This window comes from Dermacentor andersoni, chromosome 3 (genome assembly GCF_023375885.2).
Source record: "Dermacentor andersoni chromosome 3, qqDerAnde1_hic_scaffold, whole genome shotgun sequence".
Lineage (NCBI taxonomy): Eukaryota > Metazoa > Arthropoda > Arachnida > Ixodida > Ixodidae > Dermacentor > Dermacentor andersoni.
The window spans coordinates 222,753,897-222,875,174 of NC_092816.1; the positions used below are offsets into that span (position 1 = coordinate 222,753,897).

Genomic DNA, 121,278 nt, shown 5'->3' on the forward strand with positions numbered 1-121,278 from the left:
GAAAAATGTCAAGTTCTTGGTTGATGGCTGTAAAGTTCCCTTTGATATAATCTCGGATCTGTTTTGGTCTGCTCAGCGGGCGAATATGAAACAGTGGTCACTTAGTCCTGGTAGGAAGGTTGGTTCGTGAACTAGATTGGGAGTAGTAAAGACGAGATCGTATTCTCCCTGCACCACCGAAGAACCAGTGCGATATGCGGTCGGATGGACTAGCATATCCAAAGGGCCGCACCCCCCCCCCCCCCCCCCCCCCCCCTGAGCATGCCAGCACATTAGTTAGGGCTCACAGTACTACGCATGCAGCATCCACATCCCTCCTTTTCTGCATATTTTGATTAGCACTCCCCCCTGGAGGCTGCGTACCCTCGACGCACCACTGTCGCCCACTTCGCCACGGACGCACCACTTCGCCACTGTCGAATGACTTTTTTGCCTTCTTTAAGCTGCACAATAATAGTGGTTGGATGAGAAAATATTTACACAACAGACTACATGGCACTGATTGTAACTGCAACTGTCATGCACGATGTTCCTGCGGTCTAACGACACAGCATCCCGAATCCCCGACGGGAAAAAGAAAAACGACAGAAAGGTTCTTCACGGCGCACACTTACAGTTTCTTGTATCTACGGTACTTTGAAGTTCAAATAGCAATAATTTTTTCTCAGAAAATTCTTCCAGCTTGAGCCACGACGGACCTCGTTTGAATCGTTTATAACTGCAGCAGACGAAACGCGAGACTGTTCATGGAGACGCCGGCTGAGGATAATTATTGAAAATTTTTACGACATGTTTGTATTTTAAGTTTTTCGCCGAGATACCAGCATGAATCTTCGAAAAAGCGTTATTGATAAAGACATGCGCGGAAGCTTATGTCTGAGTCGCCACCTGCTGGTGGAAGGTGAAGCTTTCTAGCTAGAAGCAAAGGAGCCTGAAGGAGCAAGCAACCGCAAGTGCTGCTTGCATGAAGTCGGCCGGCAGCCCACGAGCAGTCCCTTAACGTTGGTTTCGCTGCATTAACGCTGATCCTCCGTATCCCAGATCAGCGGTTTCTAAGGGCATAGTGGCGAGTGTCGACCGACTGAGTGGCGGCCTAATTTAATCTGCACCGTCTTAAAGTGCCACTTGTGACCGTCCTTTCGCCCGTGAGCCGCATGTAGAAGTGGCGGCGGCCACAGGTCGTTAGGATCAATTCACGTCCGCAAGATCGCGTCAACGGTGAGATGTTGTTTTCTTTCCGCCGTACATAGTCGCGGACTCTCTCTCTCCTACAGATCTCATGTGGCCGCTGATCGTCGCGCACGCCGATCTGGGAATATGCTGCGAGCATGTGAGCCGCGCGGCGAAATGTTCGTATGCGTCCTCTCTGCACCAGCGAAGGTGCAGCGGCGCAGGCCGGTGTGCGTGATAGATCACACGGAGCGAAGTTATCAGCGCGCGCGTGTAATTACTTTCGCTTTCACGGTAGCAGCGGTTACACGGCTACAGTCGCAGCATAGTGGCGAGTAGCTAATCGCGACAGCACATTGGCCTGCCGGCTTTCGATGAGGAAACTACCAGTTTACCCGCGTAGAATGCAGCAGTTGCGGACATTAATTGAAATAAAACCTACTAATCATTTATTTATCCGTGCTGTCGTATAGGTTGGAAAGCTTTGGTCCGTGATGCAGGCAAACTGCGTAGTAGCAGCAAACTGATTCACGTCGTAGAAGCAAAATGAGGTCGTCGACTGTCTAAATAATACGGGTCACCAGAGCAGCCGTGTGATTCTCGAGCCGACACAAATATGTGCGCTGGCGATCGAATCAGATTGAGCGTCGCGCGTGAACAATACGCACGCATCAATAAATATTGCTGCACTCAGAACCCTATACTTTGAGTTTGTTGTGGTAAAAATTTGTTCCAGTTCCTTTTTCATGTGCACCTACAAAGATTATTCTTTACGATGGCATGGGTACATGATATAGTTTTGTATGTATGATATAGTATGTATGGCTAGTGTGTGTGCGTGTGTGTGTGTCAGGTTAATAAAGACAGCCAACTAGTAAACAGCATATACTTGGACTCATGTCATCATTGATCAGTGTACGTCTTACTTGCTAATTGTATACCATATGTTTCAAATTGTTAATGTCGGTCATGTACTCAATATATATGCTGCTGGCATTAATTCCATAGCTAGAATTGCCTAAATACAATGTCACATCACAATCTATGGATTTTTCTTTGATTTGCATTAAGTGATAAGTGGAAGGCTGACCTTGATTTTTAAATAAACTCTACACTATCCTTTCCTCCACAATTCTCCAAGCTTCTTGCACTCATGTCAAGATTCTCTTGATACTCAGATATTGAAGGAACATTTGTGCATTGAATAGTGCCAGAAAGCCATAGATTTAGTGTGTCGTTTGAAAGCATTAAGAGAAAAGCAACAAAAGTAAAGTACTGCTTGTTACAATCTGGAAGCTGTGATATTATTTTCTGATCAATGCTAATCTTAGGGCCTGATTATGCTCTACCTTTGCAAGCATAATGTAACTATTAACAGCTTATAATTAATGTATCTTTGTTGGCATTTGAGTCCTTGTTGTCTAATTTTTACATTTAACTTCGTCATTCACACATGTGTACCATGCCTGGCAACTGTACCGCCCGAGCGATGCCTTGTGTACATTGCTTGTAAGTTTAGTGAAATCTGGTCAATAAAGAACAAGCAACTAAAACACAGCTAGCATGTTGTACTTACTAAGTATTACCAGGAAAGCAAATAGTCTACAATAACACAAATAACATGGGAATTAATTTCAGATGTACTCCTGTGTTTCATCATTTGTTAATGTAAAAACAACTATTAAACTGAATGACGGCTTATTGTAATTCTGTAATCTTTAAAGCAAGTGAATACGGTAGGGCCCAACAATGTCAAACAAAATGAAAACTTTCTACTTTATTTTAAGTTAATCAGACTGCCAATGTAATGCGATGCTATATTGCAGTTGAATGCATATAGTGACATTAGTATTCCATTTAGCATGTAAAGAGAAATAATTATGTATTGTCCTTTAGTTTTCTTGTAATAATATTCTATCTCCAGCCTCTATCAATATCCTTAGCAACTCACTCGGCATTGTGTTGTTTTAACCCTTTTCCTATCTTTTATGAACATAGTTATCGCCTTATATATATTATGTTATTGTTAGTATACTCGTCATCAGGAAAAATATGTCATAATGTGAACCGATGATGATGCTAGGCATCTATCAACATCAGTGGTAACTGAGTAATACTTGTTGGGGGTCTAGTTGGTGCATGTTTCCAGAAGAGGGTTGTAGCGCCGAAAAAGACAACATATAGCAAGCGCAACATTGCGCCTGTCCCGTCTCGCTTGCTATGTGTTGTCTTCTTCGGCACTACAACCCTCTTCTGGCAACATCAGTGGCATTGGGTATACCCTTCTTTTTGGGGGGGGGGGGGCTGCTTGAAGGCTTGTTAGAAATATGGGTGCCCATACGCTGCATTTCTGAGAAGCTGGCACAATTTTCATCATTTCGTGCAGTTCAGGGTCTTTCAGAGAAAAGCCTCAGGTGCCAACAAAAACAGTGCAGTAACCATCTTGATGATGTGATGACTGCAGCAGGACAACACTGATCACAGCAATGAAGATGATGCAATAATGACATCACAGGTGTGATGGATGAGGAAGCAGCATCGACAGGAATGGTTTCAGATGTCACGGACACACGATTGAATCCTGACTGGAAATAAGTAGAGCTTTTTGTTTGAGTGACTCCTGCTGCTGTGGAAACACAACAGCTGGGGGAGGTGCCACGAAATCTCTATGAAATAACGTTTAACAGCTGTCATCACAAGAGATGTGTTGCCGCTTGTTGTCCTGGTGCTTTTCAATGCATAACAATAGCCGACACTCTTCGACTGCAGTTTGATTGCATCATATTGAATGTTTTTACTACTATCACTCACATACTCACGTACGGGGCAGAAGTACTCATGTACGGGGCAGAAACCTGGAGGCTTACGAAAAGCGTTCTACTTAAATTGAGGACGACACAATGAGCTATGGAAAGAAGAATGATGGGTGTAAATTTAAGGGATAAGAAAAGAGCAGATCAGGTGAGGGAACAAACGTGAGTTAATGACATCTTAGTTGAAATCAGGAAAAAGAAGTGGGCATGGGTAGGACATGTAATGAGGAGCGAAGATAACCGATGATCATCAAGGGTTACGGACTGGATTCCAAGGGAAGGGAAGCCTAGGCGGCGGCGGCAGAAATTAGGTGGGCAGATGAGATTAAGAAGTTTGCAGGGACAACATGGCCACAATTAGTACATGACTGGGGTAGTTGGAGAAGTATGGGAGAGGCCTTTGCCCTGCAGTGGGCGTAACTAGGCTGATGATGATGATGATGACATTTTGTTTCTCTTCGTTTTAGGTTGTGTGATCCTAGGAAAACAAAGACAATACAGGCATAGCTCACATTGCTGTGAGCCCACAGATGTGGTTATACGACGCATGTCAGATTGCTGTTCCATCCGTTCTATCTTTTCACGAGACAGATAATGGCCTTTCTAAGCCTAGCGGCCAATGCTCACAAAATGTGCCGGCCACTTCAGCTGGCATGTCCACACATGCACACACGTGGGGATACTAAACAGATCTGAGCCTGTGGTCCTGCCACTAGATAGCTAATCCTACCGGCACTGCACGCCGTTAACATCTTGCACTTTAATTGCGATCAATCCAATATCTTCAATACCCATGCAGAGGAAATAATGTTTTTCCTTTAGCAATATGTTACTTGTATTGACAGGCATCAGTAGTTGGAATAATCGCAGGTAAATTAATCAAATATTTAAAAGCACTTATTATGTTAGTAAGTTACTTTAGGGCACACGTTGCAGTTGTGGAAACAAAGCTGGTCAGCGCCCAAGGCATGCGCACCCAGCAGGCATCCTGAGACTAGCGCCAGTTTTCAGATCTTTCTCCCCAAAGAAATGCAACGGCTATTTCAGTTGATATTACTGCAAGAAAGCCGTCCTTGTGCAGTGCTTTCAAGGTACCGAATCTGGGTACCTTGAAAGCATATCAGTGCTTCCTATGAAACAAGCATGCTCAGTGAAATCGAGAGCATGACAAACTCCTGTCAGGTAAAGATAGAATATGATTAAAGATAAAAACAACCACCGATCACAAATGGTTCAGTAATGTCAACATTTCTGCTCTGACACAGGAACCTTGCTACAAAAGTCTCATGCAGGAGCGAAAGCGTTAGTGTTGCTAAATATTTTGTGGTTCGTGTTTGTCTTTATCCTTTAACAGATTTATTCAGTGCATCAGATCGTTTGCAGCCTTGAATGCTGCTGCCACGGTAACTAAGCAAAAAGAGTGAAGGATTCCTTTTTGGGGTCCATCTCCAGCACCACAACATGCTATTCATCTCTTTCTTTTTTAGAGGAGGCCTTTTCTTGTATAGAGTTTAGCTAATGAAACTATGCGCAGGCAGCATGTGTATTGGCAAGCACGCAATTTAAACAGGGGCACAATTAGTCTAAGCCTGATACTTCCTTGTTGTAATACAGAATGCAGCATTTTTCTTTGCCTATACCCTGTTTGACGAACTTCGCACTGCACATTGTGTGAGCAAGCTGCATGTCCACATGATGCTGGCACATTGAAACTGATTCCGTTGCACCGAACACTTCTCCGAAAGTCTGCGTGGTATTTATTTTTCCTTGGCATTTGATAATTTGCTCTTCACTAAAATTGTCTAATGAATGGCATGGAACAGCGTAGACGTGACAGCAATCCAGGATGGCTGTGTAATTTCACCAAAGTTGTAGTATGCCATTTGTGCAGTTGTCTCGAAGAATTTTTGCCTGAACACATTTTTGCCTAAATTAGGTTGCACATGCATTTTGCTTCAAGTGTGAAGCAGAACGACAAATGTCTATTAAACATTACCGAGTCTACAAGTCTTATAAACAAAGCGTGAGAAGAACTGTCACTGCTTTCAGAAAAGCCACTCTTAGCAATGGGGCTGTGCAGACCTGGACCCATGCACCCCTGCGTTTGGTAGCGCATCCCCTGTGTTGTTTGATCAGTGAAGCATAGGCATGCATGCTCTCCTGGCGCTTGTGTTGCTCCTGAAGCCAGCAGCTGCCTACAGCGGTGGCTCAGTGGGTACGGCGTATTCTTGCAGAGTTGCGGTTTTAAACTCCTTGCACACTCTGGTGAGGGCAGAATCACCTGTGCTTTAGGTGCGCGTTATGAAGAACTCCGGGCGGCAAAAATTAATCCAGTGTTGCACAGAACATTATCACCCATAGCCCGTGTGTTGTTTTGGGACATTTGACTCTAGCAACCAGTCGAGCGAGCAGTTGACAGTGTTCAACAGCAGAGAACCGTGCATGCAGGTGCAGCGATGACCAGCCCGGCTGAGGTGGCACCCGAGGAACGCCTGTCGGCCCCTAACCATAGCCCGCCACGCCGACCACCCGTCACACAACTAGAATTCAGACAGGTAGGCTCCTAGAGTGCTTGGCATTCTTAACAAAATAATGCCAAGGAGATGAGCGCACAACCTTTCTCATCACTGAAAACATCACTAGGGCTTGTCAAGCTGTCGCTTTTAATGAATCTTCCTGCAATAGGCTCAAGTAACAAGGCCCAATTCAAAATTTACTTGGGTATTTCAACAGCAATATGTGTGAACTAAAAAACAGAGGTGATGCAGTCTTTCATAAATTGTGCTTTGTTCTTGTTATGGATGTGCAAATACTTATTCTTGGAGGCAGATCGAGTTTCATTCGAATAGCCATAAAAACATATTAAATTCAAATACAAACTGCATAGTTATGCATTAATTTTCTGATATAGTCTTCAAAAGGCTCTTGAATGATAAATTATTTGCACTTGGCTTTAAATTTCAAGCAATACAACACTGAAGTGTTGTTTGTTTTTTCTCATAATGAACATGTAGTATGGCAAAGAACTACGACACGGCTGTGGACGGCACGATGGACGCGGACAAGAAGACGCAACAGCGTAGGCTTAGCCATTCACACCAGGAACAGCGTCTAGCCCGAGCCCCACTTCAGTAGCATTGGCGATCCGGCTGCGGCGCTCTGCACGGCGCACTTCTTCTTCCTTACAGTAGTATAATGTTCTAGTATTTTAGTAAACCACAGCATGCCATGAAAGTATGAATATGATTAGTAAACAACAACAGCAATTTCAAATGATGCTTTAGATTTTGACTATCAGTTTTTTTCTTGATTATCCCTTGACCTTGATTATCAAACAGTGTAGGCTAAAAATGAGTGCAGTGAGCATAAGAGAACGCAGTAGCTGGACACACTTTGGCACAAGGGATGCAGTAGCTGGGCAGTTTGGCATCTTTAATAGAAGAGACCACTGAATGACCACAGCGTTGACGACGCTGTAGTCAAGGACAAAAGTTACAGTAGCTGTACCTATCGTTTTTCCTCATATTAGGAAACATTATTTAAAAAGCAAGCTCAGTTTGTTTCTTGTAAGCAGTGTTCCCTACTGCGATTTCCCCATGTAAATGTTGCTCCCCACACAATTTTTTCTTTTGTTTTGTCTCGACTAAGTTCCTTTAAATAAGCTATGTTGACATACAACTTGTACTTGTATAGCTGCCTACACACAAGTGAAAAACATACCTTATTATAAAAACATAGCAAGAGCTTCAAAACAATATTTAAAAATCTCGATATGCCACAGAGCCTACCAACAGTTTGTGCAGATCTGTTTATGTTTATGAATTATTCTTTTCCCACTATTCTCTTCAGCCCTTACCATCTGTCCACTGTTCAGCCTGTAGGTGACAACAGCAGCAGGGCCAGTGGCCAGTGACAAAAAGAAAAAGGAATGAACAGGGGAAGCCAGAAAATGTGGGCCCAACGTGCCAGAGTTGTTTTTGTGCGTGCCAGTACTCCACCGTACATAGTCTGTTGGCTGCAGGCAATGCGTGACTTCCGGAGCATGTTTCCCGAGATGGAGGCAGTGGTCATCGAGGCGGTGCTTCGGGCCAACGGTGGCGCTGTGGACGCCAGCATCGACCAGCTGCTCGCCATGGCCACGGACAACGACAACGAGCGCCTGCGCACCGAGCTGGAGGCCACCGAGAACGCCGAGGCCCCTCCGCACTACTCCCCGCCTCCAGCTGCGCCTCCCCCGTCCTACCAGCAGGCCACCTGTGCGCCCACGGCAGCGCCGGCCAGGTCAGTGTGCTTTCAATGGTTACACACACACGGCGCCCTAATGCATGTCGTCATCAGTGTAGGTAGTGGGTGCTCCTTTTTTTATTTAGACCATGCAGAATCTTTTCAAATTGCCTTTGGCAAATGGCGCAATTCTAGTCATTGAGCTGGATTACTGTTAGAGGCGGACATTATTTCTACAAGAAATCAAAATGCATGATTGACTAATTAATAAACTTTTAGTAATTCATTTGTAGCCGATGAGTTTACAAGTTCGCTTGGAACAAGTTTTCAATATGACACCAGTTTCGAGCTGTTTGTCTCCAAAGTGTGGGATGGACATTCCAATTACTTTTGTGCTTGAATTATAAAACATTTGTTTCTTTAAAAAAGTTGAACAATAGTGTACTTTTACAAGTTCTATAGGCACCTACCTAGAAACCCTTGCAAACTCACCAGCTACAATTTTTACATGACAATAATTATTTTAAAAATTTATTAGTGAATTTTGTTGATTAGTTGATTATCCGTTTCAATTTCCTATGCAAGTAATGTTCACTGCTTTGAGTAATCCAGCTCAAGGACCCCGATTAGGCTATCTGATTTGGCTTCTTTTCTACCTGATTTCCGCGTCTTCTGTCGTGGCCGACTAAACAAGCGTGGCAGGGGCATGCGGATGGTGGCCACTCACAACAGTCCCCTCTGTGTTCCACCGTGCCCTCCTCCTCGTAGATGTCACTTGCGTGCTGCCATGCCCCTGACCCATTATAATGGGGGCTCGTTACTAAAGCCGGACACAGATGCCACATTTATTAGTCATTTCCACGATGCTCTTCCTTCCTTTGCGAGAGCATGTCATAATGTTTCCATAATCTTACTTGGTGACCTTAATTTTCCCGGCATAACATGGTCCGATATGGTGCAAACAGCATCAAAACATAATAGCACTGAATGTGCCTTCCTGAATTCATGCTTAACATTTGGATTGTTGCAGCTAATTTCTGAGCTGACACGACAAACTGATCAGTCTTCTAGCAGGCTTGACCTGTTACTGACAACTAATCCAGATAATTTCTCTTATATTACACATTTATCAGCTACAAGCAATCACAGTGTTCTTCACAAACATTCAAGTGTTACCTACCTAACCTTTCCCCAAAAAAATAAAGAAAACAATAACATTATATGATAAGGGTAACCACGCGGCCATAAGTAACAAACTGTCCATTTTTCAAGCATGGTTTCTTGTAGGTTTTGCCCTCTGCCCTATCGAAATTAACTCGCGCCTCTCGAAACCTAAGCTGCAGCAACTAATCCCAAGTTATATACCTACCATCACAATCAGCATACAATTGGTTTCCCAATGGTTCAACACATTTAAAAACAAAAAGAAGCGTCAGTTCCGGTACGTAAAGATCTTAAACACTAAATGCGCTAGAGATACATACCGGACCACGGAAATGTTATTCGGTTCTCTTGCTGCTAAAGCCAAGCGCTCATTCTGCTCATTTACTTTACCCAGCATGTTACGCAATAACCCCAAACGATTCTGGGAAACTATCGACAGGTCATGCACTACACCTTCATCGAAAATTGTGCTAGGAGACAAACATATTAATTTGATCCCAGAAGACTGTGTTGCCCAAGTACTAAATGAGACTTTGTTGTTCAGTTTTTCATAGTAAAGCCTGATAATGAACTACCTCATGCATTTCATGTGAATCACCCAACCATGTCTGAAATCAGGTTTGATGCCGATGATTGTGAGCAAATGTGTGGGCGCAGGTCAGCCAGACATACTAATTAAGGAATCATCCAAGACAGAGAGGAACGAATATATACACGGACAGCAGACGTGGGACTAGACACAAATTAAATACAGATAGTAGTACAAAAAACAGGGGTGCCGTGCCATTGTCGCTCATCTCAGTTCAGTTCTGCGCCACTCACGGTTCCAGTTCACGGTTCGAGCCGCAGAGGTTGAGTAGCGTTAGCTTGGGCGTAGCTCAGCCGCAAGTCACTACGACAGTGACGGGAGCCGGGGAGCACTCCGGCCTCGGCGGGTGAAGAACGGCGATGAACGCCGCGGCCTATCTCGGCAACACAGGAGCCGGGGCACAGCGTGGTCTCGGCAGGGCAGCACGGTGATGAACGCCGCAACACAGCCTGCCTCGCAAGTGTGAGGAGTCGGGGTGAAGCCCGGCAGGATCTGCCAGGTAGCCTTCGTGGACAGCGCTCTAAGCTGGGGCAAAGCCCGGTTCAGCAGGGGCAGAATCGGGGTTGTCGGGACGTGGCCTGCCACTCCATCCGCAGGGCCCGGCGAGAGCTTCTTGCGGTCCCGCTCCACTTGTTGGCCCCGTCGCTCGAGCCATGGGACTCGTGATCTCGCGGGACTCACGCAGCAGCCATGCGCACACTCGCGCTTTTCAGCCCCGACACAAGCACCAATCCCGATGCCTTGAAATGCCGTCCTCCTACTACATGGTATTGCCAAAATCATCAATTCATTAAAGCTGACATCATCCACTGGTATAGATAGCATCAATGCTAAAATATTGAAGAATACTAAAATCGTAACAACTGTGATCCTATCGCACATATTACAGCAGTTTCTTTCATATGGAGTGTTGCCACAAGACTGGAAGGTGGGTAAGGTCATTCCATACCCAAAAAGAGGTACAAATCCTCGTCTAAAAATTATCAGCCCATATCCCTCACATGTGTCTGCTCAACGGTAATGGAACACGTTATCTATTCTCACATAGTAAATTTCTAACATCTTTAAACTTTTTTAATAAGAACCAACACGGTTTCCAGAAAGGTGTTTCCTGCGATACTCAACTTTCTCTGTTTATTATTGACATTAGCTCTAGTATTGACGTAAGCATACCAATCGATGCTCTTTTTTCAGATTTCGAGAAAGCATTTGACAAGGTTCCTCATAAAAGCCCATTTATAAAGCTCTCATGCCTTGACCTTGATTACTTTGTTTTTGAATGGATTTATGACTTCCTAACTAACCGCCAGCAATTGAAAGACAGCAATAATCAGTCTTGTGCCTGCTGTACTGACATCTCAGACATGCCTCAGAGCACGGTCCTAGGCCCACTATTATTCCTTGTATACATCAACGATTTACCAAGTAACATCTTTTCTAACATCAGACTCATTGTAGAGAACTGCATCCTATATCATCAAATTAACATGTCTGACATTCACTCACTTCAGTCTGATCTCCACTGAATAGAAATCTGGTGGCTTACGTCATTAAACACGAACAAAACATCACTACTTTCTTTTCATCACCAGCAATATTACCCACTGCCAAATTTTTTATTTATAACTCCGAAATTTTATGTGTGAGTACACACAAGTACCTAGGTGCTAATTTGTTGTCAGATTTAACATGGTCCCTTCACATAACACACATTACTAATGAAGCTAACTTCGTTCTTGGTTGTCTACGCCGCAACCTTTATCTAGCACCTCCTTCCATCTGACTTCTCGCCTATCAGGCATTAATTAGACTGAAACTTGAATATGCATGCACTGTTTGGGACCCTCACCAAATTAACCCTAATAAAATGTTAGACTCTGTACAGAACCATGCAACCCGATTCATTTTCTCAGAATACTCATATCATTCTAGTATCACCAAACTAAAATCTCGTGCAAACTTTGGAAGTCTTTCATCACACCGCAGAATAGCACGTCTATTCAAGTTTTATCACGCGTCACCCTGTACTCCTGCCATCAAGCCAGCCCATCGTCATTCATATGGCACCAGTCACGAAAAAGCTGTATACCCGCCGTCAGCTCGAACCACAGCTCACCTTTCTTCATTTTTTGTCAGAACATCGCGAGATTGGAATGACCTTCCGACTGACGTTGTGCTCAACTCCGGTGGCACTGACTTCAAGAAAAGAATAAAAAAAATTGTATAACATTCAACACATCTGTAAATCGCCCACCCCTCATGTAAAAATCCCTTAATTGGTGCCTTTGAGGTATTGTAAGTCAATACATTAATAATAAATCTGCCAGAGGTGATCTTCAAAAATTCTGTATGGTCTCAAAAAAAAAGCACACGGTATACTGGAAGTATAATCAGTAGAAGAGACACAGACAAACAGGTATGTAGAATATTACCATTAACAGGATGATGTCATGTGCTGGATCGGTAAATTATTTCATTATCCTGTAACGATAGTGAAGGCACACTGACGCATTTTCCAGCACCTTTATGGATGCTAAAGGTTTCAACGATTTTGTGTTCATGTTGTTCAGGGTATCTGCCTAAAACTGTGCACTGTGAAAGCATTGGCATAATGTTGCAAGTGGTCATCTAGGCGGCTGACCGAACCTTTTACCGAGTATGCACGTTCTCGAAGTCTATGAATAATACATTGTCTTTAGCGCTGTTGCCATCAAGTTACCACCAACCAGCCCAATTCAACACACGACTTCTTCCTTTGTTAGTGACCCTTCCGCCTCACGATGTCTGTGATGCATCAAGTGACCAAGGTACTTTATTTATTTTATTTATTTATTTAATACATACTGCTAGCCTTATATATAAGGCTGTAGCAGGGTTGGGACACAAATACAACTGTGAAAGTGGTATCAAACATGGTTAACAGTTTGTGTTAATAGCAATTCCAAATATTGTGGACAAGGAATAAAGGGCAGTACAGACACTTTCCAGCAATTCATGTCAATGTATGCAATTCATATGCGCAAAGGTATTAATAGCACTATAAACATATTTAAAAGAAAGAAAACTTACCACGAACAATTACTGACATGAAAAACACCGATACATACATTAAATTTTTCAAGCTAAGGCAGTAGAGAAATATAATTGGTTAGTCTTGAGACAAACATATCAGTTGAACTACTACCAACGACGTGTTCAGGTAGTGCGTTCCATTCTGTTATTGTACGTGGGAAAAATGAGAACTTAAATGTATCATTGTGGAATCTATACTCTTTCAAGTGTCTACTATGTTTTGTTCTAGTGGGTCTGGTGTCTTAGAACGATAGGAGTCGTCGGCTATTTCCGTTTACTTCATTGTTTAAGAGCTGGAATACAATACGAACTTGAGACGTAGAAGCTTTGCACGTTTGTTTATTGTGAAAGGACCTGCTCATGCAAGGAGTTCAGAAGGTGAATCACGGCATCGATACTTGTTGTACACAAATCTAATTGCTTCCCTTTGTACTGCTTCTAATTTATCAATACATCTATTCAAGAATTGAGCGAACTAGTGATGTATATGCTAATAGTTTTGTACTTGGTGAAGCAGTCCAAAGTGACCGTTTTAGCAAGCAAAGAGCGGAAAAGGCCTTACCTGAAATATATGACACCTGTTTATCCCATTTTAAGTCTGTGGAAATAATTACCCCGAGGTACTTGTTGTGGTCAACGACTTTTAATGGTACTTGATCTATTACATAAGGGAACGTCAAAGATAAATCTGTCTCACAGACAGATTTATCTAGATTAATATTAATCTGCCATGATCGGCACCAGTTCGTAACATTTCTAAGTGCATTATTCAGAATGACCTAGTCTGTAGTATTGTTGATTTCTTTATATGTTATACAATCATCTGCGAACATGCGGACTGTCACATCCGAGTTCTCAGCTAATTCATTAATAAAAATGAGGAAAAGAATAGGAGCTAGTACTGTGCCTTGCGGCATTCCAGATTGAACAGGTGAATGTTCGGATGAGTAGCCGTTGCAGTGAGTATACTGGGTCCTGTCCGAAAGGTAATTTTTAGTCCATTTTGTGACCTTGCAATTACCAAATCAGTTATCAAGTTTCCAGAATAACTTAGTGTGCGATACCCGGTCAAAGGCTTTTGATAGATCAAGAAAGATCACGTCAGTTTGTCCACGGTTATTGATGGAGGTTGCGAGGTCATGGATTGTTTCTGCTAGTTGTGTTGTCCTCTACCAGCCTTTTCTAAACCCATGTAGATTTTCACATAGAAGTTTGTTGTCATTGACGAACTGCATAATGTGTTTAAGTATGATATGTTCAAATATTTCGCAAACAGTACAGGTTAAAGAAATCAGCCGATAGTTAACTATCATACTTAACACGCACTATCTAACGTACTTAACAGTTGTTTTGTCCTGGGAATAGTTACTGTATGAGCTCCGGGGCCCGAGCCCCCTCTGGAGTGTTCCGGGGAAGGGGGGGCTAAGCCACCCCCCCCCCCACACACACACCTAAAGTGCCATTACCAGAGCTTTGTTGCCCACAACATTTGAGGTTTCTTTTGACGTTCCTCGACCTTCTCACTTGAAATTGTACTACGGCTAATAGCTTACTGCATCATTGTTGGCGCAGACGTGCACGGCTTTTACTTCGTACTTACCCTTTATTTCTGTAAATCCTGACAATAGGAGGACAAGCGCATTAGCAGCATCATTTGTATTTTCTTACTTCAACATTGTTTTAAATTTCCACTGTGCATACACACAGTATACTTAAATATACACAAAGGACAAAGTTTATGATATGTTGGAAAGAGATGGAGGTAGCCAATTAAAAATTATTTCTAAAGGTATGGATAGCCTACGCCTAGAGAATGAATATGTTCCTGTATGTTCACTGTATTTCAAATTGCTTTGCGTGCTTTTTTGACCATGGAAAAAACCTAGACTTCAGTGGCCCCTTCAGCAGTCTTTTATCAATGGTGTGTGAAATGCGTGTGAATGTTGTATGTCTCAGTATCACTTCTCTTTCCAGTAATCAATGCTAACAACTCATGCAAAAAAACACATTTATAATTATTTACATTTATTAGAGATGGAAACATCGTGCAGTTGCATGCAAAGGTCATAAATATATACAGGGTGTCCCAATTAACTATCATGCACCAAGATTTAAAGAAAGAGCAATGCATTACTCAAAGAAAGCCTAGTGCATATTGTTTACAGTACAGTGGAGTAGCTGCCAGAATTTTTTTCGTTACTGAGATTTAATGAGGTAATTGTAATTAACCCTTTCGCTGTCGGACGTTTCTGGCCGTGACGCACCCCCAGTGTCGGCTTGGTTTCAGGGAACGAGCATAACAGGGAATGAACATAGCAATTTATTTTTGATTATGATTGGTATACAAATAACATAGTCAATGCAATATGCACATTTCAGTGTTCTGCAGCTGTTGTTAGTAAACATCATCATCATCATCAGCCTGACTATAAAATCTGTTCAACATCCGAATCTGACGATGCGGAACCCTCTTCGTCTCAAGCGACTTTGTCCGAGTCCGAATCCGAGCTCGGCTCGTATTCTGAATCGGAATTCAGCCACCGCTCCCATGAGCAGACGAAGGTCCCGCGCGCCGAGCCATCCGAAAGTAACCGCGCGCAGGGAGGATGCGCTTTCAGTCGCCCGCGCAACGGAGAGAAATGGGACGTTGCGTGATCAAGAAGACAGAGGGAGATGGAAAAAGGCTAAACAAAGTTCTAAGGGCTTTACGTTTACTGCTGCAAGTCGGAAGCGAGGATGCGGCGAGAGAGCGAAAGCAGCAATCGAGTCCCCCTTTTTGGAGAGGCAACGGCACGTGCGCCTGAACTTGACGCGCCGTAGCCGGCACACCAACAGAAGAAAAATAAAAACCTTCAAACCAGCGGAGATTACAGAACAACCCTTGAACCCATAACCACACGCGCGCGACGCATGATCCAGCGAACGCGGAGCCACCGCGCCACTCAGCAAAGAGAAAGTGGGGAGTGGCAGTCGCACCGTACTCTTCAATACATGGGTTAACACAGGTCGGAGCGAATATACGAACTTGTAGAAAGAGTCAACAGATGGCGTGGCCAATCCAGGAGCGCCTGCTTTTGCGCTCAGGCGCGAAATTTTGAACGCACGATAGAGAACGTACCGGTACGTCAGTGACACCGTGGAGGGGAAGCGCGATGACGTACCGGTACGTCAGTGACAGCGAAAGGGTTAATGATATAACTCGAGACACACTATCCTAATTGTCAAAGTGTCAATGAGGCATTTGAATGCACAGCCAAGGGACATCTAACTGCGGTATTTTCAGTGGCACACTAATTGCATACTAATTTTTTTCCGACTGATAAATGAACCCCGCAAAATATGGAGAATACCACGTGACTGCGCTCCCACCCGGCTCATAAAGCAGCGCCCTCAAACAGGCTCCCTCTGAGTTATCCAGAATGAAATAAAGGAAATTCAGAAAAACATCGTGATCGAGCTGGTTCCTTATCTGCCCCACACCGGCCAAAGTAACACGTCAAGTTTGGTGTTAGTTTGAAACAATCTGTGATAGTTGCTGTCTCAGCACAGATAAAGTGCACGGATTTTTTTTTTTTGCCACAAAACCTATTACCACAAAAGCGAATTGACAACTTGTGTGCAGAGGTTTAAAGGTGTGTTTTATTTTGTCTCATTCACCATGTGTTTCTGTAATGAGCAGAAGGTAGACATGATCCTTGCCTTCTTATCTATAAATGGCAACAAGAGCAAGGCTGCAAATAAATATATCGGTCATGAAAGTGTGGCGGGAGCCAAAACACATCGACTATCATCAGAAATTATGAAAACCTGAGACAAACCGGCAGCTTCAAGAAACAGCAGCAAGGAGTTTTTGTTATCAATGGATCAGTCGGCATGGAGAGATGGGTAATAAGTGTAACTTGTGATGAGAGGAAGGAATCGCTGCAAAGCCACAAAACCTGCTGTTGGTGCTCCTTCCACAGCACCGCCGCCTCTTCGGGTTTGCGACAGGCAATGCATTTGCTTTCAGTGAGCTTAGTTGCGGGCACTGCTTTATGATGCGGATGGTAGTGCACTCATGTGCTATTTTTCATAGTTCGGTAGGTTTTTTTGCCAGTCGCAAAAAAATTTTATGCAATTAGTACGTCACTGAGAACACCGCAGTTAGATGTAATTTTGGTGTGCCTAAAACTGCCTCATTGACACTTTGAAAATTAGCACAGTACCTCTCGAGTGAGATAATTCATTGCACTTACCGAATTAAATCTCAGTAACGAAAGAATTACTGGCGGCTACTCCACTGCACTGGAAACAATGTGCACTAAGTTTTCTTCGAGTAACCCTACTGCTCTTTTTTTAGGTCTTGGTGCATGATAGTTGGGGAACACTGTATAATTCACTAAGTCACCGAAATGAGGCCAAGCCAGAATCACTTGAAATCAGAATCAACAGCAGTCATGCACAGCAGCGCTTATGCTCGGACTCATAGAAACATAGAGAGAGAGAGAGGATGCAGTTTTGCCAAAAAGGCGAAGCAATATTAGTGACAGCCAAGTATGCGACAATTACACGAAGGAAGATTACACCACCGAGAGAACTCAGGCTGTGAAATTGAACTGTCTCCTACTATGAAGTCGTGTATATACTCAGAAAATGCCATCACTTCCGCGCTCAATTCTTCAAGGTAACACGAAGTTTCTTCAAGTGCAAGATATATATATATATATATATATATATATATATATATATATATATATATATATATATATATATATGAGAAAAAAGGGTGTTAACCAAGGGGCCCAATTTTTATTAGTCATATCATAAGAAGCCAAAAAACACTGACACCAAGGACAACGTAGGGGAAATTACTTTTGCTTAATAAATGAAATACGATAAATTGATGCTAATGAAAGTGGATGAAAAAACAACTTGCCGCAGGTGGAGAACGATCCCACAAACTTCGCATTTCGCGTGCGATGCTCTACCAATTGAGCTACCGCGGCACCGTTTCCGCATCCACTTTCTTGGTTATTTATGTTTCCTAGCAGAACCCTGGGAGTGTTAGCCAGCGCCACCACTCACAGACCTTGGCGGCGGATGGGGAACATCCTTTCTGCCGCAGGCATCACGAGAACGTGATCTTTTTGGGTGAAGGCCACCAGTCAATAAACCCACACGTGCTACCTGGAGGCATCAGTCCACTTTCATTACCATTAATTTATCGTTTCTTTATTTCATTTATTAAGCACAAGTAATTTCCCCAATGTTGTCCTTAGTGTTAGTGTTTGTTGGCTTCTTATGATGTGACTAATAAAAAAATGGGCCTCTCGGTTAACCCCCTTTCTTCTCGTTTATTACATAATGAGGGTCTCAAATATGGCAACATTGATGCCTTCAGGTAGCATGTGTGGGTTTATTGACCAGTGGCCTTCACCCAAAAGGATCACGTGGCCATGGTGCCTGTATTGCATTGCTTGCTGTTTTTGTGCGTGCTGCTCCCCCAAGAATCTCACTCGTTGGGCGTAGGACTCCGGGCACCCAAGAGGAAGCTCGCGCCTGGAAGCCACCCCTGCTTGGCCCACTGCCACCAGGTTTCCTGCGGATCAGCCGCCCACACCATCGACCCAGTAGCAGCCCACCCCCATCACAGGTTGGCATGCTGCTGTCATGCTTTCTTGTCTCTTAATTGTCTCGTGCTTTTAGTGTCTCTCTAGGCTGGTATTCTTGGGCAATCACTTTCAGAGATACTATCCCTTTTGTGAGATTTCATGTAACTTGGCACTGGACATGTCTAAGTACATGGCCAACAGCATTCCTGACACCATGCAAACACCCTTCACACAGCACCAGGAGTGCTGTTGGCCATACATGCCAAGACGTCCAGTGCAGAGGCGCATGAAATCTTGAGAAAGGGATGGTGTCTTCGAAAGTGATCGTCCGAGGATGGTGTCCCTGGTGACACGTAATGCACAGCTCAGGTGCATTGTTTATGTGTTGTGCAGCAGACATTACTAAAAGGCCATCAATGTTTGTGGTGTGAGAGGTAAGTGGAAAAAAAAAATCGACAAGCACCAAACTTGGAATTCATTTTATTTCCTGAAACTGTGTCCATATATAAACTGCATATATATGCACATTTATTGACAGCAAAATAAATCTCAAACAGCCCGACAGACCACCTCCCAGCAGTACCTAAAAACTCGTTCTTGCATAGTGAGACAAAAAAAACAGCACTAATGCGCGTGTCATCCCTTTTCTTAATAAACAATGCTTCCATGGTGCCATCATATCACAGATTCTTCCAAGAATGTGAATGCCTTCAAACTGTGGTAAACAGCCGCAGTGAGGGTGGGTGTGAGCTAGTTTTATTCTTGACTGAGAGGACATGCTCTCTTGTTTGGTCATTAGCACACTGGCTGATATTGCTGCTGTAAGCATTGCCACAGCTCAGAGTTATGTATAATTCCTATGTAGCAGGCAGATAGGGCTCAGCTTGCTTCGTCTCGCATATCAGCAGTGGCATAGCCAGACATTTCGTTCGCGGAGAGCTCACGACAGCTTGGCCTCCGAATTTGTCGAGGCATAAAATACCTGAATAACTGCACTGCCATTGCCATCATCAGCATCAGCATCATCATCATCATCATCATCATCATCATCAGCCTGGTTACGGCCACTGCAGGGCAAAGGCCTCTCCCATACTTCTCCAACTACCCCGGTCATGTACTAATTGTGGCCATGTTGACCCTCCAAACTTCCTAATCTCATCTGCCCATCTAACTTTCTGCCGCCCCCTGCTACGCTTCCCTTCCCTCGGAATCCAGTCCGTAACCCTTAATGACCATCGGTTATCTTCCCCCCTCATTATATGTCCTGCCCATGCTCATTTCTTTTTCTTGATTTCAACTAAGATGTCATTAACGCGCGTTTGTTCCCTCACCCAATCTGCTCTTTTCTTATCCCTTAACGTTACACCTATCATTCTTCTTTCCATAGCTCGTTGCCTCGTCCTCAATTTAAGTAGAACCCTTTTCGTAAGCCTCCAGGTTTCTGCCTCGCAGGTGAGTACTGGTAAGAGACAGCTGTTACACACTTTTCTCTTTAGGGATAATGGCAACCTGCTGTTCATGATCTCAGAATGCCTGCCAAACGCACCCCAGCCCATTCTTATTCTTCTGATTATTTCAGTCTCATGATCCGAATCAGCAGTCACTACCTGTCCTAAGTAGATGTATTCCCTTACCACTTCCAGTGCCTCGCTACCTATCGTAAACTGCTGTTCCCTTCCGAGACTGTTAAACATTACTGTAGTTTTCTGCAGATTAATTTTTAGTCCCACCCTTCTGCTCTGCCTCTCCAGGTCAGTTAGCATGCATTGCAGTTGGTCCCCTGAGTTACTAAGCAAGGCAATATCATCAGCGAAGTGCAAGTTACTAAGGTATTCTTCATTTACTCTTATCTTCAATTCTTCCCAATCCAGGTCTCTGAATACCTCCTGTAAACACGCGGTGAATAGCATTGGAGAGATCGTATTTCCCTGCCTGACGCCTTTTTTTATTGGGATTTTGTTGCTTTCTTTATGGAGGACTACAGTCATTGCCAAAGATGCCATTGCCATGCCATTGCCAAAGATGCGGCAAACGAATTCTTGAAAGCTACGCACTGTCAAGAAAGTAAAATCTGTATTTTCTCATAAAATGATATACTCGTATATCCCAAAAATTGTGCCCGAAATAACTTATATTAATGGTTCCATGTGTTTTGTCTATTCAATATGTAAAGAAAATATCACACAAACTTTACAACTGTATCAGTTCGAAACCAGCAAAGCAGTGCATGCCGCTGATATGAGAAGTGTACCCGCCGTGGTTGCTTAGTGGTTATGGTGTTGCGCTGCTAAGCACGAGGTGACGGGATCAAATCCCAGCTACGGTGGCCGCATTTCGATGGGGGTGAAATACGAACACACCTGTGTACTTAGATTTAGGTGCACGTTAAAGAACCCCTGGCGGTCCAGATTTCCAGAGACCCTTACTATGGCATGCCTCATAATCAGAAAGTGGGAAAAAAATGAAAAATGTAAAGGCCATGAAATGAACAAGTACGCATATTTTAATGAAACATTGTCATTCAAGGACCTTGTTTACATTTTTATACGTATACAATGGCCAGGGAAAAATCTAAATGATACTGTCCTTTGTTCCAATGTATTGCACAGAAGCAGCTGTTACGGGTCGTGTATTGTGAGTAATCGCACTGAAACCATAGTCACAACAGAGAGGCTATATAGGAGTTATGCAAAATATACGTAGGTGAGCCAAATGAAAGTGAGCCAATGCGAATATACAACAAATGGTGTGCTTTATTTAAAAGCAGTCTCTACGAGCATTTAGACATTTGTCCCACTGACTAACGAGTCGCGTGATTCCCATCTCATAAAGCTTTTTGGGTTGCTGCTTCAAAGAGTCAGTAACTGACTCTTTCATGTCATCGTCTGACACGAACTTGTTTCCCTTAAACTGGGTATTTAATTGCCCCAAAATGTAGGAGTCGCAAGGTGACAGGTCTGGGCTGTATGGTGGATGTTGCAGCATTTCCCATTTGAAGTTTGCCAGTTTAGTGTTAACCACATCACCAATGTGCGGATGGGCATTGTCGGGGAGCAAGAGGACCCCACTCCAAAAGGACTTCTTCTTGGGCAAGTTGGTGCTTAGATTTCCTAGGTATACTTTGTGGCGCAAAATACATTTCTTGGAAAAGGACAAAAGAAAGGAAGACAGTGAAGTGCCGAACTACCAACTGTATAATGACAGCCTGAAGAAACGTATAAAAGAACTTCTTCTGTCCCTTTTCAAAATGTATTTTGCGCCACAACGTATACCTAGGACCCCACTCGTCTATTTTCCACATCGTTTGTTCTTGATTGCGACAAGCAGCCGATCCGGCGTTTCACAATATTGGAAACGATTGATAGCCTCTCCAGGTTTAGCAAATTCGATCAGTAATGGTCCCTGATGATTTAAAAAAGAACGTCAACACCTTTCCAGCAGAAATGATAGCCTTTGCTTTCTTTGGGAGTGATGAATTCTAATGTTTCTACTGTAAGCATTGCCATCGTGTTTCAGATTCATAATAGTGGCACCATGATTCATCCCTGGTGACAACTGCAGATAAGAAGTCGTCACCCTCATCGTAATACCGGATCAGATGAGTCAAGGCAGTGCCGAACCTCTCCGTCCTCTGGCAGTGATTTCTGTAATCTTGGCATCCATTGCACACACAAGTGCCGATAACTGAGATGTTAATGAATTATGGTGTGAACCGAACTTCACACGCTCTGCCAGTTCATCAATGCTCATCCTCTGTTCTTGTCTGATCAGCTGGTCAACCTTCACGATTGTGTTGGGGGTGATTGCACAGTGGCTTTGGCCCAGTCTTGGACAATCTTTGAAACTTTCCCATCCTTCTTTGAACCGTTTGCTTCAACGCTTCACAGCGGCCAATGAAATGCAATGTTCGACATACATGGCAGCTATATGGCGAATAATTTCTTTTTGGGAAACACGTTCAGCTGTCAAAAACCTCACGACACCACGCTGTTTAACTTTTGGAGTGTCCATTATGTCACGCAACCATGTTCAACCCAGTATATAAGAGCATTAAAGAACCATCATCCTCACAACTTTCTTTTTTTAAGCTTGTAGCGCAGCTCAGAAAGAGCAAAAAGGAAGGTGGAAGGGGTAATGCACACTCTAAGTTGGTCAAGAGAGGCATTGCTAACCTTTGCCTAAATAATGCTTTGAAAAAGTCGTGCCACCATACTGTTTCGTCTAGCTTTGCCTCTCAGTGCAAGCAGCTTTCGCAGGCTGGCTATCCCGTGTCCCTACAAGTGTCAGTAGCAGAATGGATTCTAAGAGTGTTTAGAAAAGACAAGCGGCACGAAGATAATCCTGCAACTACTCGAGGTAGGACTAGCATCATTCCTTATATTCACACCATCTCACATAACCTTAAGAAAATCGCCAAGCGAGCGGATATTCGTGTAGTGTTTTCTGCCCCTAACAAGCTTATGAGGATTAGCAAGCTCACAAATCCGAATAAGGAGTCCTCCTAGCTGTGATAAGAATCATAAAAAGAAGTTCATTAATTGCACACATTGTGTTGTTTATTGTTTTCCACTCAAGTGCAGAAAACGTTATGTCGGTCAGACTGGCCATTGTCTGAATGATAGGCTGCGTGAACATTGTTACAATTGTATTACAGCTGTGGGGTTTCTTGCGCAGCACTGCAAAACGTGTGGTTGCGAACCTGTCTTAGAGGAATGCGTCATTCTAGGTCATAGTCATAATCAGCTCACAAGAGAAATCATCGAAGCAAAGGCTATCATAGGTCTGGGCCCATGTGTTAGCTCACCTTCATTATCATTATCAAGCAATGAATTGGCGTATCTCCGACTGCAGCCACAGGCTGTCTGAATTTGTTTTCACATGGCTACTATCGGTTTTGTTGCTTGGTTTTGTGTAATCTCTTGATGTCACATGCTTCGCCGAGTGTAGTATAAGTAGCCTTCTGTGTCACGAAATAAACCATCAGTTGGAAGTTAGCGCTCACTCTATTCTCCGTTCCCTTTCATTACCCTTTCCACCTTCCTTTTTTGCTCGTTCTGAGCTGCGCTACAAGCCTAAAAAAGTAATGACATGCCAACTCGCCCAAACTGCCACGCTTTTGACTTTTGCTTTTGACGCGTGTCACTTTTGTAAAGGAGAGATGCCTGTGTGCTATGCGCATGCCTCGCACATAATGAACCAAACCATTATTGTATGAGGTGGGTAGGCTCACTTTCATTTGACTCGCCCTCATACATTACAAGTGCGAAGATATGTACGATGGAATATGCAAATGCAAAGATACAGCTTGATAAAAGGCAAAAAAGTGTTACTGGAAACAAAGTTCACTGCACGTATACACGAAACCTCACAACAAGATATTTAAATATACGTATAAGTCTCCAATAAATCTATGTATCTAAGAAAAAGTAACTGTATGTAATGCGTGAAACAAGGCAAATAAACATGTTGCCCAATCAAAGATTCACAGAATATTAAGGCCCACCCCCTCTCCATCCACTCGCCCTAATGTATTGCGCGCTTCCTCCCCGCTTTTCTCCCTTGCGCACACAACACTGAGCCACCATCGTCCATCGTCGGCTCACCCATGCCCCTTCCCCACCCCCCAATGGTTTCACTCGCACATACAGCATGTGGCGCGTGGCCATGATTTTATCACCCTTGGACTTTATACAGAACATGAGGTCGACGGCAGGAATGCACCTGCATGGAGTGTCCATATAATTGCTACCGCAATAATATAATAAGAGTATCCAGTAACTGAAGCGTCCCGTGGCCCATTACTTTCCGCAAAAGAAGTAACAAAATCGAACTTTCCCCACTGCGACAATTCGCTGCGATGCAACAATGACTTTTTTTTTATTTTGTGGGGTGGGGGCACCGAAATGAAAAAAAAAGAAAAGCTCAAAGGAAAGCATGTTGGCCACAATCGAATGCCTACTTTGGGCACTTAATGTGGCTACCGAAGAAATATACAAGAAAATGTGAGACGCTTGGTCCACAGATAACAATATGCATACCATATTGCTCGGTATCCTACACCGGCGAGACGAGCCTTTCCGGAGAGGTTGCGCTCAAGCCAACACATTGCAATCTGTCGAGTCCCCCACAGTGATTGCAGCGAGCGACTATTGTTTCTGTTTCTCATCTGCTAGCCAGAAAACGTCCAAAACTGTGCCAGGCAAAAATCAGAGAAACGGACGTATGAGAAAAACGTATGCGAGAAAAACGCAAGCTGGCTCTGGCAGCCCGCGGGTAGCAAGAACAAGAAAATTGAAGAGGCTCGATGTGTCCTCGCGAATAAAAGTCAAAGTAGGAAAATAAATAGGAACGTAGTTACCTTTGCTGGCCTTAGTGTCTTGACATGGATGCTTTGGTGCAGGCGAAAAAAAATTTGATATTCTTTTCTGTGACATAACGACACAAATGAGCCACCACAATGCTTCGTCTCATTGGACTTCGCTGCATGTTTTGTCAACTTGTCTGATAGTGTGTTGATTTGGCTTGTCTCTTTGTATGGTGCGATGTACGACTTTAAAAAAGTCAATGCACCTTTGGCATCAAATGTTTATAATAACATTAAACCCACAAAGTTCTGGAATTGAAAATATAAAGCATGGGAATGTCAATGCACCTTTTGCATCAAAAGTTTGAGAACTTTATACCCATAAAGTTTCAGAATTGAAATCCATGCGCTCCGTAGATTCCGCAGCCTCCGCGGGATGCCGCGATGAGCTCACTCGCCATCAAAACGCTCATGAAACTTTGCGCTCGGATGAGGCTCCTGGCATTATGTGACTCCCGGTGTATGGGCGTCGCCGCAAAATCCAGCCCAAGTTCACCATGTTCATGCCGAAATGTCTGTTCAAGCGCAATAAGAGCATTCTAAACAAAACCCAGAATGATTTCCGGCGCCGGGGATTGCTTGGGTCGGTAGTGCATGACAGCACGAAAATATTTCGGGGTAGGGGGGGAGGCTGAAGCCTTATAAGTCCCCCCCTGGCTACGCCCCTGCATACCAACTAGACTTTCAGTGCAAAGAAACGGGCACAAGACCTCAGTGATTTGTTCACTGCTGAAAAACAAGCACATCGCACAGGTATAGTCACCACCTTTTTCAGGTTGTAGCCTATCTTGTGCATGTAGGGCAACCACAAGAACCACTGCAGAGGCCACTGCAGGGCCAAGCTCTGACTCACAGCAACGTGCTCTGCTGCACAGTTTGTGGTGATTTAGGCTAATGCACAATATGCTGGTAAGGCCTAAAGAGATGCGTAGCTCGCCCCCACTGACTCACCGAAAAGGTATATAAATGACTCCAGCAGTGGCATCAATGAAGGGTGCTTATTTCCTGTTACGTAGGAGAGGCAACCCAGGTATTACAGCACTAGGGTGGCAGTTGTGAACTACAGGTGAAATCACCCAGGGCTCAGTCACACGGGGCTGTCCTGAGCTAGGTTTGCCACGCAAGGGGTGCTGCCCTACCCAGGGGGGCATGGAAACATGTGGGTCCCAATGTCTGACAACCAAGAGCACAGAAGGTGAATCTGCTAGGCACAAACTTGCGAGCACCACTTTGGATGCTGCAGAGCATAGATATTGAGGCGTGAGCGAAAGGGTCTTGCTCTTTGGGCACTGTTTGTATGTGTGGCACACAATGTAACAGGAGCAGTGCATGTGGACAGCAGCTGTAGGAAAAAAGGTGTGTTCTCTGAATAAAAGCTGGAATGGCGCGTTCCCAGTGATCACTCAGATCATGCAATGGTCCCTTCATTTGTGTTGGGTTTCCATTAAGACCGCCGAACTGAAATTCTGCTAGACATGACATTTGTGGGCGTCCTACAAAATTAGAAGACAGAAGTGATCAGCAGTCAAGCATCAAAACTTGGTTCAGTGCGTCGTTCAGCTCAACAAGTATTAAGTGTCCGCAAGATTGGGGGCGTGAAACTCCACAATTTTCGTGGCACAATTTCCTGGCGCGAAAGTGCACATGTGGCATTGCCCTGCTGCGCATTTTCTCTCATTTGCATTCTTGAGCAGTGCTTTATCACTGCACTGCTTTTTTGTTTCCAGTGTCTGTAAGCTGCACTTCATTTTTTACCGACACTTCAGTTTCAAGCACAGTGCAAGAACGTATGCAACCCTGCAAATTTATGGCTAGCCACACTAGCATGATGCCTGAATGCTAAAGATGAATTGTGAGAAGCACAAGGTAATTAAATGCCAAAGAAAAGTGTGCAAAATAAATCGACATGCACAACACATTGTGTGGTAAAGCAGAGCAGGCAGGCCTTGTTTCTCTACCACTAGCTGTGAAGCTGGCCGCTGTTCCGGCTTTCTTCTTTTCTGTGCTTGGCAAGATCTGCTCCGATGAATTTTTTTTAGCTGTCTTATCTTTCCAACGAATAAGTTACAATAATAAATGCTCCTTCAGAGCCACTGATGTGCCACAGTGTGTTTTATGTTTCACTATGATGCCAAGTGCAATTTTTGCGAACATTGATCTTTATTCTCAGAAGCTGTCTTCATTTTATCCAGACTGGAAACAAATTGTGTGCTGCAACAAACCGCAATTTGTTTTTAATTCAGAGACAAAAGAATATCTTTATATATTGCTAAAAATGATGCACTTGCAAAAGAAACTCTGCTCTCTTCGTGGGAGTTTTGACTGAAGTAGACCACTAGAGTGCGTGCATGTGTGTTTGGGTGTGCTTTCTTTTCCCTTGCTCCCCGTCAAACAGAGGCCACAGTGCCACCATTCTATCTAACCCCTTCACTCACAGTGCCCACATTTGTGGATTTTCCCCATTTCTGTGCAGTGTAGCGAGGAGTAGAGCACAGTTAAGTGTTAAGGGTAAATTGAACATTCTGCTAGCCTAAATTACTTCCATTTTACTTCTAAGTGATATGTATGATTACAGAGCACCACTTTGGTGAAGGCACTACCACGTTTTATGTGACATTTGACATGGGGAATGTCAGTAGCAACCTTGAAATATTTTTTTTTTCTTTACTGAAATGCGTGCCACCAAAAAATAACTCGTGCATGAAATTTGAGCTGGTTATCCAGTCCTTTTCATAAAAGAACATGGCATGACTAACTTTTTACAGTATTCAAATATTTAGTTACTCTGTAATTATGGTGCCTCATCATAAGATGCACAAAGAGTCATTCAACCACCTTGACTTGCTTTTAGTGAAATCTCAAGCACCCAGCATAAAATTATGTATGTTTCCCAAATGTACCGACAGTCGATCTTAAGTTGTGACTGAAGGGGCTACTAAAGGGAATCAATCAATGAAGTGTTAAAATGCAAGAACTTCATGGTTTTGTTTTATAAAGCAAAGAAAAAATTGGATTGGTATAAAGGAGTAGTGCCCTCGCAGTGAAAGAAAAATAGGCTCCACTGACATTTTTGAAACAATCTTTCATGCAGGCTAGTGTTGCCCTAGAGCACAAATTTAAAGGAAGCTAACACGGGGAAAAATAGCACAGAGATGCCTCTTTGTGGGAATATCATACACACAGTGCACAGACACAATATTACAAAATCTGAGGTGACTGTTTGTTTTACATGCTAGCAACAGCACGTGGTAGGCAGTTAGACTGCCTCGGCAATGGATTAGAATTTTAGTGACTTATTTTAATGAGTCCAAGTGCTGAAAAAAGGTCTCAGCTTCTTGTCAGCATTGTTGCGAATGTCTTGCTTTACGAATATAATAGGGCACAGCAGTGCGAGGACAAAGACGAAATGTTTGCACCCATGCCTTCCAGTGAGCAATTTCAATTTGCTGTATGGCGATTGGCACTTGCTGCAGCGGTGATATATGGTGCTTGATGTTTTGAATATCCCTTATAGCAGATAAATGAAAGGCCGACCTTTTCTCAGAATTACGTTTCCAAGCTGCTACGCCAAATGCACCATTGGCCTAGCAGTTTTCACAACATTTTAATGTAATTTGGTTCATTTTGTGCACAGAATGTCCACATGAGTTGCCATGTTGAGTGCACAGTTACTTTCACGTGCACTGTAATCCATTTGTCGCCAGACATTGCCAGAATCTCAGATGTCACAGAGAGATGACTCAGGAATTTTGAGGTAGCATTGCCACCCTTCTATCAAGCTTCCAATCCCAGTAACACCAGCGTATGTGGAATTCCAGAAGTATAATAAACTATACCAATCAGGGTATACGAAGAAGCATAATGTAACTTTGCTGAGGAACAAAAGCTTGTGATTCATGCACTGTGAAGTCAGAGCTTATCTTATGAGTTGTAAATTAGGTATTGAATGGATAAATATCATTAGCATTAGCAGTTTTACCCTCTATTAACAGCAATATAAATTGTGAAAAGCTTCCACATATGTTTTAATATGTTTATCTCTTCTTCCCCCTGCTTGTCTGGTTTGTGCTCAACGGGAGAGGACACATTCACTGCTTATAACAAGACAAAGTGGTCATGTGAAGATGAATTCACCAACCAGGGTTTAGACAAAAGGCCTTCTATTCATTGATGAAGATGTATCCTTGTTGGAACGTTGGCTCTTGATGAGGCTTGCCTTGTTTACCCAGCATTAAACAAATGCCCTCACACATGCCCTCCCCCGCCTCCTGAAATTTCATTGCTGATATGTATGTCACCAGCCCAGCCGCAATCATTTGGATGAGCCCCCCCCCCCCCCCCCCCCAAAAAAAAAAAATGTTTATGGCTGCGCCACTGCACAGAATGAAACCGAGAGGAAAATTTTAAAATGTAACACCCAACAGGTAACTCCAATAATGAGAGTTTGTATGCACTTGCCTCCAGACTGGATGATATAAGCATACATCTGGACCATCTTGCTGGACCGCGTTGCTGTACTGACTCATGCAAGTCATGTTTGGAAGCCATACATTCAGCAGAACCCACTAAAATGTGAGCACTTACAAAATGAGGCGTCATGGTTGATCTTTAACACATACGCTAGAACCCACTCTATCACTGGACTTAGAAGCAAAGCTGGCCTCATGATTGTCAAGCAGAAAATGCAGCTTAACAGGCTTAATTATTTTTTCACATATTAAATGGAGCTATAAGGTAAACCTCTCATCTTAGTTGAAATCAAGAAAAAGAAATGAGCATGGGCAGGACATGTAATGAGGAGGGAAGATAACCGATGGTCATTAAGGGTCACAGACTGAATTCCAAGCCTAGGGAAGCGTAGCAGGGGGCGGCAGAAAGTTAGATGGGCGGATGAGATTAAGAAGTTTGCAGGGACAATATGGCCACAATTAGTACATGACCGGGGTTGTTGGAGAAGTATGGGAGAGGCCTTTGCCCTGCAGTGGGCACAACCAGGCTGATGATGATGATGGTGATGATGATGATGATAAAGTAAACCTAGAAAAACACATCATATTACAGAATCCTGTTAACCTCAGAACAAAGCATTCAAAACATTTTAAACCACTCGACTATAGACCATAATCATTCAAACATTCATTCTTGATTCGAAGCATAGGCGATTGGAACAGCATGCCACAATAGATAGTAGCATGCCCTGATGTACATCATCATCATCATCATCAGCCTGGTTACGCCCACTGCAGGGCAAAGGCCTCTCCCATACTTCTCCAACTACCTCGGTCATGTACTAATTGTGGCCATGTTGTCCCTGAAAACTTCTTAATCTCATCCACCCACCTAACTTTCTGCCGCCCTCTGCTATGCTTCCCTTCCCTTGGAATCCATTCCGTAACTCTTAATGACCATCGGTTATCTTCCCTCCTCATTACATGTCCTCCCATGCCCATTTCTTTTTCTTGATTTCAACTAAGATATCATTAACTCGCGTTTGTTCCCTTACCCAATCTGCTCTTTTCTTATCCCTTAACGTTACACCTATCATTCTTCTTACCATAGCTCATTGCGTCGTCCTCAATTTAAGTAGAACCCTTTTCGTAAGCCTCCTGGTTTCTGCCCCGTACGTGAGTACTGGTAAGACACAGCTGTTGTAAACTTTTCTCTTGAAGGATAATGGCAACCTGCTGTTCATGATCTGGGAATGCCTGCCAAACGCGCCCCATCCCATTCTTATTCTTCTGATTATTTCAGTCTCATGATCCGGATCCACAGTCACTATCTGTCCTAAGTAGATGTATTCCCTTACCATTTCCAGTGCCTCACTACCTATCGTAAACTGCTGTTCTCTTCCGAGACTGTTAAACATTACTTTAGTTTTCTGCAGATTAATTTTTACACCCACCCTTCGGCTTTGCCTCTCCAGGTCAGTGAGCATGCATTGCAGTTGGTCCCCTGAGTTACTAAGCAAGGCAATATCATCTGCAAATCGCAAGTTACTAAGGTATTCTCCATTAACTCTTATCCCCAATTCTTCCCAATCCAGGTCTCTGAATACCTGCTGTAAACGCGCTGTGAATAGCATTGGAGAGATCGTATCTCCCTGCCTGACGCCTTTCTTTATTGGGATTTTGTTGCTTTCTTTATGGAGGACTACGGTAGCTGTGGAGCCGCCATAGATATCTTTGAGTATTTTTACATACGGCTCGTCTACACCCTGATTCCGCAATGCCTCCATGACTGCTGAGGTTTCGACTGAATCAAACGCTTTCTCGTAATCAATGAAAACTATATATAAAGGTTGGTTATATTCCACACATACCTCATGTACCAGCTTTTGAAAAAGCTGTTACCATTCAATTGCAGACGGTTGAGAATATTGTCATGTGGTAGTGACGGTGAAGAAAGCAGCCAAACTGGGAAAGACAAAAGTTTTATTTTGCGAACTTGAGCACTCAAAAACAGGCTACACTCAAAGAATGGCGACAGCGGTGAACACAGTCGGCGATCGGCGATAATCTGATCAGCGGGTCGAGCGCGTTGGCTTTTATAGATCAGTCGTCGAATGTTCCATAGTAACCGCTGGGACCCGCATGTCTTCCACAAAGTTCTACACTATTCGCGTCGTGCATACATGCAATAAGATTACACAAGTTGCGGTGAAAGACAGTGGACGGAACCATCGATAACATTCCAGGAACTTCTTTTACATGCAGGCACGTCCTGCACTGTGCGATAACATTTGTTAGGCGGTGAGAAGTGGTCGCCCGATAAAGATAAAGAAGTACACGTGTCATTACCCCCCTCTTAGAAAGCATGGTCCTGATGCTACAAATATAAGAGAGCGAAACACAAAAGGACACTTACTAAACAAAAGTAACAAAACAACGAAAAGAAACAAAGTCCAAAGGTCAGTTACGCGAAGTCCCAAAGTCCATTAATGCTGGTAGTACGGCTTGAGTTGCACAACGTGGACTATTTCAGGTCGTGAGCGGCGCCGCTGTGATAGCGAAATGCCGTCTGGCACGACCTCATAGTCCAGTGCGCCAATACGTCAGATGATCTTGTACGGTCCGAAATAGCAACACAAAAGCTTCTCGCTCAGTCCTCGTCGGCGTATAGGGTCTAAACCCAAACACGGTCACCGGGCTGGTACTCGACGAAGCGTCGTCGGAGGTTGTAGCGTCGGCTGTAGTAATCCTGCTGGCCTTGTCTGTGGTGTCTTGCGTCGCTGACAGTCTCAGCATGTCTTGACGTAACGGGCGACTTCGGCGGTCAGACGCGGCCAGTAATACCTTTCCTGTATCCTCGACAGTGTTCGGGAGAATCCGAGGTGCCCAGCGGTTGGATCGTCATGTAGGGCGTACAGTACTTCTGGGCGCAGCGCTGATAGAACAACAAGAAGGTAGCTGGTGCGGACTGGTGAGAAGTTCTTCTTTACGAGCAGGTTGTTTTGTAATGTGAACGAAGACAATCCGCGCTTAAATGCCCTAGGTACTACGCCGCTGTTTCCTTCCAAATACTCAACGAGGCCTTTTAGCTCCGGGTCTGCTTGTTGCTGTTTAGTGAAGTCTTCTGTGCTTATTATTTCGAAGAAGGCGTCGTCATCCTCATCGTCTTTCGGCGGGGGATCGATGGGGGTGCGTGATAGGCAGTCGGCATCTGAATGTTTTCGTCCGGACTTGTAGATTACCGTGACATCATATTCTTGCAGTCTGAGGCTCCACCTCGCCAGCCGTCCTCAAGGGTCCTTTAAGTTAGCTAGCCAACACAACGCGTGATGGTCGCTGACGACTTTGAATGGCCTGCCATATAGGTAAGGGTTGAATTTTGCTGTAGCCCAAATGATGGCGAGGCATTCCTTTTCAGTTGTAGAATAATTGCCTTCCGCTTTTGACAGTGACCGGCTAGCATAAGATACCACCCATTCATGTCCGTCTTTCTTCTGGACTAGGACGGCACCGAGGCCAAGACTACTGGCGTCAGTGTGGATTTCGGTATTGGCGTCTTAGTTGAAATGTGCAAGTACCGGCGGTGACTGCATGCGTCGTTTTAGTTCTTGCAGCGTTTCCCACTTGAACTCGACATCAGATTTGGTTAGATGCGTTAGCGGCTCAGCGATGTGTGAAAAGTCCTTGACAAAGTGCCCGTAGTAGGCACACATGCCAAGGAATCTATGCACTGCCTTCTTGTCGATGGGCTGCGGGAACTTTGCGATGGCAGCTGTTTTCTGTGGGTCAGGGCGTACTCTGGATTTGCTGATGACGTGGCCTAGGAACAGAAGCTCATCATAAGCGAAGCGGCACTTTTCTGGCTTCAGAGTGAGCCCTGATGATTTGATGGTCTCTAGTACTGTCGCAAGCCGCCTAAGGTGATCCTCAAAATTTCCGGCGAAGACGACGACATCATCCAAGTAAACAAGATAGGTCTGCCACTTCAATCCTGCTAGCATCATGTCCATGACATGCTGGAATGTTGCAGGCGCCAAGCACAGTCCGAATGGCATGACCTTGAACTCGTAGAAGTCGTCTGGCGTGATGAAGGCAGTCTTTTCGCGATCTCTCTCGTCGACTTCTATTTGCCAGTAGCCAGACTTGAGGTCCATCGACAAGAAGTATTTTGCGTTGCAGAGCCGATCTAATGCGTCGTCTATCCGTGGAAGGGGGTATACGTCTTTCTTCGTGATCTTGTCCAGTCGACGATAATCGATGCAGAAACGTAGGGTTCCGTCCTTTTTCTTTACCAGGACAACAGGAGATGCCCACGGGCTTTTCGGCGGCTGGATGATATAGTCGCGGAGCATTTCGTTGACTTGTTGCCTAATAGCTTCACATTCTCACATCGAAACTCGGTAAGGGCTCTGGCAGAGTGGTTGAGCGCACTCTTCGGTTATTATGCGATGCTTTGCAACTCGTATTTGTCGAATCTTCGATGAAGTCGAAAAGCAGTCCTTGTATCGTCGGAGAACACTTCTGAGCTATTGCTGCTTGCTCATGGGGAGACTTGGATTTACGTCGAAGTCTGGTTCGGGGACTATGGTCGGCGGGGCAGATGCGGCAGAATCTGAGAGGACAAAGGCATTGCTCGTTTCCACAATTTCCTCGATGTACGCGATTGTCGTGTCCTTGCTGATGTGCTTGAACTCTTGGCTGAAGTTGGTTAGCATCACTTCCGTTTTCCCTCCGTAGAGTCAAGCGATCCCTCTTGCGACGCAAATTTCACGGTCTAGCAGTAGACATTGGTCACCCTCGATGACGCCTTCTACGTTGGCAGGTGTTTTGGTGCCGACGGAAATGACGATGCTAGAGCGAGGTGGGATGCTGACTTGACTTTCGAGTAAGCTTAAGGCATGGTGACTACGAGAGTGCTCCGGCGGTATCGCTTCATCTTCAGACAGGGTTATCGACTTCGAATTCAGGTCGATGACTGCGCCAAGTTGGTTTAGGAAGTCCATGCCGAGAATGACGTCGCGTGAACGTTGTTGGAGGATAACGAAGGTGGCAGGGTAAGTCCGGTCATGAACGGTAATTCTTGCCGTGCAGATTCCAGTCGACGTAATCAGGTGTCCTCCAGCGGTCCGAATTTGAGGGCCTTCCCATGCAGTCTTAACCTTCTTCAACTGGGCGGCGATGTGTCCACTCATGACGGAGTAATCGGCCCCTTTGTCAACTAAGGCGATGACTGCGTGGCCGTCAAGAAGCACGTCGAGGTCGGTGGTTCTTTGTCTTGCGTTACAGTTAGGTCTTGGCGTCGGATCACGGCTGTGTCGCGTTGACCTGTAGCTGGTATGGGACGTCGTCAGGTCATCTTTCGTCGTCGTATTCTTTGCTTTCACACTTCGTCGGGACGGCGGCATGTCGTTATGCCGTCGAGGTAGTTTCTTCGGCGTCTTCGTCGGCGGCAGAGGATCTTCGTCAGTTCGACGAACAGCAACCGCACCTCCATCGGTTGCTGCTTTTAGTTTTCCAGATATGGGCTCGCTGACTGGCCCCGGGCTGGGCCAGTGTATGGACGGCGCTGCGGCGACAGGTAGCGTACGTCCTACGGGACGGTCGTCGAGAGTTGCACGAGTGGCGGCTAGGTAATCGGCGATGTCACGTGGGCACTCCCCAAGCTGTGGACGCGGCGCGTTGACGGTGAACCCTCTCAGTCCCAAGTCGCGGTATGGGCATCGGCGGGACACATGGCCGGCTTCTCCGCAGTGATAGCAGAGTGGGCGGTGCTCGGGGGCTCGCCAAATGTCCGTCTTCCTGGCGTAGGTGCGCTGGGCGACGGGTGTGCGTGCTGGTGAAGGCGGCGGTGGACAACGGAATTGCGGCGTTACAGGGCTCTGGCGTCGTCACGGAGGGGGGCCTTGACGGCGTGCGACGGCTGCGTAGGTCATCACTTCTGGCTCGGGCTGCTGTAATTGAGGTTGCACCTCAGGAACCCCAAGCGATCGCTGAACCTCATCTTTCACGATGTCGGCGATCGAGGCCATTTGAGGCTGCGACGAAGGCAGGACCTTGCGCAGTTCTTCGCGCACAATGGCCCTGATGGTCTCTTGAAGGTCGTCAGAACACAGTCCTTGGATGGCGTACTGCGACGTGAGACCCTGGCGGTTATATTGCCGGGTGCACATCTCCAGAGTTTTCTCGATCGTCGATGCCTCTGCAGAAAACTCAGCTACAGTCTTCGGTGGGTTACGAATAAGTCCGGCGAAAAGTTCTTGCTTGACGCCCCGCATCAGGAAGCGGACTTTTTTCTCCTCCGACATTTCCGGGTCGGCGTGCCGGAAAAGACGGGCCATCTCCTGCATGAAGATCGCGATCGTCTCACTTGGCAGCTGCGCTCTGATTTCTAGTAGAGCTTGGGCTCGCTCTTTTCGCACCACGCTTGTAAATGTTTGCAAGAAGCCACTTGGGAACAGGTTCCATGTCGTTAAGGTGGCTTCTCGATTCTCGAACCACGTCCTGGCAGCGTCTTCCAATGCGAAGAAGGCATGTCGCAGTTTGTCGTCGCTGTTCCAGCTGTTAAATGCAGCGACCCTCTCATACGTCTCGAGTCTGGTTTCCGGGTCCTCGAATGTTGAACCAGGGAACGTCGGAGGCTCCCTGGGCTGCTGCAGCACGATGGAGGATGCTGGGGCTGCCATTGTGTTTGCCTTCGCCCACAATCTTCTTGGTCTTCTCAGGTAGAAGTCCGTGGTCCGGGAGCAGCTGTTGAAGACGGCGGCTTGCTCGATGGTTCGGGACTACATTGGTGTTCTCTTTGTGGTCCGGGCTTGGATCACGGCTTGTCGGGGACGTCTGGTACATGAACGAAAAGCACCTCCACCAGATGTTACGTGGTAGTGACGGTGAAGAAAGCAGCCAAACTGGGAAAGACGAAACTAGCGTTTTATTGGGTGAACTTGTGCCCTCAAAAACAGGCTACACTCAAAGAATGGCAACAGCAGCTAACACAGTCAGCGATCGTTGATAATCTGATCAGTGGGTCAAGTGCGTCGGCTTTTATAGATCAGTCATCGAATGTTCCAGAGTAACCGCTGGGACCCGCATGTCTTCCACAAAGTTCTACACTATTCACGTCGCGCGTACATGCAATCAGATTACACAAGTTACGGTGAAAGACAGTGGACGGAACCATCGATAACATTCCAGAAACTTCTTTTACATGCAGGCACATCCTGCACTGTGCGATAACATTTGTTAGGCGGTGAGAAGTGGTCGCCTGATAAAGATAAAGAAGTACACGTGTCAATATGTTTTGTTACAAGCTGTTTGTCGGTTCCAGTTGTTTGGCGCATCACCTGCATTTTTTCAAAATTCCTAAATTATTTTCGTTGACTTATAAAGTGATAACTTGTTAATTATAACTTATAACTCATGTAATTGATTGTTTTTATATTTGTTTATATGTTGTGCCTTTCTATCCTGAGCACGCAGGGGCATCTGCGTCAGCAGGCGTTTGGTGTGTTGCGACATCACATACCCAAGCACACAAAGGTTGGACCCTCGCGCATCTAAGCATGTGCGGCTTAGCCGTGTCTGGGGAAAGAGGGATCCTGGGGGTTGAGTCGATGCCGGGTTTTCGGACGGCTAAGGCCCCCCGGCGGAGGCAACACGCCTCTTTGGCCTCTGCTTCACATAGACGGCACCTCCAGGCTGACCCACCTGGGGGAAACCGGCAGTCGCCTTTTCCTGTCTTCCTCTCCGATCTTCATCTTTCTCTCTCACTTTTAATCTTTCCTATCCGCTCCTCACTTCTTATCACTTCCTAGTTTCCCGGCGGCAAGAGTTACCTTGTGTGGCTAGCCAGTCTTGGTTATGCTGTATTTGGTTATAGCAGTGATGTACGGCTGGTGTAGGCAGAGCTTCTCTTGAAGGAACTTATGTCATGTCCCCCTGTTGGGCTCCATGGTGGGTGGTTGGCATCGCTGCCGAAGATCCCATCAATACTTATGCAAAATGCTTTTCCTAAACTCCCTGATCGCCCTCAGAAACGAGGGCGCACCGAAGATGTCTTTCAGTTTTTCGGACGCCAAGTCCACAACTTCCCACGTTTCCATCTAGTTCACTCGGAAAAACCTGACAAACCAGTATGCGCCATTTCACCGTCTTTGACTGATGTTTTTGGTCCCGGTTATAAGGCGACGAGGATGGCAAGCGGTGATCTCCTCCTGGAGCTCCGTGATCAGAAGCAATACGAGAAACTGCCGAAACTAGTGTCATTTGGGGAGACTCAAGTAACAGTAACCCCGCACCGTACTATGAACACCACCCGCGGCATTGTGTCGGACGATGACTTGCTGGAGCTGACTGAGGATGAACTCTTGGAGGGCTTTGGTGAACACAATGTCATAAAAGTTAAATGAATTAAGATGAGGCGGGATGGCAAAGAGATCCAGACCAAGCACCTTATACTCACCTTTGGCTCAAGGGTCCTTCCTGAGTCCATTGAGGCCGGTTATATCAAACTTCGTGTTCAGCCATACGTGCCAAATCCCCTCCGATGTTTCAAATGCTAGTGTTTCGGCCACAGTTTGCAGAGCTGCCGAGGCCACCCAACTTGTGCGAAATGCTGTACCCATGAACACGCCTCCGAATCTTGTGAGAACACTCTCCACTGTGTAAACTGTGATGGGGAGCATGCCGCGTACTCGCAATTGTGCCCATCCTGGAAAAAAGAAAAGGAAATTGTTACAATCAAACTCAAAGAAAACATAAGTTTCAAGGAGGCACATAGGTGGGTTTCATACCTGCCCAAGAACACCTTTGCCGATGTGACGCGTCAGGGGGCAGCGACACAACGGCTTCTGGTGGCTGTCCGACCCACAAGCAGTGAGTCGGCAGTTACGCCATCTGTCCCCATGGCGGTTGCAGCTAGCGCTGCTCCGCCACCCCAGAAGAAGGGACCATCGATCTCCGGGCAGGTGGTATCAAAGGCCTCGTCCAACGTGCCGAGGCCTTCACGTCAAACACAGCGCTCTTGGAAGAACGCGTTTCCAGCGCCTCGCAAGAGGCGATGGACACAACAACCAACCAGACGGGGCCACCAACGTTAGGAGCGGCGAGCCTCTCTTGACCGCTCCAAAAAGACAAAATTTGCGTCACAACGCCTCCAAAGGGCCATGAGCTAATCCTCATCTCTTAAACACACAGCACACAACACATTTTTATAATGAAGACACAAATACTACAATGGAATGTACAAGGACTTCTACATAACCTCGACAACATTAAAGAACTCGTACATGAATATAGTCCAAAGGTGCTGTGTGTTCAAGAAACACATCTCAAACATACGCAAACTAATTTTCTCCGACAGTGTGCTATTTTTCGTTAAGACCGCGATGACACTGTCATGTCGTCCAGGGCGTGGCTATTATAGTTGACAAAGGTGTTGCCTGCTGGGAATTAAAACTCTGTACGCCCCTAGATGCAGTTGCTGTCTGATAGGTGTTGTTTAACAAGCTAGTCACTATTAGCTCTATATACATTCCTCTGAATTACCAACTTCACAAAACAGAATTTCGAAACTATATAGGTGAACTTCCGGCGGCCTACATAGTTGTTGGCGACTTAAACGCACATAACACTTTGTGGGGAGACTCTCGTTGCGATGCGAGAAGTCACCTAATTGAAAACTTTTTCTCTTCTTCAGGAGCATGTATAATTAGTAAGAAAGAGCCAACGTACGACAGTGTGGCACATAACACGTACTCATCCATAGACTTAAGTATAGTGTCGAGTACACTAATTCCGTATCTTGAGTGGACTGTTCTGAAGAACTCATTTGGGAGTGACCACTTTCCAATTATTTTAAACCTAACCAAACAGGATGGATGCTCGCCACATTTTTCGCGATGAAACATGAACTCAGCCAAGTGAGAACTGTTCCAAGAGCTGACATATTTAGGCGGAGATAACATCGCTGGTTGTATTGTAGATGACACTGTGACATATCTAACAGGTTTTATTATCGATGCTGCAACTAAATGTATCAAGCAAACTAACGGAGTGGCAAGTAAACGTCGCATCCCATGGTGGAAAGCCGAATGTCGGAAAGCACGACAAAATCAAAATAAAGCCTGGAGATTGCTTCAAAATTGTCCAACCGCCAGAAACCTTATTAATTTCAAACAAGTCAAGTCACAATTCCGTAGAACACGTCAACGTGCAAAGAGAGAAAGTTGAGATAGGTACATCTCTAGTATAAAGTTGTACACTGATGAAACAAAAGTATGGAATAGGGTAAATAAGTTAATAGGTTGGGAGTCACATCCCTATCGTTAGTAAATAGCCAAGGTGGTAGCCTGGAAAATCAGGCGAATTCTCTAGGCGAACACTTTCAATATATCTCGAGCGCATCGCACTATACAGAAACATTTCTAAAACTCAAAGAACGCAAGGAGCAGCAGCCCCTAAACCGCAAAGGGTCATTGAGTGATGCTTGCAATTGCCCATTTACTTTGGCGGAATTTAAGGCGTCTCTCGCTTCTTGCCACAACTCAGTGCCAGGTGGCGATCGTATCATATACGAAATGATTGGGCACCTACACCCTGAAACACTGGAAACACTCCTATTTCTTTTCAATACCATGTGAAAGGCAGGGTATATTCTATCGTTCTGGAAAGAAGCTATAGTCATCCCCGTACTTAAACAAAGGAAAAACCCGGCCTTAGCCAGCAACTACAGGCCAATAGCGCCAGCAAGCTGTCTGTGCAAAGTTTCTGAAAACATGTTAAATCGGCACTCAATCAGCTTCCTAGAAAGTAAAATAAAAAAAGTAAAAAAAGAAAGTAAAGTTAAATGCACTTAATCAGCTTCCTAGAAAGTAACAACAAACTGGACCCCCTTCAATGTGGTTTCCAAGAGGGAAGGTCGACAATAGACCACCTTGTCTGCACTGAGGAAAACATTAGAGATGCGTTCATTCATAAGCAATTTTTACTTTCAGTATTTCTAAACCTAGAGAAAGCGTACAACACAACATGGCGATTTGGGATCCTTAACAATCTTTCCGCAATGGGCGTCCGTGGGAACACGTTAAACACAATTGAAAGCTGTCTAACCACACTTTTCGCGTAACAGTTGGTAATGCTTTATCTAAATGATTCACCCAAGAAACTGGTGTTCCGCAAGGGGGCGTACAATTGAATTGAATGCTTTATTTTCAACAGACCTAATACAGAGCCTGCTAGAGGGGCAGAGGCTAAAGGCTTAAAATGCCTGACAAAGGCCTCTGACCCTTTACAGTTTGGCAAGCAGTTTTAGGCAAAGATGACAGTCACGCTTTCATCACAGAACAAATGAACAAAAAAACACGGAAAAAACACACAGAACATAACCATGCATGTCTATATGCATGTCTGCATGTCTATATTACTTACATAATGTATGAAGTACATATATAGATTAAACATACATTTCACGTGTGTTTATTTTTTTATTATGCAACTGTATTCATACAACATACGAAGATATTTGTACACACATACATATTGCACACGTTTGTATATTTACACACACACCAAAGGAAACCAAATAGTAAGTGGATAAAAAACCACAGCAAACATTATTGCCGAGAGTATTTTAATTCAGGAATGATTATAAAATTTTTTATGTTATTTTTGAAAATATTTATAGTGGTACTGAAATTCAATTTTTTTCCGACCTTATTTAATACATCAGCTACCTGATATTCCATTTTTTTGTCATCCGTATTCAGTTCTTATCTTGGGAGTGCGTAAATTTTGGAATCTTAGACAATAGCTAGGAATTATTTCATCTTTTGTGTATATTTTGTTTTTGTGTAATAATTGCAATAGCTTGAAATAATATTGATACGGAACAGCCACCACAGCGTGGCTGCACTGAGGAGGAAGAAGACGAAGTGTGCCCGCTGGTTATAGCGTTGCCATATTGGCCTCCGTTAGCTCCTCTGTAAATAAATTGTAAATAGCATTGGGCATCAGCTACACGTAACATTAATTCGGTGGAGACAGACGTTCCCCGTGCCGGTCATGAAGTTCCGCAGCAGTCACAACGGCGACAGTGCAACTTCGGCTCCTGCTGGTGGCACTTCATCTACGCAAGCATCTCCGCCTGCAACCCCGACCTACGTCGCCGTTTCCACTCCTCGGGATTTTGGTATTTTCACCGAAGTCGGCAGTCCTGATGTTGATGACTGGTTCCGCTTATACGAACGTGTCAGCACCAGTCACAAGTGGGATCCGACTATTATGCTTGCCAACATTCTTTTCTACCTCGACGGAGCTCCACTGGCATGGTTCCAGACTCACAAAGAGGAGATCTTGAGCTGGGATTTCTTCAAAGAGAAGCTCTGTGACCTTTTTGGCAATCCTTTCGGTCACTATGTCAATGCCAAGAAAGCCCTTGCCACATGTGTATAGACGTTGACCGAGTCCTACATGTCGTACATTCTCGACGTCTTAGCCCTTTGTACCAAGGCTGAGCCGAACATGTATGAGGACGATAAGGTTAATCACGTCCTTAAAGGCATTGCTGACGATGCCTTCAATTTACTGGTGTTTACTAACGTCAACAGTATCGATACAATCCTGAAGGAGTGCCGCCGTCTCGAGCATGCTAAAAGCCGTCGGGTATCCCAGCACATCACGCGACTTCTCAACACAGCTCCTACATCATCTTGTGACAACCTCTTCCACCAACCGTCGCAATGTGACAACTTGACCCACATCATTCATCGTGTGGTTGAAGCAGCACGACCGCGGCCCTTTCATTCCCGTCGCCTGATCATTCTCCGGTGACAATCTCCTTGATCCAGGCCCTCGTCCGTCAAGAGTTGTCCAATGTTGGCCTGCCATCCATTCATTCCGTACGCTTGAAACCTTTTTCTACACGCACTTCCCCACCCTGCTCTTCTTACTCCTCTTATGGACAGCGCAACCCCTCCGAATGGCGAACCGTGGACAACAAGCCGATCTGTTTTAACTGCCGACACATTGGACATGTTGCTTGCCACTGCCGCAGCCGCTGGACTTCTCGGACGCGCTATTCTCCTGATCACCACTCTCGTACCTCTAGCGCATCCTTTTCTTTCGCTCCTTCTATGCCCACCCCATCATCGGACCCGACTCACCATTGCTGAGAGACACACCGTCGCCCTCTTCACCGTCATCGAGCATTGTCCTCACGAACTCATTCTCGGTCTCAATTTCCTTGCCAATCATTCTGCCCTCATTGACTGTTCGGCCGGCTCACTTTGCCTTGACTTGCCTCTTCTTGCCGACCCTGTGGACCCGCCTCCAAGCCATTTGACCTACATGGATTTGTGACGTTATTGATCACTGGAAGGGCGCCACCACGTCGGCCAATAAAAAGGCACGCATGACTGGGCTAGTCAGAGCGTAGTGCGCCCTCGACTGGCGTGTTGTCCTTCACTCGTGGCTGGGAAATGTTCCCAGCCCGGATTATCACAACTGGTGCCAAGCGATAAACCACGGTCACGTCTGCATTATCCACCCCCCTGTATCGGCCGTGTCTGTTGTGGGGAAGGTGGAACCATTCGACGCAGGTATGTCAGATTGGATCGAGTGTAGTGAACGGGTGGAACTGTACTTGGTAGCGAACGACATCGCTGAGGCAAAGAAGACTGCTGTGTTTCTGACGTGCTGTGGATCAGAAACGTACTCGCTCCTGCGGAGCCTGCTAGCCCCTACGAAGCCTGCCAACACCACCTTGGCTGCAATTTTCAATGCTCTGAACAAGCACTACTCACCAAAGGTATCGGAGTTTGTGGCCAGTTTCAAGTTTTTTTCTCGACACCGGCGGGACGGAGAGTCAGTTAGCGACTTCAACGCATCACTAAAGAAGCTTGCCGATGACTGCAAGTTCGCATCGTTTTGTGAGCGAATGCTGCGGGACCAAATCGTGAGCGGCATCAACGATGTCACAATGCAGACTCGGCTGCTGGAAATGACATATTTGGAGTTTGAGATCGCAAAGAATACCGTCATTGCCATGGAGGCAGCACAGAAAGATTCCCGTGCATTATGTACTCAGCTACCCCAAGCGACGCCAGTACAATCCAAGGAGTCTGCGAATGTTGTGAAAACCAAGCAGCAGGCAAATGGGTCTTGTTTTCGCTGTGGGGGGCAGCATCGGGCACGCCAATGCCGTCACGTGAGTACGTAAGTACGTCACGTAAGTACGAGCAGAGAGGTCATCTGGCTAGAGTATGCCGGTCAAGCACATCACAGACTGCAAAAGCGGGGTTCCGGAATGGACCGAAACCTGTCCACAACCTGGACGACGAGCTGGCAGCGACGAAATACAGGCCGGAGAAGGAGGGAGCATACGACCTATGGACGCTTCAAGCGGCCGAGCCAGAGCCAATGCGTGTTGAAGTTTCCATCAATGGGGTGACGTTGGACATGGAGCTTGATACCGGTGCCAGTGTGTCAACTATCAGTGAGAGGAAGTTTATCTAGCAGTTTCCCTCGGTGAGACTGGAGACATCGGAGGTCCAGCTCAGAGGATTTTTTGGCGACACGAAGCCGGTGGTAGGTAAGTTCGTGGCAACCGTGAAGCTCGGTGAGAACGAATGTGTGCTGCCTTTCTTTGTCATGAACGGTCCGTGCCCAACGCTGTTCAGAAGAAGTTGGATGAAAGAATTTCAGCTCGGAATCAGCAAGCCAGAAACAGTCAATGCGGTGGCGTCCATGGAGGAAGTGGTGAGTCAATTCCATGAAGTATTCTCGGAGGGACTGGGCACCCTTGACGTCATGACCGCCAAGATTACCCTGCAAGGGGGTGCTAAGCCAAGATTTTTGAAGCCACGGGTCGTCCCATTTGCGCTACGAGACAGAGGTGCTGAGGAGTTGCAGAGGATGGATCATTCCCGTAGTAAAGCGGCATGGCCGCGTTCGCCTGTGCGGCGACTTCAAGATGACAGTCAACCCAGTGATGGTGCTGGAGTCGTACCCAATCCCTCGCATCGAGGAGCTGTTTGCAAGGCTAACGGGGTTGCTAAGTTTACAAAGCTCGACCTGAGAAGTGCGTACCAGCAGGTTAAGCTGCACGAAGACTCTAAAAAATTTGTCGCCATCAACACCCCAGAGGGCTTGTACCAGTTCACCTGACTTCTGTTTGGGGTGTCGTCAGCCCCGGCTTTATTTCACCGCGAGATGGAGAACCTTCTGCACAATCTTGACCATGTCACGGTATACTTTGACCATATACTGGTGACCGGCGCCAATGACAGCAACCATTGGGCTAATGTGTGCCGAGTCATGGAGCGACTGAGGAGAGCCAGGCTGCGGCTGAAGCTTTCTAAATGCAAGTTCCTGGTACCTAAGGTGGAGTATCTAGGGCACGTCATCAGTGCAGCCGGTCTTCAACCGAACCCAACCAAGACCGAAGCTGTGCTGGCAGCGCCAGTGCCTCGGAATGTGAAGGAGCTACAGAGCTACTTGGGCCTGATCAACTTTTATAGGCAATTCATGCCAAACCTGTCTAGTGTGTTGCAACCCCTGAACCGGTTGCTGGGGGCAGGGGCCCGGTGGTGCTGGACGTCTGAGGAGGAGCAAGCTTTCCAGAAAGGCAAAGAGCTGCTTACGTCCGCTAGAGCTTTAACACATTTTGACCCTGCAAGGCCAACTGTGCTGATCACAGATGCTTCACCTTACGGGCTGGGGACAGTCTTGGCACAGCGCGAGACATTGAGGAAAGAGCGTCCCATTGCTTTTGCGTCTAGAAGTCTGGTGGCTGCAGAAAAGAACTACAGCTAGTTGGACAAGGAAGCGTTAGCATTCGTGTTTGGGGTCACGAAGTTCAGACAGTAGTTTGGGGTCATCCGTTCGAAGCCGTCACTGACCACAAGCCACTACTAGGTTTGCTCGAGCAGACAGACCTGTCCCAGAGTCCTGCTCTCCCAGGATGCTATGATGGGCCGTGCTGTTGTCTGGTACCGATATACACTAAGCTACAGGTCTGGTAGCCACATAGCACATGCGGACGGACTGAGTCGCCTGCCACTTCTCACAACAGAGTTTCCCATGGACTGCCCTGCTGACATTTTCATGCTGGCGGGAGTATACCCGCGAACACTGTCGTCAGCTGCTGTTGCTGATGCCACTGCCTGAGATCCAGTGGTTTCGCGAGTGAGAGAAGCCTTGTGGACTGGCCGTCAGCTGGACATAGGACCTGAGGGAAACCCTATGAAACACGGTTCCCCGAGATGAGTGTGCAAGGGAAGTGCGTGCTCTGGGGCAACCGTGTGTTGGTCCCTGTGTCACTCCAGGGTGACGTCTTGAGGCTGCTTCATGAGGGCCATCCAGGGATATCCAAGATGAAAGCTGTAGCGCGGAGCCATGTATGATGGCTTGCAATGGATGACGATATTGTTGCTGCCGTCCAGGGGTGCCCAATGTGCCAGGAGCAGCAGCAAGCGTCACGGCCAATACCCGTCATGCCCTGGCCGTTCCTGGACAGACCCTGGTCAAGACTTCATGTGGACTATGCTGGGCCATACCAGAACACTTATTTTTTTATTGCAGTGGATGCATTTTCTAAATGGATTGAGGTGTTCTAAGTTTCTTTGCCATCTGCAGAAGCCACCATTACGTGCTTGAGAGTCATGTTCGCGAACCAAGGGTTACCTGACATAGAGGTGTCCAACAATGGTCCAGCACTTATTAGTGACGTATATGCAACATTCTTGAAGAATAATCGGTTGAGACGGATGCTGGTACCGCCATACCATCCAGCATCTAATGGCACTGTAGAATGTGCCGTTCCGACCATAAAGCGGAAGTTGCAGAAGGCTGGTCCTGGGGACCTTCGGGCACAAATTGCATGGTTCTTGCTGACTTATCGATCGACACCGCATGAACTCACGGGATGCAGTCCCGCAGAGCTACTGCTGGGACGAAAAATGAAGACTGCAATGCACCTGCTCCGATCGGATCTAAGGGCCACCATACAGCAAAAATAGCTCAAGCAGAAGATCAGATGCGACCAGCGAACGAAACCTCAGATTCAGGGACTGCCTGCGGGTCAGGTATTCACCAGAAACTTTCGGCCAGGGCCTGCATGAGTGCCGGCTGTGGTCACAGCTCAGGGAGCGTTTTCATCGGACCTCCAACTGGCAGACGGACAACGATGGATGCGCCATCATGATCATCTCCGGCAAGCAAACCCGCTGCCCCAGGCTGAGCATAACCAACTATCCAGCACAGTCACGCACCCTGACGTTCCTGGACCCAGTCCTGACATATCCAAGCCGGCAGGGCAGATTGGGGTACCTGACTTGTCAGATCAGAGTTCTGAAATCTCCTGTCCAGGGGTATCAACTGAGGAACCAAAGCAGCCAAGGGCTCCAGAAGGTGCAGCATCTCCTCGTCAAACACCTGTCACCATGCCTCTCCGACGGGGCACCAGGGTTTGTCAGCCTGTACAGTTCTACTCCCCATAACTCAAGTGCTGCCATTGTTACACTTAATCACCTTATAATTGTTTGGGTTTTTTAGTAACTTAGGGTGGGAGGGATGTGACGTTATTGATCACTGGAAGGCGCCACTGCGTCGATCAATAAAAAGGCATGCATGACTGGGCTAGTCAGTGCGTGGTATGCCCTCGACTGGCGTGTTGTCCTTCACTCGTGGCCGAGAAATGTTCCCAGCCCAGATTATCACAGGATTTTATTCACCTACCGCCTCACTCTGTGACACACGTCGACTTGTTGTCCTCACCAGCTGTAGCTGACGGCAATTTTGTGGTCGCACCAATTCCGGCTTCACACATGGTGTTGCCGTGCCGCACACTGTGCTGACAATTACTGGCAACCCCACCTGCCTTCCCCTTGTCAATTTTGCACTAACCGCAGAAGTTCTGCCTCAGGGGATCTCATCGGCTATAATTAGCGCTTTGCAGGCTGATGAGATCGAGCCATTCACAGTGGAAGATCATTACAGCTCAGCCCATACCGTGACGTCATCGCACGGTACTGACGTCGACATTGAGAAGATGGTTTCCTCTGACCTTACACCTGCTCAATCTGAAGCTCTTTGCCGCGTTCTTGAAGGCTATCGCGACATTTTTTACTTTGACAATCGACCCTTAGGTCAAACGTCCGTCGTGACCCATCGCATAGATACTGGCGATGCGAACCCTATTCACCGACATCCATATTGTGTTCCTGCGTCGGAACGAGCTGTTATCCAACAGGAAGTAAAAAAGATGCTTGAAAAAGACATTATCGAGCCTTCCTGTAGTCCCTGGGCTTCTCCCGTCGGACTTGTCAAAAAGAAGGATGGAATGTGGCACTTTTGTGTAGATTATCGGCACCTGAACAAAATCACAAAAAGGACGTGTACCCTTTTCCATGTATTGATGACGCTCTAGACTGCCTGTACGGTGCCACCTATTTTTCTTCTATCGACTTACGGTCCGGCTACTGGCAGATATCCGTCGACGACATGGACCGAGAGAAGACTGCATTTATTCCCCCTGACGGCCTTTATCAATTCAAGGTGATGCCTTTCAATCTCTGTAATGCGCCCGCCACCTTCGAACGAATGATGGACTCTTTGCTTCAGGGGTTCAAGTGGTCCACCTGTTTGTGCTATCTGGACGACGTCATCGTTTATTCGCCCACATTTGACACGCATCTAGACCGTCTTTCAGCGATTCTTGACGTGTTTCGCCACGCCGGTCTCCAGTTGAACTCATCAAAATGTCACTTCGCTCGCCGCCAAATCACCGTCCTTCAACACCTCGTGGATGCCAGAGGCGTGCGACCTGATTCGGACAAAATTCGCGCCGTTACGAACTTTCCTATTCTGAAGCCTACCAAGGACGTTCGTAGTTTCGTAGGGCTGTGCTCTTATTTCCGCCGCTTTGTGAAGGATTTTGCGATCATCGCACGTCCCCTTACCGACCTCTTGAAGAAAGACGCTCCTTTTTCTTGGGGTCCTGGCCATGCCGCATCTTTTTCGCAGCTCACTACTATCTTTACCACGCCTCCCATTCTGGCCCACTTTGACCCGTGTGCCTCAATGGAAGTTCGAACTGATGCCAGTGGTTATGGCATAGGAGCAGTGTTAGTACAACGCCAGCATAGACATGATCGCGTTATAACCTATGCCAACCGACTTCTATCACCCACCGAGCGCAATTATTCAATCACATGGCACGAGTGCCTCGCTCTTGTGTGGGCTATTGCAAAGTTTCGTCTATACTTGTACGGACGCCCATTCTGTGTCATCACTGATCACCACGCTCTCTGCTGGCTATCCTCGCTCAAGGACCCCACGGGACGACTCGCTCGCTGGGCGTTACGCCTGCAAGAATATACCTTCTCCGTGGTATATAAGACGGGACGCTTGCACCAGGATGCCGACTGTTTGTCCCGCTACCCCGTCGACGAACCAGCTGACGCGGACGCCATCGCTTGCGTTTTCTCTGTGTCCCAGTTGCTTCAAATCGGCAACGAGCAACGCCGCGATCCTTCATTATGAGCTCTCATCAACCGTCTGGAGTCAACGCCTGGCGACGCCTCTCTCCAGATGTTTCTCCTCGAGGAGGGGACATTATACTGCCGCAACTTCGATCCACATGGCCTTGACTATCTGCTCGTCATTACATCACACCTGCGTTTGACTGTCCTCCACCAACTTCACAATGCTCCCTTGGCTGGACACTTGGGCGTCTCGCGCACATACGACCGTATAGGCCGTCGTTTCTTTTGGCCGGGTCTCGCCCGCTCCATGCGGCGCTATGTTGCCACTTGTGAGTCCTGTCAGCTCCGGAAGAAGCCCTCCACACTTCCAGCTGGATGTCTCCAGCTGATCGACATCCCACCCGAACCCTTTTTTCATGTTGGTCTAGACCTTCTTGGACCACTTCCTCTCTCTGGCTCCGGAAATAAATGGGTCGCCATCACTACTCATTATGCTACGCGGTACGCAATCACCAGAGCCCTCCCGACAAGTTGTGCTACTGACGTTGCTGACTTTCTTCTCTATGACATCATTTTAGTGCAAGGTGCTCCACACCAATTAGTCACTGATCGTGGCTGGAGCTTTCTCTCGGCAGTCGTTGAGGACATCCTCCGCTCCTGCTCGACAAAGCACAAGTTCAGCACGTCCTACCACCCACAGACCAATGGCCTCACGGAGCGCCTCAACCAGACCATCACCGACATGCTTTTGAAGTACGTTGCGGCCCACCACCACGGCTGGGATCTTCACTTACCATATGTGACGTTCGCGTATAATTCATCGCATCACGACACCGCCGGCTATTCACCATTCTTTCTCCTATACGGCCGAGAACATGCGTTGCCCTTGGGCACTTTGCTGCCCTCGGCCACACGTTCAGCCACTGAACATGCCCGCGACACGATCGCACATGCCGACCACACACACCAGCTCGCCCGCACCCGTCTCGAGGCCTCACAGGAGCATCAGAGAGGCCTCTATGATTGCCACCATCGCAACATACACTTTTTTCCAGGTTCTCTGGTGCTTCTCTGGTCACCCATTCGACGTGTGGGCCTTTCCGAAAGGCTACTGTCGCGCTACACTGGCCCATACCGTGTGGTGCGACAAGTGACCGATGTCACGTATGAAATCATCACCACCGACCTTTCAGCGTCATCGTCAGCTGCAAGTGACATCGTTCATGTGGCGAGACTAAAGCCATACCACACACACCTTTCACAGCGGATGTGTAGATTAAGCACCGGGACGGTGCTCCTACTACTGGGGGTGATGCTACAGAACAGCCGCCACAGTGTGGCTGCACTGAGGAGGAAGAAGACGACTTGAGCCCGCTTGATATAGCATCACCATTTTGGCCTCCGTTAGCTCCCCTGTAAATAAATTGTAAATAGCATTGGGCGTCAGCTACACGTAACTATTTAACTGGTCTGCCTGCAGTATATCATGTTTTATAAATAAGGGAGCCGTTCTTAAATCTTGCACTTTACCATAATAATTTGGAAAGACCGTAAAATCTTTTTTTGAAGTATAACAAGCTTGTTGTAATTTGTTTTTGTGGTGGTACCCCAGACAAGTAAACCATATGTAAGTTTCGAATAGAAAAGAGAATAATAAAGAGCTTGATTTAGCCTGAGTGGTATTAGGTGGGTTATCCTGTACAAACATCCAACTGTATGTGCTAAATCTGAAATGAGATAATTTATATGTGTAGTCCAACTTAGTTTGTCTTGAAACCATACCCCGAGAAATTTTTGTTTTTCAACATGTTTAATTAGGCTTTCTTCAAATTTTAGCATTACGTTTCTGTATAATGGTTTGTTGGTAGGACGAAATATCATGTATGTAGTTTGGAGGCATTTAATGTCAGCTTGTTCCGTTTTAGCCATCTGGATAGATTAAAAAGATATGCATTGGCATCGCGTTCAACTGTTGTAAAGTTATGGGAGGAAAAAAATATATTTGTGTCATCTGCATACATGATGATGTCAGAGGTACCAGGGATAGAGACAATATCATTTATAAAGATGATAAATAATAGTGGCCCAAGTATGGAGCCCTGAGGGACGCCTTGTTTTATTTTCATTTCCGTTGAAAATGCTCCGCTATTCTTTACAAGTTGAAAACGATCACATAAGTAGCTTCTGAGAAGGTCAAGAGCAATGCCTCGGACTCCATACCTGGATAACTTGTTCAGTAATAAATCCAATTGTATAGAATCAAAGGCTTTCCTGAGGGCTAGAAACAGACCAAGTGTATATTCCCTATTCTCCATATTTTCGATGATTTTGCCTTTGATATTGTTATGGGGATGTTGCACGTCTATAAAAACTGTATTTACAATTTACAGGATGAGTCAGAATAGTTAAGATGGCTGACCACCAACAACATGCAGCAGCCAGCATGTCTGATCTTCTTCTTTCTCTCTGTTCTTTCATCCTTCCGTAACAGGACCTCTGGGTGGCGAAACGCCATCTCAGCGCGTGGCAGGTGAATAATTGCGAGCGAAGTATGGCTTCAGCCACGAAACATGCACGATGTCAACAGGAGTCGGACCTGAGGATGCATCAAACTGTAGCGGTGCAATCTCGTAATTTACGTCGTTAACTTGACGTAGGAGTTCATGAGGCCCTGTGTAGCGAGAGAGAAGCTTCTGGGAGAGGCCAACCCGACGACATGGTGACCAAAGGAGCACCCAAGCACCTGGCGCAAACTTAACATCGCAAAGGCACCGGTCATAACGCTGTTTTTGTATATGCTGCGAGGCTAATAAATGAGATCGGGCGACTTGACCTGCCGTGTGAGCACGATCGATGACTTCACGAGCATACTCAGTTGCAACACGTGGCACAGAAGGGAAGATGGTGTCAAACAGCAGTGTGGGGTCGCAAGCATACAAGAGGTAAAAGGGTGAATATCCTGCAGTGTCTTGTTGGGACGAGTTATATGCAAATGTCACGTAAGCCAGCGTGGCGTCCCAGTTGCGGTGATCGTTGGAGATCTACATCGACAGCATCTCTAGGATTGTTCGGTTGAGATGTTCCATAGGACCGTTCGTTTGTGGGTGGTAGGCGGTGGACAGCTTGTGCTCAGTGGCACAAGAGCGGAGGAGGTCGTCGACAACTCGAGACAAGAACGAGCGGCCGCAGTCTGTAAGTAACTGTTGAGGTGCACTGTGTTGGAGAATGACGTGAGGGAGACAGTCGGCGACGTCACTTGTGCAGCTAGTCGCCAACATCTTTGTTATCGCATAGCATGTTGCGTAATCAGTAGCGACGGCGATGCATTTGTTCCCTCTAGTCATTGGAAAAGGGCCAAGCAGGTCAAAGCCTACTCAAAAGAACAGTTCAGAGGGAACTTCAATGGGATGGAGACGTCCAACAGGTGCCAGGGGAGGTTTCTTCTGGCGATGACACAATTCGCAAGTTGCAACATAACGACGCACAGAGTGGTAGAAACCTGGCCAGAAGAACCGGCATCGTACGCGGTTATATGTACACAAAACTCCAAGGTGTCCTGCCGTTGGTGCATCGTGAAGTTGTTTGAGAACGACGGGTTGGAGATGATGAGGAAGGACAAGGAGCAACTCAAGGCCGTCAGGGTTGATATTGCGTTGGTAGACGATGCCGTCATGTAGCACGAACATGCGGCACATGCCGTCGGTGCTGCCAGATGGCAGTCCGGTGATGATGGACTGTAAGGATGCATTGCATTGTTCAGCGCGCATGTGGGTCATGTCAGTCAAAGCCATCACGCAGGTCACCGGATCATGCGCAACAGGATCAGGAGGATCCACAGGGTGATGCGAGAGGCAGTCAGCATCCTTGTGGAGACGTCCAGTCTTGTAATGGACACTAAATGAAAATTCCTGGAGCTGCAAATCCCAGCAACCAAGCCGTCCAGTCAGGTCCCGTAGGGAAGACAGCCAGCCGAGCGCGTGGTGGTCTGTGACGACCAAAAATGTGCGGCCGCACAAATATGGCCGGAACTTGGTGACAGCCCAAACTAAAGCCAAGCACTCCCACTCAGTGATGGAGTAATTTCTCTCAGCAGGTGATAGCAGGCGGCTGGTGACGGTGACGTTGGAGGCGGCAACAACGTTGATCCTGCATGCTCACCGTCATTCCTGGTGTGGACGGTGATGCGACGTCCACTGTGGAGCTCCTTTTCCAGCCATGGTACCCCGCACCTACACCAATATGTTACGGGGATGTTGCAAGTCTAGAAAAACTTCATTTACAATATATATACAGGATGAGTCAGAATAGTTAAGATGGCTGACCACCAACAACGTGCAACAGTCAGCATCTCCGATCTTCTTCTTTCTCTCTCTTCTTTCATTCTTCCATAACAATATTTACTAGAGCCTGCTTAGTTAATTGGTACTTTCGAAAACCATATTGATTTTTTGCTATTAGTTGATGTTTTTCAAAGAATACCAGGAGTCTTTCATAAATAACGGCTTCAAAAATTTTTGATATTGTGGGAAGTACAGCTATGGGACAATAGTTCGATAAGTTGTTTACACCACACCTTTTATAGATTGCAGTAACTTTCGCCGTCTCTAACTGGCTTGGAAAAATGCCTTTTTCCAGCAAAAGATTAACAATGTGACTGAGTACCCCACAAATTAATGGCGCAACCAATTTTATTTCAGCTGGGAATACTTCATCGATCCCTGGCGCTACATTATTCTTTAATTGTTTTATTACATTTGATACTTCTACCAGGTCCGTAGGTTGTATGTAGATAGATTGAAAGATTGTATTTGCATTGAGAGCGCAATCATCGCATTCTGTTTAACAAGAAGATATATAAGAACCGGCGTTAATAAAGTGAGTATTCATAGCATCAGCAAATCTTTCCTCACGCAGTGTTTCTTCATTTATGGTAAGCTCCTCACAGACATTAGTAACTTCTTTCCTTGAAGCGAGTTCACCATAACCCATATCGTTCTTTGGTCGTTGTAAATTCTTTCAAACATTTTCTCTTAATATTCATGCTTTGCTTTTTTCAGATCGGATGTTAGGGCATTTCGGTATTTTTTGTATAGTTCGAATTTATCATGTGCCCACGTGCCACAAAGTCATAATACAACTTATTCTTTACTATGATACGATAATATAAATCTGAGGTAACCCATGGCTTCCTTTGCTTTCTTTTATTTCTAGAGGATATTTTTACTGGAAACGCAGCAGCATAAGAAGCGCGAAGCAACTTTATGAATGTATCATACGCATCGTTTACATTTTCTTTGCAATAGACGTCGTGCCAATAAATTTCTTTAACTATACGAAAAAACTTTTCCGTCGTTTCATCATTTATTAGTCGCTCAGTTGTCAGCTGTTTAGTTGGTTGGCTGTTTTTTTCTGGAGCAAATGAAGTAAAAAATACAGGGAGGTGATCGCTTAAGTCATAGGAAAGAATCCCAGTTTTTTATTCGCATGGGTTTATATTCAAAGCACAAATATCTAGTACTGTTGCACTGTGCATAGTAATCCTGGTTGGTTTTGTGATGTAGTTTGTTAAACCTACTACATCAAACTCTTGCCTTTGCTTCGTGTTGTTGACAAATTCGACTTCGCCCTGCCATCTGCTAGCTGCCTGGTTAGCTCAGATGGTAGAGCGGCTGCCCCGGAAAGGCGGTGGTCCCGGGTTCGAGTCCCGGACCAGGACGAATTTTTCTTCAGCTATGAGACTTTTCTTTCGAGGAACCCGTATGGGTTTCCTTTGGAGCAATTGCTACGAATGGGTGGATGTCTGATTTTCCCTTTATTCAGGTAGGTAAACCATAAGTGGAAAAAACAAGTTCTAACTTTTTCGGTCATCTGAAATGAAATCTATGTTGGTGTCGCCCATAATGACACAAGGACTATTAGAAGAAGTAATGTGTCTCAAGTAATGTGTCCAGAAATTCTTAGAAATTATTTTTATGCCCCTGGGGTGGACGATAAAGCGCAATAATTAACAACTTGCTAATGCGCATACTTAGACACTCAGTGTCTGCGGTCATAACTGATATGTGTTCAAGGATCTCATGTGATAAAGTAACCCTGAAATAAATGGCTATTCCACGACCTTTTTTTCCATCATGACAGAGGTATTCTGAACGGTTGCCTGAAAGTGTGGTGCGTGTGCTTTATCTGTTATCCAATTTTCCGTAAAGATTAAACTGTCAATATCAGAAGATATGGACGAGAGCGAAACTGCAATATTATCTGCTTTTCCTTTTATGCTTCTGCAATTTATGTATATTATTGTAAACCCATTTTCTTTTGTGGATAACTCACTGTCAAATTCATTGACAGTATAATATCTGCAGTTGTCGATCAGTTCAGCCATATGTAATATAAATAGTACATATAATAAAAAAAAAGAACGAAAAAAAGAAAGCAAGACTATTCCTACTCGCTGTGGATTTGCTCCAAATCTGGCATATCAGTGATGTGGATAACAGGGGATTCCTCATTTTACCGTGCAAGCACCCTGCCTCCGAACGTCCATACAAATTTCCAGTGTGCTTCATTCATTTTGTGAATTGCAGCCGCAAGCAAGTTTTCATTTTTAGGTTTCAAGTGCTCATTTACAAAAATTGGTCATCGTTCTTCCATACCACACAGAGAGCTGTTGAGCCTTTGCTTCCTACTTTTCGACAGCAGAGCATTTCACTTGCTTCTTCTAACAAAGCGCACAATTATATTGCTATGGAACAGTATTTGCGATGACGAAGAGGCAAGCAGGGTGAAGACCACGACGACGATTAGAGGCTAGCGTGGGCTGTTGCCTCTTGGCCAAGTGCGGCGTATTGCCTTGTAAATATACTTGTATATAGCTTTTCGTCGGCGTCTTGCTACGTAACATATCTGGTGAAGGTGGACGTTCCCTGTACCTCCTCACGGAGCTTCGCAGTTGACGGCACATCGAGCCTTCCTTCATGACTCCCGGCGACGACAACTTGACTCCGCCGGCTCCGATACCTGCTGCCACTTAGACGACCTACATCACTCACCCCGCTCCCTGTGATCCTGGCGTATTCTCAGGCAAAGATGGGGAAGACGTCGAGGATTGGATCAGCCTGTACAAACACGTCAGCTAGCAATAACCGGTGGGACCCTACTATCATGCTCGCCAACGTAGTCTTTTACCTCGGTGGTACACCTCGAGTATGGTTTCGGATGCACGAAGATGAGCTCACCAGTTAGGATTCGCTTAAGCAAAAGCTCCGAGACTTGTTCGGCAACCTCTACGGTCACCAACTTGCCACGCAGAAAGCGCTTTCCGGCCGTGTGGAGATGTCAACAGAGCCCTACGCCACATACATTCAGGACGTCTTGGCTCTGTGCCGCAAAGTTGACGCACACGTGACTGAGTCCGACAAAGTCTCCCACATCCTCAAAGGCATTGCCGATGACGCCTTCAACTTGCTCGTTTTTAACAACGTGGTGAAGGTGGAAGGCGAAGGGGAAGAATTGGGGATAAGAGTTATGGTGAATACTTTAGTAACTTGCGATTTGCTGATGATATTGCCTTGCTTAGTAACTCAGGGGACCAACTGCAATGCATGCTCGCCGACCTGGAGAGGCAAAGCCGAAGGGTGGGTCTAAAAATTAATCTGCAGAAAACAAAAGTAATGTTTAACAGTCTCGGAAGGGAACAGAAGTTTACAATAGGTAGTGAGGCACTGGAAGTGGTAAGGGAATACATCTACTTAGGACAGGTAGTGACTGCGGATCCGGATCATGAGACTGAAACAATCAGAAGAATAAGAATGGGCTGGGGTGCGTTTGGCCGGCATTTGCAGATCATGAACAGCAGGTTGCCATTATCCCTAAAGAGAAAAGTGTATAACAGCTGTCTCTTACCAGTACTCACGTACGGGGCAGAAACCTGGAGGCTTACGAAAAGGGTCCTACTTAAATTGAGGACGAGGCAACGAGCTATGGAAAGAAGAATGATAGGTGTAACGTTAAGGGATAAGAAAAGAGCAGATTGGGTGAGGGAACAAACGCGCGTTAATGACATCTTAGTTGAAATCAAGAAAAAGAAATGGCCATGGGCAGGACACGTAATGAGGAGGGAAGATAACCGATGGTCATTAAGAGTTACGGAATGGATTCCAAGGGAAGGAAAGCGTAGTACAGGGCGGCAGAAAGTTAGGTGGGTGGATGAGATTAAGAAGTTTGCAGGGACAACATGGCCACAGTTAGTACATGACCGGGGTAGTTGGAGAAGTATGGGAGAGGCCTTTGCCCTGCAGTGGGCAAAATCAGGCTGATGATGATGATGATGATGATGATGATGATGATGATGATGATGAAGGTGGATGCAGTTATAAAAGAGTGCCGCCGCCTGGAACTCGCTAAAAGCCGATGTATCGACCAGCAGTTTGCCCGTGTGCCCGACACCCCAGCAACATCTTCCTGTGCCAACGCTCCTCGTCCCAACACTGCCGATGTTACCAGAATCGTCCGGCGTGAGATCGAGGCCGCCTATCTGGCTGCCTTTGACTCCAGCCCCTCCAATGCACCTGCAGTCACCGTTTCCCTGATCCAGGCAGTTGTCTGCCAGGAGTTCGCAAACATGGGTCTTCACACTGTCTGCTCGGCCAATCGCCCTGATACCCACCCGGCTTCTTCGATTCCGTCCCATCTCGCACCTTCTTACCCGCCACGTTCCTGCAACCCGTCTGAATGGCGCACTGCAAACGACAAGCCCATTTTTTTTCACTGCCATCGAATCGGGCACATTTCTCGGCTCTGTCGCAGTCGCTGGAGTTCCCCGAACCGGTCTACTTATACTGCCTGCTCTCGCCCCCCAGGTGGCCCTTCTCGTCCCTATGCTGCCCGCTTCGATAATGCCGCCACAGATTCTCCTACGCCGAACTGCCCCTATTCTCGTTCGCCTTCGCCCCAATGACGACAATCTTGCTCCCCCTAGCCCCATCGCTCCTACTCGCCGACTCCCTTCGGACGCCGCTCCCAGCTGGAAAACTAGACGATGCAGCGCCTCGAGGTGATGCTGCATTACTCCCTACGCCACCAAATCCTCTACTGACATTGTCCACTCTTCTGAACCTTCTTGACGTGCAAGTTGATGGTGTTTCTGTATCTGCTCTCATAGACACTGGGGCGCATTTGTCGGTAATGAGTGCTGACCTTCGTAACCGGCTGAGGAAACAAAACAGCCCCTGTAATTGGTATGTGTGCCGCCCGCGTCTCCTTCGCCAATCGCTCCGCTATCGTGCTCTTCACAGTCATCGCCCACTGTCCCCACGACATCATCCTCGGCTTAGACTTCCTCTCCGCACATTCTGTTCTCATCGATTGTTCCGCCTGTTCTGGATCCAGCTGAACCACACCCCAGTCTCCTCAGTTCCGTCGACTTCGTTCGCTTGCCACCTTCGGCACTGACTTACGTTGACTTCGTGTCATCCCCACCAGTCCCCGATGGTCAATACATCGCGGTTCCTATGCAAGACGTCCTCCTTACACACGGGATCACAATACCTCATACAGTTTTATCTATTACGGCGAATTGCGTCTGCCTGCCAGTGGTCAATTTTGGCTTGATGACACAAGTGCTGCCACGCGGGATGTCTCTGGCCCAGCTTTGCTCATTCGAGGATCACTCAGTAGCATCTATTGCAGTAGACGACAATTCAGCCAATCCTCCTCTACCATCGCAGTCGGCAACTTGTACCATCACCGACTTACAGAAAATGATTGTGCCCGACATGCCGTCCCAGCACGCTCGTCAGCTCTACCGCTTTGTTTTCCTACCACGATATTTTTTACTTTAACAATCGTCCTTTGGCCCAAACTACAGCTGTTAAACATCGCATTAATACCGGCGATGCCCCTCCTATTCATCGCCGCCCGTATCGAGTATCACCGGCTGAGTGTCAAGTTATTCACACTGAAGTTCGCAAAATGCTTGCTAAGAACATTATTGAACCGTCATGTAGTCTATGGGCATCACCTGTTGTACTGGTAAAAAAGAAGGATGGATCATGGCGCTTTTGCGTGGATTATCGGCACCTTAACAGGGTTACCAAAAAGGACGTGTATACCCTACCTCGGATTGATGATGCCCTTGACTGCCTCCACGGTGCTCACATTGACCTTCGCTCCGGCTACTGGCAGATTGCCGTGGACGATCTCGACCGCAAGAAGACTGCCTTTGTAACACCCGACGGTCTTTATCAATTCAAAGTGATGCCGTTCGGTCAATGTAACACTCCTGCCACTTTTGAATGCATGATGGACTCCCTTCTTCAAGGTTTCAAATGGCCCACATGCCTATGCTACTTGGACGACGTTATAGTATTTTCCCCAACGTTCGCTATGCACCTCGAGTGCCTCTCAGCAGTCCTGGACGTTTTTCGGCGAGCCGGTCTGCAACTCAACGCATCGAAGTGCCAATTCGGCCATCGCCAGATTACCATCCTTGGACATCTCATTGACGCGAATGGAGTGCAACCGGGCCCAGGCAAGATCCATGCTGTTACGCACTTCCCTGTTCCAAAGTGTGTCAAGGATGTGCGCAGCTTCATCAGCCTTTGCTCGTACTTCCGCCATTTCGTGAAAAATTTCGCGGACATAGCACGACCACTAACCAAGCTTTTGAAAAAAACGCCCCTTTCCAGTGGGGCGATAACGAGGCCTCTGAATTCTCGCTTCCAATCGACCTCCTCACAACGCCTCCGGTTCTGGCCCATTTCGATCCTTCTGCGCCTACCGAAGTCCGTACTGATGCCAGTGGTCACGAAATTGGCGCAGTACTGGCACAACACCAGTGCGGCCACGACCGTGTTATCGCTTACGCCAGCAGGCTCCTCTTGCCTGCGGAGCGCAACTATTCCTTCACTGAGTGTGAGTGTCTGGCCCTAGTTTGGGCGGTTGTGAAGTTCTGCCCATACTTATATGGCCGACCCTTTTCCGTTGTCACAGACCATCATGCGCTTTGCTGGTTATGCTCACTGAAACATCCTACAGGAAGACTTGGTCGTGGGGCCTTACACCTACAAGAATATTCGTACTCTGTCACCTACAAATCTGGCCGACTACACAAGGACGCTGACTGCCTGTCTCGCTACCCGGTAGACGAGCCTGACGCCGCCGACAGTAGTACCGCCAACGGCATTTTCTCTGTGTATGCCTTCGCTAACATCGCCGATGAGCAGTACCGAGACCTATCGCTGCGAGTACTCATCGAGCGTCTGCGCTCTACACCTACTGACGCATCCATTCGCCAATATGTCCGCCAGGGCGGCATTCTGTATCGAAGGAACTTCCTCCCTGACCGATCTGATTTTCTTGTCGTGCCAAAACATCTACGACAGACTGTGCTCTTTGAGATGCATGACGCACCCACTACATCTTGGGGTAACCCGCACGTACAACCGCATCCGCCGCCACTTCTATTGGCCTGGTCTCGCTCGCTCTGTCCGATGCTATGTTGCTGCCTCTGATCCCTGCCACCGTCGGAAAACACCTCAGGTGCTACCTGCCGGTCATCTCCAGCTGATCACTGTCCCTGTGGAACCATTCTTTCGTGTTGGATTAGACCTCCTGGGTCCCTTTCCCACGTCATCCTCTGGGAACAAATGGGTAGCCATCGCAACTGACTACGCCACCCGATATGCTATCACGCGGGCTCTTCCTACCTGTTGCACCACTGACGTCACGGACTTTCTCTTGCGTGACATTATCTTTCTTCATGGCACCCCACGACAGCTGCTTACTGACCGTGGTCGTAACTTCCTCTCGAAAGTTATCGCCGACATTGTGTGTTCCTGCTCCATTCAACACGAGCTGACTACCTCATACCATCCTCGAACCAATGGCCTGACAGAGCAGTTAAACCGTACTCTTACCGATATGCTGTCCAAGTACGTTTCCAAGGACCACCACGACTGGGACATTGCCCTTCCTTACGTCACATTTGCGTACAATTATTCCCGGCACGACACCGCCGGATTTTCTCCATTTTATCTATTGTACGGTCGTGAACCGACCTTGCCCCTAGACATGGCACTTCCTCCTGCTGCGATCTCAACAAGCGAGTATGCGCGCGACGCCATCGCCCTCACAGACCATGCACGCCAGCTTGCACGTACTCGACTGACGGCCTCGCAAACCACTCAGCAGCATCAGTACAACGCCCGCCACCGTGACGTACAGTTTTCGCCTGGTGCGCTCGTGCTCCTGTGGTCGCCCTCTCGTCACGTCGGACTTTTCAGAGAAGCTCCTTTCACGATATACAGCGCCCTACCGCATGCTCCACCAGGTGACGCCTGTGACGTACGAAATTGCTCCTGTTCGTTCAACCTCGTCCTCTACTCTGGCATCTAGTGGTGTTGTGCATGTCAGTAGGCTCAAGACCTGCTAGTACACTGCTTCCGAGTCCGGCGTTTAGTCGCTCCGGGACAACGCTTTTGCCGCCGGGGGTAGTGCTACGGAACAGTATTTGCGATGACAAAGAGGCGAGCAGGGTGAAGACGACGAGGACGATTAGAGGCTAGTGCAGGCTGTTGCCTCTTGGCCAAGTGCGGCGTATTGCCTTGTAAATATACTTGTATATAGCTTTTCGTCGGCGTCTTCCTACGTAACAATATTTTAATTCCGTGCACTGAGCCGTAGAAGATTTGTGCTGGTTTCTCAGGCGTTCTATTCGCCGATTTTTATGTATTATAGCTCTTTTCTTATAGCTCTGTTCTGTGTAGAGCATACATATCTAACCAGCACGTATCATTATATACCTGGCCATAGAGGCATTGAGGGAAATGTTCTAGCAGACCAAATGGCCAGATCAATTACATTGCAAGCTACTCTTACCGCTGTGGTCCCTGCTACTGATATAAAGGCTCTTTTACGAAGGACACTGCGGAACCACTGTCAACGCTTGTGGGACGCGGAAACAAATAATAAGCTGCATGTGATAAAGCCACAGTTAGGTTTCTGGCCTTCTGTAACAAAACCACAGCAAGCAGATGTCCTATTCTGTCAACTCAGAGTAGGACACTCATTTGGGACCCATAATTTTCTACTTTCTGGAAATGAACCTCCAACCTGTGGTAGATGGGGTGAGAGGCTGACCGTGCTCCACATCCTACTGGAGTGTCGGGAAGCCGAAGTTGATAGAAGGAAACATTTTCCTCTGGCATACCGCTATTGTACCTCACTTCACATGGCCATGTTTCTTGGCAAAGAACCGCTTTTTAACGCCAAAGCAGACCTCGATTTCTTCAATGATACTGTCCTACATGTTATTAGTCCCATATACTCGTAGCTCTTCCTCTCTTCAGAGGATGCGGCTGCGATAGCAGTCTTGTATACCACATAGTACACGTCATTAGTCATCGCCATAATCTTATTACACATAGATTTTACACACTTTACAGCGACTATTTTTTAGGCCCCTTTACAGCCACGTCACTTCATAGAGTCCATCACTACACTGCGAAGTCATTGAAATTGGCATGGCACTCTTTGGCCATACCTGGCAATTGCACCAATAAAAAACACACATTCATGCATTCGTTATTCATAGCTCCACTGTGAACTCATTCGCACTGGCCTGGCACCCTTTGGCCACATTTGGCCCTTGTGCCACAAAACACCACATTCATCATCATCCTGTCCTGATTGCTTTTTATTGAATCGTTTAAGCATGTGCTATGTTTAGTTTGTACACGACAGCAATGTAACTGCAACTCCTGTCTTGTCATGTGCCGACAGTATGGATAAAATAAACAAAATTGCCAACCCAGGCAAGGAAAAAAGCATGAAGCTTATGAATTCAAACTTTGAATATCCTCTCAGCAAATGTGATGAAATAATGAAAGAAAACGCAGCCTTGCACAAAAGTAACAAGAACACAAAGATCTGTCAAGTTGTGCGATGTCCCGAAAGCAATATTCAAGTAGGGGCAACAACCTCGAAATGAAGGGAATACCTGGGACTTGAAATAGGAGCTGTGTATCACTGGTCCAGGAGTTAGGAGAGTAAATTAGTTATCCCATTGGTTCTAAAGACATCGATGTTTGCCATCGTGTGTGCCTTGCATACAGTACCACTGAAAGAAAACATAACCATTCATTTTGTTTTAAGGAAAGGCTGAAATTAATTTTATCAACAAGCAAAAGAAGCGTGCCTTACCATGGACGTGCTAGCCTTTTCTTCCGGCAGAAAACAGGCAATCTACGTTAATGGGCACCTCACACTGGAAAACAAGAAATTGTTGGCTGAAGCACTGAAACTAAAAATGGTAAAAAATTGTATGTTTGCTTGTACAGATCAAAGTCAAATCAAGGCATGGAAAGCAACTGATAGCCCTGATGTGTGTGTTACTTGTGAGGCTGATGTCAGTCGTATCAACTGTATAGCGTATCACAGATAGCATCATGGCGTAGGTCTCCGTGGGAAGTTTTAATCAGATGACCATTTCTGAAAATGTGCTGCTGGGCGCACACTTCAGTGTGTGCAGTTTACAGAGAAACAAGGACCAAATCCATAGTTTTATTAGCCTACTTGGCAAGTTCTCCTTTATTGGCATATCAGAGACATAGTTTCCGAAAAATGAAGTCAAACTTTACTGTAAACCTGGTTACAAGCTAGAAGCGAAATGTCGTACAGCCTGATATCAATCTGGCATCGTCCATGGTGGTGGTGCCCTGTACATAAACGACAGCATTGTGTACAGGCAACGATGCAATGTTGAATTTAAAACACCTCATTGTGAATCAATGTCACAGAAGCTTATTGTGGACATTATATATAGTATAGGTCGTTGTCTGCATCTTATCACAGCTTTTATGAAGACCTTGACTCTATTTTTAATTCGTTGTGAGTTCTAATGCTTCTGTGATAGTAATGGGTGATGTTATTGCTAGTTATTGCTACTCACTGCTTGTAGACAAACCAATGCGTGCAACAGAACACAGTGGTGCACTTATAGGTCACCTATTTAACACTCCTGCTTGCAAATATGCACAAGTCCTAGATATTATGTAGTATTACTGATCACTAGTGCTTCTTGTAATGTCAGACTGCCTGAACTCAAGCAAGACGTGTTTTAACCCGGACATTATTTAACGTTGTTGTATTTGTAAATAATTTATGCACAATTGATTGGTCATGTGTTTACTCATCGAGCTGTTCTAACAGAAAGTTACAACATGTTTGTAGACATGTTTACTGACATAATGGCCATTGCCTCCACCACTCATTATGTGCACAACAGACATTATATCCCACGTGATCCTTGTGTAACAGGCACACTCTTGTGTTCAAATAAAACAAAATAATAACATGTGCAGAAAATTGAAAAGGCAACCTTATAAAACTTCCTTCAAGGAAAGATAGTCTTGGTATTTGCAAACTCTTGATAGAATACATAATGCGGCAAAGAAAACTTATTTTAGCAATTGCATTCACCAGAACATCATCATCATCATCGTCATCATCATCACCATCAGCCCGGTTACGCCCACTGCAGGGCAAAGGCCTCTCCCATACTTCTCCAACTACCCTGGTCATGTACTAATTGTGGCCATGTTGTCCCTGCAAACTTCTTAATCTCATCCGCCTACCTCACTTTCTGCCGTCCCCTGCTACGATTCCCTTCCCTTGGAATCCAGTCCATAACCCTTAATGACCATTGATTATCTTCCTTCCTCATTACATGTCCTGCCCATGGCCATTTCTTTTTCTTGATTTCAACTTCGATATCATTAACTCGCGTTTGTTCCCTCACCCAATCTGCTCTTTTCTTATCCGTTAACGTTACACCAACCATTCTTCTTTCCGTAGCTCGTTGCGTCGTCCTCAATTTAAGTAGAACCCTTTTCGTAAGCCTCCGCGTTTCTGCCCGATACGCGAGTACTGGTAAGACACAGCTGTCATACACTTTTCTCTTGAGGGATAATGGTAACCTCCTGTTCATGATCTGAGAATGCCTGCCAAACGCGCCCCATCCCATTCTTATTCTTCTGATTGTTTCAGTCTCATGATCCGGATCCACCGTCACTACCTGCCCTAAGTAGATGTATTCCCTTACCACTACCAGTGCCTCGCTACCTATCGTAAACTGCTGTTCTCTTACAAGGCTGTTAAACATTACTTTAGTTTTCTGCAGATTAATTTTTAGACCCTACCTTCTGCTTTGCCTGTTCAGGTAAGGGAGCATGCTTTGCAGTTGGTCCCCTGAGTTACTAAGCAAGGCAATGTCATCAGCGAATCGCAAGTTACTAAGATATTCTCCATTAGCTCTTATCCCCAATTCTTCCCAATCCAGGTCTCTGAATACCTCCTGCAAACACGCTGTGAATAGCATTGGAGAGATCGTATCTTCCTGCCTGGCGCCTTTCTTTATTGGGATTTTGTTTCTTTCTTTATGGAGGACTACGGTGGCTGTGGAGCCGCTATAGATATCTCAGTATTTTTACATACGGCTTGTGTACACCCTGATTCCGTAATGCCTCTATGACTGCTGAGGTTTTGACTGAATTCACCAGAACAGGAAAGATTTTTTAAAAACCTGGCGCCTTCTCAACCAGTTTCTGGGGCGAGACGTAAAGCAACATCCCCCAGAAAAATATAATTGACAAAGACACTGCATTATGCCACACCCAAAAGTATCTTTGCTTCTAGTGCCTATTTTTCATCGCACATTAACTCAATGCATGAAGATTTTGATGCAGTTTACATTCCCCGTACAAATGCTTCTTTTTACCTTTACCCTACAGACGAGCTTGAGGTGGCTTCAGTTTATTTCAATTTTGTGAAACACGGCATCTGGATTTGACAGTGTTTCGCCACATGTCATTAAATTTGTAACAGACATCATGTCAAGTTTTCATGCAGGTTATTACTGCTGTATTTGTCATGGGTGTGTTTCCAGCATGAATGAAAATTGCCGAGGTGTTAGAAAGTAGGATAGAAAAATATTGTCCAATTTCAGCACAACCATCCTTCATCAAAATACCTGAAAAATATTTGCGAGGTGCTTTAATAACTATTTGGACAAGCACAACATTCTTTCTCGTCATCAATTTAGCTTTAGAAAAGGCCTTTCCACACAAACTGCAGACCCAACATTTACGGACTTCTTGAAGGGCCAGCGCAATATGACGAAGACAGAAGGCAGGAACACATCATCATTATCATCAGCCCGGTTACGCCCACTGCAGGGCAAAGGCCTCTCCCATACTTCTCCAACTACCCTGGTCATGTACTAATTGTGGCCATGTTGTCCCTGCAAACTTCTTAATCTCATCCGCCTACCTCACTTTCTGCCGTCCCCTGCTACGATTCCCTTCCCTTGGAATCCAGCCCGTAACCCTTAATGACCATCGATTATTTTCCCTCCTCATCACATGTCCTGCCCATGCCCATTTGTTTTTCTTGGTTTCAACTAAGATGTCATTAACTCGCGTTTGTTCCCTCACCCAATCTGCTCTCTTTTTATCCCTCCTTAACGTTACACTCATCATTCTTCTTTCCATAGCTAGTTGGTTCGTCCTCAATTTCAGTAGAACCCTTTTCATAAGCCTCCAGGTTTCTGCCCCGTACGTGAGTGCTGGTAAGACACAGCTGTTATACACTTTTCTCATGAGGGATAATGGCAACCTGCTTTTCATGATCTGAGAATGCCTGCCAAACGCACCACAGCCCATCCTTCTCATTATTTCAGTCTCATGATCCGGATCCACGATCACCAGCTGCCCTAAGTAGATGTATTCCCTTATCACTTCCAGTGCTTCGCTACCTATCGTAAACTGTTGTTCTTTTCCGAGACTGTTAAGCATTACTTTAGTTTTCTGCAGATTAATTTTCAGACCCACCCTTCTGCGTTGCCTCTCCAGGTCAGTGAGCATGCATTGCAGTTGGTCTCCTGAGTTACTAAGCAAGGCAATATCAGCGAATCACAAGTTACTAAGGTATTCTCCATTGACTCTTATCCCCAATTCTTCCCAATCCAGGTCTCTGAATACATCCTGTAAACGCGCTATTAAGAGCATTGGAGAGATCGTATCTCCCTCTTTGATGCCCTTCTTTAATTGGATTTTGTTGCTTTCTTTATGGAGGACTACGGTGGCTGTGGAGCTGCTATAGATATCTTTCAGTATTTTTACATACGGCTCGTCTACACCCTGATTCCGCAATGCCTCCATGACTGCTGAGGTTTTGACTGAATCAAACGCTTTCTCGTAATCAATGAAAGCTATATATAAAGGTTGGTTATATTCTGCACATTTTTCTATCGCCTGGTTGATAGTGTGAATATGGTCTATTGTTGAGTAGCCTTTACGGAATCCTGCCTGGTCCTTTGGTTGACGGAAGTCTAAGCTGTTCTTAAGGAACACACAGGACAGCACAAACAGTTCCTGCCTTCGCTCTCTGTCATATTGCACTGCCCTTTCAAGATGTTCAACCAGTACCAACTTGCCCAAACGTCGATCCTTCTACAGTATATTTACCGACTTAATTAGAAATTCTGCAGACAGTGGTTATTTAGTGTCGAGATTGTTCATGAACTTTACAAAAGCTTCTTATTTTCTAAATAAATTTATATTAAAATATAAATTGCTTCACTATGGAATAGCTTTGCCATTAATTCGCAGTTACTTAGACGATCGGCAACAGATTGTTCAGCTAGATTTTCAGTCCAACCGCACCCTTATTAAAATAACGTGAGCATCCCCCAGGGGTGCATACTATATAAATGACTTGCCTTCGCAGCTTGTTTGGGCTGCCCATCTACCCTATGCAGACAATACTAACCTTATAACAGCTGATTGCGAGAAATGCAACCTAGTTGATAAGCTTAACTCTGAATTAGAAATTTTGCACCGTTGGCGCACCTTGAATGCCCTTCACCTTAGCCTACTGAAGACAGTCTTTATCTTATTTCACTCTGAAAAAAAGAAAACGACTATTCATTCAGATGTCATTTACAATAACCATCCTATAAAACAATCTAGTGAGACAAAATGTCTTGGTGTTATTATCGATAACCATTTCAAATTTCGCCTTCATGTAGTTCTCGCCTCTGTTCATAAGACTGTTGAAATGTCGAAACTATTTCCCTTCCTACATATTTAAACCTTTACTACACATTTGTTCACTCTCACATTAATTACTGCATAGCAATCTGGGGTTGCACATACAAATCTCATGTGTCACCAGTGTTTACACTTAGAAAAAGAGCTCTTTGCATTATAGCATGCCACAATACGCATATTAAGAGTGAAGATTTATTTAAGATACCGAACATGCTCAACATTTGCGATCTGACAACATACAACATCGCCTCATCTTGCATCAAATAGTTAAGGAAAAACTCATCTTGACAACAGTCTCGCTTCGCCCCTGACTTCTCATTGTTGGGAACGCATCATGCTGTTGTTTTTATTTCCTAGGCTAAATACTAATTATGGTCACCCTTCACTGCAGTTTACAGGCACCTCAGTTTGGAATAGGCTTGATAGTAACCCAACCACTCTAAGAGCATTGCATACATTTCTTAAAAAATCAAAGCAATCACTTATTGGCACTGCGTAGCACTGCGCATGCATGCACACATCCTCACTTGTTCTTTTCCTCTGCGGATCTTTTTGACGATGTGAAAATAAAATTGTTAAAAAATACTTGTGAGTAAAATTTCGTCTGGCACTGTATTTCCTTGTTTTACTTATTTGAACTACTTTTGCTTTATGTTATTACGTAGTATAATATTGCAGCTGCCATAGAAATGTTATTCCTTTATAACAATTGGTAAGCACCTTCTAACGAATTTGTCCAGTCCCAAAAGTGTGTAATTTGTAATTGTATAACTTATTTATGTTAAATAGGCTTTCAATCTTTCAATACTCACAGTTACTCAAGGGCGTGGTTTCATGCCATTACACATCTGTTCTAAGGTTGCATGAACTTTGATCTAAGTGTAACAGACTATGCCCATATAACACAAACTGGGGAGGATAGAAACAAAACTATGCGCATTATCTATGCCTAAATTTATACACTTCTTTCCCTGAGGATGGTACAATATACTCAGAAAAAGTACCCAAGATAAGTGCTAAATACTAGGCAAACAACTTGGTCAGTAGAGTGCTAAATACCTTAATTCCATAAGTATTTTGTTTGTTTCATTATTACTTTCGAAATGCCGGACATTATACAAACAAAACAATGTTCTGCCTCATTAAAGCACTTCTCTACTTATTTGGCACTTGTCAGCTTGAGGTATAAAACAGCAACATGGCTCATTTTCGTGCTGTGTTTTTGTGGTAAACATTATGGATATGGTCGCAAGCCAGGATCCTCTTTACGTCATGTTGGTGGCTGTCACATTCACAATTTACAAATGCCAATACCTATTTTGAGTCAAGCTTGTAGCAAGCAGGGTATTTCTGCAACTAGTCAACTCACTCAAGTATCTTGAAAAGTATCTTAAAAAGCACTGCAAGATGACGCAAAAAAAAAGGTATTTATGTTACAGTGGTAAATATTGCTTTGCGATGATATTTATGAATTGCCAAAATACTCACAACAGTATTTAAAGTGCTGTATGTACAAAAGTCTGCATACAACTGATGATTCAGGCAGCGGGGGAGCTGAGTACAGCCATGCTACAGCAACGCATGGCCGAGAATGTACGGCAACAACGCCGCCTCTCCTCTGGTGCGGCAGAGGCCGAGACACAGCTTCTCGAGGACGAACGCATGGCCATCCTGCTGCAAAACCAGGAGTTCATGCGACAGCTGCAGAGCAACCGCGACTTCATACGCACCCTCAACCAAGGTGCGTACTGTGTGTAGCTGCGTTGTTATTCTAACACGTTTAGAATACAATTTTAAATGCATCGCTACTCCACATCGTTCAGATTTCACATCTCAATAAGATTTCAAAGGAAAGCTGCTGGCTGCTGGCTGCTGTGTTGCTGGGTAGAGCCCATTATCTGCTACCTCACAGCCCACAATGCGACTGCCCCCTATTTTTGTCTCTGTGTGACGCTATGACTAACATTGAAACAGTTGCATCACCAAGTTACATTTTTATAAAAATTGCACTGCATTTACGTTAATAGCACTACATATTCAGAAGCATTGTATTGTATTTTTGTAATTATGCACATTTACACCATAACATAACATTTGCATAACATTGAAAAGAGCTTTACTTAATTAGCACTGATTTTCACATGTTAGTTGGAAACGGCAATTTCTTTAGTCCACGTTATTTATCGAAACACCTAAAATTTTGCCTGCCTGGTTCATCCAGAAGAAAAATAAAAAAAGTGCTGTTGCACTGTGTGTAACTTGTCATCAGAGAAGTGAGCTGCTGCCCTGACTCATTCCACCACCTGACAACTGAAAAGGCTGGACAAACCAGGCCAGTGATGCCCTACTTTTTTTGCTGGATGATGTAGACCAAGAAAAGAAAATCTAATTGCCATTTGTTTGGGAGAGAACAAAAAGCCTCAATAAGCTAAATATCTTCTTGTAATTTTGTTTGAATAAAAACAGAGTTCCCTGTACATATCTTGGGTGTCACATGCACTGCACAAAACAAAATTATGGAACAGACAATGGAAGACTAAAAAATAAACTAGCAACAGCTTCTCAATTTACTCCTGTGACACCAAACCACTTCCTAGCAGGAAGCAGAGAAAACAAAGCAGTCCACAAGCACTCCTCTTGTTGTGTGCAGTGCCATAACTGTATTTTATTTATTTATTTATTGATTGATTGATTGATTGATTGATCAACACAAGGGCTGTGAAAGCTCGCATAATGGATGGATCCGAATTAGTTTGTTACTAGCTGGACTTCATTAATGTATATGCAAGGTGCAGTACCGAAACTCAGCTATTTAAGCTAGATTGGTAAATTACATTAGTGAAGTATGTCTCACTGGGAGCAGAGAATTCACATGCAAGAATGTGATGAAGAATTGAATGGTGGGCCATCCTCAAATACCCATGACAGCTCCATAGAATTGCACAGTGTGGCAGTGAGTGGCAGAGGCTAGTTAGACCAAACAGGAAATTCCAAAATGTGCTTTCTTGATGCATGCTGCCACAGCCAGCAGTTTTGACATTTCAGTTGTGCTGAACGAGGTGTGGAGAGAAGCCCTGTTTTGGAGTTCCCCATCTGCTACTAATTATTTAGGCAAAGGATTAGGTTCGATTAGAAAGTAAAAATAGATACGACCTTGCAACTTTTCTAGACGCTCCTTGCTAGAGAGGCACCTAATAAGTAAGAAATAAGAAAACATTGTCGTGGTACAACACGGACAGAAGACAGGGAGATGTTCTGCAAGAACAACAACAACTTGTTCAAAAACAAACGGAACAGAGGCACATTTTCTTCATCCTCGCCCAATCTCAGCCACCCACTAGACATTAATGCCCCCATTGTCGTTGTCTTCTGCATAGAATACACACGTCATTTGTTCCTCCCTAAAAGAGCATTGCCCCGATGCTACACCAGAAATGTCACTCGCGGAAGTAAGGGTCTCTGGCATAGTTATTTGCGCACATACGGCTTCATGTGGACAACGTGCAAAAGTTCAGGAAAGTATGTGCGGCGCTGCGTACAATTAGGACTATCGGGAACGACCTCGTACGTGACATCACTGAGTCGCCGCAATACTCGATAAGGTCCGAAGTATCGCCTTAACAGTTTCTCAGAGAGGCCTCGTTTCCATATGGGTGTCCAAACCCACACTCTGTCGCCGACTTCATAGCTTACTATTCTATGGTGAAGATCACAGCAGCCCGCGTCATAGTCTTGCTGCTGGCAGATCCGCAAGCGCGCGAGTTGCCGAGCCTCTTCTGCGCGTTGCGTGAAAACATCGGCGTCCGTGTCAGTGTGGAAGCATTGCATCCAGCATTGTTCGTACATCCCGTCCGTGAACAAGGGTGAACGGAGTCATGCGCGTCATCTCTTGTTTTGCCGTGTTATAGGCAAAAGGGATGTAAGGTAGGATGTCATCCCATTTTTATGTTCTACATTCACCTACATTGAGAGCATGTCTTCAATTGTTTTGTTTAGGCGCTCTGTTAATCCATTGGTTTGTGGATGGTAGGCGGTTGACTTCCAATGAGCCATTCCGCTTAGCAGCAAGATGTGATCTAAAAGTGCAGCCGTGAATGCGGTTCCTTGGTCCGTTATGACAACGGTTGGTGCGCCGTGTCGCAACACGATATGCTCAATGAAAAAGCGCGCCACCTCGGCTGCTGTGCTTCTCTGGATTGCCTTTGTTTCAGCGTAACGTGTGAGATAGTCGGTTGCGATGATAACAAAGCGATTGCCTGCAGTAGGAGTAGGAAATGGGCCCAAAATATCGATTCCGATTTGATCAAATGGTCTTCGAGGAACCTGGACGGGCTGTAGGAGGCTGGCTGGTTTCGACGGAGGCGACTTGCACCTTTGGCATTCGAGGCAAGTGCGAACGTGATGTTTCATGGCGGTGGTAAGTCTCAGCCAGTAGTACCTTTGCTACACTCTGGCCAAAGTTCTCGTGTAGCCTAAGTGACCAGAAGTCACCTCATTGTGACAGGCTTGAAGTACTACTTCCATGCAAAGAGCTGCAGGAATGACGAACAGATAGGGGGACCCGGTCGAAGAAAAGTTTCTTTTGTAAAGGACTTTCGCTCACAAACAAAATGACAACACTCCTCGTGCGAAAACTCTAGGTGGTTTCGCAGATCTTCCCTCTAAGTAACTGATAAGTTCAAGCAACTCAGGGTTGTCCCGTTGTTGCGCGATGGCGGATGTGTCTAGAACGCAAAGAAATGCTGAGCCTTCTTCGGGTGGAGCAAGTGACTCTATCGGTGATTGAGACGGGCAGTCAGCGTCCGTATGTCGTTTCCCTGCCTTGTACATGACAGTCATGTCAAACTCTTGCAGCCTTAAGCTCCAACGTGCCGATCGTCCAGAAGGATCTTTGAGCTTTGTCAACCAACACTATGATTGGCGGTCGCTGATAACATTCAAGTGGCGGCCATACATATATGGGCGAAATTTCATGACCGCCAATACCCCGGCAAGGCATTCTTTCTCAGTTGTTGAGTAATTAGCCCCTTTGTGGGAGTGTTCTATTTGCATAAGCAAGCACTTTTTCTGTGTCCTCCTGCCGCTGCACAAGAACAGCTCCCAAGCCAACATTGCTGGCATCAGTGGGGACCAATGTAGGAGTGGTCTTATCAAAGTGAGCAAGCACTGGAGGTGTCTGGAGATGTTGCCGCAAGTCGTTGAATGCATCTTGCTCTTCATCGCCCCATACAAAAGCAACGTCTCGTGAGGCGAGTTAACAGTGGCGCAATGCAAGCAAAGTTTGCAATAAACCGCCGGTAATAAGCACAGAGGCCGAGGAAGCATCTGACAGCCTTTTATCAGATGGTACGAGAAACTGTGCGACGGCGGCAATTTTTTTAGGATCCAGGCGGACACCTGCATGGCTGACAGTGCGACCAAGAAACTATAGGTTCGCAAAACCAAAGTGGTACTTCTCCAGTTTCAGGGTTAAAGTAGGCAGACCGGATGGTCTGCAGAACCGCTTCAAGCCACTCAAGGTGTTCTTCAAATGTTGCGGGGAACACGATGACGTCGTCGGGGTACACTAAGCAGGTTTTCCACTTCAGGCCTGAAAGCACAGTGTCCATGAGGCATTGGGACGTAGCAGGGGCAGAGCACAAGCCAAAAGGCAAGACCTTAAATTCGTATAGGCCGTCTGGTGTCACAAAAGCAGTTTTTTCACGGTCTCTTGGGTCTACCTCGATTTGCCAATATCCACTTTTTAAATCCATTGAAGAGAAGTAACGTGCATGTCGAAGCCTGTCGAGTGAATCATCTATACAGGAAAGCAGGTACACGTCTTTCTTTGTCACCTGATTTAGTTTTCAGTAGTCCACACAGAAATGCAAGCTGCCGTCTTTTTTCTTGACTAGAACTACAGGAGATGCCAGGGACTCATTGATGGTTGGATCACGTCGTCTTCAAGCATTTTTTTCATTTGTTGTATGGCTTCACATTCTCTAGGAGCAACACAATAAGGATTTTGGTGAATTGGCCTTGCCGTATCCTCTGTAATTATTCGGTGCTTTGTTAGAGGTGTCCGACCAACACTGGACGTCAACACAAAGCAGTCGTTGAATTTGGCCATTAACGTAAGAAGCTGTTCTTGTTTGTGCGGCGACAAAGCGGTGCTGACGTCAAGTGCAGAAGCTGGGTGTTGCGTAGGCGCTTGTTCGAGTAGTGAACAGCAGCTGCGGACATCCGCAACACCATCAAAATAAGCCACAGCCGTGCCCTTGGGAAGGTGCTGTCGCTCTGTGCTAAAATTTGTTAGCAACAGGTTCGTGCTCCCGTCAGTGACATTTACGATTCCTCGTGCGACCAAGATACCATGAATTAACAATAACGTGGTTATATGGTCGGCAACGCCTTTGCAATGAAATGGTACGTCACATGCTACCGAAACAAAGGTACGTGATCAAGGCGGGATGACAACATCGTCTTCTGTTAGACGAAAGGAGTGGTGTTGCAGCGATAAGCAATGGACGAAACCAGGACTCTTAAAAAACACCACCATGCGATCCGGGATGTTAATTACGGCACCATATTCTTTCTGAAAATCCATTCCAATAATCAAATCTTTACAGCACACAGGAAGAATGATGAAAGCGGCCATGAAAGAAGAATCCCCGAAATTAATTCTAGAAGTACCTCTTCCAGTAGGCATCAGTAATTGGCCGCCTGCCGTCCTTATGTGAGGTCCCGTCCATGGCATCTTTACTTTCTTCAGGCGGCAGACGAGTTCCTGGCTCATTATAGAGAAGTCGGCGCCAGTGTCGACTAACGCTGTCACCGGCTGCCCGTCCACGAAAACATCAATGTCGGCACTTATAATTTCTTCGGTGTTTATCGGCTTCACAGCATTCTGCAGCGGTAGTTTTGGGGACTTTTTGTTGTTTTGCGGCGGGCCTGCAACCTTACCCCCAGAGGTCGCCGACCTTCGTCCTCGGAGGTCAGCAAAAGTATGTCCAGTAGATGAAGCCATCTGACGTGGAGGGGTTGGAGAGCGACCGACGGCCGAAATCGGACCTATCATTCGGCACGGATTCGTCATTCGGGTGCGCTATTGGAGGTCCCCGAAAAGCAGCGTCGTTGCAGCAGAGCATAGAATTGTCATTTGCACGTCGACCATAGGACCACGGACGATGAAGTTGAAATTATGTGTCGCGATGCCAGCAATTGCACGAAATATGGCCGGCGCCTCCGCAGTGAAAACAAAGTGGTCACCTATCGAGGGTGCGCCGTACGTCGGTTCACCGAAATTGCGGCCATCCCATAGCGTCGTTTTGCGGCGTTGACCAAGGTGTGGCGAACGACAGCTGGTGATGTGACTGCAGCAGCATAACGGGTGCGCGCCTCAAAGCCTCCTCTTGCGGCGGCGACCAAGGAGTGACTGTCGGAGGCTGGTGGTACGGCGGTGTGGTTGTGATGGGTGATCAACATCGGACAGTGGCAGCGTAAGTCATGGGACGCTGGTGATCTTAAAGATCATCACCAAATCAGGCAGTCGGGGACGCCTGCCTGATTTCGTCACACACCACTTCGGTGATTGATGCTACGGGTCTATCCAGTGTCAGTGTCAGAATCTTTTGCACTTCCTCTCTGACAAGCTCTCTGATCAATCCACGCAAAGAATTCTGATACTTGGCAGTCCCTGCGGTGGCATTGATTGTAGTGCTGATGGACAGTCGATCATACTGCCTGCACCGTTGATGAAGGGCCCGCTCAATAGCGGTGGCCTCTTTGATAAAGTCGGTGACAGTGACTGGTGGATTCCACACAAGCCCCGTGAACAACTGCTCTTTTACACCTCACATGAAGTAGTGCAACTTCCTATCTTCGGTCATGATCGGGTTGGCTCTACGAAAGAAGCGGGCCATGTCCTCGGCGAACATTGTGACCGACTCATTAATTTGTTGCACCTGTAGCTCCATCATCTGCTGGGCGCAGTCACATTGGTCGGCACTTGCAAAAGTATCCGTGATCTTCTGCCGAAAGTCATTCCATGTCGTTAGGCTAGCTTCACGGTTCTCGAACCAAGTACGGCCACTGTCATTAAGGGTGAAATAGATGTGGGAGAGCTTTTGCTGCTCAGTGCACTGGTTAATCTGTGCGACGCATTCATACTTGTCAAGCCAGTCTTTAATGTCTTCGAAGACTGCGCCGCAATAGCGATCGGGAACCAGTGGATGCAGAACGATTACCTGTTGTGGACTAGGAAACCGGCTGCTTTGGGGTGCTTGCAGGTGGGCTGGTTTCGGCCATTGCGAGATGTGTGCGTATGCCTGCGAAATACAGAAAAAAATACCACGTGACATACCAGCTTGCGCGCCGTGATTGCAGCGCTCCCAAGCTGTCCATGCACAAACAATAAACATAGCATTTAGCAGGGCATGCTGCTGCTTAAAAAGCGACAGAACAGTGACGAAGGCGTTGACTGTGCGATTTACGCCAGCGAGGTCCTTCGCTCGCGGCGGTTCATGATAGCGATAAGCAGATGCAGCGGCAGCACACCAGGCTAAATGCTATGTTCGTTTGTGCGGGGAACGCTTGGGAGCAGTGCAATCACGACGCGCAAGTGGGCATGTCACATGGTGTTATTTTCTTCTTCTTTTTTTTTGCAGGCATCCGCAGTAAGCTGAAGAACACTAATACTTAATAGATAGAAAGACAGAAACTGTTTATTCGGACGTTTTGCAACTGCTCTGCAACTTCCTAATTGAAATTTTTTCCTAGCTTTGTTGCTTCAGAAGTTCGTTAGTTAATCTTGACTAATTATCTAATTAAGCAAAAATAATAGCATGACACACTACATACAAAAGTGAGCAACATGCATTTGGTCGCATTGTCTTATTTTTAAACTCTTGCTAAAGTTACCCGAAACACCCTGTATATGCTCGCACGCATCAGTACATTTGTGCGTCATATATTCAGCAGTGGTACTGGCTGTATGTCCATTTATATCATCTCTGTTTGCAGACATCCAGAGCCAGGAGATGGAGCGGAGTGCTGGATTGGTCCCTGATGATGGTGTGTCCATGTTTTCATTTCTCTAGGGTGGTTGCTTGGGCTAGTTGGTAATTTATGATCAAAAATAATGTACAGCGCGAAGGACAAGGACTGCAAGAGACGACATACAAAGCGCTGTGTATGTCGTCTCTCGCAGTCCTTGTCCTTCGCGCTGTACGTTATTTTTCATTTCTCGTTCTTAAGACATGTTGGACACATACATGTGTGTGGTAGGCTGGCATGAATATTCAATATTTTCTAATATTCGGTTTAATATTATGCTATTCGATATTCGCTTCGGCTTGAATTTCAGTATTCGAAGTACTCAAAATCAACGAATATAGGTTTGTTTGTTTTTTCCACGTACAGCCCTACTCCCAATTGCAAGCCTGGAAGAAGAGAAAAAAAAACCCCGCCCTAAAACCCACAGAAAACACTGCAGACAAAGCCCAAATTAGTAAAAACAGTCTGCATTCGCGTCATATCTTTAGCCAACTGCTCTGTTCCCCACCTCTTCGACACTTATGGTGAACAGTGCCCCTAAGGTGTTTTCACTGCAGCGCAGAGCGCACTGCCGTGAAACCACACTACGAGGCGAAATTCGCGCAGCTGTGAAGCCACACCTGAAGTTGGAAATTTGCATATAAACCATACCCCGATTTTACCGTTAAAACTTTAAAAATTTGGGGGAGCATGTCATACGCGCAGAAATATGGCAAATTTAATACATGATAATCAACAGGTTCGGTTTCGGTGAGAAAGTTGCATCGTGTAACTCATATAGCCAAGACAAGGCAAAGACAAAGTCGCTAACTAATTTCTGCAGCTGCTTAATTATTCAAACAATATTCACAGTGTCTGTACGGATCCTGAAGAGCCGTATAGCCGCGGTGAATAGATTAGGTGAATAGATTAACGCCTTCAGGTGCCACTTAATTCTGGCTATTAAAAATTTAGTTTCATCACATTTCTTGCATCTTCAGAACTATCGAAAACATAAAGCTACAGAATGAAGTAAGAATTTAAAATTATTCAGTACATTTCATCAAGTTCAGTTCATAGAATGTGAACTCCATACAAGAACTCTACTCGAACGTCTGATATGAGAACATCAACTATTTTGTGTCAAGCTTACTTACAAAGCACCTATCTGGCCACTTGAATAATATGCATCTAAAGCACTGTGAAAAACAATGAAAGAAGTGAACATGTCACATGATGACATACCGACACGCAGAGCAAACACTTAGCCATCTATCTTCCAACTCGTTTTAATAAAACAATTAACATATAATATTCAAACTTACAGGACAGATCCATTGAGAAGTGCTTCAAGATCTATGCAGCCTGCTTCAAAGAGCATTACTTTCACCAGTGCTCTTGCTTTTGCTGTGCTGTCTTGGCATGTACAACTGTGCGCACAGCACCTGAAGGAGTTAATGTCAACGTGGCAGTAAACCGTAAGCTCGGTGGCTGACACAAGACGAAACAGTGCTGGTTGGGCCTGACAGCCTAGGCAGGTGTGATGGTTAGGCCTAAATCACGGCCGGTAGTTTGCTGCTGATTGGATCATCCGCGTAGGCTAGACTGAGGACTGCAAAAGTAGCGAGCTTGCTTACCATATTTGGCCGTGCTCTTGCAGAACAGGTCTAGCTCACATGTAGAAAAAAAAGCATTAAGCTGAATTTGCACTACACAGCATGAATTGCCAGCATCGTGCAGTCAAGGTCGCACATCACAACATCACGATAATGCACAAGGGGCGAATGTGAAATGTTCCCACGACCTCAACCACCTTTAGATGGACTGAAGCACAATAGTGCGCAAGTGCCTGTAGGAAAATTTTCTGTGCTGCTGGAGTAGCAAGAAATGTTGAGCTTGCATTTTTGCATAAAAATATCAAAATGAAACCGTGAAAATAAACTGTTTCCAAAAATTAACCTGTGCTTTACTGCAAAGCCTCTTGCAGGTCATCATTTTTCATGTTGTCATGCAGGGGTGCACAATGGTGCAAAATGAAGGAAAGATAAACAAAAATGGCTATGACAAAAATAAATATAACATTTTAAAAATACATATACAGTAAAGCCTCGTTGATACTATCTGTTCTCGTGGAATGTCCTGGCACCAACTTTTGAAATCGAGAATGCAAAAAATGACCCACTGCGGTTACACTTCTTTTTTGCCAGTTAATGTGCCCGGAAAAAAATATCTTTGGCACCAGCATACAGTACGTATATGGCCAAACTGTGATCGTATCCGTTTTTCAGCCACTAGGTGCCACGTAAACAAGGAAAGGTGTGAGGCAGCAGTGTCGAGAGCAGTATAGGCTCCCATAACAGCAGCTTTCCCGCAGTATAGACGTCCGCACGCCAAGTTTCATCCTAGACGCCAACGCTCGTTTCTCCCCTGGCGGAACGAATTCACCTCCAACGGGTGTAGGTTTCCGCCACCGCTTCCCTTCACGATCGCACCCGCGTTCAGTTCGCGCTGCGCACGAAACGTCTCTTGTTTGCGACGGCGCCTCTTCGGATGACCGAAAATTATTATTGTGTTGTTAACTGTCACGACAGCAATGTAAACACAAAAGGGTTGATGCCACCAGTGAAATTCTGCGAATTCACAAGAAAATGGTACGAAAAAAGCAGACGACAGACATGTAGTACTGTGGTGCGCCAAACGAAGTAAACAACTGGCAAACGAAGCGAGTTTGTTCATTGATCACACCTGAGTGTATGACGGTTTTTATGTGACCCACATAAATTTAATAATTATGCGGTATATAATCCTTTTATTCATATAAAAACTTTCAGCTGTTCGACCAGTGCTTGTCCTGTCTTCTTTCTCGTGTTTCGTTTGTGTGTGTGCTGCCCAAGAATGGAAACCACTTTTGTTGTATGCGCTAGCAGTGGCCAAAGTTCACACGTGCTGAGAAATTGAATATGCGCACGATGCATTGAACATGATCGGAGTTCATTTCTGCATCACCACTGCACCAATCGATCGAGTTACTGAACGATACATGCCCACGTCTTGGTTGCGCCGGCATTGCTGAAGCAGAAATGGTTACTAATACTTTCAACTTCCAGCTCTTGAGCACTGTTAAAAAATGGCCAAGCTATTTACATTGCTGACTCTATTCTATATTATAGTGGACGAACTAGTTAATGTTGTGTGCACATGTCGTACTTGTGCTATGCAGCGATATATTTTGTTTATTTCCACACAGTGTTGATGGAAGTCAGGTCAGGTCAGGTCAGTTTATTTCCTTAAAGGCCCCTTTATCAGGGGTGTTACAAAAGGGGTGGGGTACATCTTGCAACAACAATTCAACATGATAACAAACGAAACATTCGAAAAGTGGTAGATACCCTGTAATATATAAACAAGTAGATGCTCGTGACAAATTGTCAATTAGAAGAAAAAGCAACAGTTATTTTGGCCGAAGAGAAGAAACAGTGGCAATGGACAATTTACTTCAGTAACTAGTGGAACATTTGAAAAAAGGTAGATACATTGCATACAATCGACAAACGTATGGTAGATGATGAATTTGTACAAAAAGGCAATTAATTTGACAAAATTGAAGCAACCTCAGCAATGAACACATGGTGATTATTAGTATATACAACATCGTGGGGAAGGGCATTCCAATCAGTTGCTGTTCGAGAAAAAAAAAGAAGCAGAGAAGGTAGTTGTGTGTGAGCGTGGTTTTAAAACTTGGAATGGATGACGAGCGCATTGTGATATTCTTGCGGGTGGAATTATGTATGGTACATGATTAAGTGAACTGTAGAAAAACTGATGAAAAAGACCAACGTTGGCTATCATACGGCGGTGCGATAGTGACTCTAACTAAGATTTCTCTTTTAAGGATGATATGCTTACGTCATATGAGTAGGATGAATGAATGTATCTTACTGCATGATTTTATAAGCACTCAATTGCGTTAACGAGATATTTTTGATATGGGTTCCCGATTGGTGACGCATATTTGACTTTAGGCCTGATAAGTGATTTGTACGCCACAAGTCTGACATCCTGAGGCGCATGACGCAAGTGGCGCTTCATAAAGCCGAGTGTTTTGTTCACCGATGATACTGTGTTGTTGATATGCATGCCCCAGTTACGATCACAGGAAATTAAGACGCCTAAGTACTTGAATGATCTTACTGTTTCAATCTGATTGTTGGCTATTGTGTAAGAAGGCAGGAAGGGTGTACGACTGCGAGTAAATGACATATGTTTACATTTTTTTGGATTAACAGTCATTGCCAATGGGCACACCAAGACTGTACATGGTTGAGATTTTGTTGCAAATTATCTCCATCAGTGTCATTGTTAATGGTATGATAAATAACGCAGTCATCAGCAAACATCCGAATTTTGCAAGTTACATGAAGCGGTAAGTCGTTGATGCGTATTAAAAAGAGAAGTGGTCCAAGAACAGACCCCTGAGGGGCACCTGAAGATACCGAAAGGTTGACGGAGGACTGGTCGTTGATAGTAACGAATTGCTCGCGGTTACTGAGGAATGTTTCTAGCCATTTTAATACATCCATGTCTAATTTCAAGAAAGAAAGTTAATGTAATAAGTGACGGTGAGGGGCTTTGTCAAAAGCTTTTTCATAGTCGAGGAAGATAACATCAGTTTGTTGATTACAGTCCATTGTCACCATCAGAGACAACATGGATTTGTAGCAAACATTTTGTGAGAAACTGCAAAAATGATTTTAGCTCGTATGGGGCATATGTATGTGCCGCATCATATGTGCCAACGATATTTCTGGCGGCACATATGATGTCGTTTCCAATTACCTGCTCAGCGTCACTTACATGACTAAGCAGACGCTGCCCTTTCGCCGCATTGCAGCCATAAAAATAATCATCAAGCGTACCGATCTTTTTGAAGGCAAATAGAAGCGTGTACAGTCTGTTTCACACTTAGGGGAAAACTCTGAACGTACTGCATCGTGATGGGGCAAGCAATGCAGTCGTGCGGCGGCGGCAGCTCGAGCAGGCGCAGACGCTCAAGGGGCGGAGTCGTGATCTGCGTCGTCTGCTACAGCAGCGCACGCTGGCCGCATTGTCGGAAAGCGTGCTACTGTCAGGGGAAGTGCACCGATTTCATCGGTACTGCGGGAACTGAGCTGATATTCTTTACTAAACGTTGTGCGACGCCAAACTCTGAGCCTTCATTGGCAATAATGGAGTTCCACAAACTTTTTCACAAACGACAATGCGGCGCACGCTGGCCGCATTGTCGGAAAGCGTGCTACTGTCAGGGGAAGTGCACAGATTTCATCGGTACTGCGGGAACTGAGCTGATATTCTTTACTAAACGATGTGCGACGCCAAACTCTGAGCCTTCATTGGCAATAATGGAGTTCCACAAACTTCTTTTGACAGCATGCTTCGTTTGTTCTTTCGAAAGGCCAGGGTACTGAGCGCATGCACGTATATTTCTTCACTGTGTGTGCTACCGTAATAAGCAGCGACAAGACGCACCAAGTTGTGTGCACAATGTGCTCAGTCGTTATTTGACTCGAAAGGAAAACAAAGCACTCAACAATGATAACTATGGGGGGTCGAACACGACGAACAAATGGATACGATTAAAGGAATGTTTTAGGTTAAAACAATGAGCTGGAAGTGATTTTTCTCTACAGTCATTCGCTACACCAGACAGACCCTGCCCGCCGGCGGGGAATTGGACACGTCACGCTCCGAACTTCAGTTAGTATCTCGTCATGTCCCCAGCGGCAGCGATGACAGCGCTGATCCTGGAAGGCAGTGAAGTGTAAAGTGTTTTGATCAGGGATGTGTTCATTCGCAGCACGTCTCAGTCGCTAACGATGATGGATCGAAGCCTAACCTCGGGCGACTGATAAAGGGGATGGTGTGCCAGCGATACTTTCAATGAGCCCCAGACATTTTAAATGAAGTTGGCACCCGGGGATTGAGGCGGCCACTCCAAGAGAGTGACGGTGTGCTCTTCCAGCAGTTCTTGCACCGCATGAGCAGTGTGGATCAGTGGCCTATCGTGTTAGAATGTATAGTCACCTTCCAGGAATGGGCCGTCAAGAACGTATGGAATCAGTACGTTGTCTATGACTGCCCTGCACCTTTCAGCGATGAACTTACCTTCAAGGCATATCAGTGGGCGTCGCACAACGCTTAGTAAAGAATACCGCCTCATTTCACGCAGTAACGATGAGATCGGCGCACTGCAACTGACAGTAGAACGCTTTCTGACAATGCGGCCAGCGCGCGCCGCCGTAGCAGACGACGCCGTTCAAGACCCCCGCCCCTCGAGCACCTGAGCCTGCGCGAGCTGCTGCTTCCACCTGGCCCAAGCGCCCGCCACATAGCGATACAATACGCTCCGAGTTTTCCCCTAAGTGTGAAACAGACTGTACATTGTCCTTCGAATAAAACGTCCATGCACACACACGTAAGCACACACTGCACGCGGTACGAAACGTGCCCGAACACGCACAGTGCAAGAGGCAATCAAGGCGGTGCGAAGGAGAGATAGGAGAGGCGTACCCATAGGGCGTACCACCCGCTAGTTGAATTTTGCCCTGCATGCGGCGCTCTCAGCGCTGGTGCAGCAGCGCCGTTCACGGTGCCATTCTTGTCTATTTGCACACTCATGTCACATGAATATGCCACCACGCACTTAGTTTCCTATTCTGGTGCCAGCAAATCTCGCGAGTCATCACACATCACCATTCATCGCTACTGCCGCCAACCCAATGCAACAAACATCTTCACCTATCTGTTTCACAGTGTGTGTGGTATAAGAAGCATACTGCACACTGTTAATAGCTGGTAACTCAAACACACCACCATTTCCTGGTGCAGTTGGCATGAAGTGAGCGCCATGTTTCACTCTGGTGGCATGGGGGCGTTGTATTCCGGCTCCACTATTGTCCACCTGCTTGATTTCATTTCAGTTTCCCATGGAAATCCTAAAATAACAATGTGCATCTCAGGTCAGTCAGGCGCCACGCTCGACACATGTTTCCGTCTTGTGATGCAATGCTTGTCATCAAGTGGGCACATAAAAATTTCCCGCTGAAATTCTCTGCCCAAAGATGCTGCTGACCCAGGCTGAATTCAAGGGCCACCAGCGTAAGCTTGCCAAAGCAACAACGCTCATTTCATGCACTCGGACCCCACCAGATTATCATGCATGGGCATCTCATGCTGCAACGATTTGCATAATGCTTCACATTACCTAGATGCCATCTACAGTTTAGTCTACCGGAATTTTTTAATGACTTTGGATTGTACATATTATCTCACATCTTTTTCCAGAACATATGAACAAGTCTACTGTAACTTAGAAGAATAATTCAATAGTACTTTTTAAATGTCATTGACATGTTTTGTGCTTGCTGAAGCTTGCGAGAGTTATGAAGAAACATGAGAGGAAGCTAAGGCATGGGTGGATCCAAGGGGATGTCTGGATGTCCTGATCACCCTTAAAATTTTCGTGTGCAGCGCCATGTGACAAACTCATGAAGCCCTTCTTCCCAGGTGTTACTGTTCTTTTGCTCTGGAGAGGCAAAACAAGGTTCAGTGTTTATTGAGGAAAACCCGATAGCATGTAAAAAACTCATCATCATTAACATCAATCGCCATCTTAAATCATCAATCGCCCCCTATTTGAAAAATACCTGAACCCTTGCCTGAGCTAAGGAATGAGCCACAGGCAATGGAAAGGAAGATGATAGGCCTAGTGTTAATGAGACAAGAAGGTGGTGGCAAGTGGACGTAACTGATATTTTAGATAAGCCTAAAAGACCTCTTACCTGGTTTTGGCATTGCAAACAAACAAGCATGATGCATATATGATGCAGTGACAATTGTTTCTGCAAAATGTTACCCATGTGTGCATGCCCAAAAATGCAGGACATGAAGTGCATGAGGCGTCTGCTTGTCTTCGAGCAGCTGAATTGGCACTGCAGTTTAACAAAAGCGAATCTCACAAAAAAATATGTTTATCTATTAGGATTTGATTGATATTTGAAAAAGATGAAATTGGGAACAAAGTTTGAGCGATGTGGTAGTAACACTGTAGGTTGATGAGCAGTTTCACTATTTAGTAAGCTCAAACTGAAATACTAATCAAACTGCTTGGGAACCTACATACTTGTTACCACAGTGCACCAACTTCCCAAATCAGTGTTTTTCAAATCTCATCATCATCATCACCATCAGCCCGGTTACGCCCACTGCAGGGCAAAGGCCTCTCCCATACTTCTCCAACTACCCTGGTCATGTACTAATTGTGGCCATGTTGTCCCTGCAAACTTCTTAATCTCATCCGCCTACCTCACTTTCTGCTGTCCCCTGCTACGATTCCCTTCCCTTGGAATCCAGTTCGTAACCCTTAATGACCATCGGTTCTCTTCCCTCCTCATTACATGTCCTGCCCATGCCCATTTCTTTTTCTTGATTTCAACTAGGATGTCATTAACACGCGTTTGTTCCCTCACTCACTCTGCTCTTTTCTTATCCATTAACGTTACACCTATCATTCTTCCTTCTATAGCTCGTTGCGTCGTCCTCAATTTAAGTAGAACCCTCTTAGTAAGCCTCCAGGTTTCTGCCCCATACGTGAGTACTGGTAAGACGCAGCTGTTATACACTTTTCTCTTGAGGGCTAATGACAACCTGCTGTTCATGATCTGAGAATGCCAGCCAAACACAGCCCAGCCCATTCTTATTCTTCTGAGTATTTCAGTCTCATGATTCAGATCCGCGGTCACTACCTGTCCTAAGTAGATGTATTCCTTTACCACTTCCAGTGCCTCGCTACCTATCGTAAGCTGCTGTTCTCTTCCAAGACTATTAAACATTACTTTAGTTTTCTGCAGATTAATTTTTGGACCCACACTTCTGCTTTGCATCTCCAGGTCAGTGAGCATGCATTGCAATTGGTCCCCTGAGTTACTAAGCAAGGCAATATCATCAGCGAATCGCAAGTTACTGAGGTCATCATCATCAGCCGGGTTACGCCCACTGTAGGGCAAAGGCCTCTCCCAAACTTCTCCAACAACCCCGGTCATGTACTAATTGTGGCCATTTCATCCCTGCAAACTTCTTAATCTCATCCGCCCACCCAACTTTCTGCCGCCCCCGGCTACGCTTTCCTTGCCTTGGAATGCAGTCCGTAACCCTTAATGACCATCGGTTGTCTTCCCTCCTCATTACATGTCCTGCCCATGCCCATTTCTTTTTCTTGATTTCAACTAAGATGTCATTAACTCGCGTTTGTTCCCTCACCCAATCTGCTCTTTTCTTATCCCTTAACGTTACACCCATCATTCTTCTTTCCATAGCTCGTTGCATCGTCCTCAATTTGAGTGGAACCCTTTTCGTAAGCCTCCAGGTTTCTGCCCCGTACGTGAGTACTGGTAAGACACAGCTTCTCCATTAACTCTTATCCCCAATTCTTCCCAATCCAGGTCTCCGAATACCTCCTGTAAACATGCTGTGAATAGCATTAGAGAGATCGTGTCTCCCTGCCTGATGCCTTTCTTTATTGGGATTACGGTGGCTGTGGAGCCGCTATAGATATTGACACGTGTACTTATTTTATCGGGCGACCACGTTTCGCCGCTTAACAACTGTAATCGCACAGCGACGGACGCGCCTGCATGTATCCGACGTTTCTGGAAAGTTATCGATGCTTCTACCCGGCTGTCTGTTGTCGCCGAACCTTGTGTTATCTGATTTCATCGCGTAACGCGAATGGTGAAGAACTTTGTGGAAGGCACACGGGTCCAAACGATTAGTCTGGAACATTCGACGACTGCTCTATAAAAGCCGACGCGCTTGATCCGCTGATCAGATTTTCGACGATCGCCGACTGTGTTCGCCGCTTTCGCTGTGCTATAAGTGTAGCCTGTTTTGTGGGCACAGGTTCGCCCAATAAAAATCTAGTTTTGCCTTTCACAGTATTGTTACTGTGTTCTTAACGTCACCACCACGTGACATCTGGTGGAGGTGCTTTACGTCCATGTACCGGACGCCCCCGACAAGCCGTAATCCAAGCCCAGACCGCAAAGACAAGACCAGCGCCGTCCCGGAACATCGAGCAAGCCGCCGTCTTCAACAGCTGCCCCCGGAGCACGGACTTCTACCTGAGAAGACCAAGAAGGCTGTGGCCAAGGAAACCCCAATGGCAGCCCCAGCGTCTCCCATCGTGCTGCAGCAGCCCAGGGAGCCTCCAACGTTCCGCGGTTCAACATTCGAGGACCCAGAAACCTGGCTCGAGACGTATGAGAGGGTCGCCGCATTTAACAGCTGGAACGGCGACGACAAACTGCGTCATGTCTATTTCGCCTTGGAGGACGCCGCCAGGACGTGGTTCGAGAATCGAGAAGCCACCTTGACGACGTGGGACCTTTTCCGAAGCGGCTTCCTGCAGACCTTCACAAGCGTCGTACGCCGAGAACGAGCCCAAGCACTACTAGAAACCCGAGTGCAGCTGCCTAATGAGACGACCGCGATTTTTACAGAAGAAATGAGCCGCCTATTCCGCCACGCCGACCCGGAAATGTCAGAGGAAAAGAAAGTCCGGCTCCTGATGCGTGGTGTAAAGGAGGAACTTTTCGCCGGTATGGTACGAAGCCCACCGAAGACTGTCGACGAGTTTCTTCGCGAGGCCACTAGCATCGAGAAGACACTGGAAATGCGGAACCGGCAATTCAACCGGCGCACGAATTCAACAAGCTACGCCGGAGTTCAGTCACTGGCCACCGACGACCTGCGCGAGACTATCCGAGCGGTCGTGCGGGAGGAGCTACAGAAGCTGTTCCCTTCATCACAGCCTCAAGTGGCTTCGATTGCCGACGTCGTACGTGAAGAGCTCCAACAGCAACTCGGAGTAGCTAGCCCCTGAATCGCCGCAGCCTCAGCCGCAAGCGATGACATACGCCACCGTCACCCGCCGTCAAGGTCCCCCTCTGCGACAACGCCAGGGCCCTGTAACGCCGCAATTCCGTCGTCCACCGCCGCCGCCGCCAGCACGCCCACCCGTCGCCCAGCGCACCTACGCGAGGAAGACTGACGTTTGGCGCGCCCCCGACCACCGCCCGCTTTGCTATCACTGCGGAGAAGCCGGGCACATCTACCGCCGATGCCCATACCGGGAGATGGGACTCCGAGGGTTCGCCGTTAACGCGCCGCGACCACAGATTGGCGAACGACCTCGCGATATCGCCGACTACCTCGCCGCCACTCAGTGGAACCCTCGACGACCGTCCCGTTCGCCGTCACCAGGCCGCTACCTGTCGCCGCAGCGCCGACCATACACCGGCCCAGCCCGGGGCCGCTCTGCGAGCCCATATCCGGAAAACTAAAAGCAGCAACCGATGGAGGTGCGGTTGCTGTTCGTCGAACTGACGAAGATCCTCCGCCGCCGACGAAGACGACGAAGAGACCATCTCGACGACATAACGACACGCCGCCGTCCCGACGAAATCAGGAAGCCAAGACTACACCGACGAAAGACGACTTGACGACGCGACGTTCCAACTTCAGTTCAACACGACGCGGCCGTGATCCAACGCCAAGACCTAACTGCAATGCCAGACAAAGAACAACCGACCTCGACGTGCTTCTCGACGGCCACGCAGTCACTGCCTTAGTCGACACAGGGGCCGATTACTCCGTAATGAGTGGACACATCGCCGCCCAGTTGAAGAAAGTTAAGACCGCGTGGGAAGGCCCTCAGATTCGCACCGCTGGAGGACACCTCATCACGCCGACTGGGATCTGCACGGCAAGAATAACCATTCATGACCGGACTTACCCTGCCACCTTCGTTATCCTCCAACAGTGTTCACGAGACGTCATTCTCGGTATGGACTTCCTGGACCAACACGGCGCAATCATCAACCTGAAGTCGAAGTCAATAACGCTGTCGGAAGATAAAGCAATGCCGCCGGAGAGCCCTCGTAGTCATCACGCCTTGAGTGTGCTCGAAGATCAAGTGAGCATCCCGCCTCGCTCCAGCATTGTTATTTCGGTCAGCACCGAAACACCCGCTGACGTAGAAGGCGTCATCGAAGGCGACCAACGTCTACTGCTAGACCGTGAAATTTGCGTCGCAAGAGGGATCGCTCGACTGCATGGAGGGAAAACTGAAGTGTTGCTGACAAACTTCAGCCAGGAGTTCAAGCACATCAACAAGGGCACGACGATCGCGTACATCGAGGAAATTCTGGAAACAAATAATGCGTTTGTCCTCTCGGATTCCGCCGCATCTACCCCGACGACCATGGCTCCCGAACCAGACTACGACATTAATCCAAATCTCCCTATGATTAAGCAACAGATGCTCAGAAGTCTGCTCCGACGATACAAAGGCTGCTTTTCGACGTCATCGAGGATTCGACAAACACCAGTCGCCAAGCATCGCATAATCACCGAGGAGTGCGCTCGACCACTCCGTCAGAGCCCTTACCGAGTTTCGCCGCGAGAACGTGAAGCTATAAGAGAACAAGTCGACGAAATGCTGCGCGACGACATCATCCAGCCGTCGAAAAGCCCGTGGGCATCCCCGGTCGTCCTGGTGAAGAAAAAGGACGGAACCCTACGCTTCTGCGTCGATTATCGTCGTCTGAACAAGATCACGAAGAAGGACGTATACCCCCTCCCACGGATAGACGACGCATTGGATCGGCTCTGCAACGCTAAATACTTCTCGTCGATGGACCTCAAGTCTGGCTATTGGCAAATAGAAGTCGACGAAAGAGATCGCGAAAAGACCGCCTTCATCACCCCAGACGGCCTCTACAAGTTCAAGGTTATGCCATTCGGACTGTGCTCGGCGCCTGCAACGTTCCAGCGCGTGATGGACACGGTTTTAGCAGGATTGAAGTGGCAGACCTGTCTCGTATACTTGGATGACGTCGTTGTCTTCGCCGGAAATTTCGACGTTCACCTTAGGCGGCTTGAAACAGTACTAGAGGCCATCAGGTCATCAGGACTTACTCTGAAGCCGGAAAAGTGCCGCTTCGCTTACGAGGAGCTTCTATTTTTAGGCCACGTCATCAGCAAATCTGGAGTCCGCCCCGACCCGCAGAAGACAGCTGCCATAGCAAAGTTCCCACAGCTCATCGACAAGAAGGCAGTGCGTAGATTTCTTGGCATGTGTGCCTACTACAGGCGATTTGTCAAGAACTTTTCACGCATCGCAGAGCCGCTGACGCAGCTAACTAAATGTGACGTCGAGTTCAAGTGGGAAACGCCGCAGGCCGACGCATTTCAAGAACTCAAACGACGCATGCAGTCGCTGCCCGTACTTGCGCACTTCGACGAGCACGCCGATACCGAAATCCACACTGACGCCAGTAGCCTAGGCCTCGGTGCCGTCCTAGTCCAGAGAAAAGATGGACATGAACACGTGATAGCTTACGCTAGCCGGTCGTTGTCAAAAGCGGAAGGCAATTATTCTACAACCGAAAAGGAATGCCTCGCCATCGTTTGGGCTACAGCGAAATTTCGCCCTTACCTATATGGCAGGCCATTCAAAGTCGTCAGCGACCATCACGCCTTGTGTTGGCTAGCGAATTTAAAGGATCCCTCAGGACGGCTGGCACGGTGGAGCCTCAGACTACAAGAATACGACATCACTGTAACATACAAGTCCGGACGAAAACACTCAGACGCCGATTGCCTATCACGCGCCCCCATTGACCCGCCGCCGCAAGATGACGAGGATGACGACGCCTTCCTTGGAATAATAAGCGCGGAAGACTTCGCCGAACAACAACGAGCGGACCCGGAGCTTAAAGGCCTCGTCGATTATTTGGAAGGGCACACCGACGTTGTCCCCAGGGCATTTAAGCGCGGATTATCTTCCTTCACGCTTCAAAACAGTCTACTCGTGAAGAAGAACTTCTCACCAGTCCGCGCCAGCTACCTTCTTGTTGTACCGTCAGCGCTGCGTCCAGAGATACTGCACGCCCTACACGACGATCCAACCGCTGGGCACCTCGGATTCTCCCGGACGCTGTCGAGAATACAGGAAAGGTATTACTGGCCGCGTCTGATCGCCGACGTCGCCCGTTACGTCAAGACATGCCGAGATTGTCAACGACGCAAGACACCACCGACAAGGCCAGCAGGATTACTACAGCCGATCGAACCTCCTCGCCGACCATTCCAGCAGATTGGGATGGATTTGTTGGGGCCGTTTCCGAGGTCAACATCCGGGAATAAGTGGATCGTCGTGGCGACGGACTATCTCACCCGCTTTGCTGAAACTAAAGCTCTACCAAAAGGCAGCGCAGCCGAAGTGGCGAAATTTTTCGTCGAAAACATCCTGCTGCGACATGGTGCCCCAGAAGTCCTCATCACCGACAGAGCTTTTACAGCAGAGCTCACCCAAGCCATTCTGCAGTACAGCCAGACAAGTCACAGGAGGACAACTGCCTACCATCCGCAGACGAATGGTCTCACGGAGCGCCTGAACAAGACCCTCGCCGACATGCTAGCAATGTACGTCGACGTCGAACACAAGATGTGGGACGCGGTCCTGCCGTACGTAACCTTTGCGTACAACACGGCGGTGCAAGAAACAACACAGATCACGCCGTTCAAGCTGGTCTACGGCAGGAACCCGACGACGATGCTCGACGCCATGCTGCCGCACGTAACTAACGAAGAGAATGTTGACGTCGCTAGCTATCTCCAGCGCGCCGAAGAAGCCCGACAGCTCGCCCGCCTGCGAATCAAGAGCCAGCAGAGGACCGACAGCCGACACTACAACCTCCGACGACGCTTCGTCGAGTACCAGCCTGGCGACCATGTTTGGGTCTGGACCCCGATACGCCGACGAGGACTCAGTGAGAAACTACTCCGACGCTATTTCGGACCCTACAAGGTCATCCGACGTATTGGCGCTCTGGACTATGAGGTCGTGCCAGACGGCATTTCGCATTCACAGCGGCGCCGCGCACGATCTGAAGTGGTCCACGTGGTGCGCCTTAAACCCTTTTACGGACGCTGACGAACTTCGTCATTTTTGTTCTTTTCTTTGCTACGAGTGCTTTTGTTTATTAACTTCGTTTGTTTGCAGCATCGGGTCGATGCTTTTTAAGAGGGGGGTATTGACACGTGTACTTATTTTATCGGGCGACCACGTTTCGCCGCTTAACAACTGTAATCGCACAGCGACGGACGCGCCTGCATGTATCCGACGTTTCTGGAAAGTTATCGATGCTTCTACCCGGCTGTCTGTTGTCGCCGAACCTTGTGTTATCTGATTTCATCGCGTAACGCGAATGGTGAAGAACTTTGTGGAAGGCACACGGGTCCAAACGATTAGTCTGGAACATTCGACGACTGCTCTATAAAAGCCGACGCGCTTGATCCGCTGATCAGATTTTCGACGATCGCCGACTGTGTTCGCCGCTTTCGCTGTGCTATAAGTGTAGCCTGTTTTGTGGGCACAGGTTCGCCCAATAAAAATCTAGTTTTGCCTTTCACAGTATTGTTACTGTGTTCTTAACGTCACCACCACGTGACAATATCTTTCAGTATTTTTACGTACGGCTCTTCTACACCCTGATTCCGTAATGCCTCCATGACTGCTGAGGTTTCGACTGAATCAAACGCTTTCTCGTAATAAATGAAAGCTATATATAAGGGTTGGTTATATTCCGCACATTTCTCTATCACCTGATTAATAGTGTGAATATGGTCTGTTGTTGAGTATCCTTTATGGAATCCTGCCTGGTCCTTTGGTTGACGGAAGTCTAAGGTGTTCCTGATTCGATTTGCGATTACCTTAGTAAATACTTTGTAGGCAACGGACAGTAAACTGATCGGTCTATAATTTTTCAAGTCTTTGGCATCCCCTTTCTTATGGATTAGGATTATGTTAGCATTCTTCCAAGATTCCGGTACGCTCGAAGTCATGAGGCATTGCGTATACAGGGTGGCCAGTTTTTCTAGAACCATCTTCCCACCATCCTTCAACAAATCTGCTGTTACCTGATCCTCCCCAGCTGCCTTCCCTCTTTACATAGCTCCCAAGGCTTTCTTTACTTCTTTCGGCGTTACTTGTTGGATTTCCAATTCCTCTAGACTATTCTCTCTTCCATTATCGTCGTGGGTGCCACTGGTACTGTATAAATCTCTATAAAACTCCTCAGCCACTTGTACTATCTCATCCATATTAGTAATGATATTGCCGGCTTTGTCTCTTAACCCATACATCTGATTCCTGCCTATTCCTAGTTTCTTCTTCACTGCTTCTAGGCTTCCTCCATTCCTGAGAGCATGTTCAATTCTATCCATATTATACTTCCTTTTGTCAGCTGTCTTACACTTGTTGAATAACTTTGAAAGTTGTGCCACTTCTATTCTAGCTGTAGGGTTAGAGGCTTTCTTACATTGGCGTTCCTTGATCAGATCTTTCGTCTCCTGCGATAGCTTACTGGCATCCTGTCTAACGGAGTTACTACCGACTTCTATTGCAGACTCCTTAATGATGCCCATAAGATTGTCGTTCATTGCTTCAACACTAAGGTCCTCTTCCTGAGTTAAAGCCGTATACGTGTTCTGTAGCTTGATCCGGAGTTCTTCTATTTTCCCTCTTACCGTTAACTCATTGATCGACTTCTTACGTACCAGTTTCTTCCGTTCCCTCCTCAAGTCTAGGCTAATTCGAGTTCTTACCATTCTATGGTCACCGCAGCGCACTTTGCCGAGCACATCCACATCTTGTATGATGCCAGGGTTAGCGCAGAGTATAAAGTCTATTTCATTTTTAGTCTCGCCATTCGGGCTCCTCCACGTCCACTTTCGGCTATCCCGCTTGCGGAAGAAGGTATTCATTATCCGCATATTATTCTGTTCTGCAAAGTCTACCAATAACTCTCCCCTGCTATACAACTTTAGAAAAAAGGGGAGGCCCCGCCCAGATGACCGAAGCGCGACAGCCAATCGCCTCCGCGACTAAAATAGTCCAGCTTGAAAAATCGTGCTCCTGAAACGCGTAATTCTCGGTATAAATAAAGACTTTTGTATTTTGATGACTGCTTTAGTAGAGCTCTCATGTGCTACAGCACATGCCGGATAGCGGCAGAAAAATAACCCTGTGCCTTCTACAATGCTGCCCGTCGTCTGCTCTTTAGCTTCATTGCAAGTGACAAAAGTAGAAAGAGCAGCTCTGCAAGGCTTTTGCGCTTGTTCACATGTACACGGCGTATCTACTACCCGTTTTCCAAGCTTAAAATGAATCAGTTGTTATTGAAAAAGCACTTATATAAAACAATACATTTATGGCAACCATTACAAACCTGGGGCGAGAATACGGTCGAGGCAGCAAGGTAAAAAAATGCTTTAATCTTCGTTTTAAATAAATACTCTTGGTTTTAAATTGCATAAAATTTATATTTTTTGGTTATGTGTTTTCACAATTTCACAGCACGCATCCTACAGCTTGCGCGTGCAGTGAGCCCTGGTGGACAGCAATCAACCGACGGTGCTACACAACGCTCGAACACCGTCGCTATATAGACGCTCGGCTATCTCACTGCTGGCAATGACCGTTCACGCTAAGTTGACGGCGACAAATCTTTGCGTTGAATGCTTCTTCTGCAAATATTTTCTGTTGAGACACTCGTAGGTTTGTTTCATGTGCGCACACTTTTCCGATTTCTTCTTTGAATAGTTTTGCTCCATCACTTCGCACCGTCCGACGAAAAACGCAGCGACAGTACACGAGCACGCCCGCCGCTAACAGTAGGCACCAGTGTTTGGAAAACTTTTCTCGTCGTAAGTTCACTCGGGAGCGAAATAAAACAACATAGAACAAACACGCAGGATGTTTGTTCGTAGCGGTCGCCGTGGGATCCTGTTTTCAGGCAAAGCGTAGCGCAGCGATGCTCGCTGCAATGTTCCTTCGCCGGATCACGGCTCAGAATAAACACACGCGGCACAAATGCCGCATCGTAAGCTCGCAGTAATATTTCCGGCGTGATAGACCATCACAAACAGTTCTGGAATTAACTCTGACGAGGGGCTGAAGCACACAGGTGACGCGACCTCGCCCGCTTCGAAGCGCGGGCGGCCATCTTCTCCGTCGGCAGAGTGACCGGCCGTCCGGCTTATGACGTTAGTCCAGAGTGCGCGCCCATTGGTGGATGCTCGTGTGCCTCCGTCTCGGAGGAGTAAACGCCCCTTTTTTCTAAAGTTGTATCCGACTATAGTGCCTATGCCATATTTCCCCACTGCCTTGTCTCCAGCCTGCTTCTTCCCTAACTTGGCATTGAAGTCGCCCATCAGTACAGTGTATTTTGTTTTGACTTTACCCATCGCCGATTCGACGTCTTAATGGAAGCTTTCGACTTCTTGGTCATCATGACTGGATGTAGGGGCGTACACCTGCACGACCTTCAATTTGTACGTCTTATTAAGTTTCACAAGACCTGCCGCCCTCTTGTTAATGCTATGGAATTCCTGTATGTTACCAGCTATATTCTTATTAATCAGGAATCAGACTCCTAGTTCTCGTCTCTCCGCTAAGCCCCGATAGCACAGGACGTGCCCGCTTTTTAGCACTGTATATGCTTCATTTGTCCTCCTAACTTCACTGAGCCCTATTATGTCCCATTTGCTGCCCTCTATTTCCTCCAATAGCACTGCTACTCACCTCACTAAATGACGTTCTAGCGTTAAACGTTGCCAGGTTCAGATTCCAATGGCGGCCTGTCCGGAACCAGGGATTCTTAGCACCCTCTGCTGCGTCGCAGGTCTGACCGCCGCCGTGGTCAGCGCTTAGCAGCTGCTGGGGACTGAGGGCTGGGGTTTGATTGTTGTAGTCATATAGAAGGTTGTGGCCAAGTACTGCACCAGGGTGGCCAATCCTGCTCTGGTGAGGGAGTGCGTTACCGATTCTGGTCACCGGGATCAGGCCGCACCCCAGGCCTACTTATGCAATTTCTATCAACACGTGGATTGTTTTTTTTTAATCCGGTGGAAATTTCGCGGCACCGGGATTCGAACCACGGTCCTCTTGCACGCGAAGCGGATGCTCTACCTCTATGCCATCGCTGCACCTGCACCGCTGTCACCTTGCACCGCTGTCAACCAAATCCTAATTGATATCAGTGTTTGCGGTTTTTTAATTGCAGTGTAGATTCAGTTATGCAGCACTAAATTGACGCCCACCAAAAGACTAGGCGTCTCATGTTCTGCATTTCTGGGCATGCATAGCAAAAGACAAAAAATGGCTGAAAATTCAAATTAAAGCCTCCTTGGAGCAGCCTGTCCACCCACCAGCAGAGACGATGTCATAGTTTGTGCCTCCATGTCACACATCATATTTGCAGCGCACAAATAGCAAGCAGCAATGTACTGCCCATTGGCTCATGAAAGTCCACACAAAAAGGGGCAAACAACAAATGCCAAGCATTTTATTAAATGTGGATTGAAAGGAGCATATATTCTCTAGAATTTACCGGACAATGTGAAAAGAAAAGAACAGCGCATTAGTCTTATTTTTCAGTGGTGTACAATTTGCTTGCTAAACTCTGAAAGTGTATGAGGCACCCATCATATTTTGTAAAAAGCATGATCTTGCCAAATTTCGGCAAGCACAGCAGCACCCAGTGAAAACACTTCATCCGTGGCATATTCAGATCATGTCCCAATATCCATGCACCACTTCATAGATAAACAGCTATCCGCCAGACGTTCAATTTGAAATATCCTACCAAGGATATCCTAAGCATATTGCATCTGGACCTTTTAGGTGCACACATGACTACTAGTTGTCCTCCCAGAGGCTTTGTCTTTGTTTCCTTGTGATGAAACAACCTTTACTCATATGTTCAAATTATGATGAGAAGCTACCATGTCTGGAGCTCATGTGTACATTGTTCTTTGCATATTTCGTGATGCAATTTAGTTTCAAAACTTCAGTTAGTTCTGTGTGCCACTTGTACCTGGCAAAAGGCACAGTAAAATGAGGAGCACATTCTACTTGGGGGCATGCATGTGCACCCATATGTATGCACCATGTACTGTATCTGAACTTTCTGTGGGGGCATATTCCTGGCAGTGTGTTCAAAGAGGCTGGTTGGTTCATCTTTAGAATAAAAAAGAGAAACAGTGCGACACAGGACGAGCGAGCAAAGAGCAGAGGACAGAGCACTGATTAAACAACCAAACGCTTTATTTTAAATGCATATTTCTAGTCTTCACTATTCCATCCTACTGAGGAAAGCACCTCAGTGAAGCCCCGCCCCGGTGTTGTGTAGGGCGCCCAGCTGATGCCACTGAAGACGAACCCTGGGGAACCCTTCCACACACAGAGGAGACAGACGCAGCCTTTCGGGAACGGCTGAAGAACATGGGCAAAGGTTTGTTCTTCTGCATTCCCTCACCCCATGACACTAAGCGTGCTGCTGCTTGCTTTACTTCAAAAAAGAGCGCAGAGATGCTGCGGCACTGGGGGCCTTACAAACTTGCATGTGCAGACATTTGTCAGCCCTTTTTGTTTTATGCGCAGGGAGGTCTGCATGTCATAGCAACTAACAACATCGCTTTCTTGTGTGATTAAAACAAGGATTGTGTATAGCTGTATCTTGCTTTGTTTGTTTGTTTGTTTAAACACCTTCAGGGGCTGGAGGGCATTACCGACGAGAGTGGGGACATCCAGCAGGTACAGTTCAGGGTGTCTACCAACCGGGAAAACCGGGAGAACGGAATCCTCAGGGATTTTTAGTAGTCTGGAAAAACTCGGGGAAAAGTCAGGGAATTTGTGCCTCTATCAGGGAAAATTAGGTGTAATATTTTATCGAAAGGGTCAAAAGTCGCGGTAATGCTGGCTCGAGTAACAGACAGCAATCGTAACGAATCGTCTTTGACGCCCTGTCGTCGGCTGGAGGAGCTGCCAGTGTAGAGTCAACGACCGACTTTCCGGATTCCCGATAATTTGGACGGCTTCGCGGCACCACCACGTACCCCATAGAGTCAATGTATCAGAACGTCTGGAAAATCGGACGGCAAAGAGTCCTTGCGTTCGAAATTTCAGACGTTCTGATGGCCGCAGGTCCGAAACGGCATTAATCAAAGCCACCACCGCTGCCATTTGGATTACCTCGCCGCCTCAAACCGGCGCTATCGCACGCAGATCCGCTGGCAGCCGTAGCCACCACTGCGGCAACGCTAGGCCTAGCTGCTTCGACGTTCGCTATTAAGCTTCTTGCCGTTCGGTGCCATGTTTCTTCGTTTCTCCGCTGTCAGCAATAATTTTGGCTTCGAAGCTCGAAAAGCACGACGCATTCCATAATGCTGGTTCCTGAAAGTTAGTTTTGCCTCAACGCAGTTGTGTGACTCGGTGAAGCATTAGCAAAGTATTGCGGTAGGACAAGCGTAGGAAGGGGCAATTGTCACGGGACACGGTATGTATTCCTTAATTTTACACGCGTGCACCCGCCCTCTCCTGTCACAGTAGGAGCACCGCTATGTCAAATATGTGTACTGACAGGCATTCAGAGCTTTTTCAGACGTGCCTGTGTCAATTTGAGCCCTTAAGAGCAGACAAAGACATGCATTTATTTTTTCGGACTGCCTGATTTATCGGAAGTTTTCGCGGCCCCTAGGGGGTCCGAAAAATTGGACGTTGACTGTAAACTGACCAAGAGTATGCTTCAAATGGTCCGTAGTGCGAACGTGCGACAAAAGGAGCACGAGAACAGAAAGGACCGGCGCATTGAGCAATGAACGGGGAATGAAGTACGCGAGCGCTTCTTTGAAGGAGCCTGAGCTCAAAAAGCACTCTTGGATGACGCCAAGGTGCAGGTGCCCCTCATACAAACCAAAATAAACTCTTTAAGAGTGAAACAACACTGAGGCGCCGTGCGCCGGCTGAGAGTATGTCAGGGCAGTTGAGGTTGACTTACGAGCTGTTGAGAGAGACTCTCAATTGTGACAAAATTCGGGCCTCATACCACTGAGTTTGCTATCAGTTGGTATTGACAGGTGTACTTGTTTGTCTTTATCGGGCGACACGTTTCACCGCCTCACAAATGTTATCGCACAGCGCAGGACGCGCCTGCATGTATCGGAAGTTTCTGGAATGTTATCGATGCTTCCATCCGCTGTCTGTGACCGAACTTTGTGTAATCTGATCGCATATGTGCGCAACACGAATAGTGTAGAACTTTGTGGAAGACACGCGGGTCCCAGCGATTAGTCTGGAACATTCGACGATTGATGCATGTTTAAAAGCCGACGCGCTTGACCCGTTGATCAGATTTTCGATGATCGCCGACCGTGTTCGCCGCTATCGTTGTGTTATAAGTGTAGCCTGTTTTTGTGGGCACAGGTTCGCCCAATAAAAGTTAGTTTTGTCTTACTTTCGTTTGTTTGCAGAATCGGGTCGATGCTTTTTAAGAGGGGGATAGTGACATGCGTACTTGTCTTTATCGGGCGACGCGTTTCACCGCCTAACAAATGTTGTCGCACAGTGCAGGACGCGCCTGCATGTATAGGAAGTTTCTGGAATGTCAGTGATGGTTCCATCCCGATCCCGATGTGTAATCCGATTGCATGTGTGCACGACGCGAACAATGTGGAACTTTGTGGAAGGCACGCGGGTCCCTGCGATTAGTCTGGAACATTCGATGATTGATGTATAAAAGCCGACGCGCTTGACCCGTCGATCAGATTTTCGATCCCTGCCATCTGCTAGCCGCCTGGTTAGCTCAAATGGTAGAGCGGCTGCCCCGGAAAGGCGGTGGTTGCGGGTTCGAGTCCCTGACCAGGACGAATTTTTCTTAAACTTTGAGGCTTTTCTTTCGAGGAACCTGTTTGGGTTTCCTTTGTAGCAATTGCTACGAACAGGTGAATGTCTGATTTTCCCTTCTTTACCTACGCGTAACGCTTAATAAGCTCTGCCATGCCTGCACACTCAATTGAGCTGCTTGATCAAAGCATAATATATGTGGATGTACTCAGGCTAGAGATGCGCAGAAGTTGTGTTTACCTTGGTGGAAGTGACACTTCTCATGATTCAGTTCTTATGATATAACTAATAAAAAAATCGGAGCCCTCGGTTAACTTCCTTTCTTCTCGTTTACTTCGCCAGCACAGTCACAACGGCGGTTTCTTTCACGCTGTGAACGTGCCCGGCAGCATAGAGCTTTTCCCCTATACGACGAATGGCAGGGCGTATCCGACCGTCTAAAATTAAGATTGGTCTGAAACCACACAGTAAAATTTGCGCCATTTAAATCGTTTCAAAACAAGCATGAACAAGCGATCACGTTGGCAGATCCGCGTGGGCAGCGTGAGTAGCGTGGTCCGTCAGTGTCAGTTTTGACGGAAGGTGCCGCAAGTGGCGCTGATGATCGCTGCTCGGACGCGCCGCCTGGGCAGTGTCAGGAGCGTAGCCTGTTTTTGTAGGCACAGGTTCGCCCAATAAAAGTTAGTTTTGTCTTTCACAGTATTGCTACTGTGTTCTTCAATGTCACCACCACATGAAAGTATAAATAGCTCATATTCGAAAATATTTGCTTCTGTATGCATCTCCTTTTTATTTGTATTTGAAAATGTCTTACTCCATTTGCAATTTCTTTCGAAGACATTTTATTTGCTGCGCATTTTACTAACCCCTCCCTTCTATTCTTTTTTTCGAATAACGTAAACACTACTCCTTAGTATTCAAATTGGATTAAGTCGGTTCTTTTTAAAAAAAAAATTTCATAAGCTTACTAAAGAGTGACAGCATCGGGCGATATGGTTCCAGCCTGTCTTGACAAAAACTTAGTTCTGCATCACTCAGGGAATTTCGCAAAGGCACTCAGGAAAAACCTGGAAAACTTAGGAAATTTGGAAATGTTAACTTGGTAGACACCCTGGTGCTACAAACACAAATACGAATATCAGGACACGACATGCTCTTCAAGTAAATTTTTGAGGTCACTCTGATCTATAGTAGTAGTTTTATTTTAATGAATCATACAAAGCCAACAGATTTGCTGCAACTAAAAAAAAATTGAGCCCCTCGGTTCCCCTTCTTCTCATCATTATAATAAAGCCATATTCAGTACGAAAATGATTTATTTGCATCCTATATTCATTATAAACACACATGCTGATACCGGCAGGAAAAGAAATGGTGATAATATCTGTAAAAAGCAAACTCAAGCATGATGCCTTCTGCGTCCTAGCAAATTGTCTTTCTTTTATATCATGGTAGCGGCAAGCCATGCCGATGTGCAACGTGCAAGGAACGCTAAATTATAAATGCACTTTTCATCACTGTTACCACATAACGATGTAATTAATGCATTGACACAGGATCGGCTTGCTGGCTTGCCGGTTGCAGGCCAGCCAAGCTAAGCCAAGCCACTGGACAGAATGCATACGTGCATCTACAGAATGTGGCATTTCAGGTTGCTTTTGCTAACCGAATGAAATGTTCACTACCAGAATGCTTATCTGGAGCCATGCTCTTATGGCTTTGTTATAGGAGTAGAACACTGCACTGAAATAAAGCACCACCAACCACTATTTAAGCTTTACTTCGTTATCAAATAATTTGTTATATCCATGTTTATTATATGGAGGTCTGACTGCATTTTATTTGGTTGCAGCTACAGGTTTTGAATCATGCTGAACCGCCTATTTGAACTGAATAGTTAAAATTTTAGTGCATGTTATTTATTTGCATGGCTAATTAGTGCACTTAGACGTACTGTCCTCTGCCACAGTTTCAGCTACTTCAAACAAAGCAAATGGTACATATACCATATAGTTTTCCTCGTACACTCATTTTAACACCGATTCACTCTCCAAAGGTGGCATTGGGCTTGTTGACTGTTGGCTGTCTGTCCTGCCATTTCTGGGTTCTCTCTTTGTATGAGGACATAAACAGTAGACATCCGTTGTTAGACTTCTGTTAATTCGATTATCCCGGCCAGCGCCCATACCTTTCTGTGGGCTTTTGTTATTCCGATCCTAGAATTGGCCTTCGCCGGATTCGAACGTGGCCAGTCAGCAGGCGTGTGCCTGACGCCTGGCAGCTGCTTTGGGGGATGTGTTGAACTCACCTCGTAGAAAACGCCTGCATGCCTCAGGAAAATTTCCAAGCAATAACAGTAGCTCACAATAACTTATTAAGGTGTTTGCCTGATTATAATGCGCTCATTTTTTTCCCTAGGAAATTTGACTAATAACCGCGTTCGTGGCGTTTGTATGCTTCGCAGCATAGCGCGGGTGTATGCGGCGAAGCTGACTTTAAAACAAATCGGCCGCCACTGTGTTACACATAGTAGACCCTTGCCCATTTTTTGTTGTTAAAAAATCGGCTGTATATTATATGTAAAATTTGTTTAGCGGCTTTAATTATATCGCTATGTTAGTTTTCTACTTTGGACACATAGAAAGTGGGCGCACATTTGATTCGGGCAAGTACTGCCAAATTAGCGGCATGTTCTTACCTTTTTATGCATCTTGTTTAATTTGACCCACCAAATAATTCAATCGATTTCGTCAGTCCCGTCAGGGTCGAATTAACACAAGTCGACTGTATAAGCTTGCTGATGAAGTGTCTTGAATTTTTATTTGTTCCATCGTCGTCATCACAGTAGATTGCTACTGGTAGGTGTATGAACATGTAGAATATGCGAGTTGGATGTATGTTGAAGAAGATGGCGTTCTTGATAAGATGTTGGAGAAGACATAATAAGCGCAAAAATTTTGAAGATCGCGACCTATGCAGCAATTAATGTATAGCATTTACAGCAACGCAATGTTCCCATAACAAGATATGACCATAAGCATAAATAAAGAATGTTGTCTGTGAAAATTTTACATGCCTAGTTTGCTTATTACTTATGCTAATGTAGTCCTGTGTGACTTCTTGCTTTCCTTTCATTCTCTGTCGCAGCATCAAGACGCAAGTTTGCTCAATTGGCCCGACTGTTTCATCGGACAAAAAAATGCCACTTCCGCCAGATGTATCCTTGACTCGTGGCATCACTTTTCTTGCTTTGTTAAGCATCATGCTTTTGCTCATATATGATTTGCTAGCTGTTGGGGACAGCACAATTCCTTAGCATCAAGCTTCCAGGCTGGGCGATGCGGCCAACCCGTCACGTGATAACTTGCTGCTACACGAGGACCCTGGCTCATCAGAAGAGGATGCTGAAGCACGGCTTCATCAAGAGCAGAGACAGGCACAGGTCAGCTCACTGCAAGCTTGTACAAGTTCATAAGCTGAGAAAACATTTCAGTGGTTATTTCACTGCGATGTCATTGCATATTTTCACTCTGTAGCAGTAGATGAAGTTCATCTTTCATGACCTTGACTCTGAAGGGTGACCATATAATATGCAATTACTAGTTCCCTTTTGTCCCATGTGCACATCTCATGAACAGTTAGTTCACTGAGCCTACTCGGTGGTTCAAATGTCTACTTGGCAGAGCAAATCTTTTAGTCAGTCTTCCTCATGACTGAAATGAAGCGCCCGGTAATATTATTAATAAGAGTTAACTTGAAAAGTTTGGAGAGGTGATAATTAACCATTTTAAACTTTAATATTTAATGTTTCAGATATGTTCTGTGCATTCCATTGTAAGTTTTCAATTAATGCTGTTTTCTAATACATTTCTGTATGTGTGTGTATTTCTGTTATGCATTTGTTTGTGACTATCATGATTTTTGCTAGGGCAAATTGCCGGGCAAGTTGGTTTGGATTCATAATAGACACGGGGCAGTGCAATACGACAGCTACAAAGAATAAGAGAGACACATACACAGCGCTAACTTTCAACTAAACATTTTATTTGATTGCACGTGTTATTTATACAATTACTGCAGATTGGGAATAAAACCAAGGAGACAAACATAAAGATATAGCACAGAAACCACACATGTCAACACTGTAATCACATCGCAACTGGTCATTTCAAGGCAATGATTCTAGAAACCATTTTTATTTCTCTGATAAGGCCAAAGATAGAAAGCTCACACATTTTTCTTTCACTTTGTCGATTTCATATGCTTCAGTTATCTCTCATGTCATTTTGCCCTGGGCCCTACTTAGAATGGTCGTGTTCTGGTAGACTGGGGTGCAGCTGCAATCCCAGCACTGGATTCCTAGATGGCCTGACACCACCTTTTTGACGTTGTACTGGTGTTCTTTAAGTCTCTGGTTAAGGCGCCAGCCTGTTTGATCTGTGCACATGCTCTATACATGACAAATGTATAGAATGCACGATGCCTTGAATGCATTCCATGGGTTTTCCACGGTTCTATATGGCACGCAACTGGGCCTCTCTCTCCTGTCCATGTTCACCCTTCTGCAAAGCGCTTGCAACCATTCAGGAGTGGAAAAAAAGCTGCATCCATATGACTTCCTTGATATCTTTCGCAAATTATGCGAAGTGATGTGCATGTATGGAACTACGGCCACCTTGTTTGCTTTAGTACTGTTGGTCGGCTCACTGAAGTTTTCCCTACACTTCCTACTCACATTTTCAGCTTCGGGTTTAACAGGCTCAGAGGATAGCCCAAGTCATTTAGACATTTAGCCTGGGCCCACAGGCTTGTTTCAAGCTTATGCTGACAAGACTTCATCAATGAATCTTACAAAGAAGAACTTATTGTGGTGCGTTTTACCAGCTTTGAGTTGGCAGAGGTAAACAGAAGTAAAGGCTCCCTGCCTCTAGGTTCGTTGCTCAATACATTGCGCTGCCCCGTGTCTATTATGACTATCGTGACATACTGCTTTCTTTGCTCTCCCCTTATATAATACACCTTACTAGGCCTTTATTGGTTGAGTAAATGGTAATTGTGAAGAGATCTGATTACAGCTTCTTCATTATGTGGCGTAAAACCTAGCTGTTACTTTGTGTCAGGCACTCTGGAGTGCAAAACAGGACAGAATTTTAAAAAAGGTGCTTCCACCTTAAGGCACCTGTTTTTCATGTCCATTTTATGCTCTGCAGTTCAGTGCAGATAACATGAGTCGACTGGCCCTATTTATTGCCACATTATATGCATGTTCATGGTTGGGAGCAGGGCTCCTCGCAGATGCCAAAACACCTTTTAGTTGTTTCTCCATTTTCAAAAGTCTTTTAGCTGTCTTCTCAACCCCCTTTCCCACATTCTTTTTCTCCTCTTTGAACCTTCTTTTATTTGGTCAATGCCTGCTGATGTACATTGAAGATGCAGCAAAAAATGTGCTGAAACATACTTTGATCCCCTATAAGAATGCAAAGATTTTAAGAATTTTGCTGAAAACCTTCTCTCATAAACAAATTTTGTGCCAACATCTTTGACGCCTTAGAAGATCTCATAATGCAGGTCTTTGTAAATGTTTATTGAATTATGTGCACTTAAAGCTTACCATTGTTTGCATGTGCATAATTTTGCATAAGTTTACGATTTTCTAAATGTGCATATTACTCTCAAGAGGAGCAGCAAATAAAATTAGTTTTTCCTAATCGCAAGAAAAAGAGAGAGAAAAGAAGCATATCAAAAAGTGATGCACAAGCACATACAGTACTCCCTGCACATTAAAAGGTGGTCTCACGGTCTACTCGTCCGACAAAAACACAGTGGACGCTAGCTCTCTATAATGAAGATGCTCGAAACAAGAGGTTCATTATCCTAGATTATTTCATATCCAAAGCTATCTTGAAGCCTCATTTTGGCTACAAGGGATGTCATATTGTGGCCTGTGGATAAGCTTTGACCATCTATGTTTATTAAAATGCATCTAAATCAAAGCACACAAGCAAATGCAGACAATCTGGAGTGACTGAGATTACTTGTACAAGTCCGTATGTGAGCAAGCCAAGAGCTGAATGTTTTCACACTGTCCACCTGACTTCGCATTCTGGTGCTGAACACAAGGTCATGGGTTGAATTCCTTGTCGCATTCCAATTAAGTTGAATACAAAAAAGAAAAAAAAAGGAATGCTTGTGTAACTGCACTTTGTATGCATATGTTAAAGATACCAGGTGGTCAAAATTAATCGGAAGTTCCCCACTACTGCACGTCTCGCAGTCCCTACTTTTCGTTTATTTATTTATTTATTTATCCAGAAAACTGCATATGCCCAAAGGACATTATTGTAGTGGGGGTACATTTCACCCAGTACAAGTACGCTGTCAAAAGAAGAGGAGAAAACATAAAACCAAAATGAGATAAATTAGAACTGCATAAAGGTACACCAGACAGATGTGTCATATGCGAGTAAAAAAAAATTGGAAGTGCAAGGCATGTCGCTGCTGATAATACTTCCCGTGCTGTGAATATGAATCATTGTTGTGTCGGCAGCGGCAGGCAAGCGGGGGCCCCCGACCAGCGAACGCGCGGCGCGCGCCGACGCAGAGAGGGAGACGCGGAGCTAACTGCTCCTGCTGAAAACCGGACTAGGACTGAGCCGGCTCGCGGCTATTTATTACTAAAAAGGACTTCACACGCCAGATGACACCTCCTGATTGGTCCCAGCTCGTCACATGACAGAAGGGGGGTGCGCCATCTAGCTAAACTACTACGAAACATAAATGTATGATAACACAGAGATCTGGCAGGGTGCGACACTATACTACAATCATGAATAGTTAATGCAGCGTTTAAGTAGCATGGGGAAAAAGGTATTCATTGTGGTTACCACGATGTCAGGCATGTTGTTCCACTGAGTTACTGTGCGAAGGAAGTGCTTGTCAATGGAAATGCGTGTTGTTGTGCACGGGAAATGCTTGGGAAATTAGGCCCCATTGATCAGTGTTTGTTCAATGTCACCCCATTTCACCACAGTTCTTTAATGTTTGCAGGCCTTTGCTTTGTGTGCATTTGCGATTCCTACTGACCTCTGTCGCCGTTGCAGCCAACCAAGGGCTGTCCTCCACTGGGAGGTGACAGCCGGTGATTGCCGCTGCCCTACGAAAGTTCAGCTGTGATGCCCCCCTCCCCTCCAGGAGAGTGGCTGTAACCCTGCTCCGCATCTCCTTCAGCATCGCTTGCACCAGCATCTCCCGTCTGAAGCAGCAGCTCTGCGCATTCCACTACACAAGTTGATGCCACGAGAGGATGTGACATTGGGCTCGCATTTGTAACAAGGTTAACATTAGGGTGAGCCGGTTAAGTTAACCCCTTTCATGCCACAGACGAACTGGGCTCGTCCAAGCATTTCTGGTAAAAATGGCGAAGGACGAGCTCGGCTTATCGAGGGTACTTTTCATTTTCTACCAATGCCACAAACTTATGTCTCGACGTTTTGTCGTGCTTCTGGTTGATGGCACCACGCAATTCATGGGGCAGACCATGCAAGAGCAAAGTTATCCTGGCGGAGTGACAAGTTGTTAACTGGGGTCGTCAAAAACTTATTTGGCCATTTTTGGTCCATATTTCAGATAATATTTGTATATTTTGTATTGTATGTTTCTTGCCCTCCCTGCAATAATCCCTTCTTGGGATTTTCAGTATGTTCAAAATAAATAAATTAAATAAATATCACGGCACAGAAGGGTTTAGGGGTAAACAGACGGATGAAGAAAATGCACTTCTGGTGTCCCCTTTGTTCATCCTCATCCATTGTGCTACCTTTAACTTACACTAGCATTTGTATGCTGTGCAAAGACAGAACAACATTGTACTGCAAAATTTAGCCAGCACAATTCAGGGCATGACACAAGTGCAGCACACAGGGTCGAAGTGTGGTAAGAAAATTGATTTTTATTTATTTACAGGATACTGCCGGCGTTAGTCTTACGCCTTGGGCAGGAGTGGACAGTGCGATATACAGATGAACAAAAAAAATGAACAGCAAAAACATTACAAGAATTCAATACATTGCAATAGACATATTCCGTGATCTGCACGAGCCGTACAGAGAATTCAAACGAAAAAGCTTTACAAAATTTCAATATATTTTAGAATAGAGATATTCGCTGAACCGCACGAGCTGTACAGGGCATATTGATAACGCAATATTGATAAGAAGGAGTCCCATTCATACTGGTATGCTGAAAGACATTGCACATGCTCAGTTGGTTGAGCAGCAAAAATCTACAAATAATAATGACAAGCAAGCGAAAAAAGCACTTCGGTGTAACGTAAATAAAAAAAAGAAAGAATAAATTTATACATGCATATACATATGCATACACATAACATCTTGTCTAAATGCTATTCAGCATGTTGCAGAATGACTAGATGGTCGGGCATTCCCCTGTACTGGCGGAGAGTGCGTTCCACTCACCTATCGTCTGAGGAAAAAACATGTTTTTAAATACGTTATTTCTGGAAGAAAATTCCTTTATTTTTTTCGGATGATTAGCTTGTGTTGCACGCCTAATAACTAAAGTAATATACATACCCTTATCTATCCCCAGCATATTGTACAACTGTCTACCTCGCCGGCGCCGACACCGGGTCTTTTCATGACAAAACTGGTGGAGGAGTGGCGTACGGTTCATCCGATGCCACAAACCCCTCCTGGTAGCACGAGTACCAGTCCTCTACTAGTGAACACACCTGTTCACCGGGCAAGCAGGAGAATCCGAGGATTGCCTCCGGAGCTTGATCATCTCTCCGCAGCAACATCGATGCCCCCACAGACCGGTATGAAAGGAACGTCGACGTCCCTACCGACCAAGGTACGGCCACAACAGCAACTCAGTATCTGCTGCAGAATCTCCTAGTGCCGAAAGTGTTCCACGGGGATATCTTCAAGGATGTAGAAGACTGGTTAGTCCAGTTTGAGCGCATTGCTGAGATAAATGAATGGAGGGACGCGGCGAAGTTGAGGAACGTCTACTTCAGCTTGGAGGATGGTGCCCGCACTTGGTATGAGAACCGGGAAGGGCTCATCAAATCATGGCTCGAGTTCCGTCGTGCCTTGCTGGAGACCTACACCAATGCTGATTGCCGCGAACGAGCTGAACGAGAGCGTGACATTCTACATCGAGGATATGACGCGCCTCTTCCATCAGGTGGACCCAACCATGTCCGAGGAAAGGAAGCTGTGCCATCTAATGCGGGGTGTTAAGGAACTGCTATTTGCAGGCCTTGTTCGAAGCCCGCCAAAGACCGTGGCTGAATTCTTAACCGAAGCCACCACGATATAAAGGTGTTACACCAGTGCTCAGCTCTCTATGAAAGACAATTGAACGCAACTTCACCTTCGGACCAGTGCTCAGCTCCATATGACAGGCACGCGAACGCTGCTTCACCGACGGACGCGGTTGGCTTTGGAAACGTGGACGTTCTCCGAGACCTTTTCCGCTCTGTGGTGCGTGATGAGCTTCAACGGCTCACCTGCCCACCTCAGCCTACGCTAAGTTCCATTTCTGCCCTTGTGAGGAATGAAGTGCAGCAAGCGATCCAAGGTCCCGTTCCAAGCAGCAATGCGCCGCCTGTGACAGCACAGTTGCAGCGGCCGTCGTATGCGGAAGTTTTGGGGCGAGTCCCTGTCCCCGCTCTGACCCATTTCGTCCCCGCCGTGTCATACGTCCTGCCGCTCCCATCAGTGCAACCGATCCAACGTATGGAGGATCGGCGCCCGCTCGAAAGGAAATCTGACGTCTCGCGTACCCCGGACAGAAGGCCTCTGTGGAGAAGCCGGTCACGTATACCGCGAGTGCCCATACTGCCGCCTCGGACTGCAAGGTTTTGCCGCGGATTCACCAAGGCCCAGATATGGCAAAAGGCCTAGGGCGATTGAAGAATATCTGAACCAGCAGAGTGTGCCACTGTTCCCGCGGTGGCAGTCACACTCGCCGTCCCCCAGGCAATCTTCCCCAGCTCCTAGAAGCCCTCTAATGGCAGGGCAGACGATCGCCAAGCCCTTGCCGGGAAAACTAAGAACAGCGACCTTCGGGGGCGAGGCCGCTGATAATCACCCTTCCGAAGACCTCCCATCGACGCGAGCACGGTCTATTCAGCACATACCAGTTGTGCTCGACGGCCACCACGTTAGTGCTTTATTGGACACGGGTGCCGACTACTCAATCTTGTGCAGAAAACTAGTGACGGAACTTAGAAAAGTTATAACGCCTTGGTCTGGAATGCAAATTCGTGGTGCTGGCAGGCATATCGTAACACCGTTGAGCATGTGCACGGTCAGAGTACAAATTTGTGCGTCCACGTTTCCAGCCAGCTCCGCGATACTTCTTGGGACCTCATCTTAGGCGTCGACTTTCTGCGAGATTATGGTGCCATATCATGATAAAGTAAATGCATGTACTTCAGTCAGTCCCTATATCACCTTAATTTTTAATGTTTCCAGGTTGGTTTTGTAAATAAGAACAGTCGGAGATACGTGCCAGCTATAACAGTTAAATACGAACAAACAGATTTTCGTTGAATTTTTTCCAATTCTGTAATGTTCTCCAGGGTGTACGGGTCCCATACTACCAAGGCGTACTCAAGAATTGGTCTAATATACATATTGTACACTAAAGGACGGATTTCTTGTGTGGACTGTCGTAGCGACCTTCTCAAGTAACCAAGTTGGCGCGTTCCCTTTTTTTGTAATATGAGATATGTGTTCGTTCCATCTGAGGTCGGATGAAATTACGAGGCCTAAGTATTCGTAGCTACTAACCATAGACAGATTATTACCACTGAAACTGTAAGCAAATTTTAAGGGGTGGCGTTTTCGTGTTACTGACATAGCAACCGTTTTCTTTGCATTAATGTTCATTTGCCATGTGGCACACCACGCTTTTACCTTTGCTAGTGAAGAATTCAAACGAACCTGATCATTTACGCTATTAACTTCTTGATATAGTATACAGTCATCTGCAAATAACTGTATTCTCACGTTTACTTCTTTTATTAATTATTCTTTATTGTTCTTTCTTTATTCTTTATTAATTGACAAAGATTAGAAAGAAAAGAGGCCCAAGGACGGACCCCTGTGGAATGCCTGACTGAACTGGTCCTAATCCAGAATGCGTGCCATCGATAAACACACTTTGCCACCTTAGCGACAGATATGCAGAAATCCATGAAATCAAAGAATCATTTTAAGTATTGTTTGTAGTTTGTTTTAACAGCAGTTTAGTGTGAGACACACAGTCGAATGCTTTTCGAAATCTATGAATATTATATCAGTTTGGCCCTGTCTGTCTAGAACTTCTGCGAGTTCATAGATAGTTTCGAGTAGCTGTGTTGTTGTAGACAGTTGCTTCTGAAACCCATGCTGCCTGGAATCAGTTATATAGTTGTCATTCAGGAAGACCGAAATATGCTTAAATATAATATGCTCAATAGCTTTTGCACATGTGAGTAACAATGAAATCGGTCTGTGCGAAGTCATAAGCGACCTGTTTTCTGATTTGGGTATTGGGGTAACCTTTGCGTACTTCCAGTCATCTGGAACTTCTGCACACAATAAAGACTTGCTATATAGGATGCACAGATATTTCGAGCACCACTCGGCATATCTCACGAGAAAAGCAGTAGTATGCCATCCATTCCAGGCAATTTCCTTGTATTCAAATTTGACAAGAGAGATAAAATGCCTTCTTCGGTCATTTAGATATTTGGAATTGGTGGGCAATCAACTGGAAGGTAATAGCTTGGTTTGCGACCATCATCATCCGTAAATACCGAACAGAAAAATTGATTGAAAGATTTTGCTATCAAACTTTTATCAGTTACGGTTTCCCCGTCGATGCAGAAACTGAACAAGGGCTGCTTTTTCAAAGAAAAATGACGCCAAAGCTTTGCCGGGGAAGACAGCAAAAAATCCTTCAAAGACACACTTTGATAGTATTCCTTTGCTTTTCTAATGCTTTCCTTTAGTTGCAGACATATGTTGGAAAGTTTACTGGCATTGCCCTCTGTGGTATACTGACAGTGCTGTTTTCTTATTCGTTTGGCCTTTTGTTCCAGCCGCACTATCTCCTTTGTAATCCATGGGCATGTGCGCTGTTGAATGCTTAGTCTCATTGGAGCAAAGTCCCTGATGCATTTTAAGACTAGGTTCCTAAAGAAGCACCACAGCTTGTTCATGCAGCACGTGCCTGATTCAGAAAGAAGTACGAGATCAGCCAGCGACCTATCCATGGCGTCCAATATGTCAACGTCCTTAGTGTGAGAAAAGTTTGGAACGAGGCATCTTTTTTGCTTGATTTCAGTGGGACGGCCAAGTTGAACTGTTAAAGATATCATTTTGTGATCAGATATTCCGTCAAAAATATGTACTTCGGGATCACGACTGAGCACTGCACTGCTTACAAGGAATAGATCTAAAATTCAAGCTGTATCATTCTGACTGCGCGTGGGCTCCTTTACTAACTGAGCTAAATCATGGAATGCTACGAGGTCAACAAAAAGTTCAGCAGCACTAAAAAGGGGCTCAGGAAAATCGGCACTCCAGTCGATTGAAGGCATATTGAAGTCGCCACCCAAGAGGACATTACAAGAATAGCTTTTGCTAGAACAAAGGAATTCGTTAAGCTCGAGAAAAAAGTTATCTTGAGTAGAAAATGTTATCTTGGATGGTAGAAGCCTCCTATGATTACAGTGTGCCCACCTAAATATACTTTAATGAGGACGCACTCAATTGCAGCTATATCAGGTAACCTAGACACCAGTAGTGACTGCTGATAAATGATTGCAACACCACCGCCGCGCAAACTTCTATCTTTACGATGAATTCCGTAACCTGGTGGTGTTACTTCCTCGTCAGAGATATCGGGGCGAAGCCAAGTTTCCCTGTTTATAAGAATATGTGGCTTGTATGTTAAAATGATACTTTCAATATCATCAGATTTATTAACGACGCTACGTGCATTAAGGTTGATGAAACAGAGGGGCTTTTGGGCATCGGTTTGGATTCATTGTGACTGCTGCCTTTCTTCAGTTTGTCTGCCTGTGGGAATCCTTCTGTCACTTGCGCCATCCCATCGGAATAGCTCACCATTAATCCTAATTTTGTCGTACACTAGTTACACTTTCCCCCCAGCAGCTCTAATTTCGGAGGCGCTATCCCGGAGTGTCTTTCTTTTAACTCTTGTGGGTGCTGAGAAGTCTTCCGAGACTGAAATATCTTTATTTTTCAGTTTGAAACAATTCTGTAGTACGGCCATTTTTTCGTGGTGGTCGAAAAGCTTGATTATGACTGGGCGTGGTCTAGTCCCATGTCTGCGCCCAATCCTATGAAGTCGTTGAGCCGAAAAAACTTGCACACCGAGAACACTCTTAAACACGCCCTCTATCACAGCTTACTTTAGATCATCATGACTTTCGGCAGCTGTTTCTTTGACCCCAAAAACCAGAAGGTTGTTCCTCCTGGAACGATCTTCTAGATCAACAAATTTGTCCTGCAACCTCTGCACACTTTTCTCGAGGCCAGAGACTTTTTTGCTGACTTCTTTAATAGCCAATGCAGACTTCTCAACCGCCTTTAGTTTCATTTCAATTTCATCTAACCGTTTTTCTATTTTCTTTTGACCATTAGGTAGTTCGATTAATAGTTCATCAGTCGTAGGCCCAAGTCCAGGATTGGGCTCTACATCCCCAGAAAGCATAAGAAAAGAGAGGACAAAATCCTGAACAACCAAAGGGAGCGTATAAAGGCTGTGTGGGCACGTCAGCTGAATGAAACATCTATCGCTGGATTTAACAGTAGAAGCTTTGTTACTGACCTGCATGTAAAAAAGCAATGGATTGATCATGTTGACTGGCGGCCAGCCGACGAGCCCACTGGAAGGTGCTGGTGGCGGCTGGCTCCTTATATGCGCTCTTGATGATGTCGATAGGCCTGGACGCATTGACGACCAGCGATCCTCATGGTCTGGCGGTGCGTACGTGCAGTCTCTGTAGGAAGCCGCCGTGGTGTTGACCAAGGACGCTGAATCTTGCAATTCGCTGACCGCTGTCGTGACGAACAGGAAAAACTGCATGTAAAAAAGCAACGGGTTGGTCATGTTGACTGGCGGCCAGCCGACGAGCCCACTGGAAGGTGCTGGTGGCGGCTGGCTTCTTATATGCGCTCTTGATGATGTCGATAGGCCTGGACGCATTGACGACCAGCGATCCTCATGGTCTGGCGGTGCGTACGCGCAGTCTCCGTAGGAAGCCGCCGTGGTGATGACCAAGGACGCTGAATCTTGCAATGCGCTGACGGCTGTCGTGCCGAACAGGAAAAACAGCATGTAAAAAAGCAACGGGTTGGTCATGTTGACTGGCAGCCAGCCGACGAGCCCACTGGAAGGTGCTGGTGGCGGCTGGCTTCTTATATGCGCTCTTGATGATGTCGATAGGCCTGGACGCATTGACGACCAGCGATCCTCATGGTCTGGCGGTGCGTACGCGCAGTCTCCGTAGGAAGCCGCCGTGGTGATGACCAAGGACACTGAATCTTGCAATGCGCTGACCGCTGTCGTGCCGAACAGGAAAAACTGCATGTAAAAAAGCAATGGGTTGGTCATGTTGACTGGCAGCCAGCCGACGAGCCCACTGGAAGGTGCTGGTGGCGGCTGGCTTCTTATATGCGCTCTTGATGATGTCGATAGGCCTGGACGCATTGACGACCAGCGATCCTCATGGTCTGGCGGTGTGTACGCGCAGTCTCCGTAGGAAGCCGCCGTGGTGATGACCAAGGACGCTGAATCTTGCAATGCGCTGACCGCTGTCGTGCCGAACAGGAAAAACTGCATGTAAAAAAGCAACGGGTTGGTCATGTTGACTGGCGGCCAGCCAATGAGCCCACTGATGTGTGGTTAGCGGGGAAAAGTACAAACAGGTACTCACTACCAGCACCTGTGTTTGTGCTTTTTTTCACCAACCATTCACCTATATTCTTAACACGCTTCGATGCTTTGCGTTGCACTTGCGTCATAAACTTTGGCCGACTCGCCAAGATTGCTGTCCCGATACATTTAGGGCAAGAAGCTGCCCTTGATTGAGGGTACTTTTGGCACTCTCAGCACAGAATAGGCAAGGACAGAGGAGCAGCACTGACGACATGCAAAATGCATGTCTCCGTCCCTGTCTGTATTTGTAGGAGTCACAGAGTTTTCTACAATTCCACCTGGAGGGAAATTAGGGAATGCCAGAGTGTGGAAGATACACCTTGTCTTGAGTGCAGCTTGGGCTCTAACGTGGTCACGGCTTCACAAACACAGTTCTCTTGTATATGTCCTCATAATGAGCCTTGGTACTCGCTTAATGCATCTTCCATTTGAGCTTGCTCACTTAAAATATAGCAAGCAATCAAAAAAGAATGAAATGTACAAGTGAAACCACTGAACAGGGAGCATGGGCCTTCATGTCATTTCTCCGAATTTCATCATCATCATCATCAGCCTGTTTTATGTCTACTGCAGGACGAAGGCCTCTCCCTGCGATCTCCATTACCCCTGTCCTGCGCCAACTGATTCCGACTAGCGCCCGCGAATTTCGTAATTTCATCGCTCCACCTAGTCTTTTGTCGTCCTCGATTGTGTTTTCCTTCTCTTGGTACCCATTCTGTAACCCTAATGATCCAACGGTTATCCAACCGGCGCATTACTTTACCTGCCCAGCTCCATTTTTTCCTCTTGATGTCAATTAGAATATTGTCTATACCCGTTTGCTCTCTGATCCAAACCGCTCTCTTTCCGTCTCTTAACGTTATGCCTAGCAGTCTTCGTTCCATCGCTCTTTGCACAGTCCTTAACTTGTTCTCAAGCTTCTTTGTCAGTCTCCAAGTTTCTGTCCCATATGTCAGCACTGGTAAAATGCACTGATTGTACACCTTCCTTTTCAATGATAATGGTAAGCTTCCAGTCAGGAGCTGGCAATTTCTGCCATATGCGATCCAACCCATTTTTATTCTTCTGTGAATTTCCTTCTCATGATCAGGGTTCCCTGTGATTAATTAACCTAGGTAAACGTACTCCTTCACAGACTCTAGAGGCCGACTGGCGATCCTTAACTCTTGTTCCTTTGCCTGGCTATTTATCATTAGCTTTGTCTTCTGCATATTAATCTTCAACCCCACTCTTACACTCTCTCTGTTAAGGTCCTCAATCATTTGTTGTAAGTCGTCTGCATTGTTGCTGAATAGAACAATGTCATCGGCAAACCAAAGGTTGCCGAGATATTCGCCGTCGATCTTTCCTCCTAAGCCTTCTCCGAATCTAGTGACTATTTATACTTGGTAGTACTGTTTATGTTTCAGATAAATGTAAGCACTAGTGTGAACACTTATGTTTTAAATGGCATTATACTACATAACAGGTGGTGTTCAAAACATGGTGCCTGTCATGTGTTTATGGCGCCTACAGTACACAACAGCTTGGCTTCCGAGATTAGTTTCTGTTAGTCTGAGTGAGCCGTCACTGATGGGTGCAATGCGGACACTGTCTATTACGCAGAGAAAACACCATCTTGCAAGTTATTTTCACAGAGACTAATCTGACTGTCTGAACACCGATATCAGGGTGTTTTGTCTTTTCAAGAAAGATGCAAATCCAAAGCCCCTACTTCCTGTCACTCTCGTGAACATGACAACACCACAGCAGCGCTTTTCCCTTTAGGTAAAATTGTAAGAAACTTCGTGATACACGTACTGTGCTGATGGCTGAGATGGTAGTTCAAGTGTTATTGCGAAGCATGAAAGAACAAGGCAGGAAGAACTGGTCAGCCCTTGTTCTGTTGTTCGATTCCAAGGGCAGCAGACCAAATAATGTGGCACAAGCGCCCTTCCCAAACAAGGCAGAGAGCTATGTGTGCTCATCAGAGTTGCCATCTTAGTGGATTTTGCTGCTAGATCTAGTGGATTTTGCTGCAAACAGCTGTTATAAACTAAGAAAATGGCTTTCCTAGGTATACTTTGTGGCGCAAAATACATTTCTGGAAAAGGGACAGAAGAAAGGGAGACAGTGAAGCGCCAAACTACCAACTGTTTAATGACAGCCTGAACAAACATATAGAAGAAAATACAACTTCCGCTCATGCGCAGATAGCCAAGGTGGGACAGAACAACGTGGTCATGATAACATACTTTGTATGAAGCACATTTCTGCGGAATATAATACGATAGATGTATCGCTGACACAATCAGACCCTTTCTTTTTAATATAAAACGCTTCCAACAACTCCCTTGCAGTTTGGTCCCTACTTCTGCCAAGAATCAATACTCGTTCAAAGCATGGTCTACAACCACAGGCTTTACAGTGCGCAGGAAGATGCGCGTTCTCACTCTTGCCGATGCTATTAGCGTGCTCCCTCAGTCTGTCATTAATGCAACGTCCCGTTTGTCCGACGTATGACTTGCCGCAATCTAGGGGTATTTCGTAGACCACCCCTTCGACGCAGTCTCTGAAATGTTTGGCGTGCTGCTTCTGGCAGCCCCGCGGCCCCTCGCGTGTGATCCGGGGGCACAATTGAGCTAACTTGTTGGGAGCGGAAAAGACAACCGGAATGCCATATCTGGTAGCAACCTTCTTGAGGTTATGGCTCACACGGTGCACATAAGGTACTACTTCTGGCTTTACTCGCTCCCTTTCCTTCGAGTGCGTTTTCCCACTCGCAGCAGTAGTTTTCAGCTTCTGTAGGAGGGACTCGACCACGGCAAGAAAATGGCATCAGTTGTGTTTGAATTTGTTTGTGCATTTGTTAATTTGTGACACCTTGGCTTAAATGTGCTGCGCACAATTGATTCGGCTAAAGCAAACTCGGCTCATGCAGGTTGCCTTTGTGCATACAAATAAGAGCGCCAGGTATATGTGACTTTTGCAATTAAACTGTTGGCTCAGACATGCTCAAGTTTTTCACGGGCATGGCATTTCAGCATGCATGCAGTTTTTAATGTATCAAGTTTGAATGAGAAGAGTAGAACTGAGGGGCCCAATTTTTTTTTTTATTAATACCCATATGAAGCCGAGGAAAGCATAGGGGAAATTATTTGTTGTTTTGATTGGAATGTCGAAATGATAAGCTAAAGAGAAGTGAAAGCATATGAAAAAACAACTTGCCGCCACTAGGAGCCGAACCCACACCTTCCGCATTACGCATAACCAATTGAGCTACGGCAGGGGTTGTACCCACATATACATTCTTGTACTTAATTATGTGTGCAGGATGTAATCCTGGGAGCATTAGCCAGCTCTACTCATCGTCATTGCAGTGGATGTGCCACACCCTTTTCACTGATGGGGTCATATCTTGTCTGTATGCATTACTTGCATGTTTCATCAGAATAGATGTGAAGTATGTGTTGTCTTCCTTTATTGACTTAAGCTAACTTAGAACAAATGGAGGCAACCAAGGTAAAAGCTGCTCTGATGCAGTTTGATGGGTCCTTGGCCCCTGCTACAAAGGCCAGCACGGTGTAATGTGTACAACAAGCATCGGTTATCTGATAAAAGTTGCAGATAGAGTTGTTAATGTAAGCGGAGCCAGCAAAAACAAGTCGCTCTTGCAGGAACAGAGCTGCAATGTGATTTCTCACTATAATGGCACACACCATGTTTCACCTTTTTGTTGTGATAGATGGCATGACTGTTTCATTGCAGCAAAATCAAGTTTTGTGCTTTCTTTGTTTCTCTGGCATACCAACAATTATGCATCATGATCATCATCAGCCTGTTTTATGTCCACTGCAGGACGAAGGCCTCTCCCTGCGATCTCCAATTACCCCTGTCCTGCACCAACCGATTCCAACTAGCGCCCGCGAATTTCCTAATTTCATCTCTCCACCTAGTCTTCTGCCGTCCTCGACTGCATTTTCCTTCTCTTGGTATGCATTCTGTAACCCTAACGGTCCAACGGTTATCTAACCGGCGCATTAGATGACCTGCCCAGCTCCATTTTTTTCTCTTGATGTCAATTAGAATATTGTCTATACGTGTTTGCTCTCTGATCCAAACCGGTCTCTTTCTGTCTCTTAACGTTATGTCTAGCAATCTTCGTTCCATCGCTCTTTGCGTGGTCCTTAACTTGTTCTCAAGCTTCTTCGTCAGTCTCCGCATATTTCTAGTTTATTCAAGACAAAACAGGCAAATACTAGACACAAGTGAGATATTAAATTGCATGCACCTTGAAATGTGGTTTTTGACTTTGAAATAGTGTTACGCATATTTCTAGTTTATTCTACACAAAACAAGCAAATACTACACACAAGTAAGATATTAAATTGCATGCACCTTGAAATGTCAGCTCTGTGGTGGATCTATGGGTCCGCTGGCTACTGCGTTGTCTTTGAAGGCAAAAGACACAAATTTAATGAACCGGCATGCCACCGCTGCAATTAGAGACTCCAAATAAATGCTCGCTACCTAGCGGCCGTGTCAAGAAATATCCTGTCCAGGTTCAGGTTTGAAGCGAAAGAGGGTGTCCTATCATGGCTTGCACTGAATGCCTCGTAGTTCTGAAGTCATTGCTATGCCGCCGCACACAAGCCCGAAAATGAAAAAATACGGATGTCAAGAGACAGCAATGTACGATTTCATCATTTCTAGAAAGAAGTAGACACACGTGGGAGAGTGACTTGGATAAGAAACTTCCGCATTGGGAAAAGGTAACCGATACTATACCGGTTTGTTCAAAACATTTCACCCAGGCCGACTTCGTTATTCCCTGCGAGTAAATCATTACTTTTTGTTTATGTCACATATATTGCTGGAGTTTCTAATCATGAAGTATACTTTCTTCATGCAGGCGCTTTGGTAAATTATATTGATGTACGCTTAAGCCACATTCGGTTATAGTTTTCTGCCCCAGCAATAGTGTTACTAATGCTTTAAGCAGCGGGAGTATTCTCGCTAATGTACTTTTGTCTGCAGGCACGGTAGCAGTAATGATAACTGCCTTGGAAGGTCCGAAGTTGATCATGACAAATGTTGTGTCACGGAGCAAGATATGCTTTTCATGGCATGCTTTGGCTTAGCGGTATGAGAAGATGTTGTTTTCTCATTCAACATGGCGAGTTGTCAGTTTATTTGCCCTCAAGAAATTTAGAAGCAACTTGTTCCAGCTTTGGAGCGTTCGACCTGCGCACATCGCCGCTAATTTGCTTTCCGACACTGTGCACACAGCTATATTCCATTACAACTGGTTTAATGCATTTCCAAGCCATGCATTTAAACTAATACAACTCGGCCTGATTGGTTGTTATTCACTTTTCATGTTTCACTGGGTTTGAGAATTTTTACGGGAGCTGGTGTCTGCTGTGTTCCCAAGCCCGGGCTGTACCTCGAGCACTGCATGTTGCAAGCACAAACAAGCGCCAGTCACCGGATGCAGACAACCTTATCGCATGTATCGGCTGACTATAGAACGGTGCACCCTGACTCACAAACGAAACCCTCATTTGTTTTTATACCAAGACACACTGACCAGGTAACCTTGCAGTTTCTATCATTTTGTCAGTGCATAATATCCATATATAGCTTCTGAAAGCACTATAGAAGTTACTCCCTATATATTGAGATGCTGTAACACGAGTCGCAGTGTGGAGTTGCTTGTGAAGGTAGAAAACAGTCAATTACCATACCTCTAGCAGTGGAGCAGCGCCGCGAACAAGTGCTTGTGCCTTTCAGAGGCCCGCTATGCACAGACATTTGCCTTTTTTTAATCTCCGACTCGCTTGAAAGAGTCTTCGTCACTAAAAAATCTGATGTGGCTTGCTCGGCAAGCAGGACGTTTATACACCCAGCGCAACTATTCCTGCAATTTCATTGCTCAAATCCTTGAGACAGGTCAAAATAAGGTGATCAGCACCAAGGACCCTTTTGGCATCCACGAAACACCTCGATTCGACGCCACAAAAGAGAAACTTAATCACAGCATCAAGCAAAAGAGCCGCCGTGAACCTGGATGTCGTAGCCATCTTTGTTTATGTGGACAGTGTTGCCAGATCAAGTAGCGCAGTGTGAGAAAGAAGTTCCAATGAGCTCAATGCAAAGTTGGAAGGTTAATTAACCATTGGTTTAGCCAGAAAGGTGGGTTATACCTAGCACTCTTATTTGCGCAACATTGAGTACAAAGGCCTATGCAGAGTATGCTTTACAGAAATGCGCTGTGTTCAGGTCTGGGCTTCGTGGGCAGCCAAGTGAGCTCAACTTGTGCAAGGGTGCCTCACTGTCAAGCTTCAAGGCCAGTTCCTTTCAAATCTAAATGGCTTGCGTTAGCTATGTGTTCACGGCAGTCAGCAGCCAAATTGAAGTGCTGACGTCTGATTCAGACAGCACTGCTTCGATCCAAACCTAACAGACCAAGGAGTATTATC

General features: G+C 46.0%; 1 protein-coding gene and 1 non-coding gene across 4 annotated transcripts; both read left to right on the forward strand.

Annotated features, from left to right (window-relative positions):
- The first annotated feature begins 915 nt into the window (after positions 1 to 915).
- Positions 916 to 107,569, forward strand: LOC126536818 (CUE domain-containing protein 1). 3 transcript variants are annotated; one of them, XM_050183823.3, is made up of 10 exons: positions 918 to 1,218; positions 6,432 to 6,538; positions 8,005 to 8,264; positions 18,541 to 18,664; positions 69,562 to 69,760; positions 77,020 to 77,070; positions 97,344 to 97,445; positions 102,983 to 103,052; positions 103,166 to 103,277; positions 106,936 to 107,569. In XM_050183823.3, the coding sequence occupies exons 2-10, from the start codon at positions 6,440 to 6,442 to the stop codon at positions 106,975 to 106,977; spliced, it is 1,059 nt and encodes a 352-aa protein (XP_050039780.1). In that variant the 5' UTR covers positions 918 to 1,218; positions 6,432 to 6,439; the 3' UTR covers positions 106,978 to 107,569. The 3 variants fall into 3 exon arrangements, with proteins under 3 accessions (XP_050039786.1, XP_050039780.1, XP_054929024.1); XM_050183829.3 differs by lacking the exon at positions 97,344 to 97,445 and having other exon boundaries at positions 916 to 1,218; XM_055073049.2 differs by lacking the exon at positions 918 to 1,218 and having other exon boundaries at positions 6,448 to 6,538; positions 7,991 to 8,264.
- TRNAS-GGA (transfer RNA serine (anticodon GGA)) lies at positions 54,556 to 54,630 on the forward strand. Its single transcript has one exon. It is a non-coding gene; the product is annotated as a tRNA-Ser (tRNA).
- Positions 107,570 to 121,278: the final 13,709 nt, after the last annotated feature.

Bases quoted from the DNA above. Each gene is read 5' to 3' on its own strand.
- LOC126536818 (XM_050183823.3), top strand. From the start codon at position 6,440: ATGACCAGCCCGGCTGAGGTGGCACCCGAGGAACGCCTGTCGGCCCCT. The intron at 77,071-97,343 runs GTGTGTCCATGT...GGTGTTGTGTAG, and splicing joins TGGATTGGTCCCTGATGATG to GGCGCCCAGCTGATGCCACT. The intron at 103,053-103,165 runs GTATCCTTGACT...TCAAGCTTCCAG, and splicing joins AAATGCCACTTCCGCCAGAT to GCTGGGCGATGCGGCCAACC.